Source organism: Trichogramma pretiosum, unplaced genomic scaffold (genome assembly GCF_000599845.2).
Source record: "Trichogramma pretiosum strain Unisexual culture from Peru unplaced genomic scaffold, Tpre_2.0 scaffold3, whole genome shotgun sequence".
Lineage (NCBI taxonomy): Eukaryota > Metazoa > Arthropoda > Insecta > Hymenoptera > Trichogrammatidae > Trichogramma > Trichogramma pretiosum.
The window spans coordinates 291,200-402,279 of NW_019641698.1; the positions used below are offsets into that span (position 1 = coordinate 291,200).

The 111,080-nt window shown below is 43.8% G+C and overlaps 5 protein-coding genes and 1 non-coding gene across 12 annotated transcripts; 1 reads left to right on the forward strand and 5 right to left on the reverse strand.

Annotated features, from left to right (window-relative positions):
• Positions 1–8,032: 8,032 nt before the first annotated feature.
• LOC106652932 lies at positions 8,033–74,246 on the reverse strand. Its single transcript, XM_014372113.2, has 5 exons — positions 70,610–74,246; positions 67,096–68,840; positions 12,001–12,223; positions 10,497–10,697; positions 8,033–10,404 (listed from the first exon to the last, which is right to left on the reverse strand). Exons 2-5 carry the CDS (start codon positions 68,305–68,307, stop codon positions 9,485–9,487), a joined length of 2,556 nt encoding a protein of 851 aa, XP_014227599.1. The 5' UTR covers positions 68,308–68,840; positions 70,610–74,246; the 3' UTR covers positions 8,033–9,484.
• Positions 74,247–82,371: 8,125 nt separating this feature from the next.
• LOC106652834 (E3 ubiquitin-protein ligase RNF13) lies at positions 82,372–89,695 on the reverse strand. 4 transcript variants are annotated; one of them, XM_023462409.1, is made up of 8 exons: positions 88,933–89,695; positions 85,852–86,300; positions 85,584–85,782; positions 85,298–85,506; positions 85,011–85,185; positions 84,343–84,930; positions 84,060–84,265; positions 82,372–83,983 (listed from the first exon to the last, which is right to left on the reverse strand). In XM_023462409.1, the coding sequence occupies exons 2-7, from the start codon at positions 86,038–86,040 to the stop codon at positions 84,087–84,089; spliced, it is 1,539 nt and encodes a 512-aa protein (XP_023318177.1). In that variant the 5' UTR covers positions 86,041–86,300; positions 88,933–89,695; the 3' UTR covers positions 82,372–83,983; positions 84,060–84,086. The 4 variants fall into 4 exon arrangements, with proteins under 4 accessions (XP_023318177.1, XP_014227465.1, XP_023318178.1 ...); XM_014371979.2 differs by having other exon boundaries at positions 82,372–84,265; XM_023462410.1 differs by lacking the exon at positions 88,933–89,695 and adding an exon at positions 88,494–88,704 and having other exon boundaries at positions 82,372–84,265.
• A 1,134-nt stretch (positions 89,696–90,829) lies between these two features.
• LOC106652949 (protein transport protein Sec24A) lies at positions 90,830–97,522 on the forward strand. 2 transcript variants are annotated; one of them, XM_023462483.1, is made up of 4 exons: positions 90,830–92,025; positions 92,143–92,681; positions 92,805–93,730; positions 94,961–97,522. In XM_023462483.1, the coding sequence occupies exons 2-4, from the start codon at positions 92,272–92,274 to the stop codon at positions 97,423–97,425; spliced, it is 3,801 nt and encodes a 1,266-aa protein (XP_023318251.1). In that variant the 5' UTR covers positions 90,830–92,025; positions 92,143–92,271; the 3' UTR covers positions 97,426–97,522. The 2 variants fall into 2 exon arrangements, with proteins under 2 accessions (XP_023318251.1, XP_014227638.1); XM_014372152.2 differs by having other exon boundaries at positions 90,832–92,025; positions 92,143–93,730.
• A 363-nt stretch (positions 97,523–97,885) lies between these two features.
• On the reverse strand, positions 97,886–100,767 carry LOC106652953 (phosphatidate cytidylyltransferase, mitochondrial-like). Of its 3 annotated transcripts, none has more exons than XM_014372161.2 (3): positions 100,544–100,767; positions 98,345–98,954; positions 97,886–98,258 (listed from the first exon to the last, which is right to left on the reverse strand). In XM_014372161.2, exons 2-3 carry the CDS (start codon positions 98,939–98,941, stop codon positions 98,100–98,102), a joined length of 756 nt encoding a protein of 251 aa, XP_014227647.1. In that variant the 5' UTR covers positions 98,942–98,954; positions 100,544–100,767; the 3' UTR covers positions 97,886–98,099. The 3 variants fall into 3 exon arrangements, with proteins under 3 accessions (XP_014227647.1, XP_014227649.1, XP_014227646.2); XM_014372163.2 differs by lacking the exon at positions 100,544–100,767 and adding an exon at positions 99,241–99,313 and having other exon boundaries at positions 98,100–98,258; XM_014372160.2 differs by lacking the exon at positions 97,886–98,258 and adding an exon at positions 99,241–100,478 and having other exon boundaries at positions 98,861–98,954.
• A 678-nt stretch (positions 100,768–101,445) lies between these two features.
• Positions 101,446–101,640, reverse strand: LOC111694405. Its single transcript, XR_002763625.1, has one exon. It is a non-coding gene; the product is annotated as a U2 spliceosomal RNA (small nuclear RNA).
• Positions 101,641–103,499: 1,859 nt separating this feature from the next.
• LOC106652952 (muscle M-line assembly protein unc-89-like) lies at positions 103,500–108,772 on the reverse strand. The gene is made up of 2 exons (XM_014372159.2): positions 108,315–108,772; positions 103,500–108,230 (listed from the first exon to the last, which is right to left on the reverse strand). The coding sequence occupies exons 1-2, from the start codon at positions 108,484–108,486 to the stop codon at positions 104,017–104,019; spliced, it is 4,386 nt and encodes a 1,461-aa protein (XP_014227645.2). The 5' UTR covers positions 108,487–108,772; the 3' UTR covers positions 103,500–104,016.
• Between the last annotated feature and the right edge of the window lie 2,308 nt (positions 108,773–111,080).

A 111,080-nucleotide genomic window follows, 5' to 3' on the forward strand; every position in this document is an offset into this window, starting at 1 on the left:
TTTACCGATTTATCTGTTTATACATGGTTCTTACAACATTTGAAACAATATTAAATTCTTACTTGGCGACAATTCCTTCGAGGAATTTTTTGACCTTTTATACCAAAGTAGTCGAAACAAACTCCCGACGTACAACATGAAGTTTAAACAAAAGTCATCGAGTAAATCAAATCTTATACACGCGTGAAATGCCAGATCAAATATCTTCTTGGCTGTACGTTAATACCAAGTAGATCACCTGGAGCACCAAATCAAAAACACGACCACATAGTCAACTTATTCTGGCTGTTACAATTTCACAAGAAAAAGTTATCGGCGACGAACTTAGCAATTAGCCGACAGATGTCATGATCGATTCCAAACGAGAAAAAAAGTACAGCAGGTATTTCTTCTTTCACTAACGCGATAGATTATTTTTGATAATGTGTTTAATTCCAAATAAAAACGATAAAGTTATTAATTTCCATGAAATATATTCTACTTAACTAACTTTACACATTATAAACGTAGAAAATTAAAAATAACTAAATGAAAATCAAAATTAAAGTGAAGAAACTGTCTTTACGTCTGTGAATCTGCTTTAATATAAAAGCATTAAAATTAATGTGGTTTCCATTAAATATAAAAAACTTTACTAAATTTAAAGTGATACGATTCGTGCGAAGCTCCTTAAATTTAATTCAAATTACATTAATTCCAACGTTAATATTTGTCAACTGTGAAGCAAGCAAAGCAGCGCTTATAAGGGTACGATCAATAATCGCATAATCTCGTAATTTTGAGCCGAGCATTGCGAAGAGAGAGAGAGAGAGAGAGAGAGAGAGAGAGAGAGAGAGAGAGAGAGAGAGAGATGACGGTTATTGTCGAAGAAACACTCGACTGCAGTACTCGCGGCAGATGCAACATCTTTACATAATTAATTGGCTGCTCTAGCACAGTAGGCGGAATTCGAAATAATTATTCGTCGTCAGGCAGCGGCAGTAGTCGCGGCGAAAAAAATGTTCAAGATTGGCCAAAATGTAATTTCCCCGCTAGCTCTGTGCTGCCTAGATCAGTAGAGGCAACAACAGCAGCAGCAACAACAACAACAACGGCAGCAGCAGCAGGCAAAGCCTGCCTATAAAAGCAACCGCGCGAGTCGAGAGAGGAGCGTTCGAGAAAAACATTTTCAACGTGCACGGATTATTGTGTTTGCAGCGGCAGCAGTAGCAGCAACGGTGGCAATCCCAGCGACTGATGAGATAGACGCCTGGCTCTCTCTCTCTCTCTCTGGCAAACGGATGCACTTATCCGAAAATTAGCATCTGTCAAGCCTCATTTTGCGGCTTTTCAAATATAGCGAATGTCTAGCAGCAGCAACAACATCAGAGGAGGAGGTCGTAGCTGCTATAGCTGAATATAATACGTGCATACATTGTGCTCGTCTCTCGTTTTCCTTTGTGCAAAAGCGCATAATAAAAAGGGGGGAGAGAGGGTATAAAATTTATACTCGAGGATTCGCGCAACGCATTCAAATAGTAATAACTGATACAACCACGCGTATATATATATAACACAAGTCCGTGTGTTTGTTTTGTTTTAAGCGTGCAACGTCAAAGGATTTAGCCTCCTCCTTGTTACCGTGCCGAGAGAGAGCGCAACTGCATCGCTGCGCATCCCCGGCTACGTAGCGGAACAAAAGTTAGTTCGTTTTCTTGTCAGAAGTTGCAGCCCCGAGTTTACATATGAGCAAATCCATGTTTCTCATTCGGAAAACTGAAGTCTAATTATTGGGTCTAAGAATTGTCTCTAGCTTCGGTTGTAATGCCATTGAGAAATTGTTACAGGAACATTTATGAACGTGATTTCTTTTACTATTTACATTTTTATATTTAAAGCGGTTTGAATTTTTGCATCTAGTGTACAAAAGTTTACATACGTTGATATATGTTCTTGAAACTTCCTAAGACTTGGAAGAAAAATTCCCCATCGTCGTTAAAATCCTACCTTGAAAAAATTTTCAGACCCGATTTCAAGGCGCCTCTTCAAAGTTCCAGGACAAAACGTGGTTTTGCTCATATACGGGTAGAAGGGCATTTCTTGCTCGCAAGCTTGTTCGTTGCGTCGTATATCTATTTCGACGACGACGACAACGACGACGAGGCGATCGAGAGCTGCCTGCAGCCGCGTGCCTGACCTCCAAAATGACGATGTTTTGCTCGGTGCTGGTGCGATGCTTGCTGCAGCTTTATGCGACGCGTTTACTATATACCGTCCATGTATCGGGACGTACAGCAGCAGTTACCGGAGTGCCATATATCGCCCATAGTATTGTATATAGTTTACTCTTGCCCCATGCCGAAATCTCGCTGCATAGTGAAGACGTTCGGACGCTTCGGTGCTTTCCACTACGAAGTTTCGATCTATATAACGTCTCTCTTGTATGCAGCGTGAATTCTTGTGCTCCAAGTTTTAGGGACTTCGAACCAGTATCGTAGAATTTTAATTATAAAGTGTCGAATAATGGCACACCGAACGAAAAAAAATGAAATTTCAGCTTCGATGCTATAAATTGTAGCACGGATTACGATTAGTAAGATAAACTTGACAAATAAATTATTACTTCATGATAATAAATTAACATTTAGTTAAAGTAATAAATACGAATAACAATAATAAAATAAAAACAGAATCAATTAAAATGCTCTTTCAATAAATCGAGCCATATTGCTCGAAAAACACAAAAATGTGTACCTGAAACAGGAGTAGGTAAATAAAAATGTCAATATTTGATGAAAACTGATCACTATATTCTTTTTACTATTATTTAACAATAAATAAACGTCGAATTATTGATTAACTTATTTGACGCAGTGTCGATGGTTGTATTATTTATAATATTTATATATATATGTATATTTTTTGTTGCTTTCATGTTCATAATCATCATTATCATCATCTTCATCGTCATCATCATAGTAGTCATACATAATTGCATCGGCATCTCGTTATCAATTTTTTTTCCATTATAATGCGTTTCTAAAAAACGTTTTATATTTATTTATTTTTTTTTTTTTTGGATGTTGCATTTTTTTCTCTCAACGAGCCATTTTTATTAACAACTTTTTTCCTCTTGTTTCGTTATTATTAATTTTGCTCCTTACATTCTCACCTTACATAATCGGGCATTATTTTTTTTTTTGTCACTTGTGCTACTTTCGTTATATGCGAAGCTTAATTTCTACTCAATAAAACAGTCTCCTATTATAAAACTACTATAAAAGAACTCGTAGAAAAATCTTTTCACGAATCATTCGCTATCGTCTACGATACAAACAATTGTTTTGTTTCACCACAAAAATACTATGTATGATACGAGGAGATGTCATATACACATCTAAAAAACATGAATTTAACAAGTATCCATAGTCAGAGAAGATAAAAGTAAAAGGAAAGAGGAGGAGGAGGTAAGAAGAGATCGATGACACAAGGGACACACGCTTTTTAAAAAAAAACAAAAATTTTCGTGTACTCCTTCTGCGTCACGCTCTCCCTCTCACGTGTTTAATTCGAGTCCACTCTCTACATCGAAGTTTTCTTTTTTTTTTTTTTTCAAAGTACATTCGGCATTTCGGTAAAAGGTGTGTATGTGTTCTGTGTGCGTTGCTGTACGAGTTGATTCACTCATTTTTTGTTTATGTCGTATAATAATATTTCTCGCTCGCTCGCAGCAACCTATTATAATTATGCTTTTTTTTTTATTTTTTGTGGCTCACGTGGGGGATGTGTGGGAGGATTATACTCTCGTGTTTTCTTTGTATTTTTTTTCTTTTATTTACGACGTGATGTATATAATTAATGTTTTTTTTTTTTCGTTAGTCCTCGATTTAAAAGCTCCTTTTTGGCAGAAGATTGAACAATCGCGAATATTATGGCTCCTCTTGATAAATTCCTCTTACATACTCGTTCACACATAGTCGATCTCCGTGTATATTTATATATAATTTTTTTTAATGTAACATATACGTATACGTAATCATTCTCTCTGTCTCACTTTTTTTGTATTATGACGTATTATAATATGTTTTTATATAATATAACGTTTTATCTCTGTCATATGGGTATTATTATTATTCATTATTTTTTCATTATCATTATTATTACATAATAATTATTATTTTTTGGAGTCAACAATTCAAGAAGAAAACCGATAAAAACACAATAGACACCAATTTTTCCTATAAGTGTTTATCATCTGACGAGATTTTGTTGTTGTTGTTCTTATTTCACCCTTTTTTTTTCATTATTCGTTAATCAAAAACTTGTACGTTAGTAAGTCTAAATACAACTTATACTTACCCGACTTCAGCCACGGCGCATTCATCATTATAATATTTATACTCTATGTGTATAATACGAACCCTTTTTTTTCTTGGTATAATTGGTATAATCATCATCCGCCATGTCGCGAAAATATCGCCCCATGCGCTTATTTTTTATTTATTTCAACGAATATTCCCTAATGTATAGTACACAAACAATGGTCCGTCGCAAGTCGACTCAAGTTTGTTACGCGTTAATTATTGTTTTTATTTTTTATACTTCATGAAATTTGCTTCATTTTTTTTTCTTTATTTCTTAATTCATGGCCATCGGAAAAAAGATTATTTTAATTATGCGTTCCGTGAGAAAAAAAAGTGGAAAGAAAGTTAAAAAAAAAAAAAAAAAGAAACCCACGTGAATCGGAATTGCGGAAAAATATCGATATGGAGCGAGAAAACGACAGCGGGGGAGAGAGACGAACGACGGGCGCGCGCGCGGGGTGATTAAAAAATGTGGCGAGCAGCGGCAGCGCTGGGATTACGTTCTCGTAATATGTTTGGCTGTGCGACTTTTTTTTTACTTGTAAAACGTGTGGATTGAATGCGCAAGAAAAAAAAACACGTCCGCGTGTACGTAATGATTTTTCCGTAGCTAAGATTCTCTATATCACAAAGTAGACGACGTATACGGGGATAAAAGTCTCTCAGGGCGTGATAGATATAGAACTTTTTGACTCGTGAGTTATTCAAGTTGTGCGTATCGTAACTTTATATACTTTCTTAGTGCTCTTTTCCATTATTAAACTAATAATAGCGGAGGCAAACTTTTAATAATCGTCAAATGATACTCGTCACCTCGTGTCGCTTTCTCGCTTCCATTCCGGTGTACACCCCCGCAAAACTCGTGTCGAGTATTCGTGTCCATTACGTTAAATAAAATACATATATCGGTAACAATGGCTCGTCGCGTCTCGGCATCCGAGCCATTACTGGTGTTTTTCCGCGAAAGAATCTAAAATCACAAGCTCAATCGACCGAACGTAAGCAACCAACTCGGGAATCGGTGAATTTAGAAACCAAACATATATACGACTATACTCGTAATATAGTATCCTAATGTGGTGCGTTTTATCAGTTCCCTCCTGTTTTCGAGGATATCTTTTTATTTTGTTTGTTACAATAGGGGGGGGGGGCATAGAGGGGGGGAGGTCGGGGGACACAGTAGTATTTTATTTTCATTTTGCTTCACGTGCGATTAAGGCCGATAAACGCGCGCTGCGAAAACTATTAAGGCTTCCGCTCGCTGCAAATGAGCAATGCTTTTACCGCGGGATGATATTGAGATCGTGCAATAGAGCAAAAATCGTAAATTTTCCTGGTGGGTGGGTGGGTGGCTGCGCTGCGTTTCTCCGAGCGATTGTTACTTTCCTCGAGATCAATTATTTGTTTTCTTTTCTTTTCGCGTTTAGAGATTTAGAGGATCGGATTCGAAAGACAAACAAGTTCGTTCTTTTCAAACGAGGTTCGTATCTTTTTTACAATTATAATATAATATAATGTGATATAAGCTCAGAGGCCGGCGAGTCTTCGCAAGGCGCGTTAAACCGAATTAAAAACTACAGGCTCTCTTGTAACCCCCTGCGGCACTTCTTTATCTATTAAGTCGCTGTTAAAATTTTATCAAATTCTGCCCTCTCTCGCACACACTCACGCATACACGCACACGCATGTTTTAATCTTAATTCTTTTTGTTTAATAATAATAATAATAATATTTTCTTATTGTATCGTAATGTGAAAAGTACAACACACGCACATGCTCTCTGTCGCTCTGGCATACCCTACGCACCTTAGTTCTTTTATTTTTAGAGTTATTCGTAATGCTAGGATTTTTTGTTTGCTCGATATATAATAATCATATATATAATATTTATTTTTGTTTAATTTTTACATCGTGTTGCCTCTTATGGGTTTAATAATAATAATCGTAATAATAATCATACTAATCATGACCATTCCTAGCAAACACACGCTCACGCATTATTATTTATTAATTTATTTATTTACCTCGATATAGCTTGCGCACGCATTTTTTCACTTTTTTTTCAGCACAATCACCGTTATAACGATCATTCGTATAAATTTTTTCCTATGTATAATAATTTCAATGTTTTTTTTTATTTCGAATTCTACTATTTTTCTGTCGCGTTTACGCTCGCACGACCGAGATTTGTTCGTTTAGAAAAAAGAATCGCCAATACGGTAGTGTGTATATTTTTTTTTCCTCCTAATTAATAATATGTGCGTGCAGCCGCGTGTAACGATTCGCGCATCGGAAATTCATAATCGACAGGTGTAAATGCACTTTACGTTATTACACGCGCGTTTCCGTGTTATATATCCGATTTCAGGGCTATTTTCAATAAATACATTCAATGTACGCGCTCCTTTTGTTTACATGGGAAATATCGAAGGTGTTCAAGTGCTATCCACGAATATCTATTCAGCCTCGAGTGTACATGTGTATACATAATAGAACGCGTGGGTGTATGTATGTAACGCGTAGGGATATATATGTGTATTACACATTGAGAAGTCGTTAAACGGCGCGCGCGCGAATCTACTCGCTCTTTTCCGCTTTTAAGCTGCTTTACCCCCAGCGTAGTATAGTATATACTGGTGTAGCAATAGCACAGTGGCTGATGCTACTGCAGCAACCTATGCCTTCAGGCCTTATAGTCGCTTCTCTCTGGCAAGCTTTTCACATATACATAAACTTACACACACCAACCCCCGTCGTCCGCTTTTCTATTATTATTACGGCCGCGTGCAAAATGTATGTCTATGTGTGTGTCTGTGTGTGTGTAGGAGAGTGGCTCTCTCCTCTCTCTACTGCGATGGCACGTCCGCGCGTACATGCGGAAATTCCTTTAGGCGCTTGATATACATGTGTTATGTGCGTGTAGAGTGTGTGGGTGGTGTTACGCAACGACGAGTACGAAGGCGTGTTTGCCATAGTCCTGTTGGAGTGATAAGATTGCGACATTTGAACGAAAAAAAAGTTATAAATATAAATATTGAGGCGGTATATTTTTTTGTGTTTCGATATTGGAATTTCAAAAAAAAAATCATCAATTAGGTTTCACGTACACATGTACAATTGAGTTTGGAGATATTCGAGGCTTCAATTATTCATCGTTTAACTTTTGTCGGTAAACATTTTTAAAATTCAACCAATTCATCCGTATTATATATAGAGAACTATAAAATTAACAGTCTCTCTCAGCCGAGAAGCGTCACGATATACAAAAACGTCACGAACAAAACTTCCGTCTCTCCTCTCGTCACGTGTCAACAGCTACAACATTTTTATAAAAACTCTTTTATTATTATTTTTTTTTTAATTCTCTGTCAGTTTGTGTGTGTGTGTGTGCGCGCGCGTGTGTGCTTGCATATATCGAGGAATCCAAAAAAACGAAAACGTCACTCCGAGTTAATATTAGCCCGCTTTATGAATAACAAATTATCCCAAATGCGGGACACACATAGCTCTCTGTAGTGGGCTCTATGTGTAACCCCCCGCGAACGAATGTGTATATAATATGCGCATGGCCTGGCATCATCATCTGGGCCCTCTGGGGAGGGTGAGAGCAGCTCCGCCCACACACGCACACACACACGCGCGCGTTTGTCGGCAATTACGTTATATTTTTAAAACTATTTTTAAGTATGTTTTTTTTCCCATGCGTTTAAATTCCTTTGCCTCGCGTCGGCAGTACGTTTGATATTTGAGTGGTAAAAAAAAGAAAAAAGTAAAGGACAAAAGTCAACCACGTTGAGCTTTAAAAACCGCGTAAGAGAAATCGCTCACTCTTACTCGTTTCGGCTGGTTTCGCGCGCAAACATAATAATTCTCTAATATTACACGGTTGGCGTGCGCATGTCGATTAAAATGTGCGTATGTTTTTTCGTCTTAAATATTGCTTGGCCTATTTTATTTTTTTCACTTCTGTTTTGAACAAGATCATTGAATTTTCATCGTGTGTGTGTTTTTTTTCGTACACACCTCGATTCGAATCGATTCTCGTATATAATATTTTCTATATTATATGAATAATCTGTACTCTTATAATCGTCGTTTGTGGGTGATCGGTAAATTTTTTTTTCATTTTCCCCTCCCTTCGTAACTATGTGTCGTATATGTACACACATACACGTTAGCAGCACGTAGGTATACACTATATGTTTTAAATTTATATAATCACTCACGCTCTCTCCGCTTTTGACACAAATGTCAATAACACACAACACACACACGCACACGTAATATTTTACATTTTCCAAGACTCGATAATTCATGAGTACTCGATCATTATTATTGTATTATTGTTTATTATTATTATTTTTTTTCTTGCTCGTTATCATTAACCCGTTATCGTTACATAATAATAATTATATATATTTTTTTTCTTTAGCCGTTATTTTTATTTATTTATTTTTTCATATAAGCCTCAGTGGTATAAGTCGGGGGATGTGTAGGCGGGCGGTCGGTCGGCAACACACCACCGCACGACACAACGACACGGATCGCATGGAACTCGTGTGTGTGTATAATATAGCAAACAAGTCGATTATAATCAGCCACGGTGTGTGTGCCGCTCCGACACTGCACGAGTCTAGAGAGTACGAGCTTCAATTATGTTTTGTATATCGTTCCCCGGTCGCGCGACTTTCCTTCTTTTTTTTTCGCTTTTTCATTTTTATAATATAATATTTTTTGTTGTTGTTGTTGTTGTTGTTGCACGAAATAATCAGTCAGCTTATGTCGTTTTTTTTTATTATATCATCGTGCATAGCTGAGAGCGAGGCAGCAGCAGCGCCGCCGCCGCGCCCTGACTATATGTATCTCGCAACGACGCGTGACTCTCTCGTGCACGTGTGTAAAACGAAGAAAAGCTCGACGGTGTATAATATAACGCACAAAACGAGGAGTCGTTTTCTTTCTCTCTCTCTCTCTCTTGAGATTATTTAAGCCGAGGATAAAACAGAGAGTAGAGGCCCTTGCGTATAATATAAGGTAGAGCTAGCTATATAGCTGAGCTGCCTGCGATGTGACGGCGGGGTAGTGGGTGTATAAAGAAGGAGGAGGAGAGGAGAGAACTAGGCGACTGCGACGAGGCGCCGTTACGACGGCTGCTCCACGTAGTAGTACGACGCGACGAGAAAGCGACTCGTTGGCGGCCGCTCGCTGCTGCTGTAGCTCGCTCGATGGATTTTCCGTCGACGGCGCTTTTTGCGCACTCTCCAAGGCTGCTGCTGAGGCTGGTGCTGACGATTATTGTTGTTGTAGCGTGGCATGAAATGTAGCGGCCGTCTCTTCCATCGGCAGGGCCAGAGCCAGAGCCAGCGCGACTCGCAGCTGCAGCAGCATCCGCGAGACTTCCAGCGGCTCGGCCAGAGCCACCAGCGATAGCAGCAGTGCCGATGATCGTAGCGGTACGCGGACTTTGGCAGGCGCCAACTTTGTCGTCGTCGTCCGCGCTTCTGGCTCACCGGACCACTACTACCATTATTATTATTATTATTATTATTACGATAGGCTCGATCGATCCAGGCTGGCGGTAGTAGGGCCGAGAGGACGGCCGCGAGGCAGGCGCGCACGGTGCGCCTGGTCCGGCCGAGGGCGCGTCCTATCGAGCCGAGTACGAGGGCAGCCAGACCCTGGCCGAGCGCCGAGCACCACTGCCTCGAGAACAGAACGCCCCAGAGGCAGAAGAGGCAGAGCAGCGGCAGCTGCTGAGAGGCTCCGACCGTAGAAGATGCGCTACTCGAGGAGTAGGTGGCGACCGAGACGCTGGTGCTGCTGCTGCTCGGCGAGAACGGCGTGTCGCTGCTGCTTGGACTCGACGACGACAGCTCCAACGACGATAAAGAAGACGACGTTGTGGCTGAAAGTATCGGTGATTCGCTGCTGCTGCTCGATGATGATGGGCTGCTGCTGCTCATGTCCGAAGGGTTGACCGTGGTCGGCGAGTCGGTGCTGGGCATCATCGAGCCGATGCCGCCGCTGCCGCAGAGGCCCGACAGCGGTCGAGGTGGTGGACCTGCAAAAATTTACCGAGAAACAAGTTTCTCGTGTGATGAAAAGCTCCGGGTTTTTGCTTAAAAGTATATATAGAAAAGACGCGAGACTCACCCGGCAGGGAGGACATGTCGCACTTGGGCGCCGTGGCCGGGTCGCGATGCGTCGGGCCCATGTACACGACGCGATTCGTGCAGTTGGCGCAGATGCCCAGGCCGGGCTTGTCCTCGCTGCAGATGTTGAAGCAGCACTCGTCCTCGGTGATCGGGTGCAGGGCTCGGGCCGCCTGCTCGCCGACCTCGGGGATGTTGGGATCTGCAATAATCGAACGATCGCGACGAGCGCGCAGACCGCCGCAGTTACAAAAATGTTTTATATTACGAGTCCTTCTCGGCTATGAAACGGACCGTTACGGTCCTTTTCCAGCCGTGGGACCTATGCGCTAGTTTTCGTTATAAAGACGGCTAAGAGTTCGTCCGCGAGACAAAAATTATAATTACAGAAGTCGTACAGGTCTCCTTTGAGACATATTGAGACGGACGCAAAAACGAATTACAGGAGTCCCTCGTTATACGCGGGGGTTACGTTCCTCAAAAGTTCCGCGTATAACAAAACCGCGGATAATAAGACCTTCCTCTTATGGGAAAGAGAGGGTTACGTTCCTCAACCTCGAGAAAGCACAGTTTATATGTACATTTTACCTACAGATAAGCGTATTTGTTGAGTACTTTATCTATTCATATATGTTTATTTACATTTACAACACATATATATTTAAAGTAAGTGGTTAATTTTTTCTGCTTTGCTAGTCTCAAAATATCTTTGTGCATTTTTTCATAAATTTGTGCAGCTAAATCACAGTAGTGTTCGAAAGTCGAGATACGCGTCATTATTGGATCATGAATCATTGCTAATTCACCTGCTCGAATAACTAGATCCATAACTTCGACAATCAGTTTTGAATCTAAAATCGGTGTAGGTGCATCATCAGTCTGATCTGCCGGTGGTTTTTGAGGCAGTTTTCGACGGAGTTTTAGAGAAAGCCATACTTAAATAAATTTATAAATTTTCAACAAATTTAGGTTAATTGACAAATTCGATTTATGCGTCTACACTAACCAAATTCAAACTGAATATAGATACGTCCGAGAAAAAAATCACGATCTTCGATCCGCGGATAACAAAACTCGACCCGCGCATACGAAGGGACGGGCGCAAATCGACTAACCGCGGAAAACGAATTTCGCGGATAATAAATCCGCGTATAACGAGGGACTCCTGTAGTACCGAAGTGACCGCTAGATGGCGCACGCCCGAAATTCTCGGTCAAATCGAATGTGAAAAAGCAAAGTTCTTGGAATACATATGAGATATAAGATTTAACATATGAGATATAAAATATAGCCTTAGGTGCTACCACACCTCTTGATTATTGATACAATACTTCTTGATAATTTTTGTCAAGCATCGGAATGGGTCCGTAAAGAACCTTTCTCGCACGAATTTCAAAGATATTTTGGCTACATGTTTGACTTTCAGCCAGTCCATACAATGAAAAGCATAAATTATAAAGCCCAAAAGTATATTTACAAGCAATCAATTGTATAAGTATACTTGCCTCGGCAAAGGAAGGTGGGCTCTCCGGCGTACTGGGTCGGGTAGGCCGGCGCACGGTCGCCCGGCAGCAGGTAGGGGCAGCGTTGTTCCACAGATTGGCAGAGGGACCGGCAAGGCCTCAATCGTCGGCCGGTCCAGGATTCCTCCGAGGGCTCTGAAGGATACGGTCCCCCGTGAGCGAAGTAAGGCACCAGGGAGCTGCACACCCATTTTCTATATGCCTCCTGCAACATTTAGCAAAGAACAAAACGTTTCGTGAATAATTCGGTCGTTATCCATAGATGAGCGTTATAATTTGGTTTAGAAAAGTTCAGTTTTCATTATAAAGATATCGAATACATCTCAAAATATTTCACAACGTATTAAAACGTTACACGAGACGGGGGGGAGAACGAAATTGTGTAAAATCAGAAAAATTACGATACCACTAAGCGCGACTGGGAAATATTGCATTTTATCGAGTACAGCGTGTATACGCGGTGTACAGGTTGTCTGCAGCGCTCTTGTTATTTTCTCACCGCTTTGTTTGTTGTGTGTAGCATATACAATATATATCTATAGCTCCTCCTCTCCTTTTTTCTTTCTCTCTGGCACGAAAAACGTGTACAGAGATGTTGTATATAGCACATATATATAAACGCCTCAAGCAGCAAAGCTATTTGCGGCCCCGTACAAACGCCCACACACACACACACACAGATGGACAGACGAGACGATGCTTTGCTCGTATACACAATACAATGCACGTATGTGTTATATACACCGTGCGCAGTAATTCATTTAAACGGAATCGCTCGACCAAAGGCGATGTGCCAATCAAAACAAAGGGGAGGCGTTATCGTCTTCGTTCGGTTATTAGAAATTCGATAAAAGTCAGCAGCATTCACCGGACCGAGACAATTATATACTCCCAGCAGCTATATCACCACGTTATATCTATATAGTTGGGTGCAAAAACGTGAATCATTCGATTTCTTTTTTACTTTTCATCGAGGCCGCAAGACTCGAAAAGCAGCGGTGCGGTGCTGCAGCTCTTATCACGACACTGGATCATAACGTGATATATGGAAGGTAATGAAGTTGTTACATTAATGAAGCGTCGTCTCGCGTGCGGCTTATAGTAGTAATAGTAGTCGGTAGTAGCAGCAGCAGCGGCAGCAGCATCGGCTGGTCGAAATTACCTTATAAATCCGCGCGCTGTGCTCTCTCCGTCAAGATATTGCCTAAACCCCGCTTTATACGCGTTTCCGAAATCAGTTTAGAGCCCTGCCCCCTTCCCTGCGCAGCGTATACTCTCGAGCGCGATATTAAAAGTTGTTATATTTTTCAATCGCTGCGCTATATACTCCTTGATATTTCGTCGGCCTCTCGAAATACGCAAGTTCACGAGCGTTGGATGTGTATAATATTATATTATTACGCGGGAGAGGAAGGAAGGAAACGACATTTAAACGCGTAATTATCGGGATACTTCGGGGTGGTGGTGGAGAGTTACGACGACGGTCATGAAGGATGAATCCGATCCGTATACAGCAGTAGTAAGCCTCGCCTCGTCTCGTAGTAAGCTCTGGCAGCAGCAGCAGCAGCAGCGGCAACGATTGGCGTCGGAAAATCCGTGTCTCCGTTGTCGTCGATCATAGCTTCATCGTCGTCGTCGTCGTACTCACACACACACACACACAGATAGCTCTCGGGCACAGCAGACACACGTATATATACGCGCGCTTAAAAAGGAGGGGTGGAAGAGGAGGGAAGGGAGGGAGGACAGGTGCTGCACACGCGCGCGCCACCAACCAGAGGGCGATGATCGATTGACCTGACGCGAAAATCACGTGCAGCCAGCAGCAGCAGCACACAGCCGTATACACAGGGTGGGGCAATTCTGGCTCTCTCTCTCTCTCTCTCTCTCTTTAGCAGAGCTTTCAGCAGCAGCAGCAGAGGCAACAAAATAGAATTGTCAAAGGCTCGAGCGCGCCTATGTATGTATACGAACGAGTTATTCGAGTAACTCGTCGGCGCGCGATGTAAGCATCTGTGTGAATATGTGTGTGTGTGTGTGTGTGGCCCTCTCTCGCCCTCTCGTAATTATTAGCTGGGCATATACGCGCGCATATTCGCCGCTATATACCGATATTACGTATACACATTTACACATTGTTTCACCGTGTCAAGCTGCTGTTGCATATACGCTATACAGTGTGTAGACTCTTGGGAGAAGGGCAGCAGCAAACGACCACGGAGCGCCCGAATTCCGTTGCGAGCTACAGCTTTACACGTCTATATACGCAAGCGCGTAAAAATCACGAAAATAAAGCACCTTGCGTCCTCACTGCCAACAAACCCTTTGAAACTGTGCATCTCGTCCTCCCGAGCCGCATATTAAATTGAAAACCCGTGACTTATTCAAAAGTCGCGTACGGTGGGCCACGGGTAACCCCGTGATGCGCACGCGGTTATGTGTATACCTACATGCTGCGACTTTATGCGCATAATACGTAAAAAGCTCTATCTCTCTCTCTGTCTTTCTCTCACTCGGTGCTGCTGCTGCTGGTGCGCGTTACAAACTTCTTTTTTCTCAGAATACATGTACACTAGTACATAGTAGGTGGCGGTGGTAGCTGCCTGCTGAGTAGGGAGCTTTTGCCGTTGCTGCTGCGGCTCTAAATCTCAAGAAATAGAGTCAAGCTTACTGCACTCGAGTTTTTAAAATTGAAGAAAATCACGTACGCGATACAGTGGCGCGCTGCTGCTGCTACTACCACCGCTACCACTACGTGTACTACCTATATATACGTGCATCGGTGGGCGATTATACAATTTTTCTTTTTCTTTTTCGCGATTCATCAATTTCGCGCTCGTTTGATGAAGCCTTGACCGATGTGCACAGCAGCTCGGAGCTCTTATTCGATCCTTACGTAAGGCATACAATCGTATATAGGCGTTTGTACGAGAATTCAAAAGCAGCATTTAGAGAGAGAGAGACAGCTGCATACAGAGGATAGTAAAGCTGCACAGTTCCTGTAAGGAATTAGCCACGGACCGATGCGTATCAGCCCCCGAAGTCGTTGGCGGCGGCGGCCCGCATCTGTTGCACACTTATGTAGCCGAGCTAGCTCTGCTCTGCGCTAAGGGCGGCTTGATATATATATACGGGAATACACGCGTTCACACACAGCAGCAAGGCGCACTTTGGCAAGTGTATATGTGCTGTACAGGCCGTACTAATGACCGCGTATACACGCGTGCCAACGACGTGTCAATGATTGCTTGTGCTGCTGCTGCTGCTGCTGCTGCTATACACGTGTGCTGCTGGGAGCTGGAGTTTGTGGACGCACCTGCGCGCTTACATTCACACACACACACAGACAGACAGAGAGCATCGAGCGACTGTACTATACTCTATACTCGGCAGAGAGAGAGAGAGAGAGAGAGAGAAAGCCGTGTTGTATATAGAGAGACAGGAGAGCTGTTTACGCTCTGATACTGCACCGAGGATACGTGTAACGCTTAACTACCCCCCGCCGCTACGTACAAACTGCGTAATGTGTAGCAGCCGCCTGTGTCTCTACGTCTATATATACGAGTGCACGAGTTGATACACATCGTGTGCGTCTGTGTGTGTACCACTGTACAGTCATTCTCTCTCTCTCTCTCTTCTCGCTCGCTTTTCGGAGCCGAATCCCAAAGACTTGACGCGGCGACACGTATACATACATACATACACACCTCCCGCGATTCACGTGTGTGCCGCTGCTGCTGCTGCTGCTGCAGCCATCGACGCTCGCGCTCGCGCGCGCGGAGATTGAGAACAGAGAAAGAGAGCTCGGGCTGTTAACTAGTAGGTTAGATACTTCAAGTACTCTCCAAAACGCTGCTATACTGCTATGCCGCTGTGCCACTGGTATAGTACTGTTTTTGACCCAATTCCACCTAGTACCTCCGTCTCTTTCTCTCTCTATCGCGCGCGCACACACGTATACTACCCCCCTCCCTCCCTTCCTCGCTCTTTCCACTACCCTCCATGCCCCCTCATCCCCACCTTTCTGTCGCGGATGCTGCTACTGCTCAGAAAACTAAGCAAAGTAAAAGGAGCTTTTTTCTTCAACTGGCTTCTTCATCTTCTTCTCTCTCTGCGCTTCTTTCTTTTATTTTCCGTTTTCTTTTTCGCCCTCGCCCCCCGCGATACCGCCTCATTCGCCTCGAGGCTAGACTACTACTACTGCTCTTACGACGACCGAGACACACGCTGCGTCCACGAGGTAACCACAATTGCGACACCGATGCTGATTGACTAGCATTGGCAACGATGCGAAAGCGTACTGCCTCATTAGGTCGTATGCAGGCGGCTATATACCTCTTCTCCACACTTTTTGTCGTCCGTATGTACGTATATGCAAATTAATGATCGACCAAGTTTTTATCTGTATGCTACTCTTCGTGCATTTTATCAATTAAATTTATCTCGATTTCAGTCGCTCGCGTATATGAACGTAATTGATGCGAAGATTAAATCACGAAAAACAAATAATTACTTGATTATTTCTTTACCTTTGATTAATTCAAATCACACGTCTCCTAGCTCTCGTGTTTGCTTACGTCGTATTAAAATTGATACGAAGTTCGAAGAAAATTACCGCGCGCGGAAACACTTTTGCAACGTCCAAGAATCCGGGACTTGGACTTTTTTCCACTTTAGACCTTCGTTGGCAGTGGTATAAGTCAACCTTTCGTCCGACTCTCGCTTCGCTCGCGAGGAATTCTTTTTTTCTCTTCTCTCCTCCTGCTCCCACCACCTTCTCAAGATAAACAATACAAATAGCACTTGCGCGTCGCATTAAAAGCAAAATTTTCGAATAGTTTACTATCGTCGTTGCGCGCGCTCACACACAGAGCTCTCAAAGTAAATATTTTCCCTCGGAAAGGTCAATAAAAATCCAAAACTATGTCCCCGGGACCGGAAGAATGCAACGACCTTTACAATCGGGCGCGCAAGCATAGAAACGTCTCCTCTACATACATATATACTTATACAGAGAGAGAGAGAATCATTTCCAGGACCACGTAAAACTGGGAATTCTTTGGATAATTTTTTGTTCTCTCTTTGGCTGGTACACAATTTTCATGCCAACGCGACACAGGCAGATAGGTATAAGGGTACGACGACGAGAACGACGAAATACCTACGGACGTGGAAAAAGAGAGAGAGAGCGTCTGGCGCCATGCTTGGCAAACGAATGAAAAAATAAAAAAAAAGTAGCTCGGTTTATAGCGGCGAGTCGATGGTCGTACACGTACGCCTATGTACGAATATATGGGTATCGAAAACTGCCTCTCGGATAATTCAACGTACTTTACGATTGTCCCACGTGTGTATCAGAATCGTTTCGAATATGTATATTTGCAACGTTCTTTGTGAACGTACATGGCGAGCTTTCTTGAGATTGTTTTATATGCTAGTATAATTAAAGGGCATAAAAATAATTACAAGCCTCTCGTCCGCGTAAATTAGTAACATTTTTTTGCCACGCAACGTATGTATCATACGGAATTTCTTTGTCACGGAGAAGAGTTTGTGCGAGCAACATGCATATATACTACAAGTGCGAGACTGCGGCTAAAGTATATAATATAACGCGTACTGTGGCACGGCGCAAACTAAGCATTGGAACAAACGCGCCCAGTGCCTGTCGGTCTCTCTCTCTCTTTCTCTTCTCTTTTATCTCTCGCGCTCAAGGGTCTCTTCTCTGCAGCGTATAGCACAGCGGCGGCGGCATTGAGTCCACCATTAGTGACGCTTTATACAAGAGCCCCCAGTAGTAGTAGTAGCGGGCATTGTAAGACCGATAAGAACCGAGCGTTAATTTTCTTTTCGGCTGCTATACGGGGGAGGGTTGAAAGGAGGGTATAGGAGGAAGGGAGGAGAAGAGCCCTGAAAGTCGGAGCCGCGCGCCAGCTGAACGTTGTTGGACCGAGAACGAGATTCGAGAACGAGAGTATATAGCGGCGCTTCGACAGCTGCTGCTGCTGTTCGCAAATTGCTTCCGTGCAAATCGCGTGGACGAGCGAGTGTAACCCCCCGTCCCGGCAGCACAGATCGAGTTTTTCCTTTCGATTTAGCAATTCGAGTAGCCGCGCCGATGACGACTAGTCCGACTTTTTACCTGCGAGCGCCTACTGGACTTTTAGGTATATTATACAGAGCTGCGATTTTTGAACACGCGAATATACCCTTTTTTTGAGGGACTTTTCTTGTAATTGCGAAACTTTTTGTCGGCGCGCTGCTTCTACTTTGAGGCGGCAGCGGCGTCGTCGTCGTCGCTCCCTGCACCGCGGTATACGCTCGTATAATAAACGAGATGCGAAAAAATTGCACTCCGCGTAAAATTTTTCATTTCCCCGATCGAAAAGTCATTTCTCGCTTTCTGCACACGCAACGCACATATTTTCCTTTCATTAAATTCAAATCCATTTAATCGAAATTAATTAAACTTTGTAAAAACACGACCATACATATGGTCGTTTGTCTGGGGAAAAAATGTCTCTCTGTAATTCAAGCAAAACCTAACTCTCTCTCTCTCTCCGGCTAACGATTTTTAATTTCTTTATTTTTCAAAGAATCTTTTTCAGCTAGAGAACGTCAAGAGTGCATGATTTAATTACAAGAGAGAGAGAGAGAGAGAGAGGAAGAAAAGTCTCTTTACCGCACGTGCAGCAGCAGCAGCAACATACATCGCTGTATGCTATACGCATACGTTGGGGTATATATACACAAGGGAGGATGCAAAAACCGACGAGCAAACAGAGCTCAAGAAAAAAGAGTCGAGAGGCGCGCACACACACCCACACACACGTACAGGGGGTCACACACGTATATCTCGCCACGCATTCACTGCAAGGCAGGTATATATACATACGTACACATATACGCGCGGCGCGCATATATAGAAAAGACGAAGTGACTTTCGCGTCTGGGTAAATAAAGGGCAATGACGGTGAGAGAGAGAGAGAGAGAGAGAGAGAGAAGATTTGACTATGCAAATTTGAATGGGGAGGCGGCTGGCTAGAAACGTTGCCAAGCGGAGCACATCGTCGTCGTGAGAGAGGAGAGAGAGAGTCGAGTCCTACGCTCAGCTCTCTACTCTCTCGTCTCTCTCAGAGTCGCTAGATATGTACGTATGGGCGCGCTGCCGCGAGAGACCCCGACGACGACTACGACGAGTCGAGTTTATCATCGTATACGAGTATATATCTATATAGGTGTCCGGGCCGCTTCACGGAGGAGATATACGCCTGCACCACCACTACCCGGAGCCACTCGACTAACCAGCCAAGTGGATATAATACAAAGACGCAGAGGTCCTTTAGCCTTGCGCGCGTGCGAGAAATGCGCCCAGGGAGAGACACAGAGAGAGAGAAAAGAGCGTATATGCCGATAGCTTTTTTCTCACGCGTAATAAACGACGGCGGCGGTGGTGGCGCGCGCGTGCCTCTCTCTCTCTCTGTGCCTGCAGAGCTTTTTGCCCGAGCTTTTGCTCACGAGTACGACGACGAAGCTGTCGAGTCGCCTTTTATGCGCGCGCCGGCCTTTCAGCCGAGAGCAGCAGCAGCAGCCGTGTGTGCGTTGCCACCGTTGCCGCGCGCTCGCGTTATACTCATGCAAAAGACACCCGACTCTACTGTAGCGGCAGCTCGCGCGAGAGCTTAATACGAAAAGTTTCGAGAGTTTGCTCTCTCTCTCTCTCTCTCTCGGCTAGCTAGCAGCTAGCCCGTGTGTCTGTGTGTGCTGCTGTTACTGCTGCTGCTGCTGCTGCTGCGACTACTCAACGAGCGACCCTAAGTTTCGCGACGTTGCATTATATATATGACCAATCTGTCGCGCTAATAACTGGCCTGTATTTATTTCCATATAAGTTATAACAATGTTGGCCCCCGAGAAAGCGGCGCAGAGCTTCTTACGACGTGACCCCCTCTCCCCGTCCCTTTCGCGAAACTCTTGTGAATTTCGATCGCCGAGATTAAGTTTCGTCGCTGCGTCGTGAGCGGCGGACGCAGCTGCTACGTAGGCCAATTATAATTCATTTTTATCCATTTCACGAGTATAAACGAAATGTATTTCGAAGGAGTGTAGAAAACGTATGGGTTTGTACTGATATTTCAAGCGGTATAGATACAGATTTCAAATTCAAACGTTCGCTGCGACTTGCCGCGAGATGTCGCTTTGAGCTGGTATCGTACCCGCAAGCGAGAAAAAAGCCGTTGATATATTAACCTGAACTCTAGCGATCGTTGATGCTAATTTATCAAGGTACGATAATTTTCTAACCTCTTGATAATTTTTGAAGGCAAAAACGAGGTAAACCCTGGCTCGGTGAGTCTAAGCCGATGAAACTCACGCAAAGTAGGAGCCAATGGGTGCCTCGTGCGCACAGACACTCGTTCGAGTAAAAAAAGCTATTGAAAACTGCGAAAATTGCTAGATTGTGTAGAGCACCACAGAAACACGTCTGTTCTTACTTACAGAGAGAGAGAGATAGATAGATAGATAGATAGATACTTTATTCGGTGCGTCAATGTGACAAAGAGAGAGAGAAAGAGAGAGAGAGAGAGAGAGAGAGGGACCAATAGCACAAAATAAATTTTAAATGATTGCAGATTTTTTGTAAAATCAGACATATTCAAAATTCAAATGAACTACATTAAACTTAATTTGAGGTACATTTACGTGAAATCTACGTTAGAAATTAATGCATCAAAAATTATAAAAATCCAATCATATACACTATAGCGGCAACTCTGGTTGCAGTATGCTGAGCGCAAATTTTTATGTAATGAAAGGCGAAAAGTGTCAGTTTGCGCACACTTTTTAGTGCGCATTAAGCGTTTTTGGACACTGGCGTGCTGTAAAATTTTAGGTAATAAATAACTATTTATTACCAGTTACTTTAGAATTACCAGTTAATTTAGAAACCGCATGAGCTGAGTTACTTGATTATTTTCAATTCAAAAATTAAGTAAAAAGATTCAATTATACACTCAAATTTAAACGTGTTGATTGAAAGTTAATGTTTGAATACTAATTTATTTATTGCATTAATTTCCCAAAAAATTTATGAAAATTCCATTAAAGTCAGCCTGATTCGCCCCATACTAGTATTCGACTACTCTGTTTTAAAAACTATATGCGATTTAATGATTCCTAAAATGTTTGAATATACGCTTATATTAAAACAATTTTAATTTTCATTTTCATTCGTCCACACGAAACCACATGTACTTTAATTTTAATGTAAATATTTTCAACTATACGAGGTAATAGTGTCTACATCACACTGCTAAATGTTAAAAAATTCAGCGTTTCAACTGTCTGTGTTCAATGGTTCAAAGTGTATCTTCTCTCTTTCTATCTCTAGTTGTACTAACAGAAACATTTCATTTGAAAAATACCCGCTCATCTATTGTCGAGAAATTCATTGTTTTTTTCGGGGAAAATGAAAAATTGCAATTAAAAGCATTTAAAACAGCTGCCAAGCTGCTACATTTTCCACCCGAGCCTCCACTGCACGGGCGCAAATGAAGCCTATTCAAGTGTAGGCTTTTTTCAGCCTAAAATGAAAGGGTCCGTGCAGAGTCGAGTGGGATTTAATCATTAAAATTTCAAAAGGGAAGCACTTCTCATTGTATATACAACGTCTTATTATTTTTTTTTTATCTATAAATAAACACGCGCCTCCTCATAATGCTATGTGTCTCAAGTCCGAGCGAAGCGACGTGCTCTTTTTTTTATACGCTCACTTTTTCGTACCATCTGTTGAGCTTTTTTTTATGCCCCGGCAGTTTATTAAATAATTACGAAACGATTCAGTGTAATACCTTTTTTGCCGAGGAACCTTAACGACGTGATATATAGAAAACTTGAATGAATCATTGCTCGCGTCTCTTCGTTGGCCCGAAAATAGGTCGACTTTTACTCGGTTAGAATTCCATTAGGACGATAACACCGCACAAACATTTAGAGTCCAATGATTAACAAAAAAACAAGTCCGGCTGTTTTTTTTTTCATTTCTACTATACTTGCGAAATTTTTCGTTTACAAATACCGGAATTGTGGCGCATGCGAACCGAAAAAACGTAACGGCTTATAAAGTTCAACTAAACGGTAAATTGGCATGCGTTTGTAAAAAATGTACGATTTAGTACGGTTTACGCTTCCGTCGAGTTTACGAAAATTTAATATAAAATAATCCCGCGGACGGCAAACTGGCTGCACCCCGTTCGGATAAGTGCGGCAACTTTTTTATCCAAACTCAAGCGAGTGGATTGTGAAAGATCCTAGTTTTTATTGCACTCCTAAAATGTAATTACTCTCGATTTGCGTAATTATAATTGCGTTTCGGACTCGTTCTATTCGAGGGATTACACGGTGTATTCCGCTAATGTCACGAAGTACGAAAGATGCGCATAACGTCTATATATCCAACGTCGACTCGTATACATCGACTGCTACTGCTTCATACGGAAAACCTAATTAATTCGATAAGGTGTGTATATTCGAGCCGCGCGATACACGGATGAAAGATGAAAGCGAAGAAAGAATTAATGCAATATAATGCTCGTGGGGTCTATATATACAGGGGGTGGGGGGAAAAGGAAGTCATTATTCCACCGAGCAAAAGAACTCGAAGCGACAGCTTAATTACGAAGTACACAGCGGCATTCGGAATCCGTGAAGCTGCATGAATAAAGTGAAAAATTAGCATAAACAGGCTGTCGCTCGGCGCAGACGTCTTATTAAAAGTCAGTTACATGCGCAAAGCAAGCAAGCAAGCAAGCGCAAGGCTTTGTATACAAGCGCGCGAAAAAAGCCTCAACACAGAACAGCGCGCAGCGCCTAAATCCAGCTGTAAACCCCGTTCCAACCCTCGTAATCTCGCAGATCAGTGTCTCTCTCTCTCCCTTTCTACCTTTTTGTCTCTGCTGCTGCTACTGCTGTCGCTGCACTCGTGTACCTTTCGAGTGCATGTATATCGATACACATACAGGCGAGCGTGATGCATTTGAATCAGTCTCGAAACAGCAGAGAGAGAGAGAGAGAGAGAGAGACAAAGTCTTTTATGTACGTACGAAAAGCAACAACGACAACAGCATTCGCAAACGTAATAGTGCAAATACATACGCCGTGTCAAGAAGGAACGATATAACGTATGCATGTGTATGTGTGTGTGTGTGTGTGTCGCCAGTGCCGCCAACCGGACTGGGTAAGTAGGTCATACGCCGAGCGATCCGCACAGAGTTATACGGCTACGGAGAAAGAGAGAGAGAGAGACACACACAGCGAAGGGGGGTGTATGTGCTGCTACTGCTACCCCTCGCCGAACGCGCTCGGGAGAGAGAGAGGGGACGACGCGGAGAGTTAAAAGAGAGAGAGAGAGAGGCGCGAACAACGGCCCTATGTATAGCTCAACTTTGCCAATAGCCTACCCATTTCTCTCCCACTGCCCCCACGCGAGCGAGCTTTTCTCAGCAGCAGCAGCTCTGCCTCTGCTTTCCTCTCGTCTTTTCTACTTATTCTTTCGCGCGCGCGCGGCCGTCATTATCGCGAGACGCCTTGCTGACCCTTTTTTTATCTCTCTCTCTCTTGCTCACTCTCGTCTGTTAGCCTCGTTATCCCTCTTTTATTCTACTTTTCTTCTCTCTCTCTCTCTCTCTCTTTAGCTTCGTCCGCGCTGCTTCTATACGTACATATAATACCTGCCTATAACAGCTTGGCAGTTGGGCGCATCAAGCACAATCATCAACCGAGATTCTTCTCATAGTAAAATTTTTCATAGTAAAATATCTTATACGTACGCTGTACGTACTACTCGCATGTGTATGTATAGGGTGTAGAGCTTGCATAAAGCTCAACGTATAGTAGGACGTATATAAATCCCGTAGTATAGCGCTGCGCGCCAGAGCTTTTCGCCATCGTCGTACACACACGCACGCGTCGCTTGCGAATTCGCGAGATTATTGCGCCAAAGGGAGAAAGTTTTTTGCGTTATTATTTCCTCCGTGTGTAGCGTATACGTTTTGTCATACGTATGAGTTTGTAAATTTGAACGATGAACGAAATTCGGGCAATAAAAACATATTTTCGCTCGATTATACTCTTGACCGTGCCAAGAGCGATAAAATGATTTTTCGTTGTTGTTTTTGTTATCGGCGTTGTGCCGGCTTTTTTTCAAACGCACATCGATAAACAAACATTGATGCTTTACACAAAAAACGAGGACACAAAACAAAATATCATAATCCCACGCGCAGATATAGAGATTGGGCGTATTATGCTTAGTCACACGCTGCGGGCTCGAAAAAATAATCCATATGTACGCGCGACGCGTATAGCACAAATAAAATCCTCGACGCAGCGACATATTATTTTGTTCGGATTCGCGCAGGGGGCGGGGGTGGCGCATAAAAATTCCCTATGATCAAACGATGCGCGCGACAAGCCATGCTTCATATATACATGTACACTATACGCTCGGAACTGCGCAGTGCCGCTTTTTATTATTCCGTCCTCTCTATCTCTTTCGTGCAGTAGTATAAGCGCATGCAGAAGAGAGACAGAGAGAGAGAGAAAAGGAACAATTCGTGGATAATATTCTTCGCGTCGTACTTGCGGCATATTATAAACTGGCTTCTCTCTTTTGAGGAAGAAAAAAATCCCTCTTTCTTATGGAGCACGCGGGGGGGTGGCACACAACGACGACGCAAGTATTTGCATACGGTTATGCGAAAGGGAGATGGCTCTAATAAGCTGAAAGTAAGAGAGCTGCGCGAAGAGAGAGAGAGAGAGAAATGTACGTGCCTGTAACGAGTTTTGCGTGAGTTTGCGTAGAAAAATACTCGAGCGGAATTCTCAAAGTACTCGATTCTCAAACTCCTTATTCTCAACGATACTTTTTCTTTCTTCTCTCTCTCTCTCTCTTTCACTTTTTTTGTTAACTTTCTTGCAGTAAAAAAGGTACTTGCTGCAATGGTAATAATGATAATAACAATGATATTAATGCCACGGCTCGGCGTGAGAATCAATGTTAACGTCGTCATTTATATATCGCGGCTGGGGAGGGCTCAAATTCGTTTTATAATCGAATAGTTATAATCTGATGTAATTTGCATAGAGTTCTTGAATCATTTTGATTCTGAGGTTGACATTTTTAATAGCGATCGTTGAAGCAGCACTTCGGTGATCGAGTGATAAAAACGAGTGAAAACTTACGTATAGAGTTGTATGCATACAATTTTTTATTATAGACGGCTGAAAGGTCCCCCAACAATTATAATCGCAATTCTTGAATTAACATAACATAAACACCTCTGAGACGTCAGTTGCTTTTGTGATTACCGACATAAACATCAATTAGTACCCAAGTGACCGCTAGATGGTGTATGTCCGAAATTCTCGGTCAAATCGAAAGTGAAAAAGCAAAGTTCCGGGAACAAATATAGGTGTGATATTTAGTATGTACCAATCTTAAGGGGAGTCATATACTAATTTACCCTCTTTGTCATTTTTTTGATATAAACCATAGCTTAATATCAATCTACATTTTCTACATAAAATTGACATCTTTGAGCCCTAAAAAATGTGAAAAAAATTGCAGAATAGGCCTTTACATCTAAACGAAGTTCATTTTTGTTATTTTAGCCTTTTGGCACTGTGCGCAAGGTTCAGATCAGAGTTTTTGGGTTGGAAGATCCTGATAGGTCTCAAAATCTTCAGAAAAGTATCCTTTATGGGCTGAGTTTTGTGGAATTTTGATTTAGGCCTCCATATCAGTTCTATTATTATTCTATAATTCAAACCCCTTAAAACTCGTTCAAAGTTTTTTTTATTCATGAATTAGTTGTTTCTTAACACAAAAAGGGGCAAAGAAAAATTGACCAACAGTGGCTGGCTAAATAATTCAGTATAAGTATATCTATCGATCACATAATCCAAGAGTCTAATAATCCTCAACCTCTAATCTGGCTATAGAGCAGCAGTCGGCAAAAAATACCGTTAGAAGGCAATGGAGGAAAAAAAAAGAATCGCCAAAGTCAACGACGTTATAAGGATATAGCTCGGATAATAATTGATGGTGGAACTTGAGTGAACAAAAAAAAAATCCTGCACCATACCAGAGAACGTATCCGTAAGTTGACTCCCTCCTTTTTTTTGTCAATTTATACGACTCGGCAATAATTTAAATTGCAGCATTATAAATAGTATATGTGTATAAACTGATAAGCTGCAATAGGAGGGGAAAAGGGGGGAGGGGGTGAAAAAAAGAATGAAATTGAATGCCTCGTGCTCGGGCGCGCGCTAGTCGAGTTTACGCTCGGGCGATAAATGTGCGCTACGTGTATAGACACATAAAAGTAAAAAAGAGGCCCATAAAATCGAATACGACCGAGAAAAGAGAGTGAGGAAGAGAGAGAGAGAGACAAGGTTCGCAGAGCGACGAGCGAGTTAATTAGCCCAGCGGGAAAATGCGAGAAGGAGCAAAACGAGAGAGAGAAAGAGAGCGACGGGGGCGGCCGAGGAAAATTATTATTTCCCGTCGTCGTCGTGACGCGTGAACTTCGCTGCTGCCTGTGTACACATACACTGTATATATGTACGAGTCCCGAGGCTCCGATGCAAAATGTATTAATTGCCCCGAGTGTCATATACTGTATATATACACGGGACGCGACCGGACAAAGAGTACACATAGGCAGGTATAGGTAGAGCAGTAAAGAGCTACTACGGGGTAGCAGTACGGCGCAATCGTTCAAAGGGTTCTCAGCTCTTATACACGTGCGCGCGCGGAAGAACTTAATGGATTGGACTTAGCCGCTTCAATTTGACTCTTTTTTTTTTTTTTTTTATTATTATCGATCACGGAGAGATGCCGAGTGCCCGAGAGAGGTAACGATTAATAACGCTATCAACTTTTACGAGTGAAAAAGGCGGCAGCAACAACAACAACGTTTCAAGTGCAGCAGAGCGCGAGGAAAGCAGTAAAGTTTAGCGGCAGCCAGGCAGCGGCTTATATGATTGACAATCGGAAATCGAGTCTTGGGCTCGGGAGGAGGGGAGAGTCAGCGCGCGTCTTGGGATCTTGTCTGCGGGTAATTTGGATACAGCAGCAGCAGCTGAAGCACAAATTGAATTGTAATACGATAGTTCATAAAGTACAGGTGGTCGTTAAGTGATCAAATCTATACTTGTACCGGAGCTCTGCGCGCAGCCGAGTGAGAGAGAGAGGAAGGCAAGCGAAAGCTAATCGATAAAATATATAAGGGCGAAATATACATAAAGGGGGTACGTGTCAAGTCGACGCGTAGAGGGATCCACGAGAGAGAACAATCGTACAAGGCTATTTTGGCCGCTCTCGGAAGCGAGTCGACGACGAGCGAATGGAATACATAGCTGATCTCTGAAACACGAAGAAGAAAAAAAAGATTGGCCGAGTACGGTACGGTACAGCGCGGAAGCAAGAAGTAGGACGTTCCCTTAGCGTCCTGTCAATGTCTTCTCGCGCGCGCGCGCGTTTTGTTCTCCTGGGTATAGGATTTCGCTTGGGCTAACGTCGGGGTAATTGAACGTGTCTCTCTGCTGCTGCTGCTGTTTCGATCTGTCCCGCTTGTCCCGTGGCTGCTGCTCCAGCATCCAAAGCATCGATGTATTCCAGCCCTCCCGCCCCCCCCCCCCCCCNCCCCCCCCCCCCCGTTGTGTCCCTTTTACACGTTCGAGACGTCGAAGAGTCGTCTGCCCACCAGCCGACTCTCCCCTTGAATTATGAAGCACTACACGTTTCTCGAATATAGGTATAGGACCTGAATATGTGTGTACCGTGTACGTGGTACACAACTACCACCGACCTCAGCAGAGTCGAGTCGTGTCGTGTAACGATTTTCCCGCGGCGGCGATGGCACACTCGTCTCTCTACTCGTCGACTCTACAAGCCGGACCCGCGCTGATCCGATCTCTGTATGCGATGGTTATTTTTACTTGCGCGTCGCATTTTGCTTTAATATAATAATATAGGGCCAGACGCTTAGCGCAGCTGGAAAAACGAGGTCAAAACATCTCTCTGTCTCTGTGTATATACAACGCCGATGAAAAAACGAAAAATTAATCTTCGATCTCCGATCGTTGGCCGACGAGTAGGCTGCGATCGTCGCGTCGAGATAAGACTGTTCTTGCGGTCGAGGCCTGAATTAATTCTGGCCACGATCGGGAAGAGACAAAAGGATGAAATGACGAACGCACTAAAAGTGCTAAAACTGCACTCGTAGGACACGTATGCATAGATATAGTAGAAGAAAAAAATTACGATGCGTCAACAAAGCGCTGGCGCATCGATGCGTAACAGCAGCAGCAGCGGCAGCGCAAACATCGGATATCCACCTCACCGGACACAACGCGCAGAATGCATACATGGGATGATGTTCGCTCGCGTTTGCCACACATTTTTCCATGCGGCTGCGCGAAAACTGTCGAAAAATCCGCCGCCACCCACCCGATACAGCTTTTCTATATGCGCACGCATATAGTGTGTACGATTGGGCACATGCATTGTCGCCTTCGATTATGTATGGCACACGCAGCCGGAGATTCGTATCCGGCGTACGTATGTATATGTGTACGGAGTCGTGGCTTGAATCGAGAATCGCACTATACGCGAGGATGAGAGCGATTGGCTGTGAAAAAACGAAAAAAAAAATAATGCACCTTGATTTCGCGTTGAAAGACGAGAGAGTATAAGCTCGGGACCGGACTGTATTATTAACTGCTGTATATGTACGCCCCGGTGAAATGGCGGCGACGAGAAACGGAAAGAGAGATTCTTTTGTAATGCCGTTCGCGTATATTTGCGCATACTCGAGAGCAGCAGTCCGCGGGACGGACCTTCGAATCGGGTAGTTGTTATGTTATTGTTGCAAATTGTATCCAGTATATAGCATGGATACTGGATACAATCGGAATTATTTAGTTATCATTAAAGCGATTGCATACCCTATTAAATACTTTCTACATACTGTGTGTATTAGGAATGTTATATGTTGACCACACTCGACATTTTTAAAATAGTTTTTCGCGTGAAACTATTTTTAACCCGCGTTGGCTACTACGAAGCGTCGAACGGTCAAGCCTGTGCGTATAATATACAACAAGGATAGAGCGTTGCCGCGCGCTGTGATTGGCCGCCACTAATAACGGCTCGAAGTCGACAGTGCAGACTGCAGATGAGTGTGCTCGGCGTTCAGGCCAGTTTTATATATAACGTCTTCTGTCTCGCGCTCACTCTTGTCTCGTTCTCGCTCTGTGCGTGTTCGTACGTGACTCGCTGCGTATATAACTCTACACAGTCTGCTGAGTCGAAGCTTCAACAACCGACCGTCGCGCATTCACATACGCTTACACATCGTTTGGATCATTTGGTGCATGCATAGAGTCAGTGCTCGATATACTAACTAATACGACGCCTGATAGAGTAAAGGAAAGAGATTAATCTCGCATCGACCGAGACAACGACTGTTTTTTAGTAGTAAAAAAAGTGAAACATTGCATTTCGTAATAGCGACCGTGTGTGTGTGTATATAAACGATATAGACATGTCCGACAACGAAGCCGATGAAATCAACCGAATTGACGCGGATCGCGAACAAGGCGACGGTGACGAAGAGATGAATGGAATCGACAATTTTTTCTTCCATTTTATCCATCGAATGCCGATACAACATCCGCATCGAAGCAACGCAGACTACGTAAGCGCCGATAGCGACAACGACGACAACGACGACGATTTCGAAGACGTGGTTCGCCTCGACCGAAGACAACTGGGCATTTTGAAGAGCCTACGAAAAAATGTCGATTGGGACGTCAAAGTAGAGCGTCGCAAATTCCTTCGCGAACTTTATCCTCGGATGAAACATTGGAAGAGCCGGATCGCGAATCTCACGGATGTTTTTCGAAAGGAAGAGATCGAGCTTCTTCTCCTGGACTCCGTGGAATACTGGAAAAGCCGAAAATACGACTTTCTGGGTAAGCGGTTCGTCAGGTTCATGGCTCGCAGCGGCTACAAAGACGAGCCCGACGTCGACGCGGACGGCGAGCCGGTGACTCGTCGCGCCACACCGTTGCATCTCGCCGCGGTTACGCGAAAGGACCTCGGCCTCGTTCGTAAACTTTTCAAAATTTACAGCAGGTTCGACGTTAATTACAGCGACGAGCGTGGTCTTACGCATCTTCACGTGGCCTGTACCTTTGGCCTGGACGACATTACGAAGGAATTCCTCGAACTCGGACAGAATCCCAATTGCGCCATGGAAAAACACGACGCCGTGGATTGCGGCGGCCAAACACCGTTGCACGTGGCTGCGTATCTAAAACGCGCGAACTCGATGGAATTGCTGCTGAAAAATGGCGCCAACCCGAATTTGGTCGACGACAATGGATGGACTCCTTTGCACATCGTTTGTGAGAAACAAAGCGACGATTTCGACTTGGTGAAACTATTCTTCGAGATCAAAAGTGATAAACAACAGATGATGCAGGTCGACTCCAAGGACAACGAGGGCCGGACCCCACTTTACTATGCCGTGACGAGATTATCGCCGAACGTAGTCCAAGTGCTCTTGGACAATGGTGCCGATGCGTCTAGCTTCATTTTCCCAACCGAGAGTGACTTCGTCGAGACACTGGAGGTGCGGTCGGATGAATTTTTTCACCATAGTCAGATCATTAAAGATTACAAATTAAGACTAGTGTCCAGCCTACTGGTCATAGTCGAGAATCTCGAGGAAAAGGGATACAAGCTGGACAGAAGCGACGCCCTGACGATAATGGCATTTTTCGACAAGCACGTCGTGTTCGAGCGGTCTTCGGACGATTTGGAAAAATGTTACGACGAGAAGTTCGCGAGCAGAGCGAAAAATCTGATGCTGAAGCCGAAACTGTCGCTCTACGACTGGATCGAGTTACGACCGGAAGAGGCGCGTAAACAGCTAACGTACAAGGATTATTTGGAAATCGTGCGCTCGAACAAGTTGTCGGAACTGTCGGTGAGAGCTCGCAGGGCCTGTACCGCGCGCATGTGCGAGACAGCATCGAGAGGATTTTATCGGCGCTGCGCGCTGGAAGCTTTCTCGGAGCTGATCCGTCATCGACTGCCGATTCTTTGCTGCTACATGATCGTCGAGCGGTTGACGAAAGATGATTCGCGTCGCGTTTGCTTGGCGGCCATGAATCACGACGAAGGTATAAGAGATGTAACGAAGTTAAATGACGAAAGACTTGCTTGGTTTGGAATACCTCGGGGACGCTACAAGATCGTAAATGATGACGATAACAATATTTTTGTATCCTTCGGAAACGATTGATTTGCGGCGTATTTGCATATAGTTTGCAGTATTTGTTGTCTGTTTATCAAGATTGTTCTCATTTTTTATGTCACTTGAATAAATTTCAATAAAGATTGAATGTATTAGTTACCACAGTTTTTCATTTTTTTTGTGTTTTAATTTCCTTACAGTTCCCTAATTATAAGTTATTCTATACGAAATTTCAACGCATTTCCGCGAACTCGAGTCACGCACGTTTACACCCTTATATATCGTCATAAGCACGTGGTAGGTCGTGTTCGAGTAGCTGCATCTGAATTTCGCGCCTACGGTACCGCAGCATCGAATCAGAATTTTGATATAGTTTTTAAGTTCTTAAAACTACCGTGGCGCTGTTCGTCGTAGTGTCGACTCGAGGCGGATGGATATAGTTCAGTCTACGTTACGACGTCGTAGCGTATGAACAAAGAAAGATCGCAGCGAGTGATTGAAAGTAAAAAAACATTTCATATCATAAGCGACTGCGTTTTGTGTAAGTGTGCAAAACGATGTCTGAATCCGACGACGAATTTCGCGTAAGTTACAACAACGACGATTGCGATTCCGAAGAAACATTGAAACGATTGAAGAGCGCGTCTCAAAAAGTGAACTGGGACAACAGAAATGAGATCTTTAAGTTTCTTGACCATCGTCTCTATCCTCTGATCATAACTGGCAAGAGCCATATTCCAAATCTTTTAAACGTTTTTCAAAAGAAACAAATTGATTGTCTTTTCATTGCGGATACGAGCAGAGTAGAACCGTTCTTTATCAAATATGTGACCGACGCCGGTTACAGAGACGAGCCCGACCTCGACAAAGACGGCAAGCCAATACTGCGTCGCAACACGGCGATACACGACGCGGCTATGGTGAGAAACTTCGACTGCATCCCTGATCTTTTTAAAATCTACAACAGATTCGACTTGGACTACATCGACGAAAACGATGTGACGCATTTTCAAGCCGCCTGCATATCTGGCTGCAAAGACGCCGTGGAGAAATTTCTCGAACACGGCCAGGATCCCAATTTCGTTCCTCGAGAAGTCGCCGAATACGCCGAACCGCCGGTACACTTGGCCCTGGAGTACGGCCGAAAGGAGGTTCTCGAATCGCTGCTGAAACGAGGCGGAGATCCAAACATAACCAACAGAGACGGATTGACGCCTCTACTCTACGTTTGTAAACTTGATTACGATGACCATGAAGTCGTGGAGATGTTTTTCGAGATCTGCGACAATGTCCAGCAGAAAGTGCAGGTCGACGCTCGAGACGACAGTGGCCAGACGGCCTTACACGTGGCTGTGGTTCGCGGCCACGACAACATCGTCGAATCGCTGCTGAAACGCAGCGACAGTCCAAAATTTACTCCTCGGCGCGTCACCCGCCGAAGCATCCGCGACTTGCAGCACAGGGTAAAAGTCGACGCGGTGGACAATTACGGCCAGACACCGTTGCACCTCGCTGTGGAGGGTAGCAACGAACGCATAATCGAACTCCTCCTGAGAAATGGAGCCGATCCAAATTTTGCCGAAGAGGATGGATACGTTCCTTTGCAGATGATTTGCCAAAGATATTGCGGCACTTATAACATCATGAAGCTATTCTTCGAGATCAACGACGACCTAAATCAGAAGGTACTGGTCGACGCTCTAGACGTTGAAGGCGGCAGAGCCCTACAATCGGCTCTAATTTTTCACCACAGTGAAACGGCCGGATTGCTGCTGAGACGCGGGGCCGATCCTAATTTGGCTTGCAGGGAAGATGAATCGACACCTCTACACATTATCTGCAGCCGAGACTATGACCATAGCCTGACGAAGATATTTTTCGAGGTCACCGACGAGTTAAATCTGCAGGTGGAGGTCGACGCTCGAAACTATTTGGGCCGGACACCGCTGCAATTGGCCGTGGCGACTATCTTACCGGAAACCGTTGATACACTCTTGAATCATGGTGCAGATTTGTCTAAATTCATTTTTCCAACTGAGAGTCGTGTCTGCGAGGAATCTGAATTATGGGATCATAAAAGGAACTCCAAATTAATAGTAACGTCTGGGGCTTTAGCCGTCCTCGATAGTCTCGAGAAAAGAGGATACGAATTGAAGCAAAGCGACGCTTATACGATCATGAAATTGCTAGCTAAGCACGAAGTGTTGGACAACTCGGAAGATTTTTATAAATTTTATTTCGACGTAGAGTTCACGTTTGCAGCATTACAGACGGAAATACGTCCAGATGTGTCGCCGTTCGAAGTGCTCCAGCTACGACTCACAGAGGCGGTGGAACAACTCGCGTATCTGGATTACTTCAAGTTTGCGCGTACGGATGAATTGGGCAAACTTCCCTATGAACATACAAAGACTTGCGTTTTGTACCTGTGCGAGAAAATATCGAGAAGATTTTTTCGTCGTTGGGCACTGGATTTTTTCATGTCGCTGACGCGCTACCGATTGCCGATTCTCTGCTGTGAAATTATCATCGGAAAACTAGTGAACAAAGACTTGTATCACATTTGCGTGGCGGCCACGGACCAAATCAACGAGGATAGTAAAATAGTAATACGTCATAATCCAAGACCATTGAGGGTTAGAAAAGCTCCAAAAAAGCTACAATATTAAGTAGGGTGAGAATTGTGAAATTTTTTTTTTATTATTTTGATGAAATCAATAAAAAAAAATTGAATTCAATAACTTGCTAGTATTTTCATTCATTTTGCAGTAATTTCATTATTATTTTTTACTTCTAAGCCATTCTACGTATAATTTTAACGCGTATATTTGAAACACCTACATTTAACATATTCAACGTGTAATAAGCTCGATACGATGCTAGACGGAGTGAAAAAAAGTAAAAGCAATGAGAAAAGTTAAATTCGACGCGGTGCATCGTCGACTAAATAAATATAAAATGAACGTATAAAACAAAATTTGATTCGTGCAGATCTCTCTCTCTCTCTCTCGCTCAACCGCGATGCATATGCGCGCGCGCGCATTATCAAACATAATATTCTCGCTTCTCTCGCGGAGTATTTCACTTTTGCGAGTGTGTGTACGATGTACGAGTATAAGTAAGCCGGCGTCGTGTGCATAGACAGGAGGTGGTACAAAGGAAAAAAATCGCGCGCAGACAAGTTATAATGTCGATGTAGCGTATACCGTGCGTGTATTGTGTATTAGACGACGCGTGAAAATTTGTCGGCGAGAAAAATCAATGCTTTATCGAAGATGCGATTACGTTTCCCACGCCGTATAGCTCGTATCGTTCTCTGTATTGAAAACTCAAAGTGTAAAGGATAGCAGCAGAGGCTTAAAATGGCTGTTTTTACCGGGAGTATGGGACCAAGAGACGATACGATAATTATTTTTTTGTAAATAATTTTCACGAGCGATATGAAATATTTACGGGTATACGAATCCTTGTTGCTGCACGGAAATAATATCCAGTTCCAAATTTTTCCAAGTATCGCTATATTCGTGAGCAACGTGTGTATCCACCCCCTTGTGCTAACTGTCGCATCACCAGTCATTATTACTATCATCATCATCATCGTTGTCACTAAGAAACTTTGTCGGGGCGCGACCCGCGCAACTAAAATCAAGCTCTCTGCGGCTAAATCCCCCTTCTTCTCTATACTCACGGTGCGCGCATCTCATCCATGCAGCGGCGTAGCACACAGTCGCGCTATATATACACGGTTAATATTCCCGCAGCTTAAATGGCATATATATCTTTCATCGTTGCCGCCCGCGCGCAAAGGTTTTAGGAAGGTAGAGGTCACATAATGCGACGTTTATAGGTTCATATATCTATGCGCGCAGAAAGAGGGGAGGGGGAGGGCATATAAACGCTGCTCCGGTGTACTATGAACCACAGAGACACAGTGTCGTCGTCGTCGTCGTCGCCGCCACGAGTATATTATGAATTCTTCAATCTGCCCCCCGACCGCTACGCACACACACACACACACACACACACATATACCGAGCTTGAAAGCATAGACGAGCGCGCCGGGCCGGGCTCCGTTATATACACAGAGAGAGCAGAGCGGCACTTTTGCCTCTCTCTGCTGCGACGAAAGCACACGGCGGATATATCGCTATACGTTGTTTAGACTTGTGTATATATAACGTCGTATAGGCACAGAGAGCTACTTTGATCTTAACAGCAGCTTTGTGGCTCCTATATATGTGCGCGCGTCTCTGTGTGTGTGTTTATATATACTGTGCAGCTAGCGCAGGTATATATATTAGTTGCAGTCGAGCTTGAGACGGAGGGAGGGGGGGGGGGGGGGGGGGGGCTAGCTCCAATGATGGGTAACTGCGCCGCGCGCGTCGTATATGACGCTGCACACACGCTGCAAGCTCTGTGTGTGTGTCTGTGTGTAGCAAATATCTCGGCCTTATATGTATTATAATATATTTCCTCGGATCTCTCGCTCTGTATACATGTAGAATATGTGTGTACACCGTATAGGTGTGCTGCCACGCTATGCAGGTATATCATTGTAATACCCATATAGGGTCGGTTACGCGTGCTCGCGGCATTCCTGCATATATCGCGTCTATGTGTGGCGTACGATAAAAGACGAGGATTATTTTTATAGCGAGTAATTACGTTGTACGCGGCTATCGTTCATCGATTCCTATTTATACATTATGCGCGCGTATACTGCGTATCTACGCATGGCGCGGCGGCTATTAAACACGTTCGAGCTTGCGACACGACGATGGAAATCAGAAATTATCCGTCGCCGCGTGCGTACGCGCTGATCGATAACGAGCGAGATTAAAATGTTTACTCGCAGACGTTGTCCTCTTATACGCGTAATCTAATATATACCGGTATAAAGCTCGTCGGTGTGCGCTTGATCGATACTTCAAACGGTAAACAAATTCCTGCAAGCTCTGTCTGTGTGTGCGGGTGTCTATAGTATACGAGCAGGCCTCGGGCGAGCATTATAAATATTCAAAGATTATCACGGAAATGCCTCTACGCACACACACACGTATACGATTTCATTTCGCGGCTTGCAAGATACGATGCTGGGTACATTTTCAGGTCAAAGTCGCACTGCAGCCCCGCGTCGTTCATTAGTAATTACCACTCAAAGACTCGCGCGCGCGCGCGAAATCCCGTTCAGTTTTTCCTCTTCCTCCTGCAGCAGGAGCCTCGATGCGGAGAGTGTATTTTATTATATATTATATACACGTCACCAGCGAGCGAGGCAGCGTTAAATCTGTACAATTTGTATCGTCAAATATTCATTGGTACTTTGGCTTCGAAAATCAGATTATCAAAGAAACGTGGCAGAGGTGTGCTATATAATGCGGCTTATCGAATCGAGCACTGGCTAATAATAATTAATCATCTCTCGATGATTTTATTTCTTGATTTCTTCATTTTATTCCGGTGCTATAGCGAACAAAATTATCGGGCACGAGTGGAAAAAATTAATGTCATCGGACTTTAACGAGTAGTTATCATTTTACTGTTTAAGTAATTATATTCTACATATTTGTCTGCGACGATACATATTCGATCGAATTTATCCATTACTTTGAAAAATATCAAACAAAGTTGGACTACGCTCCGAGGGTCCGGTGTAACTTAACTTTTGCGACTTGAATCTGTTTAATTAGAAAAAAAATAAGCGAGACCCTATAACTTTCAGCCGATTAAATTAGCTCGCGACGAAGGATCAGTTTCAGAGCTGTTTTGTCGAGGGAGGGAAAAAGATTTTTCTATATTGCATTTTTTAACTTTAGCCCGTGAGAAAATTACTCGTTGCGACAATAAGTACAGAAGTTGGCGACAAAGTTAAATGTTCAAGTATGCTAGTGGATGAGTATCGAGTGGATAAGTTGCTTCACAGCTGATTCGAATGAGGGCGTTATGATTATTTTCTCCATCGGGTGTTTTTAATTTAATGAAAGATTAGAAAAAAAATTTAACGAAGAAATTACAGTAAACATCAAAGTTACATTAGAATGTCACTATATATGAACCGAAATTGTTTTGACAATTTACGGGTGTGGGCCGTGCGACATCTAGTGGTCGATGAGCTAACTATGAAATGTTTAACTGGCGAACATGACAAGCTGAATACAGTTGGTCAAGTAAAGTAATGTTTATTTTTACTCGCGTGTTAATCTCACCTTCCGTGGGTCGAAAACGAAGGTCTTGGATCACGCAAAAATTGATAAACACCACTTTTCCCGAGTTCTGCAACGGAAAACAACACTTTCGTTTTGTCCCAAGGACCGAAAATGTTACTTTCGGTTGAGCTATCAAGAGTAAGCTCATTCATATGCTCGATTCATATCAGCCGAGTTAATGGACACGAGCAAACTTTATCTCTTCCTCGAGTCGCGCCATCGTTTCTTTTCGAACATTCAATTGTACCGAATTCGGAGGAATAATTACCCAACGAGATTCGCGAAGTTTCGATCTTTTACAAAATGTCGAGAGCATCAATAATAGCCGTGTTTCAGTCGCTCGTTTTGTTATCTCGCCCATCGCTCGCAAGAGCTCCTTTGTCAAAGTTTCTGAGCGAAGAAGCGACAAAATGTTTAAACGTCCTTTTCCGAAATTTCCTATCGACAAAATTTTTCGTTTCAAAAAGTTTCTCGACGCAAAAAACGTCGATACAAATATTTCCCAGCGTCTAAGTTGTTGGAGCGTATACTTGTAAATATCGGCTAATTTACATAAGAGAACGACTATAGGCGACAGGCAGGTATATATTATCGAGTTTCGCAATCGGCGCGTCTTTGCTGCCGCTGCGCGAAGATGAGAATCTTTCGCTTTGGTGAACAAATTCGATGAGCAAATCTTTGCACACACACACACACACACATAGTATGCATAATATTATTCGCTTACACTAACGACGATGTAAGCAAGTGCGGCGCGCACACAGCACCGAGGCGCAGTAATTTAGGTTACTCGGATAAAATCAATATGTAAGGCAGCTGCCGCTACTGCTTGCATATCATCAAGGCGCGCACCTACACACGTATATAATATACATATATATAATACCTTCGATTTAAATCTCATTACATCTAGCTCTCGAGGATTGCGTCGCGCTATTTTTATCAGCTGTCTCTCTATTAAGCTGCACGATCGCAGGAGTCGTAGAGATATCGTCGCGGCGAAAAAAGACGAACGATATTTTTATATACTATACTCGGTACGAAGCAGGAGAGAAAGAGCAAAATGAGAAATTATCCGAATGGATTTTAGAATAGAGAAAGAGAGAGAGCCGTGGATAATTCAACGCGGTTTTGAATAATACGCGGTTCCACATCGGGCCAAAGTATAGTAATTTGGCTATATACGCGAAGCGCATGTAAATTCACTGCAATTATTCCTCCAATATGTGCTACTGCCTTCTATTCGCGCGAGTGCGAATGTATTACACACATACGGAGAGCGGCCGAAACACGCAAAACCAATCATCCCCGACACAGCAGCAGCAGCAGCAACAGCCATCCTATGCAGTTTGTCCTCTCCCTTCGAACTGTGCACTAGTGCTGCTGCTGCTGTCGATGCCTTTCGTATTATATACATCTGCTCTCTCTCTCTCTCTATATATATAGGCGTTCACGATCAATCTTCTCAGCGGAGAAGCAGCAGCGGAGTAACACACAGCAGTAGTTACCGCACCGAGTCTCAAAAGTAACGACCTACAGAGCTTATAGGAGTTTCGATCCTCGGCACAGAGAGAGAGAGAGAGAGAGAGAGAGCTCAGCGTAATACGGAGGGCGAGGTGGGGGTGGCGACTGTGTTATAGTGCAGCACAGCTGCAGCTGCTGCTGCTGCCGGTAGTACTAGGTATATGGTACACAGTACTGTATACAGGGTAACTGGGCGCGCGCTGCAGCGCACGAAACTCGGTGCGGTGGCAGTTATCGGCGATTAATTCCATCGCTTGCGCTCCTCCCCCTCTTTCGAGGCCTCGGAGTCTATACTATACAGCCTCCTTACTATCTCTGTATACTATATGTATAGAGACAGATGTGCATCTCCGAGAATATGTATAGCCAGCGGCAGGAGCTAGAGCATATGCATTGAAGCGCGGATACAGAGAGAGGAACAGCCGCAACTCGTCCGAGTTTCCCCTCCCTCGTCGCGCCGAGCGAGTAACCCAAGTTCTCTGTACGAGCTTTTCTACGACCTGCTCTACACGTGTATTTAATACGCCGATATGTATAGTCGCGCTGCTTTACCCCCGCGAGCTATAATGTGCCGTGCCGTGCGGTGCTTGAGGCTTGTATTATACGAGAGAATTGCTATATGGATATAGTCTCGTAAGCCAATACGGTTTGGCTTCGCGCGCCTATGTGTGTGGGTCAGTGAGAGATACGATTTGTCAAAAGTAGACACGTGGCAAATTAATTTTTACAGAAGACAGAACAACGTCTAATAACTTTTGATTCAGCAGTATACTAATGTACCAATCAGAAAATTTGTTACCACTTGCGAATTTACAATACTCCATCTGTTGATGGGGACAAGAAGTTCACCCTTAAATATCCCTCTAAATGCGTGTGGATTCTGTGCGACATATTGATGTACTATTCAGAAAATTTGTTACCATTTGCGAGTTTATAATACTCCCTCTGTTGATGGAATTAAGAAGCTCACAATTGAGTATCCTTAAGTGCGTGTGGATTCTGTGCGACATATTGATGTACACTAGACCTACTTTAATTCTGTCCAATTTTTCGGGTGGAATAGGAATTGGAACGTGTATAAGCATACAAAAATCCACATTCCTCCGGACAGAATTAAAGTAGGTCTAGTGTACTATTCGGAAAATCTTTTATCACTAATTTACCGCGAATTTGCAATACTCCATCTGTTAATGGGATCAAAAATTTTGTCGCGATACAAAACAAGCTCTCAATTGTTAATCCTTAAATTTTCCTATGATTCATTATGTTATTGATCAATTCTAACGATAAAATAAAACAATTTGTAGAAGGGCTTATGGACTGTGTAAGTGCTTACGCATACGTCCGATACCGATATATACTGCTTTTTATATGTAATTCGTATCGATTATATCGACATTAAGAACGACGAATTTGGAAGCGTATAATGCAGAAAAAGAAGGGCCGGCTCTTTTGCTTTTCTACTTTGAATAATCGACTGTCTATTTTTCATTTAATATTCCGCGCAATAAACACGAGTAAAAACGTCAAGTTCAAAAGTAAAATGTTAAAAAAAAAGCGATCGTATTAAATCTACGCACTCCGATATTAATGTCATTATAGAACAAGCACAAGCAAAGAAAGCAGCGTCGTTCAGAGCTCTCTCGAGGTGTCTGTACGAAGCGCCTTTAGTGGTGAAAATTCTTCGCACGTATACACGTACACATCTGCGCGTACATAATATGCACGAAAACTCACGAGGTGGGTGCGTGCGAGAGAGGATGCGCGCATGCCACACATAAAAGTTTCAAGCCGCAGCCAGAACGTGCGCGTGGAAAATGTGCGTACGCGAGAGATGCGTGTATATTTTTTTCCCCGCCTCGATATCATTGCACCTTGAGATTATGTGCTGAGTACGTATGCGTGTGTGTGTGTGTGTGTGCGAGCGTGCATAAAAACTTGAGGCTCGCGCGAATGCTTTGAATTTATGCGTCAATGTTTTTTCTCTTATATTTTATTTTTTGAATAAGACCGTCGGATTCTCGACTGTATGATATTGTCGGTGAATATTGAGATTAAGATACCCGAAAAATCGGGCTACTCGACATTTTTCTGGTAGCCGCACACCCCCAAATGAGATGATACGAGATATTCTAAGAGAGTGAGACATACGTTGGTTGGTTGAAAATCGCTTTCTGCGCTTTATGCTAAGACTTTGCTTTTTCTTTTGAGGTTTGTGAAAATTCGGCAATGCGACATCTAGGAGTAACTTACGAACTACTGCGTGTCTGAAAAAACGTAAACATACGAGGAATTTCGAACAAGGTTGTCTTACATAAATAAAAGTTTAGTATTTTTAATCCGATTTTTGTAATTAAATTTGATTAAATTACAGCATTGTTCGAGCTTTTACTTATAAATTCACGTATTAGTCAAGTAAATTTATAGTATATTTACTACAATTTTAATATTTACTTCATTCATTTTTTTGTACTTAAAAATCACTGATTTTTAATTGTAACTATATTATAATTTTCTAAATTTAATTCATAAAGATCATGCATTCCCGCTTGAATATTTCGCTGCAAACTACCACCGAAAGAGCTTCGAATTAACGAAAATGACTTCCACATCGCGGAAAATTCAAGAGCGCGAGTGTCACAAAATGTTGGCACTGAAAAAAAATCTAAATATGTCATGCGCCTGCCAAGTACTTTCATTGGGCGATAAAGGGCAATCGTTGCCATTGTGAAATAGAAAACAACTTCTACGCTCGCAATACATACGCGCACACGTACACACTCGATGGGTGTATGTATGTTTAAAAAAAAAAAATTTTTTTTTGACGAACTGCTGCTACTTTACAAATGCTCCCCGCCCGCGTAGATATGTATCCAAGTATATAACTATACGCGAGCCAAGTGAAACGATCACTTGCATAGATGTGTAGAATAGAGAGAGAGAGAGAGAGAGAGAGAGAGAAGCTAGAAAGTTGAAAAACAAAAAAACAAGTAAAACAATGGGTCGACGGCACCACCCCCCTCGCCTCGCCTCGAGCCTGCATATCTCGTACAATAGCCTCTGCCTCCGAAAGCGACAATTTCGCAGAGTCCATCCTCTCTTTTTCCGACTCTTCCAACCACACACACATACACACACGTACACGTACACACACAGACACACATACGCAGAGGCAGCAGCTAGCAGCGACTGCCAGCGAACCTCTCTCTCTCTCTCTCTCCCTCCTTCTTCCTACTTTGGCAATTTTCTGTCCTCGTTTTCGCCTTTCTGGCTCAGCGAGAGGCTTCTCGACCGATTTATCGCACGTGCCATTTTTCGAATTCTTTCGCTGCTGCTGCACTGGTGGCGGTGAGTGCGCGCACACAGACACAGAGCAGACACATGTTCAGCTCTTACGGTACGTATATATATTTGAATTCTTTTTTACTCCCGGGCACGTGTCCGCGTGTGCATTTGGGTTTAGTGCACCATTACAGCAGATTTATGCAGTTTATACTTGTTTAAGGAAATTTTTCTAAACCCCCGAGCCAGCAGCCCGTTCGATTAACTTCGCCGCAGCAGCAGCTGCGCGACGACTATATGTGTAATAGTACCACTACTGTGCAGTGCGTTTGAGTGTGAATTTATACATAGCCTCCGTATTTTCAACTAATACATTTAATTCAAAGCGTGCGCCAAGACGAATTGCTCTTTTATTTTCGCGCGTTCCGTTCTTATCGAACAGCGAGTTGCTCGGCACTGCCAACCTACAGATATATATATTTTATATGTATATACACGCGCCGAATGAAAAGAGCTGTAAGTTTCAAAAGCGCCGCCTGGAAATATATCTATAGACGAATTATTTTGTTCAAAGTGGAGAAAAGACTTTTGTCTTGGCTCGCGCGCCGCCGCTGCTGCTGCTGCTGTGTCGAGAGACCCCCGGAGCCGTGATCAATTGGCCAGAAGCGTCCTAAACTTTTGTTGAATAAAAAAAGAAGAAAAAAAAAATCGGGTAAATTAAATTTTCGTTTTGCTCAGTCAACATATTTTAATTCAAATGCCGTGCCAGGAAATTACATAAATACAGCATTGAAAAAATATACGCTCGCATCTGTGTACATTTATCACTTGTGTAATAAGATCAAAGTATCGTACGAAAGGTAGTTGAATAATTTCAACTCATTCGTTTGAATTGAGAGATGTAGAGAGAGAAAAAAACAAATCAACATCGAGCTATGCATGCGGAAGACACCAACTAAGTGAACTATACACACATCGCTGCGTAGCCTATACTTTGGCTCTGAAACTGCGAAAGCACACCATGAATGAGCAATGCAAGTACACATACACACACACACCTGAACTCGAGCTGCCTTACGAACTCTCTCTTTTCATTATTTCTTCGCATGGTACACAGGGCGCGGCGGTATAATCCGTTGAGTTTTTAAAATGCAGCCCCCTATAATGCTAACGATTGCGAGATGTTTGCTCTCTGGCAGCTCGAGCTTTATTATACATTCCTCTGTATATGTGTGTGTGAGTACACACCAAGAGAGAGAGAGAAAAAAATAAACAATGTCGATACACACACGTCCGCGCGAGTATATTATACGTGGCTGGAATACTTGGCATCGATTTTGCAGGCAACAGCGGCACACACTTATGCAAGCGATGCGCCGAGCGCTCGAGCTCACTCTCTTCTTCTCCCTTTTCTTTTTTTTCGCACGGAACTAGATAGATATCCCGTCGTATTGTCGCGCGCTCGCCTCTGCACACTTTTTCGCCCTCCTCCTCCTCTTCTTTTTTTCGTAAGTATACCGAACTGTTTTCATAATGAACTTCGATGAGAAAATAAGGAGTTTCGTTGAAGAACTATATCTATATGTACGACGAATCGTCGTCATAGTGCACTCGTCGAGTTCGTATAAGAGCCACGAGTATTATGCAAAGGGGTTATAACTTCTTTTGCAGAGGCGTTCGTCACTTTCTTCGACTCGCGCAAAAATATATAATAATTTTAGCCCCCGCAGCTCGAATAACGAAGGTCGTAACGCGATATACTTTTATTTTCTCTCGGTTATCTTTTTCTCACGACGCTCCAAAAGGAACCTCGTACAATTCAACTCGTCTTAATTACTTTCCAAGGTGGGATGCCTCTCAGCTTCCGCACTTTTCTCGAAGAGCCTCCTCGCAATTATACATGCTTGGGTGTGTGTCGTGCAACCATAAGACAACTTTTACACATACTTCAAAGACGATATACTTTTCTTATCGTCGTTTTCTGCGCAAAGCTCCGCTGCAACATTGTACGCTACAAGCAGCAGTACATGAAAAAAAAAAAAATCGTCACCGATACAGAAAATACTCGCTGTTCGCGTGTATTAAGACCGAAAGCCCGAGGGGCCGAGGAGCTTGCAGCGAGCAAGCTGCAACACGCACCACCTTCACGAAGCTTTTGCGTGTGCTTGCGCAGCTCTGCGGTTCGGACGAAGCGCGCACGTGCAAAGAATGTCCGAAGTAGTTGCCCCGTAGCCGCACCGATGCTCGCTTTCTTTTCCTCGGGTTTCTCGTTTGTCCTTTTTTTTTCACTTTTTTTTCTTCTTCTCCCGCGCTCAACTTCTTGTGTTCTCTCTCGCCGTTGCCGAGGTGAAGAGAGAGAGAGAGAGAGAGAGAGAGAGAAAAACACGTATAGAGAGCTGGTAGCCACACGTATACACATACCTGTGCGCGCGCGCGTGGATGCGAGAGTCGAGCATAGTTCGGCGCGGAGATTAGATATGTGCCACGTAGGAGGAAAGTTTCTGCTCTGCTGCTGCTGGTGCGCGCAAACCCCCGCGCGATCGATTAACGAAGTCACGAAGTTTCTTTTTGATTACTACGACATAATGGCGTATTGTTGTAAGAGTTGTGCGAGGCGCTGTGAGTAGATTTTCCGAAATGTCATTCCGATGGAAAATACACGGGAGTTACAGGATTTTTTTTTCCAGTAAAAGCTAAGCGTCAAAAACTACTTGCGTACTGCGACGCTGATCACCAGGTTATAATACACTTATTTTTACTTTGCCACTTGCAGATTTAGAAACGAAGGTACTTGCCATCTAGCGGCAAATGCTGGCTTTAAATTTGAATGAACTTTCATGGATTTTATTCAAAAGGTTTTAATTCAACTTCTGATTTTATATTAAATCTGTATTTAGTTTTAAGATTTTTCAAGCGTGCAATAGTGGTTAATGTTGTTATAAACTAATATATTTTCTTAAAGTCGTAATTTTTCATCTTTCATTCTTTCTTGTAAAGACGCGTACGAATTAGCTTTGCGTCCGACTAAAATCGGCTAATTCTACTGGATATACGTCTGCATGATTATTACTCGATCTGCGTTTGGTGTGACGAAGTTTTAATATCGAATCGTAAAAATGTAAATATTTTTCAGTGACGACACCTTCGTACAATGTGGTAATGTCTTTTTGGAAACAAACGAAATGACGCGCGTAAATATTTACGAGCTCTCGTGCAATTTGACGATTGCAATTAGTACCCAGCGAGCGATTAAACGTCAATTATGCGAAACTTTCATCGCAATGACTTTGTACCGCTGCAGCAGCAGTAGCAATGAGTAATGGACACCGGTGATGCACTTCGAGGGGAAAATATGTATCAATCGAATCGATCTTATTTCGCATTCTTCCATGTATAACCATATATATATCGTATAAAGTCACGTATGGAAGGCTTTTCGACACTGCTGGACGCGTCGTCGTCGTCGTCGTCGTGTGCAGCCGCCCGTGACAGAGATGAAATGGCAAAAAGTTTCTCTCTCTCTCTACACGGGATTCGAGATGGAAGAAAGAGATAGTTTCGCAGTATGGGATGCGGAGGCTCGGGGAGGGTAATTCATACAAACATACAAACGTATACGTATATGGATACGAGCTCGCACGCACACGTATATGGTTGATTCTCCCGAAATCTGCTTTTTCGGGTATGGAAAACGAAAAAATGGTGAAAATTTTTTTGTCATATTGAACGGCGCGAACTAGTTTACCCTTTTTTAAACCATAAAATATGAATAATTATTGAATCTGGGGCTTTGAGATTTCGTTTTACGAAAACTATGTACGATTTTATGCTTAAAATCGACTATTTTCGGTTACGGAGGTGACACACACGGAGGTGACAAATCGCTGCTTTGATCAACTATGTAAGAAAAATAAGAAACGCACAAAATTTTCCGCACAACCCGAAATTTGGTCATGAAAAACGAGTCTTTTGACGGGGCGAGCGGTTAAAAAGAATGATCATAGCTCGAGATATTCATGTCCACGGAGGTGACCGTTTTTTTGACACACGTGAATTTTTCAATAGAATAATTATCGCAGCATCGATAAAATGTAAAATTTGAACCCGCAACCTACACCAATCGAAAGCTGGGCTATAATACTTGACATTTACGTATCTAGCGACATCAAAAATGAGTTAGCGACCCAAAGCAGGCGGTATGTTTGAAATTATTCAGAAGCATGATCAAAATCCGAGACATTTTTCAATTGCGTGGGAAATTTTTTTAAAACATTTTTCAAAGCCCTATAATAGACTTAAACTTTAGTCTGGATGTATAGAAGCTGGTCTCATAGTTATTATAGGGTCAGGTGCTAATGAGAATGCATGGTACATGCAAATAGAGTTGATTTTGAGATGTAGACATGCCACGGAGGTGACATTTGGCATGTATATCTTCACGGCAAATTTAACTGACCCTAAAAAATTGAAATATTTATGTCCTATCATGAAAAATACAACAATATTGAATGAATGACCGAGCCAGTTTTGGCTCATCTTCACTAGTTTAAGAATATGGCATAAAGACATGCAAAAAGCAGATTTCAGGAGAATCAACCATATACTTACGAGCAATCGAGTAGAATATTTCGACTATGGCATTTTCGGCATCCCATGCTATATACGTACTATATATAACACGTTTCGCGTGCTGTATACGTGCGTGCAAGGATAAATCTGACTGGGGATGGAATATCGAGCAGCGGAACTCGTAAATATAGAAAAGCTTTGCCGAGGCAGGAGAGAGAGAGAGAAAAAGGAAAGCGGGGAAAAAAGGAAAGAAAAAGAAAACTCGCGTTCCGAACTGTGTGTACTGCTGCTGCTGGTGCTGCTGTTACTGTTGTGTGTGTGCGTGCGCGTGTATTGATTTTTTGTTTGGAAATTATAACGCAGCCCGACGGACTATCTCCTCTTTCTCTCGTCGCGTTCCATGTAGCCGCGCACAACTGTTCTTTCTCTTTCTCTTTCTCTCTCTCTCTCTCTCCTCCCACCACAGTCGTGGTCGCGAGAGAGGACGTTAACTTTGTATGAACTGCTGCTGCTGCTGTTGCTGTCCTTTTCGCGCTGAAAGTTATATACTTGACAAATTTATTTTGACCAATATACACAATCGTCGGTACTTTACGCGGATGCTCCATCATGGTATATACTACTCGGTGCAGCGCAGCGAGCTGCTCAATTATTTTCCTACCTCGACGCGAGAGAAGATATTATTACCGTTGGTCATTTTTCGAGCAAAAAAAAAACTGCGCGGTTTTCAATTTTCTATATCGCCGCGAAAACATTTTTATTCTCTTGTACATACGTACGTACTTCTCATCGTAGACGCGCGTATTACAAGCCTACCCATAAACGTGTATACATTTGCGTGCGCGAGCTGTATACACAGCTACATGCAAAATCGATATTATCGAAGATTCGCATGCGTGTGGATTCGCGTATACGTATAACGTATATACACGTATTCAGCAAGATGGATATCTAGAAAAAGGGGGGGGGGGGCAGGAAACGAGCGAAGCGGCAACTTTGCATCCGAAACCTATGAATTTTCAATATATATCCAGAGCTGCTGCTGCTGCGCAGCTATAGGCCTATATACACACGTAAATATATATACACAGGGAAGGAAGAGAAATTTTTCACCGCGCCAGGGCACAGCCAGCAAGTTTCGACAAATTATCCCTCGGCTTCTATAAGCGCCGCGCCCCGTCTTCTTATCCGCGTGCGCGCGCGAGCGGTTGGGTATGGATTAAATATTTTCGTTGCGCGCGCGAGGCAGCTTTACGAAAGAAATCCGCGAAACGAAGTATTATATACGAGCGTCGGGTTGCCAACCCCTCGTACCCTCGGATAATAATCCGGCCTGGGGTGGGGTGGGTGCTGCGCTGCATTCGACATCGAGTGCCGCCTGGCGCTTGTAAAACACCCGTCGCCCCATTGTTAACGCGGTGGCGGCGAGCAATACACTCGTTTACTCCTTGTCTCTCTCTCTCTCTCATCCGCACAGTAGGATCTAGATGCTTAAATATATGTATACTTATGTACGAGGCAGTCTCCGAGCTTGCAGCGACGTGTAAACAGCGAAGCAGCTGCTTTAACCCTCTATACGCCTATATATGACGCACAAAGAGTTGGAATAATTGCGAAAACTTTGGTTGCTCTGCTAACGCTGCTGCTGCTGCTGCTAGTCGAACGAAAGATCAACAAACCACAACGAACGAGAGAGTCGAATTGACCATACGTGACGAAAAGAAGAAAAAAGGCCGGAGTCGAGCTTTGTGCGTCGAGGTATTGACGCGACGCTGTATTGTATAAGCGATTGTTCGGTCCCCGTCAAAGACGCGGTTTTTTTTTTTATTCAAAAATTCGTCCGGGCAGACACCGATTCATGCTTATAATGCATGCACGTTTCGTATATTCGTGTATCCGCTACACAACGTTTATGCGAATGCCGAGAAAGGACTTCAGAAAAGAGTTTATATTTGTACTGGGAGTATCCAGTACAGTGTTTGCGTGAAAAAATGTCTGGTAAATAATTCGGCTTTATCTTGTAGAAAATGATATGATTATAATTGGAAATCTGCAGAGACACCAATGAATTATATACATTATTTTTTTAACCTCGTTAATACGAATTTTATTGATACACACCTTTTTAATTGTAAAATCTATGATATATGTATGATCACTATGATTATATATGCTAATCGAAAAAATTTTAACCACTTGCGAATTTACAATACGCCATCTGTTGATGGAATCAAAAATCTCATGAAATCATTACATATTCCTACAATGTCTAATTTTTAAAATTAATATAAAATATTAAGCAGTCTTAATCCTGTTATGAGTCAAACTTTCCTTCGAAGAAAAAAATATTAATCATTTTCGCGATGCGAACACAAAATTCGATTTTCCGAGATCTTCAAATGATCAAAAATCATCTCTGAAAATTGCTGATACTGTGGCTTAAAACCTGCAATTATCGGACTCGCTTGGATTTAAATTCCATCCAAAAAAAAATCCGCATCAATTACAGTGAAGTAGTCAGGAAATTCAAGACCCAACGCCCCTAATGCCTACTCAGCGATTAATTCGTCACAGTAGATCAGTTGTGTTTCGCTGTAAATTCCCGAGTCCATCCGTGGCGCATTATGAGCTTAGCTCGAGCGATAGTTCGGAAATTTACGATACTCAATTTTCAATGCGCGGGCAGATTGATGGTACATCGCGCGTCATTGATACACTTTCATCGTTATACAAATGAACAATTTTTTTATAGCCCATGCCTCCGGCAAAGAGAGAAGGAGTGAGAGAGCATAATATTCTCGCCTCTTTATACATTATGTACGCGCTCGAATCGCAGCATTGAATTCGAGCTACGATTTTTTTCTTTCATGGTTTTTCGGAAGACGCGCGTATAAAAAAAACGAGAGAAAAAGAGAGAAGAGGAGCCGAGCATCGAAGTAGCTGCTTTTACGATCATGAATGAGACGAGGGCGAAGGGGAGGTTACGCTCGGGCTGTCAGACGTCCGCCGGCTGCTGCTGAGGCGGATTGGCCGCGTCGTATCACTCGACATAACGTCGAGAGAGAGAGAGAAACGCGCGCCGTATATATAGTTTTTTTTATGCCGCTGCCGCAGTAAAAAAAAAGTATATGGATCGAGATTTCGTCGATTCGGGATGACGATTCTCTCGACTCTCAGTAGCAGCCGTCCCTCAAGCATCGCTTTCCGCGCGACAAATAAGGTCGTTAGATATGCGATGACGACGACGAGTGCAGTCTTTTAACGAGCCTATCGCAATGTCGTTTTGCGGTGGCGCATATATATACTACAGCCGTAGCTCCGATCGGAAAGGGAGGTCTGCATTACATTGTTATGCAATAAATCAATAAAAGGGGCATTGAATTAAGCATGGACGCGCGAGACTATTTAACGCGTGTCTCTCGATATCGAGAAGTGGCTTTCTTCGGCTACGTAGCAGTTACGAGGCGCGCGGTGAATCGGGGTATTGTCTATTATACAATCGATTGCATTATGGAAATTTGAAACTCTCTCCGGCGTTGTGCTCCCAGTACAACGCTATACACAGCACTGTCTTTTTTGCATGCCTCGCTCGCGCTATAATCGTTCGAGTGTCGAGGCATAAATCGATCGTAATTGCTCATATTTTTCTGACCGAACGACGTGTTCACGTCGATGCGAAACGGATGTAATGGGACAAGTTTTCTCGATACCGAGTACTGTGTTAATTTCAACGAGGGATTATAATGTATCTATACAGAGTTGATTTACAAGTGTTTCGGATTATTTGCATATCAAGAATGTGCCGAAGGTTCGGTTCAGATTGAAAGATCGAAAGTCGAAAATCAAATAAGTTTCATCCTCCAAGTACACACAGAATCTCGAGATCGAAAGCTTTAAATCCTATATCCAAAATATTAATGTAACGATAATTCACGCGCACGAATTCCCCCTTTTTTTTCTTCATTACGTACATTCGACTGCAGCCGGTTGTTTATCCGATAGCTTCGTATAATTAATTTGCGCGCCATATACACGCGCGCGCGAATTTTAAGAAGCTTACGATTATTTCAAGCGTGTGCGTACGTAAGATCGCTCCAATAAATTCGCTAGATTTAATTAAAATTTTCAATTTACATTTTGCGTAACGCAATTACTCGAGCGGAGGTGTAGTTGTAACTGCAGCGCGAATGACACACCGATGCACACTCGCCGCGCGCACGAACGAAATAAGAGAAAATGCTTTTTTGGAAATATTTTATCTATACGTACGAGAATTTTTTTGGGGGGAAGAAAAAAAATCCGTTCGGATAATGGTTTATAATACGCTCGCGTAGCAGCAGCATCAGCCACGCGGGATGGTATTCAATAAATCACGAGTATGATTCCTCCGTGTCGAAGCGAAGTTAATGAGGTTGTAGAGATATAGCTCGGCGCGCCGTAAAAGCATCCCTCCTCGGCGTATATAGCCGCGGCGGCAGCGTATAGCTAGCGAGAGAGGAAGTTAATTCATAAAGTAAAGACGCAGGCGCGCGTCGACAAAAAGTTGCCGCGCGTATACGTACGTATATATATAACACAATACGTAAGCGAGAGAAAGCTCGCGAGCGTGAATCTTGCTATAGCGGAGGTTGCTGCTGCTGGATGAGGAGGGCGAGCAAAAAAGAGGACGCGGCGGCGCAGCACAGCAGAGAGAAAAGCACCGAACGCAAAATGCACTTCTGCTGCGTGTATGGATATAACAACTGCGCAAGCGCCAAACTCACAGAGGTAGCAAGCAGCAGCGCCGTCGACGAGCTTTTGGACTTTTGGCTCCTCTGCCGCCGCCGCCGCCGCCGCTGGTATTCGCGTGTGTGGCATGTGTGAAATTTTCGCTTCCCTGTGCGAGTGTCACCTGTATATATAAGGTATATATACGCCTGATTTTCCACCGCTGCGTCGTGCTATATAATAATGTAGCAGCAGTAGAAGCGAGAGCGTAGGGTATATACCATGTGGGAGTGTGTATACCTCTAGTCACTGGGGTCAAATTTAGAATGAGAATATGCTTATTGCACGGTGTACCGCACAATTTATACAATCAAGCCATCTTAATTATTAACTCGACTATGAAGCGAGCGAGGGGGGTGTGTATTACCGAGGTGGCAATTTTCATTACACGGTGATTGATCTCGGCCCGGAAAATTCGAAATAATAGGTGGATTTATTCGCTTTTGTTGCACAGACGGGGAACCGGTTATTTTATATTGTACAATTTTTATATTTATACAATTATTTTTACTTTGCCACTTGCAGATTTACAGATTTAGAGGCACTCGCCATCTAGTGGTGGATGCTTAAAGCAGTATTGTGATCGTATTTAAAATAATTGAAAACTAGTCTGAATCTTTTTAAACAATATGGTCATCTAAAATTTGCACAATGATTGTAACATAGAATTGCAATACACAAATCTCCAAAGACAAGCTAATAAATAATAAAATATTTTAAAAAATTTTTAATTTTCATCGCTTGGTCATTAGGCCATTATTAATGTTGAGCACATCCACCAGGGAATTTCATCGATGAAAGAAGTTGTCGAGACCAATTATCAATATCAAGATTAGCAATCGATCGAATAATACTCTCGTAACAACTTTACGATCGATAAATAATCACCGCCCTGTATACACAGCGAGACTCTTCACCGAAGCTTTTATTACGTGCCCGCCCCCCAAAACCGTTGTCACGTATTCACGTATACATACAGACGAAACTTGGAAGCGCGTCAACTAAATGTTTGAGTTGTGTTATCTTTTACGCGTCGAGGCCTCTTTATTTAAACATTAAACAACGATTTCCAAACAGAGCATAGAAAAAATATAACGAAATTGCAGATGCGCGCGCGGCAGTGAATGAGAGAATATTTGTGTAGTTGCGCTGCAAATCGCCACGCGACACACGGCTGGATTGAACTTTAGGAAACAAAACGACAACGACAACATCAAAAAACGTCACGGACAGTAAAGTAAATAGTCATGGATAGTCGTATGATTCGAATCACAGTACTATGATCCAACGACCTTTATTATAGCTTACGCATTTGTACACGAGCGCCGGTCATTGAAAATAAATCAATGCGCGGCCGCGAGTATGTGAGCAGTGCTATTCCAGCCGTGCGTAGAGTATTCGAAAACTCGACTCCGCCACGCGTGGAGTAGAAATGTAAATAAAATTTTTGACCGATTCCGCGTAATGATTATTATTCGTCTATGTATCGAGGGGGGCGCGCGATAAATGAAAAACAAAAACCGCCGCGCGTGCAGCGGAAACTGCGGCGTGTATATTGAAAATACAATCGATGACTTTGACAGTTGTCTCTTGCCTAGCTGCGTTTCGATGAATTAATTTGCATAATCCCGCGTATATCGGCGCGGCTCTATCCGAAATCCATACTACAGCGCTGGTGAACCAGCCAGCTTACACGCTGTATACGCAGCGGAGCAACGTCTGTGTACGTGTGTGTGTGGTCCTAAGCATAATTTACGAGGATCGTGTCCATGCTGCTACGGCTGTCGCGAGAGACTAGTTATACACATAGGTGAGAAATCGTTTTTCAGTCCATTCACCGCCGATATCACCGCCGCCGCCGTTATGTGCATGTAGAACAAAATATTATACGCTCGCGGCGCATACAGCAATTTAATTATTCCTATACGCGCCTTCGGCTTATATAATTACTTTTTCACGCGAATAATGGGCCGGGACGGGGTCGGGCGGGCGCGGAAATTAATTTTATGCAAATAATCTGCATAAATTAAAACAATTCCACGCCCGCCCGATGCACACAGAAGGTGTCTGTGTGTGTGTGTCTGTGTGCTTGTATATTATCATTATGCTATCGATAAACTACAATCAAAACGAAATTATGCACGCTCCGCAGCCTGATTTACACAATTCATTATAATACCGTGTCCTGGAGCGCGTACAATGTATATAGAAATCGGCAGAGAATACGTTTGTTAACGCGATATAAATCTTTCTAATTCACGACAACACAACGAAAAAAGAGAACGAGAGAATCGGTTGAATAGAAATTGCGCAGGTTAGATGGCCGCTTACGTACTAGAAAGGATCAATCGCCCGGGGGCCGCTTTATGGAGCTTGCGAGCTTGCGACGAGTTTTCTGCACAAAGACTCAGGTTCTCGCGCGCGCTTGCGACACTTTTCTTTTTTTTTTCTCTCTCTTTTCCTCCCTGTTATTTTTTTACCACCGCGTGCGCCACGTTTCACTTTGTGCGAGCGCGCGCGTTGACTGCTGCTAATCGGTCGCTTTTATACTCTTGAACTGCAAAGGCACTCTACCATCTATATCCACTAGCAGCGGCGGGGACCGAACGAATGTCGCCGCAGGCCCGCACAGCACACACGCTTTGTCCAATCGCGCGCGCCGTGCGTAACGATGTAAATCCTGTCGCGCAGCTTGTTTGTTTATCGAAATCGGATGGTGGACTTTTTGTACCCCCTTCCTCCCCGAAAAATCAGCCAAAAGCTCTCTCTCTCTCTCTGTATAGCTGATCGCGTAAAGGCTCTGGAGCGGGTGATATTTCGACGATTAAGTTGTATTTTTACAGGCTGGTACGTAGCTACGCTTTCTCTTCTCTTCCCTTTTTTTTTCATTTCGAGCCATTTGGCTCGTTCGCAGCTCGTGGTACACACGGAGCGCAGTATATACCTACACACGAGCCGGGTGAACGCTGTGCGCGAGCTGTAGTCAGCACAGCTGCAAATCGAATCTCTCCTAATTCAAACGCGCTTACATATACACAGAGAGAAAGCGAGGGAATGAGAGGGAATGAGAGAGAGAAGGGGCAGATCGAGTTAGTCGCTGGATTCTGCTGCATAGTGTATAACGAAACTCGCTCGCTCGCTCTACCAGCCTATATAGCTAGCTGTGCTAATGTAATAACGCGTGTACTATACAGGCGTTCACCTACATATATAGGTATATATGTTGAGTCTCTCTGGTTGTGCAATAATACGCGCGCGCGCGTATACATACGTCACGCGCGAAGGACTTTTCCAGCGCCCCGCTTTTCGTGTGGATAAATAAACGATCGGTATGTATATATATTTCGAATTCGTGTCTGTGTGTGTAGGCCCGGAAATGAGCTTTTTCGGTATGTACGAAGCTCGTTACACTACACATGCAGGTATGGACGAACGCGAATTACACGTGTAACCCGCGTATACAGATCCACGGAGGGGAGAAAGGGCAAAATACAATTTCAAAGCTTTCAAGAGACCACACGCATGACACATCCGCTCGGGTGCGTCTCTCTCTCTCTTTCTATGCGCGCGAACTATTATGATTCGCGCGCACACACACACGAATAGACGTATACGGACTGTGTGCAACGCTATCCGCGCGCGTATTAAACACGCGACGTTTCTGTTAATATACTGCGACGAGGGGATGAACGCGCGCGCGTATATATATTATACGCGTATACACGTGGCCCAGCTAGCAAACACACACATACACACACCATTATGTATTACGAACTAATAACCTCGGCCTCGCTTTGACTAACGCCGTGTGTGTTTTCTCTCTCTCTCGCTCACTTTCAGAGGCGTACAGTTGCAAAGCATCGCGAGCGAGCTTGCGCGGCGTTCATCATACACATAGATATATGTATATATGTATATGGACCGCAGCCATCCCCCCTCCCCCTCCTCCCCGGCGCTGCCGCTGCTACCTCGCTATATACGTCTAATTTCACGTCAGAACAGCCGCATTTGCATTTACGATGCGCGCCGCGTACGTCTCGTTACGATCTCCCTCCCGCGTGCGCTGCTGCAACGACTACTATACTGAAAATCCAGCTAGCTGCCTATTGCGAGCTGTGTGTAAGTATATATACCGACGCGACACTTTTACACGATTTACATGACGAGCAGAGAGATATTACGCGGTGTGGCATCGTTGTTTTTATTCTAATTTAGCCAATATCTTTTTATGTAATTATTTTGCACGAAATGAGGATTTTTGGTATTGACTAGAGAGTTCGTGAAACTTTTAATTGATTGACTAATTTAGCAAAGTATTTTGGTGGTTCGCAATCTTAGCATGCTCGAATCTCGACGCAACACCGGAATTGAATAATTCATCAAAAGCATAATTATCAGAATCCCTGAGACGTGTCTTTATATGGACAGACCCATTAAGATAGAAGGGGTTAAATCTGTATAATAGCAACAGATTTACAATGCACGATACATACACTTGTGCTTTCGTTGGTAATTACGCCACGACACGCAATACATCAAATGAGATTCCTTATGCTCTTTACCTTGCGGGTTTACAAATATGGAAATACTCGCCACCTATCGGAGGAGACTGGAATTATTTATGATTGAATCTTCATAAATTTATCGGGGGGCTTTAATCCAAATTTTTGAATTTGGGTATAGATTAAATCTTTTTTTTGCTCACTCTTGCATTATAAATATGATTGTTTTTTCTGAATTTTTAGTATAGATTGAGTAAAAAAATGAAAGTGAACTATTAATGTTGAACGAAGATTTTATGTAAAAATACGTTGAATAAAATTCAGTATCAGTTACTGTGATTTAAATGCACGATTTTACATTAAATCTGCATTAAATTTAAGGTTTTTTCTAGTTTTAGAAAATAGCAACGAGTCGACTATCGAATAATCCAATTTTTTTTCTACAATTTTTTACCGCAGAGACTCGAATGTCCCATCAAAAATTGTTTCGCTATGCTATACGCACAAGATAATATATAATTTACACAGTCAAGTAAGCTTTACGCAGAAAAATCGGTTTATATATTATAAATAACTCCCCGTTCCTCGTGCGTATCATTTATATAGCCGCTACGCTATCTTGCTCGCATCGTTTTCCGAGGGAATACTTTCCGGGCAATTTGCCTCGCGCTTAAGATATACTTGTCACACGGTACGATATTCAACGAGGAACGAGTATAGGTATATATCACCGCAGAGGAAAAAAAAGAGAAAGGAAAGAGGCTGTCGCTCGAATCTTTTTCTTAATCAAAATTATTCACGTTTTAAATGAAAATAATGCGTTTCTGCCTGAAAAATAATTTCCCTGTGTGTATAAGATTTGGCGCAAATCGAATTTAAGACTTTCTGGTAAAAATGTTCAACATTAATAATGTCCATCCTAATGCATGTTTTTTTGTACCATATAATAGATAATGCTGAAACAATTGTGATAAAAATATTGAGTGCTTTTTAGAGGACTTGAAAATGACAATTTAACAGTTTCAATAGATTCAGACACGTTTTAATCCTCTGACACTAGATGGCGTATACATTTAACTGTGAATCTGCAAGTGGCAAAGTAAAAATAATGGTATAAGAATCATACATTTTCTTGAATACATTTTAAAATAAGTCCTGAAAATAATCCGTTTCAAGAGCTTATAATTTTTAAAGCATGATACTTTTATAATTTTATCCGAAAAAGCTTTGCTGCTCGCTATGCTTCGACACATCTCTGCGTATGTTACGAAGCAGAGAGAACAATCGAATCTTGCCCCGAGGCCCTTCATCGATATACTTTCAATTTGTCTCTTTTGTCGAAGCTGCTCGTCGTTGGACGAGAGAAAAATTGCCGAGCTTTAGAGCGTGTGAATATGTATACGTGTACATATATCTATGTGTGGCAGCGCGAGATTCAGTTGAGCTTGCGTTTATATACATTATCGCCAGATCGTCTTGGCAGCATGGCCTGCCTGTGCGAACGAGAGACGCTCGAGCCGCTATTCGTATTCAAATTTTCGCCCCGGCGCAAGGCTCAGCGGTAATTTTATGTAAAATAAGGCTTTTGATTTGTAATTATCGCGCGTAGGTGTACGATGTCGTTAATCGTTCGGCGTTTATTTAAAATAAATTCGAATGGAATTAGTCGATACATAATTCGACGACTCGTCGCTGCGGGAATAAACGTAGACGAGGCATAAACGAGCCGAGCAAAAAAAAAAAAATAAGAAGAGAATAAAATCGTAAGAAATAAATATTTTATTTCGCATGAAAACTGAGGTGAGAAGGAGAAAAATCGTAGGAATTTTATAAGACCGAAAGGTCAGAGAGATCGATCTCGAGTCATCGGTGACGTACATTTTCTCTCTCTCATTCTCTCTTTTTATCTCCCTGGCCTTTTATAAAACTCACGTCTTCGTCAATTTGTCTCCCTTTCTCTCACTTTTTTTCCCCCCATCCCTATTACCTTTAGATGAATAAATTGCTCTTTTTCCAGAATCGATAGCTGCGAGAGAGAAGAAAAAGTTATTCGTGAGAAGTAGAGAGTAGTACTATGCGTGTATAAGAAAAAAAAAAAGAAAAGAGGAAGCACTGCTGCGAAACGAAGATTATTCGCGAATGAAATCAGATAGTCGCAGAGAATATAGTAATTTGGAGAAATAGTGTAAGTTTCCTTATATATATACGACAAGCCAAGAAACAAAAACGACGTATTAATTCAGATCTATAGTTGTACGATGGTTATAATTCATCGGAGCTGCGCGCGAATCGAATCAATTGTATACCGGCCTCCACCGCCGCGCAAAAGGCAATGAATCCGGCGTGGCACGGATATGAATATAAATTAAAAGAAACGAGCTCGTACAGAGTATAGCGAGAGAGAGAGAGAGAGAGAGAGTAAGTGCACGCACTTCCTACACTTTTACCTAGAGGGAATTGACGCGCTCACATACATATACCCACACACACACACACATTTATATATATAGTTGTCTGACTGAAAATCGATATCCTGCGCGCGCCCCACTCGTTTTCAAAGGATATTATGTAATAAAACGTTTTCCAGCGAGTGTATAAACGCGCCGCCGACGACGACGACGACGCGCTTACCCCCTTATTTCAATGCCAATACGTCAGGCCTCGGAACGAAATTGTAATTATCCAATGCACGCCGTTATGCATTATACAAGCTTGAATTAATGCTCATCGCGCAAACAGAGAGCGATTTTTTTTTATTTTCAATAATATTATTATTGTTATTATTATTATAACTTTTTTTTACTTCAACGCCGTACAGTTACGGTCGCATGCAGCGACGACTGGCGCGCGCGCACGCGATTTTTTTTAATCGACTGCAGGCAGGCAGTTTACGTTATAAACGGCCCCGTGACTTTTTTTTTTTTTTTTTGCTCAGCTTTTCGAACAATATTTTATTACACTCGCGACCGCGATCGAGCGAGCGGGGCTAAGAGGATTTAAAACTCCGCGGAAAACCTGATACGCGATATCAATCATTATAAAAGCTTTTTTTTTATTTACAAAACAGAGAAAATATTCGTATGCGCGCGCGAGCGCGCCTCGATTGCCCTATTTTTTACGATCGCTGAAGGTTCATCTCCGCGCACCACTGCCACCCCGGCGGTTATAACGAAATAAAACATTTTTTTATATCTCCTCTAAGCCGTACGGTTGTATACACTACTGTGTGCGTGTGTGTTGCGATACTTATCAGCTCGGTATCGCAGCTGTATACGGCAGCATTTGATTCGAGAGTTGAGAATATGGTGCATTAAAGAAACTCGTCAAGGTAGTCTCTTTGTGGGCTCCTTTAATTGCTCGGAAATCCGCGGAAAAACAATAATCCTCTCGCCCAAATTGAAACGAAGTCCTACCGGTTACTTTCATTAGGATACGTCCTCCGAAAGATCGCGAGCAAAGATTATACACGAGGAGAAAATAGTTGTGCGTTTTCTGGCCTACTTTGCTAGCTGCTAGCTACTACTACTACCACCACTACACTACGTGTCTCTCTGTGTGATGCTGCGCCGCTGCCGCTACCGTGCGTGGTTAACCGCGAACTTTGAGAGACCGCATACTGCCGGATTAATCGTGGAAAATTTGCCGCTCTCCTCCTCCCCCCCGACTAGTTATACGTGATGTACTTGAACAATTGGCGAAAAAAAAACGTTTTTTTTTCGCCCTACAAAGAAAAACTCAATCCCGCGCGTGGATTTTGAGCGGATTCATTTTTACTCTCCCTTGCGCGTGCATGTGTGTGCGTGGTCTACTTTTATATATTATATATATATGTGGCCTAGCGAGGAAGTAATTTTGACGTTGTTCTCTGTAGGAGTTTGATGTAGGTCGAGTGGTCCACTGTAAGAGCGACTCTCTCTCTCTCTCTCGCCAGGCACCCAAAGCAACGATACGCGGTACAACTGCGAGCTCTCTCTTTTTTTCACTATAATATTATATTAATTCGATCGTATTGTACTCAAGTGTGCAGGTGGTGAAATTAATTCCCAATAGGTAGCAAGAATGAATAATTGTTTTTTTTTTTTCGTCGAGTGACTAGTAGCGGAAATAATTCGTTTTATTGCGGCTTATATAACTGCCTCGCGCTTGTGATGGAAAAATGGCCTTATCAATTATAGACACGACCGCCGCGCGTCATATTATTCAATTGAAACGCGGCGAGTGCAGTAGCGCTCGATATTCAACTGGTTGTGTTTCGTTTTTTAATCAAAAGTTTTGCCCAGAGAGAGTATTTATGATCGTATTATTGTGAAAATAAATATAACATATATATATAAATACGCAAGCATATATAAGCCGATTAAATTATCCCCGTCATTTTACTAATTGATCGAAGCTGTGGGCTAGCTTGACTCGAATTCGTTTTATTATGTGGCTCAATTAAGCGCGCGAAAGTTTTAAACGCGCTTGTACACATACACACAATAAATTGTACTTTTTATTTTTCACGTTGTACATTATAAAAAAGCAAAAGGAACTTCTAAAAAAACAAAAGTGGGCTTCTTTGCTAAACTATTTTCATCCCCCCGAAGCCATCGTTTCTTGGGCTCCTTTCTATCTTCTTCTTCTTCTTTTTTTTTTCTCTCTCTCTACCCGCACCCATCCGCTGTGCCAAGCACCATAGCATAGAAGAACACGACAAGTATAATGCGAAGAAAAGTAGATGGGTGAAGGAGCAGCGAGAAAAATGATATATCAGACTCGGGTCATATACCGTTGAAGGGTATATAGCGCAGAAGAAAGTACATCGGAGTTTTAACGAGGAAAACTAGAATCGTATATTCTTTGTATACACCCACACACACACACTTATACGAGCCGTGACGCGCGCCGTGTTCGCGCAGATTTGCCCGTAGAGAGAGAGAACCACTGCATGGCGCTTAAGAAAAGGTATTAAAAGAGCCCCTCGCGAATGTGTGTGCAGCTGCACACAGTGCATTATAAAATTAAAGTCTGATTTTTTAACGAGTATATACGATATATAACGTATACGCGTATAGCTGTGGAAGTTGAAGCGAACGCACGAAAGCGTACACACACACGCGCGCGCGTTATAAATCAAATAAGCTTCGTAATAGTACGGATGCAGCTGTACGCGCGACGAGCGACTGTGCGCGCAATCAAAGAGTTATTAAAATTATTTAATATTAAACGCAGAACGACAGAGAGAGACATTTTGCCATTTTGGAGCTGCTCCCGCCTTATGTGCATTTGTTCTTGGAAAATGTTTACAGCGAAAGGTCACAAAGGTAGTAGTAGCAGTAAGGGTCTTTGTAGCGCAGTTGTTTGCCGAGAGCTCGCTCCCGCGCGCTGCAAGGATTACTAATCTCCACTCCGAGCCGCTCTGTGCTATACTACAGCTCCTTTCTTTCCTCCTTCGAAAGCTCGAGCTGCCTCCTCCGCCCCCGTGATTCTGCTGTTGCTGCTGCTGGTCTCCAGGGTGTTTTCTGTCAGAGTGCAAAAGCTCCGCGGGCGCATACACTGCACAGATATATAGTGGCCGCCGCTGCCTCATAAACATCCAGAGCCGAGCCTCTCTCTCTCTTGAGGCGCTTTTCAAATTTAATACCGAATTGACAAGAACGTTACAAGACGCGGAATTATTATGTGCGTGCGTGGGAGAGTCGTACGAACCCTTACACAGCGGTGCAGTGATTGCGCACAAATGTATATAATCTAATTAATATAAGAGCCATTGCGATTATAGATCGAATTGAACCCTCTTAAAGCCAACTTCATGTGAGTACAAGAAATATTTTAGTGTCATCTATATACGCCCTCTGTCTGTAGTCAATAATATCTTTCATATATTAAATTACATACTCATAAAAGTTCCATGCGCGCGTAGCGCGCACATATTAAAGTCTAGTAATACGAAAAAGAACGAAGAAAGTAAGAAGGTAAAGCGAAGTAAATAAAATAGCTAAAAGTGAATCGAGCCATATTGGATATTTTATAGCGCATAGTCGAGGGAGAGTCAAACGAGCCGATTCGCAGCTCTAATTACGCATGTCAGACATCGAGACATTACGCGCGCGCGCGACTTCGTTAATAAAATCCCCCCATCCCTCTTGTCTAGTGCCTATTCAGATCCGCAGCTCGCTCTAATGTCTCGGGCGCCTGCCATCAGAAACTGCGAGGCAGAGATGCTATAGAATCTGCTCTGGACTCTCTCTCTCTCTCTCTCTCTCTCTTGCGCTCGTTTATATTCGCGCGAACGTCATAGCGATCCTTTATAGTACTGAACTATTACACTAGGCGCTCGCTGCCAGAGAGAGAGAGAGAGACTTTATATGTTATATAGAGGCAGTAGCTGGGCTAGTTTGGCCCGTCCGAGCTTTGACATTGCAATTTCGCCGGAAGGAGAGAGAGAGCGGCAAAGAGACGAGGCGTACTAAACTTCTCTCTCTCTCTCGCTCGCTCGTATCCGCTAATATCGTTTCGAGAAATATAATCATGATTATTGCGCGGTGTATACACAGTAGTAGTATGCATACACACAGCGTTTATACGAGAGTAGGTATAACGACGAGGCGTTAGAGACGAGATTTAGGCAATCATATTGAAGCGGCTGCAGCGGCGGCCTGAGAGCTAGCTCTGTGCTCAGCAGCGGCGCACTCTCGGCGCTGTATCATGAATAAATAACGAGATTTTCATTGCGCGCGCGAGGATAAGATTTCTTTTTCCACGCGGAGCGAGGAAACTCGCAGCGGTGTTGCGCGAGAGGAAAGTGGCACGCGATATAAAATAACCTTTTCCTCCTGGTTTTCTTTTTTTTTGTTTGAGGGTGGAGTGAAACTTCTTTACGCGTGTTGGGTAGGAGAAGTGAAAATCTGTGAAATAAGATCGAGCGAAGGCGATAATCGGTAGGAATATAGATTTCTCTGAGGATGAATCTTTTTCGAAATGTCATTGAAATGATTTAAGATTAACGAATCGATTTGAAGCAATTAATGTGTGGATTCAACAATTGGATTGGAACATCTTCGTTTCAAGCAAGTAACGAATAAACCGTATATAAGAGTTTATTTTGTCCTAAAATGATTTTTCGTCGTACTTGATTATGAGCTTTTGGATTTCGTCAACAGATGGCGCATTGTAAACTCACAAGTGGCTAAAATAATTCCAATTAGTATATAAACGTATTTGTTACGTCATAGCAGTCGGTATTATTTATAAGAAATTTTTTCCCGCCTCAATAAAACGATGATCTATTAACTTCATTGATTTAAATGCTTCAAAAGTATCCACGCGGCAAATAGATAACTCGTTTGTGCGCACCGAATCCGCAGCTTTTACAACAAAAAAAATATATAGATATCAATCTATTTGTACATGTGCGCGGCATCCGTCATTCTGTCGCTTTTGAATATTTCAGCTCGCGCATTAATACGACAACTAACACGTTGTCGATGTATACCAGTAGGAGAGAGAGAGAGAGAGACTTTTTGAAAATGATTCATACATAAACGAGAGATAGAAAGGGGGATTATCGCACACGTGTGCGAAAACTGGGACACGCGCGATGTTTTATTTTTTGCCTCGTGTGCGCCTTTCGTTCCCTTTTTTTTTTATCAGTGGATACGGTACGTATAAAAATCGAAGAAATATCTATATCGAATGAAAATGTACTTTGGTACACATCGCGTGTCTTGGATGAGATAAAAAACAAGGATGAAAAAAAAATTACAGAGCTCGAGCGCGCGCGGGGCTCCTCCACACAGTGTACTACGATCAGCAGAAAGGAAGCATCGAAGAGAGAGAAACGATATTATGCGTGAAACAGTGCCAAAGAGTGACAGCCAGGCGCGCACACGAGTTATAATCAAATATACGATGTGTACGGAAGCGAATAAATATATTATATAGCACAGAGAGACGTATATAGATATGGAAAAAGGAGAGGAGAGATCGAGATGTACGTGATTCGAAAAATGCAATCTTTCCATCTATATACATGCGGGTGTGAGTGTGTGTGAGTAATAAAATTTATATCTGCAGCGATGGTAGTAGACGGCTAGTAGTAGGAGAGTACGCGTGGTCAGACTTGCCAAAGCGCGGCGGCCCCCAAATCAATCGCTATTCATTCCTTTTAAGAATCAAATGGCTATAAATGTCTGTCTGCAGCAGGGGGGGGGGGGGGGGGNGGGGGGAGAGAATCGTGGGTATAGTAGGGGGTCGCTCACAAAAGGGGAAAAAATACTCGCTCGTCAAAATAGCCGTCAAGAACGCGGCCGCGCGCGCATCTTCGTCCCGTCGCCTATATCATCCTCTTGAGCAAAAGTTCGGGGTATTAAGGTAGAAAAAAGCGGTTGGCTGCTGCCGCTGCTTTCAAAGGCGTATACACTACTCCAAGCTCCTTCTTCTTCTACTGCTACTCTTCTTCTTCTACTACTTCTTCTTCTTCTTCTGCTTTAACGTCAAAGAAGAGAGTCTCGAGGCGAGATATATCTATATGGAAGCTGCATCTCGCTCGAGGCTAAAACTTGGCCGACACGTTTCCGCACTCTCGCTGTCGCCGGACAGCACACAGCCATACGCACACTAATACACACATACATACATGAGCTAGCGCAGACGGCTATCACACATAGGGGTAGAAGAAGTTTTTCCAGTGTTTATAATTAGGAAGGAGAGAGAGAGGGAGAGAGGGAGAGAGCATATATATACGCCATTGTCGGAGCCGATCGTCGCCAACGCCGCGGCCGATTTTGCTGACGCCAACCTTAGCCAACTTACAATACTTATACACCTATAACTTGTGTCCGTGTGCGCGCGAGTATCCCTGCGCCACCATTTCTCTCTCCCTTTATGTGTGTGTGCGACTCTCTCTCTCTCTCTCTCCGACTTGTGTGTAAAAGAAAAGGTTTGTACACGCGACTATCCACTCGAGCACGTACACGAGGCGAGGCGCTTTTCTTACTACTTCTTTTTTTTTTCTCTTTTGCTTCAACCTCTCGCGAGAGCTAGCTCGCTCGCTTGCTGCAGTAGCAGCAAAATGTCTTGAAAGACTTTTACATTGTGCAGTGCTTAGATAATAATGTCTGCGACGAAGTGAGTCGAATGTATGTCGGTGCTCCGAGAAAGAGAGAGAGAGAGAGAGAGAGAGAGAAAGAAAAACACATTCGAGACTTTGTGCTGCGGCGCGATGTACATATAATAGCAGCAGCTCGCGAAGAGAGAAACACTCGATATTTGTGACAATTCGATCGTTTGACCTGCTGCTGCTGCGACTGCGGACTCACTTTGTCATTCTGTTTAGTGGGGAAACGACTCGAGAATAGCTATAACTTTAATCGACGATTTTTCAACATTTGAAGAGATTCTCGATTAATTATGTATCTCTATGCAGAAACGAAAATCCACTTTGATTCAGAGCAAATCCTTTTAACGATATCGTTTGATAATTCATGCGTTAATTCGTTTACCGATACACGCGCGGTAAATAATTTAAAAAAAAAAAACAAAGTAAAGCCACGTCATCTAAAAGCGCAAGCGAATAATATTTAAAATCATTTATTAAGAAAATTGCGAGTAAAGGATCATAACAAAGTTTGCAAGAAGGCAGAGCAGGCAGGCAGCAGGCAGCAGGCGGTGGCGGCGGCGGCGGCTACACAGGCGGCAGAAGTCCGGCGCCTCTCGCGCCATAAATACGCGCGAAGTAGATATAGAAGAGCTGAGAGAGTGAGAGAAAGAGAGAGGAAGCGAGAGAGAGAGAGAGAGAGTAGAGAGAATCGGTGTCGCGCACGCGAGGGGCGCGAAGGCGCGCGCACCAGCAACAGCAGCGGAGGCAGCAGCAGCAGCACACACAGTCGCGAGTACAAGCAGCTTTTGGAATATGGGTCAGGCCTCGTGTGTGTAGAGAGCCAATAGCTTCCGAATAAGAGCGCGAGCGAGAGAGAGAAAGAGAAAAATGAGAATTTAGAGTTTATAATAAGTGCGCGCGAAACCGATATTGCTGCTGTATAAAATATAAATGATCTTTGAACAGATATTAGCTATATGCGAGCTTGCGAGTGTGTATACACTCCGCAAACACACGGTGTCTTAGATTGGAAAATTTCTTTCGGTGCAGTTTCGAGAAACAGCGCGGTTAACGTTGATTTCGCACACGCGTTTCACACGCGTCTAATGGCATTTGCCTCGCTCATACATATTCATCTTGGCTCATCTTAGTCGCCTAAAGCTTCTGAATAGCGGCACTAGTTGACTGATCATTTCGCGGAAACAGCTCTTCGCCTCGGACTTTTTTCTCCGTCTCGCTCTCAAACTCGAGAGTCTCGCAGAAGAGGCATTAAATCAACGCCATTCACCGTTGCGCTCAACATCAACACGGACTTGTACACGAGAGTTACATCATCATCATCGAACAATGGCGAAAAAACGAGCCTGTATAATAGTACCGAGCTTGCGAGCAAAAGAAGAACGGAGAGTCGACGAGAGACCACTCGGTAATCTAGCGTTTCTATTGTTTTTTTTCCTTCTTGCGGTGCTGCACACGCCGAGGCCTATGTATAGAGAGCCCGAGCGCGGCTAGAAGGGAAGGAAAAAACTGCTGCAGTCTCGTACGTACTAGTAGCAGTAGTAGTATAACGCGCGGAATGTAACGTGCAGGCGTATAAACAAAGAGGCAGATGCTTGCCAAACCACAAAGGCCCGCAGCTGTAGTATCTACTTGAGGTCATCGCAGCGGGGGGGTTAGCTCGAACGGCAGCGGTTTAGAATAAGAAGAAGCTCGCTGAACAAGACGTTAAAAAGAATTAACCCTCGCGACACAAGTGAACGGGTTTAAAACGGAAATTATGTACAAATGTTGTTAGTAAAAATTAATCTCCGACTCACCTTGCAGTGGTTGCAGTTGTGCTGTACCGAGTAGACCTGACCGCAGTCGTAGCGCGCGAGCACCTCCTCGAACTCGCAGTGCAGCCGGGCGGCCATCTGGTCCACGGCCAGGAGCTTGTCGAGGGCCTCGCTGCAGCCGGGCCCGCCCTCCAACACGGCCTCGAGGGGGCCGAGCTTGCCCGGGGCCAGGGCGTGCACCGCCGACTGCTCGCAGCAGTGGCGCAGCCTCAGGCCCTTCAAGTACCAGTAGCGATTCTCGCGGGCGTTGGCGTAGCTCCGGCTGGCCGACGTGCCGAAATCCTGCCGGCAGACGTCGCGCTTGTGCGACTCCTCGAGATAAAAAAGGCACTGATCCGGAGCCGACGCCGCCGACGCCGCTGCTGCTGCTGCACCGCCGTCACCTGGCCCCGACGACGACGACTTGCTTTTGCTGCTCTTGCTGCGATGCTCGCGACTCGCCCCGTTGGCTGCCGCATCCGCGTCCTCCTCCACGACGTCTTCGGACTCTTCGTCGTCCTCGTCGTCGTCGTCGTCGTCGTGGTGGTGATGGGACTTGCGCCGAGCCGACCCGGTATGGATCATCGTGGTCGTGGCGTTCTCGATGGCCTGGAGCAGCTCCACGACCCGATCGAAGCTCGCAGCCTGTCGACAGGAGCCCGGACAGGACTTGGGCACCTCGGGCGGGCCGCAGCTGCCCTGCAGATCGGGCGCGGGACCCGACAGGTCGCAGGCCGACAGCCACGGATTGATCTGGTTCAGCTCCCAGGCGTATTCGTTGTAAGGGTGCCGAGGCACTGTGCGCCGGCTCTGCTGCTTCAGCATGGATTGTGACGACGACGACGACGAGGCAGCGGCGAACGCGACGAACGACTGGAGAAACAGCAACAGCAGGGAGTAGAGGACGAGTAACCTCCGTGGGCGACTCTTACGATGGAGAGTGGCAGTGAAGGTCGTTTTGTCCAAGGCAGTGTTGGAGCGTTGAATCGGGGCCCGCTGAGGCCTCCTCGTCCGACTCCTCCTACTCCTCTTCCTCCTCCTCCTCTTTTTCTGGCCGGCAATAGCAGTAATCGTGCTATGGTCGACGGCTTCTGTCGTCGTCGTCGATACCGCTGCTGCTGCCGCCGCTGCTGCTGCTGCTGCTGCTGCTATCGGTGGACGATGAGCGTCGTCGTGTACTCGGAGGCCGTCGCGACTGCCGGAGGCGAGCCGCATCGGTGCCGAGGCGGGGACTCGCGACAAGTCCCACTTGCTGTGCTGCTGCCTGCTGCGCGTCGACGACCAGTTGGGGACGACGAGCAGTTGTTGAGGCGCGGTGGCATCGCTGCTGAGCTTCTCCTCGCTTCGACTCGCTCGCACTCGCGCACTTTTTCTTCTTCTTCTTCTTCTTTCGTCTTGTTCTGCTTCTAACGATGATTCTTGTTGTTGTTGTTGTTGTTTTTGTTGTTGTTGTTGAGTATAAATGTAAAGCCCCGCTTGGCGTGAGCGTCCCAGGCCTATTGGGGGATAGTAGCAGCAGCAGTAGCAGCAGCAGGTGCCTGCCTGCCGCTCCTCCTCCTCCTCTTCCTCCTCCGCGCTCCTGATGACGACGAAGTCGTGCTCGTAGGTCTGGGTCAGCGGGGCTCTTAGAAGTTCCCCTGAAGCTCCTGCCCCGAAGCTCTCCTGCAGTAGCCGACGTTGCTGACACTGCACTCGCTGTAACTTGTGCTGCTGCTGCTTCCTCGATTCCGAGTGGTACACCTCCGCACCTGCACGAGAGAGAGAACAAACACAAACGAGCGCATATTGAGTTTTAGGCCAGTTTTGAAAATTAACGACCGTCTTACATTATACATTTGTACGGCCTGCAGCTTTGCATAGCCGTGCAGTTTGTCGACACACAAAGGTGACCAAAGTTCGCTTTCACTTCGACGCGCGCGCGCGCGCAGCTATGCTAATTTGCCTATATATATACGCGTAGCTTGTCGGAGCTTGCGCTCGAAACTTTTGCTCGTCTGTTTTTTCTGTTGTTTTTTTTTTTTTCTGTTTGACGAGCGATTTTGGGTCACACATCTGTAGCCCCGTGTGCACTTTGACGGTGCAGTATAGCGTGCTTTATCGCATTGATACTTTTTTTCTTAACCCATTAACGACCAAAATGCTTGATTTTTTTGTTGGTTTTCGCAGCGATTTTTTTTGTAGTTTGAGACCTTAAAAAAATTTCGCAGGGACCTATTTCGATGTAAAATTTAATGCCTTTTCAGAAACTGAGCGCAAAATTTTGATTTTTTGCGTAATAAAAAAGTTATAGCTACTTAAACAAAAAAAAACGTAAAAATTTTTGCAAAAAATCAAGTTTTCGATTTTTTTTCGCCATGTTACCGATAAGGAATCACGATATAAATATGATCAGGGGTGATCACGACTATCAAAGTATCTCAGAGAATTTTTATGGAATTTTCGAACCATTACTTCAAACAAAAAATAACTCATATTCATATAAAACATGACTCATTTTTACTCGAAAACTATTGAATTTAGAGAAAAAGTGCACAAAACGAAGATTTGAAAAGTGGTTCAAAAATTCCATAAAAATTCTCTGAGATACTTTGATAGTCGTGATCACCCCTGATCATATTTATATCGTGATTCCTTACCGGTAACATGGCGAAAAAAAAATCGAAAACTTGATTTTTTGCAAAAATTTTTACGTTTTTTTTTGTTTAAGTAGCTATAACTTTTTTATTACACAAAAAATCAAAATTTTGCGCTCAGTTTCTGAAAGGGCATTAAATTTTACATCGAAATAGGTCCCTGCGAAATTTTTTTAAGGTCTCAAACTACAAAAAAAATCGCTGCGAAAACCAACAAAAAAATCAAGCATTTTGGTCGTTAATGGGTTAAGCGCTTAACGTACAGAAAAAAAACTCGCTCGAAATCTCGCCTTTTTGAATTCGACTATTGAACGAGAAAAGGACGGATTTTTACGTAGCTCATCCTCACAAAATTAAATAATCTTGAGTTATTATCGATAAATAATTTCATATTTACAATACTTCCTAAACTGGTGAACCCCATCAAAAATATACTCGGTTTCCGCGCTAAATTACACAGCCGCGAGCAATCATCGCACGAATCGATCATGATTTTTAAATACAAGTCATGCATATTAGTATATATAAGCCGTGGAATTAGCCTTTTGGTCTTCGTAATGTCACGAATTTTCGAAGCGCGCGCGCGCGCATCAATGCGTGTCCAATAATATGCCCGTTAATAAACATGGATTGTTTGAGTATTCAAGTAGTCAAACATCAGCCACACACGGGTATTAACGTCATAAATCTACTTTCAATACAATTTGAATTTCACTTGGTATGTGCGTGCGATGTTTACAACTGGACAACCGCAACGCCGAGCGGCTGATCAAGTAGAAATCGAATGCTCATTATACAGAAATACGAGCCAAAAAATGGCACTCGAGGTGAAAGCGAGCTTTGCGTAGATCGTTGAATTCAATCAACGTGCGAATTATTATTACCTGACGCAGGTGTCGAGGTTGGCCACCGGCCCAGTGTCGTCGTATCGTCGCCGGTATCGGCTGGCGATGTAACAGCAGCAGGTGAACCAGTCCTCTTCCGGCTCCGGTGTTGGCTGCACCGCCGATCGTGGTGCAGCCGCAGCTGCAGCTGCAGCGGTCGGCGCTGCTCCGGCGTCGTCGTAGGCGACGTCGAGAATGCCGCACCGTAGCTGCTGCCGCCGCCGCCGCCACGTACAAGTCGTCGTCGTTTTTGTGGTCGGCCGTGCAGCAGCCGGCCGCTGCCGCTGCCGCCGCCGACGTCTCGCGTCCTGTCCACGGCAGCGTCGTGCAGCAGTCGTCCCCCTGCAGCCGAGGCTCGTCAGCTCCCAGCAGCGCAGGGCAACGAGGTTCATGCTGCATCCTGACGCACAGCGCCGCTACTGCCCTTGCTCCACTCCACCCTCGGCGGACCCTCCTGCTGATGGGCAGCAGCAGTAGCAGCAGCAGCAGCGGCGAGCTGGCAGCTACTTTCTATGGGGCCGGGAAGGCACACGACACCACCACCACCAACACCAGCACCGCGACACACTGTGACACGACGACACGCGCTGCGACGTCCCGTCACTCGTCGCCGCTGCTGCTGATGATGCCGCTGACACCGATCATGCACTCACCACCACCAAAAAGAGGAGCAAGAGAGACGGAGACACGAGGAGGACGAGTAGCAGTACAGGAGGAGGAGGAGGAGGTGGCGGCGTGTGTGTGTGTGTGTGGCGCGCGGCCTGTGCGATGCCTGCTGAGTGTACAGGGAGAGCAGCAGTATAGTAGCGCGAGGCTAGTGCAGTAGCGAACTCTCGCCTCTTGCACACCACCACGACACACCCTTTTCCCACGGACGAAGGAGGATCAACGGACTCCTCTTGGCACTCCACGGCCGCGAGAGTTTCGTAATGCCGTTGCTCTCTCGTAGACCAATCTTAGAAAACTCTCCTCGACACTTTTTTTCAAATTATTATCTAATCTTCTCTGTGCACTTGTGACGCACCACTCGATCGCACGAGGAAGATTTCCGATTATCGTACGATCGCACTTCTCGTAGAACCTCACTGATAATCAATATTATTTATTTATGAATTTTTTTTTTTATTCAATAACAACAACTAGCAAAAACAAAAAAACAATCGCGCACTCGAAAAGACACTCGCGACAACGGAGCAACCCATAAAAGGGTCGGCCCTCTTCTCTATCGACGATGAAAATCACTCGAAAACGAACAACAACTCGATGACAAGGATATCGACGACGACGACGATGAGCAGGACGATGACGACGAGGACTTATCCATCCGACAATCGATCATTACTCTCTCTCTCTCTCTCTATACTGCACGTGTGTGACACACTCGACTCTAGCATGTGTGTGCGTCGAATGTATATGTGGGGGTGAAGAGGGGATCGAGTATACGCGTGTACGTATGTATGTATAGGTGTATACGTGTGTGTGTGTGCGTAGAGAGAACTGGTGTCAATTGTCCGGAGGCTTTTGGCTTTTGGCCTTTGGCTCGTGTATGCAGCAGCCGTGCGCGCCACGATGTGTGCTGCTGCCGCTGCTGCCTTGGCTCGCGCTAACTCCGAAGTAGGTTAGCTAGGCGTATGAAATTGGTACGACCCGCGAGCAGTAGTCGTAGGTGCATTCACGTAACTCATAGCCGTTGCTGCTGCTGCTATCGCCTTCTCATGCTCTCGCGTGTATACTTTTTTTTTGCCTCCTCGCTTTTTTATTTTTGCTGGTATCCTCTTCTTCTCGGCACTGGTGCACTGCTCGCTGAGTTTCGCTCACCGTTCATGCACCTCTTTCTCTCTCTCTCGACTACGACGACGACGACGACGACGACGACAATCCGATCGCACTTGTTCACACGCGCGCGCGCGCGCACCTTTTTCTTTCGAACGCTGTCGTGCTGCTGCTACAGCAGCGACCTTCTCGATGTATCACTGCACCGATAGCCCCAGTGATTTTTTTTTCCTTTCTTATTTCGACGTTCTTTTTCGGTGAAGGGAGCACCGTCACGACCACCGGATTGCGCTCAGGACAATCCAGCAGAAAGTGAGAGAGACACACGCGTCCCCACAGTCCTTGCGAGCGCCTTCGTATACAAAATCACGCTCGGCTTCAGCACACGGACGAATCCATGTTCGGCGTGTGCGGGCCCCGACACACGACTGGCGCGCGCGAGGGGCTGCGGGCGATTTTCAATCGTTATACCCCCGTATGCGTGTGTGCGTGTGTGCTTCTTCCCTTCTTTCGCACTTGGACTGCTGTGCTGCTGCTGTGCGATGGGCGAACTTGGGACAGCTCTCTCTCTCTCTCTCTCTCGCGGGGAGAGTACCAGAGAGTCAGTGGCAGTGCACGCGCACTCTCGCGCGCTGATGATCCGAGAATCGATTCGATATGTGTGAAATGCGATATTGATCACGATCGCTCTCGCTAAATTCTTGCGCTCGATTTACAGACGAACTGTATTTGTGCTGTATTCGTGGGGGGCTCCTCTCGAGACTGCGTGATCCAGAAAAGAGCGCCACGATGGGCTACGCCGCTACTGCTGCAGCTGCGTATCTTATATAATCGGACGGATGGTCGGTAATAATTATTATTATTATTGTTGTGTGTACAAAAATCAGCTGATGAGTCGAGAACCGTCGAGTTATATAGCTGCTAGCTTGGCAGTATATATATGCCGTAAATTTGTTGAAAGACGACGATATCCGTACAAGATGTAAGAGAGAGACAGTGATGCTTCGATGGGGCAGCAGCTAGCCTCGCGGATAAAATCGGAAAAGTTGCCAAGTCTGAGAGAGAGAGAGATGAAGTTGATGGGAAAGTTGATGGATGAGCCTCGATTATGCACCGGTTCTCACTCTCTTGGTGTCACTTTTGCATTAACACACGCGCGCGCGCACACACACACACTGCGATATCTATCTATGTATTTTTTTTATTATATATATGTCGTAATGGCACGTACACAGGCACTACTCTCCTCTGTATTTGGTAGCACACACACACTGACTTTTGGTAGAAATATACGATTGGGGCCTGTGTCCATATATAAGTGTGTGTGTGCGATGGGCTCTCGCTCTCTCTCTCTCTCTGGTCGAGGTGCGCAGTAAATCTATATAGTACTGTACTTGGCCCTGTAAAATCTAGGTGCACGAAACACACACACGCACGCACGCACACTTTTTACTGTACACTGACTGTCGGAGAGGCGCGGACACACACGGGAAACGCGAAGGTATGCGATACACAGTGAGAGAGAGAAAAAAAACAAGGTCCAACCGAGAGAGGTATGCGCGCTCCTCTCCGTTAATTCCCTTTTTTTTCCTCTTTCGCGACAGCACTACTACAGTAGTTATACACGTACGTTCGTGTGTGCGTGTGTACCGTGTGTAACTATTACTATATATGTGTCGCTGTCGCGCGCACGCACACACACACGGGGGAGAGGCTAATGATCCAAAGGAGATTATCAACTCGACTATTTATTTACGTTGTTGTATTTTTTATTAATTTAAAATCACGCACAGTTGCGTGTGCAGTTTTGTGCGCTGCGTCGTCGTCGTTGTTGTTGTTGTTTTGTCGGGGAGCATCGCCTCACGGTGTCGCCCGACTACTACTGAGACAGCAGCAGCAGCAGCAGCTTCAGCGCGGCCGCTCTGTGTTGCGAAGCGCCAGCATTAGCCCTCCTCCCTCCCTTCCTCCCACACCACCATACCAGCCCTCCTCTGGACCCCTGATGCTGCTGCTGCGGCTGCTAACCGCCCGACCCGGAACGCAGGCGCGCCGCACTTCTCTCTCTTTCTCTCTCTCTCTCGCAGAATCTCTCCTCTCTCGGCCTCCTCCTACTCTCTCGAGCAATTCCTCCTCTTCTCCTCTTCGTCGGAGTTCTCTCGCTCTGAGCTTACGTGTATGTATGTATGTATGTGTGTGCGAGAGCACGCGACGAAACAAGGATGGAGCGCGAACGCTCCCAGTGTACGTTGCTGCTGCTGCTGCTTCTACATTTCTACGTTGCGCTGCACACAGTCCAAGGCCCCTACTACTACTACTACTGGTACTACTGGTACTACGTCGAGCTACTACTGCTACTACTACGTCTCGCTCATAGTATAGTAATAACAGGCACACTGTTACTTCTACTGCTTTAACATAGCATTGCAGCTGCTCCAACTATACACGTTTGCCGTACGTTGCAGTCAGCGCGATCTAACGCGCAGCTCCGCTTTATACGTATGTGTATGTGTGTGCATCAGGATCCTACAGCAGCGAGGCGCCGAAGCCTATACAGTGGCCGATTACAGAGATTGTCTGTATACATACCATATGTATAGTATAATAGCTCGCTGGCGAACGCGCGTCGTTGCTGATAATGTAATAGTTTGCAGTCAACTTCCCTTTCCTCCACCCTTCGCGCGAGTGTATATACCTATGTACATAGGTACGACTACTATGGTACAAGCTCGACAATCGCATGACTCTGCACTATATGTATATAGCACATGCTCGCGCTCTTCTCTCTCATACAGTACGTATGGTAGGTATGTACGCGTATTACGCGCGCATTAAGTGGCTGGTACTTTTCGCCGTCGTCGTTGCATTCAAAGCGACAGACCCTCCATCCTTCGCTACTTTGCTAATGATTTTCCTACTACTGCTGCTACTACTCATTGTGTATCGCCCTACGCGAGAGAATATAAAGTTCTCTCGAAAAGAAATCTCGGCAAAGCTCGCTCTATGTGTATTACATACGAGTTTGTAGCGCACTTGTAAATGTAATATCGTAATAATTTCGTCGGCGCAATTCGCAAACTGCGACAGTGTAAAAGAAAGAAAAAAAAAATTATACTTCATAGCCGCTCGCGGTTTGATCACCGTTGCTCGTCGTTATAAGATTGCTGCTTCGAAAATCTGTTTCTTTTTATCCATTATTATTGATTACTACTGCCGTGTCGTTGCGATTGATGTATCCGCACGTGCGGATAGCTGTGCACCCCGCGCGCGCGTCCGACTCAATATTGATCTCGACTACTGATTCGAAGACTACTCCACTGCACCCGTCGCCTGCTGGCCCCCGCGCTTTTGATCCGCGGTGCTGGTGGCTCGTTCGCGAGTCTTCGATTCTCCAAGAAAAGAAGAAGAAGAAGAAGAAGAAGAAAAAAAATCAATGGAGAGAAGCGAAAAGTCTCGCGCCTCGCGAGAGAAACGGCCCGCGAAGCTGCTGCCGCTGCTGGATGAAAGCGACGAATTATATATTTTCGTCCGCGGGAGCTAATCGCGCGCGCACGTTAGAATTGCATACGTCGACGTGACTATCAATTGCTTTTCTCTCTCTTGAGCCTCTCTCTCTCTCTCTCTCAGGGTATATAATACACGTGCATCGAGGCGGCTCTCGATTTTCTCTCTCTATCTCTCTCCGCCCGGGGGCCGCGTCGACTAGAGCGAGAGAGAGAGAGAGAGAGGCAAAGGCAGAAAAAGAGAGAAGGTGGAGGAGGAGAAAAAAAAGAAGAGAAGAGAGAGAATAGAAAGAGCTGCTGCTGCTGCAGTGCTCACGATTCTCCGCTCTACATGCGTATATACAGCTCTCCGGCGCGGCTTTTATTTCCTTAGCCCCGCAGCAGCTCGAGCTGCTGCTGCTGCTGTTGCCGAGCGCCGAGCGCGATTGTGTTGTGCTGCTGCGCGCGCGAGAACGTATGCGAGATTTACGTGTTGTGCTTTCGTGATATTTCACGGCAGCTGTGTGTGTATGTACACGCGTATACCAGTAAATATATATACAGCTATATAAGGCGGCAGAGAGAATACAAAGTACATGTATATAACGTAGCTGAGGAGTCGGTTGGATGGGAGGGTATAGAGTCGACGCGTATCGCGTTGGCCGTAGGCATCTTTTCGCGCTCGCCTACATATACAACAACAACAACAACACACAACGCGATCGTATCGCGCGTACAACTATATATTTACGTACGAGCTTGCGAAACGCAACTTCTTATTTTTCCACTTTCGTCTCTGTGTGTGTATCATATAAGATACGTACGTACGATACGTATACGCGTGTGCGAGCTAGCTATATATGCAATACACAAAGTAATTCCTCGCACTGCGCACAGCCGAGAGAGAGAGAGAGAGAGAGAGAGAGAGATCCCCCGCGACTTTATATATACATACTATATACGTACACCTTCAAAACCAACTTGCGCGCAGGCAGGTAGCGGCTCGTATATTACGTCGGTGGGCGCGCAGTGATTAAACGGAAAGCGCACGACTGCGGCGACTCTCGACGCTTACGTATCGTTCGAGTTTCTATATTATTATACATATAGCGAAGTACAGCTGCTGCTGCTGGGAGAGTTGGCCGGCGCGCTCCCCGATGCAACTCGAGGCTAATATTTACCAATGAAATTTCCATAAAGTCGCGCGAAGGTCGTGGGGCGCTCTCCCCGCTGCCATTATTATTATTATCATCGTCATTATGATTATCATTATTATATAGCCTATAGAGCGCGTCAAAGTCCTGCGGAGCAGTAGTAGTAGCAGTATACAGAGTAGTCGTCGACCGCTGCGCGCTCGAGCCTCGAGAGCTGGAAGGTATATATACGCGGCAACGGGCCCAGGGGAACGATTTATACGTTTCGCGCAGCGAGCGAGTGACATTTTAAATGAGATCATCATTGAACACTCGCTATTCCCCCCGAGGCAGTTATATCCTGCAACCTATAGTTTATGCAGTGGTAGTATATAGATGCGGCCGGCGTATACCGTATACACATACGCGAGCTTGCAAGCTCGCGCGTCTATACACGCGTGTGATCCGCATCGCAGAGAGAGAGAGAGTATACGTCTTGATCGGCTCTAAACGCCTTCTATAGGCGCGACTCTCTAAGACTATATTAACTACGTTTAATTAAAACGTACGTGTATATCGCGCTACGAAACGATATAATTGCAGCTGCGCGCGATCGAATTTGCATCGCAGCTTCTCTCTCTTCGCAGAGGCCCCCACGATACAAGCGCAAAAACGCCCATCTCTCTCTCTCTCTAGCCGGCACATTACGTATATAGATATTGTACAGAGCTTGCGTTACATGTATATACCTCTATTCGCAAGGGTCGATGTATGTTTGTGTGTGTGTGTGTGTGTGTAAGAGCAGCAGCAGCAGCAGCATCATGCCAACGCCGCCGCTGCAGAAACTTATATAGCACAGGAGGAGTACGTTTGAACGTCTTGGATGTTATAGCGAACTTGTGTCCGCCGCGCGCGCGCGCGCGCTTCGGTGTGCATTAGTGTACCCAAGTATACTGTACAAGGTGGATTCCTCTCTCTCTCTCTCTCTCTCTCTCACTTGCGCAGGACCAGCAGCAGAGTCTAGTATGTAGTGCGCGCCTAGTGCAGCGGCGGCAGGACCGAGTGGCGTACACATATACGTACATACATACAACACAGAGAGAGCTAGGAGCTAGCTCACTCGCGCAACTGGAAGCGCCTGTGCCGCTGCCGCTGCTGCTGCTGCTCCCATTTCGCGCGCTTATGAAATTACAGCTCTCTCTCTCTCTCTCTCTTCCTTGCTAAATTTAATATTTAATTATAAAGTTACTCACACTTCTATGATTTACTTGGCCGCGCGTGTGTGTGTGTGCTTGGAGCATCGCCAGTCGAGCTTTCGACCGAAGCTTTTTCTCTTCTACTTTTTTTTTCATCTTTTTCACGTCTAGTTTTCGAGCTAACGTACCGAAGCTCGCGAATCGCCCCTGTTCACGTATCGATGCATCGACCTATAGCTTGTACTTTTGTCTACAGGCATGAATATTCATGCATAGTACAATACGGCGTTTGTACGTATATCTTCTCTGCGTCAACGTTGCGTGCGATTCGTGCTTGCGAAATGCGCGAATTAAAAGAGCCCCGCATATCGTTGTATAGGCGTTCGCGAGGCGCGCGGCGCAGCACATCGACGATGAATAGTATATCTGTGCAAATGTGCACTTAGTGCACGCGCGCGCGCCTCGCTCGATAGTTTTGCTCTCTCATCTCTCTCTCTCTCTCTCTCTCTCTCTCTCGTGTGCATGTGCACTTGCATCGATCTGTACGTGTGTACGAACGTGTGTGTGCCGAGTGAAGAGAGTGCTGAGGAAAAAAGGGTGGGTGACTGAAGGGGGCGAGGGAGGGAGTAAAAATTCGCGCCGCCACCGCGAGGCTCTCGTTGTCGAGAGAGAGAGATTGGCAAAAATTCACGCGGTTCTCCGCGGCACGCGCGCGCGCGAGAGAGAGCTGCAGCTGTAAATCGACGCTTTCGACGTTCCCGATGTAACGCGCACCGCAGATCCGTCGCGTACGTACTCGAAATAAAAATTGAAAAAAAAAAAAAAAAAGAAACAGAAGTATTTTAGACTCGTGCGTAATGTGCGGCTCGGTCCTCCACCCAGCGGCAGCAGAGTATCAGTAGTAGTAGTAGTAGCATATAGTAGTAGTAGTAGTAGTAGTAGTAATAGTACTAGTAGTAGTAGTAATAGTACTAGTAGTAGTAGTATAAGCAGAGAGGCAGCGGCGGCTGCGACGGGGGCGGGCATCGCGCGCGCTCTCGGCTCGCAATATAATTCTTCGAGAGGAAAAAGCGAGTATGGCTGCCGTGCGCATGAGTGGCACGCCGTGCTCCGCTGTAGCTGTATGCTGTGCTGCTGCTGCTGCTGTGCTGCACTGTAGCCAGCGAAATTCTCTCTCTCTCTCTTCTCTCTCAGTTCGCTCTCGCGCCTCGAATCGATTATTCGCGAACAGCTGCGACTGCTGCTGCTGCTGCTGCTGCTGCTGTGGCCCGCCGCCGCGCGAATATCATGCGAGAGTATATAATACGTACTACTGGTGGTGGTGGTGGTGGTGGTGGTGGTGGCCGTTTCGACGATCGAGCTCTCTCCGCTGGAGTCTCCGTGCAGCCTAAAGATTCATGCCACATTCGAGTCGCATCGCCGAATTTCAACAGTAGCCGATTTGAGCTTGCGGTGTTATACGATCGCCTATAGCTGTCGCACACTTTTGTTGATATTTTGGTGTATACCGAGAGATTGGTTAAGATAGAAAATTACTGCACGATTACTTTAGGCGATGAAATTCGCTTCACTTTTCGAATTATCATATACATTTCCAACCAGTACCATATTATATATGATACATCACAACTGTTCATACATCGGCGATCATAGCTTCATACAGACTCGATGCAGCTAGCTATGATTTTTCATTATCCTTCACTGTAGCGACAGATCAATGCTGAAACATTTTTTGCTTAAAAATTCAAGTATAATATTTGAGGCATATTAAAGCAGTTTTAGACATTCAAACTAATGGATGCGTTAGAAAGTCGTACTTAATGCTAAAACTTTGCCTTTCCTCTTTTGGTTTTCGAGAATTCGGCTCTGCGCCATCTAGCGACGCCTCAGGAACTACTACGTACGTGAAAAAAAATTATTAAAATAGATGTGATTTTCGGCATACTTGCCATACTTCAGAATAAATAAATTTTTTTATTTCTCAAGCATAGTGCGTTACTTTTAACGTGAAAATTTCAATTAAAACTTATAAAATAAAAACACTATTCAAGTTTTAACTTCAAAATTCTCATATTTGTCAAGTAAATATTCTGTACATTTACTGTAATTTTAATTTTAATCTTAGTGCTACTTCATTAATTTTAGTATTGATACTTTATTTTTTACAAAAAAATTGTTGATTTTCAAGGCAATTTTTGTCATTTTAAGGAAAAAAATATAATGAAAATTATCATTGAGGCATACCTACTTAAATATTCTAGAATAGACGTCCAGCACTTGAAATCTACAAATAAAATTTACAGTGTACTCTGCTCCATCTTTCGTTAGTTGTAATTTATTTTTGCAAGTTATTCTTATCTTATAAAGCCTATCATATTCTCAAAGGTGAAAAAATTCTGAACCAACGAATCCCTTTCATATTTCATACATAATCAACGTCTCCTTTATATTTGGTAATAATTGTTTGTCTCTCAATTTTATTACATTACATTTAATATTTTTTCCACAGAATCAACACGAAGGCCAAGAATCAACGGGATAGTTTTATTTTTATGGATGAGTCAAAGTAATGTCCTTCCTTTCATGGATACTGTGTTTCATTGATCGCAGCTTAACTGTATCCGGTGTATTTTTTACTGCCTCGCTTAAAATTTGACATTTTTTTGTCCCTCGTCGTCGCTGCTGCTCTCTGCCATGGCACACATACTTTGGCACTGAAAAATGCATCGTTGAATTCGAACAATGAGACATTCCAATTTGTTTTCTATTTTATTTCATAATTTTTCGCACACACGTAAGAAGAAAACGCGTAGCCTCTACGAATCGAAAAAAATATATAATATAAAACGTCCGTACGTATTCTTCATCCCCGCGTACGTACTCGTGCACAGCGAAATAGTTTTCGCCATTTCAGTGAAAAATGGTCGAATAGTTGCAACATGCCAGTATGTCATGTATGTGTGTGCGTTCGTTGCAGCGCTGAAGTTTTTTTTTTTTTTTACCAAAAGTTCGAATCTTGCAGGGCAGCGCACAATGCGCGCTCGAGTTTACGCGTTTCAAGTCGACTTTTGGCATACGTATTCGAAAAAAATACGACGCCCGCGTATAGATAACGTCGAGCCAAGTTTTTTTTTCGCCGTTGTTGTTGTTGTTGCGCACTTTTGACTTTTCACTCGGAACGCCAAGCGTTAAAAAATGTATAACTTTTGAAAATCGCGTAATAATTTGTCTCGGCGTGACGATTTCCGAGTAGTATTAATGATATTTTTCGAAAACAAATTCCATATAAATCAATACTTGGCTTTCCTTATATTACCTAGATGAAGAAAACAGATATTATTTATTAATTTTTGAGCTTTTCTTTCAAGGGGGCCTTGTTCGTCATTTTCAAACGGCAGAGAAATCACGATCGATTTCTCGATTTCTCGACGTCGTCAGGAAGCTGCTGCTGCTGCTGCACACACCACAGCAAGAAATCAGTCGCGAATTCGCGAGTCGAAGCCCCCGCGCGCGTATTATACAGATCGCGCAGGCGAAACCAAGACCTTACGTAGGAGCTTTCGTGTCTCTCGCGCTGCACCGACTACTACTACTACTACCTCTACTACCATATATAGCACAGCCGAACGTTGCGGAGCAGCGAGAGAGACTGGATCATCCATTATATCCGTGCGGCAGGGCCAAGTATATACTGTTCTACAGCGATATAGGATTATCTGCAATGAGCTGCGAGCTTCTATATGCGGCGCATTTACCCCCGCTTCTCTCCCCCTTCCCTGCCGAGCGTGTAACGTTGCGTGCGTGTGCTGTATACCATTTCTGAATCGCACGAACCCCCAGTGCTGCTGCACACCACTGTAAACCACGAAATCGCGACGAGGCGAGAGCTATAAATATATAAATGCATTTCGCGTATTACGGGTGGGCGAAATGTCACAGATATATTAGTACGTGAGTTTACACGCAATAAATATTTAACTTTATGATCCGTATTGACCCGCGGAGAATTTTTAGAAAATAATAAATACATGAGAGAGAGAGAATCGAAGGAAAAGTTCGAAAAAAACTCATTACGCCACACACAGTCTGTTTAAATAAAAAATATAAATAGATTTTATTTTAAAAATTTTTCCAAGCATTTATCATTTGAAATAATTGCATTAACATATAATAATAATAAGAAAGTTGAAATAGTTTATAATAGTAGTATTTGATAATAAAAGGGTGGATAATTAATAACATTTGAAGCTTTTATTTTTTTTTATAAGTAAGAATCAGATGAGTTATATAGCAATTTTCATCATCACATTTTTATAAAATTCATGCGATCATTATATCGTTCGTTCGTGTAAAACGCCCTCATTACTAATTAACGCATCGTCTCTTTCTCCCGCTTAGAGGATCTTGAACAAAATAAACTATTTACATGGCTTTATACAAAATGAACCAACCATTATTCAATCGTATCAACGTGTTGGGTGTTCATGATTAATACAATAACAAGAATTGGGAAACAAAGTAATAATTTGTTACATGGGGAATTTTTTTTTCTCATTAGACTAAATTTTTGGTATGTAAATTTAAAAAAAGTTGATCATTTTGTCAATAACAATTCATTGACTCGCAAACCTCGACCCGCCACTCGAATCGAACGCTCAGCATTGAACGTTCATCGATTCGATTCGGCGTTCCTTCAAAAAGTGTATTAACACTTCTATAGAACAAGTCACCTTCTCTTCGAGAATCCATCAAAAATAAAAGTTTTTCGTCGAATACCCAAGTTTAATAAACCACATCTCGGATACTCCACTGTATTTTGCACCATTTTTTTTATACCTTTCAAAATGTATCACGATTATAAAACGTTTTTGCAGTTATCAAATATTTTTTATATACACTTACAAATTATTACCATCTATATAATATTTTATGAGATTTATTTTCCTACCATATTGGCAACACAAAGACCCCCATCGCTTTACGTCAATTGTAAGAGTGTTTGCGATTGTTCACAATACATTTTATAAGCAAATGCGACAGTCAAAAAACTTGAAAACGGAGGCTGAGTGTAGGAAAAATTAACATTGGTCATAGATAAAATTGACGGTCATAAGCTGGGTGTTTGTGTTGCCAATAGCAAAAACTCGAGTAAGGAGGTATTACCATCACTGCAGAAAACATAATCCATTACATTAAAATTAATCTTGTAAATATTCATCTTGTCCTTAGGATTAAATAAATTATACAATCAATCTAATTTCTTATAAAAATCCCATCGCACTTTGGTCTTTACCATCATCGTATAAACAAATCGAGGATAAACATGATCCTGTATCACAGGCTAATGTGCTAAGCAAGTCAATTGGATTCGATATCCTTTCAACGCAAGTGTATTGAAAAATTAAAAAAAAACATGTTAACTAGTTCTCGTTTGATTTTTTCTTGCATTCTTTCAATAGTCAATTGAATGAAAACTTATGAGTTTACTTAAAAGCAGACGCGCATCATCAATTTCCGGTAAAAATATTTTCGAAAATTCGGTGAGCGAATGTTCGCTTCAAAGAGGGAGCTTTTAATACATTTCACATAGCCTTTTTCGCGGAATTTCAATTTTCCAATAGTGACGTTACAATAGTCACGCAAAATAAATGATTTAAACTTTCGCAAGTTACAATACCAGAATAGAAACAGACTGGAATTTCTAGATGTAAGCTACATCGCATTTTTTTTCCAATTCATCCAGCTTGGTGAACCACTGAATCACTTCTTGGTATTTAAGTAATTTTGAAAACTCTAAAAAGTAATGACAATATTGGTATCGTTGCAGTAATCTTTTTTTTCCTTCAAATTACCAGAAATGTAAAATTACCATATCGAGAGATTAAGTAAGGGGAAATTATACTACAATATCATTGTCATCGTGAGGCTGCATGACAACAACTGTTGGCAATGGATTAATAGCACCTTCGTCTCTCGAACCGTTCCTCGCTTGTCTCTCGTTAACGACGTGACTGACTCTAACAGTTGAATCGTAATCCCCGTCTATGCTGCCCTTTTCCAAATCTTCAACGGGTACTGCAAGAAATTCAAAATCCTCGGTTAACGATACACGAAAGAGAATGAAAAAAACGGGAGAGTCGCTCGGTACTTACTATTTAGGGAATTGGCTACCAAGCCCAAAAAACGCCTGCTCGCGGTTGCCGTCGCGGACTCGGTCGTGTCCTCGTAAACGTCGCTGTCGCTACTGCAGGCCTCGTTGACGACTTGCGTGTGGGTTACATCTACATGGCGACGATCCAAGGACGAGTCGTAGCTGCTCTCGGAATCGCTGCGTCGCCGATGATGACGGGACCTCGATGGTTGTTGCTGTTGCTGCTGCTGCTGCTGATGGTCACCACCGGTAGCGCCGCCGTTGGCCGTCGACTGGGACGGCTGATTCGGCGGCCAGCTCTCGCTCTGCGTCATCAGATTCAAGGCGCGCAGCACTCGCTCCCTGCGCATACGCTCCCAGGCGGGATCGACGTTGGCCACGGCCTCGAAGGCCTGCGAGTCGAACGTGCCGCCCTGGGTGCCCTGTGGCCGCTGGCCGTCGCGTATGAGCGGCGTCGAGTCGTCGACGTCCGAGTCGCTCTCGGTGTCGGTGTCGACGCGCTCGTCCGCGGCGAAGACTCGTCGCTTGCACACCGGGCAGACGCGTCGGTTCTTCGTTAACCACGGATCGATGCATTTTGTGTGATAGGCTGCACAGAACGGAGAGTAAAAATTATACACCTCGTTGTATTTTATCAAAGGGTATTATTTGAATCAACGCAAAAATTACCATGAGCACAGGGTAGCACTCGAAGCTTCTCGTTCTCCACGTAATCATCCAAGCAGATAGCGCAAGTCTCGTAAGGATCGCCCTTGGTGTACTTGTGCGTCGGTATCTTTTTCAAGCTCGAGTTGGGCAGCCGATGCCGCCGCGCTCTGCGTCTGTCCTTGATGCACCTGACAATCTGAACGGTCCATTGGAGAGAGAAAGCAAACGCAAAATTGAAAATATTTAGCTCTCGTTAGCGACCGAGCTCTGTATAGCCACCGAATTGTATTTCTACGTGTGCCGCTTACCATGAATATGACCATCACCAGGAAGCAGATAGCCACCACGATGGCGAACGGCAACAGTAGGTGCGTGTTGATGTTGATCGGCATCTCGTTGATGAGGATGAAGTAGTCCTCGCTGTACGAGTAGACGTTCTTGAGCAAGTTGCCGTCGAACTCGCTCACGAATACAGACGGAATCGTTATGTTGGTCGGGTCCTTGGCCGACATCGGTTCTATAAAAATTTGAACGAGAAGAAATGAGCGATCGATTCTCAACGACTGCGTAATACTTGTCAAAGGATCAACGTACCCAAATCGTTGCTGTGAACATTGTGCACGATGGCGGCCGAGTAGCCGGCTTTCTGGGCGTTCCTGATCTTGGCCTCGAAGCTGCAATTGTTGCGAGCGATCAGCACGATCCAGCTGTAGCCGTAAGCCCTGGGATCGTCCGCGGGGGGCGGTTTTATATCCGAGCACGCCTCGGATGGCTCGGAGTAGATCACCAAGCCCTGCAAAGACAATACGAATTTTAATTATATCGTTCTTACGTACCACAATATTGAACTTTCGATACTCACTTTAATACCTTCCGGAGGTACAATACTGCCGAACTTGGCCGGCAAATCATCGAAATTCGCCTCGACCCGGTGCGGATCCACAGTGGAGAAAACGAGCACGTCGGCGTACGTCGACGTAACGACGACGAGCAGCAGCAGCCCGAGCGGCCACCACCACCTCGTTGTTATCCTCGTTGTTGCTGCCGTCATGGCTTCGGGGTTTTTTTTAAAACGATACCTTCGTTTCTTTATTCTTCTCTCGAGTAAAGGAGATTTATTGTTCTTCTTGCGGTTGAGAGCAGCCCTCCATCGAACTGCTACGCGCTTCTATCGATAACGAGTCGACGACGATCCTCATCTCCCGTTTGATCAGGATCACATGATACACGCCTGTCTGTCTGTGCGTGGGTGTGCTCTTAACAGCGGCTCAGGAATAATTGCAATTTGGAATGTGAAACGTCGATATCAGCCTGAAACACGATACGAATTATTCACATAGGTTTTCATACTACTGTGTCTCGTTGTTCGATACTATATATCTCGTGTATATCATAGTGAAGAGCTGTACGATATAATATAGATGATGCAATTGTAATATATTGAAAATACACAGGCTGCAAAAACCGGTACTCGTTTTTTCCAAGTCGTTTTCTCTCTCGGGTCGCTCTTTGCGAACTACATTTAATGATTGTCATTATATAACGGTAATATATAAACATGCAGCGTTCTTACAAGACTCGTAGAAATACATTTACGATTTGCCGGCAATCATATTAATAGGCCAAATTTTATCGTTATGCATTCGGAGAGCTAATTTGTTCTCTTTCGCGGTATAGCAGACATTTTTACAAGTTTGAGTAGTGCACGCTCGCGCGAGAGGAGCTCATCGGGCGATTTTAACATTTATTGAATACGCATTATCAATGAGAAGATAAGCACACATCATCATAGGAGAGCAAGCTACTTATGTACTTTCGCTCGCATCGCGATCTTACAGAGGAAGGTCATTGAGAAAAGTGAGCGCGAGCAGCAGCATGAAAATCTTAAAACACGTATATAGTATTGGTCTATCAATGGCACGTGTAATTCGCTTTAACACGTATACACGACCACGCATTAGGCGTAAGACATCAACAAGTAGCATTGTCCAAGTTTCCGATGAAGCATATATTGGCCTATATTGGATAACGGATTGACCGCGAAACCCCGCACCGACTTCGCATATCACATACACACACACACACACACACACACACACACACACATGTGTAGCATATCTCGTGCGCAAGCCAATATAATGCTCTTAATTGCTTAGAGAGATGTGTTTGCAATAAGTAAAGTAGCAAGTGTTAGAGTCTGCGTGCACATGATAACTACCCAACAGCATCGACTAGCCAAGCTACCAATGCATTGATTCGTGTACGAACACGATGCACTTATTTTGTGCACAGATTCATGAAACTCAAACTTTACATTTAGATTTCAATTGTGACAATAGCGTGCACTAACAATATGTATCAAATTATCACTTTGTCTAATACAGATACGAATAAGAAAAAATTAAATAACTATCTGATATAACAGTTACATTAATTGATAAATATATTAACAATGCACAAAGCATGTGTCGTACTTGAGAAATGTTCAATAATTAAAGTTCTATTCAAACAAGTTTTGCAAGTACGTATCATCATTAAATGTATATTTATTCTTTGTCAGATTTAATGATAATTTTGAGGATATCTAGTCGTAAGAACTTTTTTACTATTTTTGTTCTGTTATAACATTTTTATTAAAATGCTTGAACACCAATACTACCAAAAAATGATTCAATCACCTCAAAGGTGTTACTAGTGTAATGATTAGAATAAAAATTATTTAGTGGCATTCTCAACTCATTAAAACTTTATGTTGAGAATGTTGAGAAATATGACATATAGCAAAGATTGAAAATGGGCACAGATAAAACAGAATGAAACTTTTCTTGGTACAAGAAAAAAAAAATGTTTATCCAAGAAACATAAACATAATCACTTGCACCCACGAAATTAATGACAATAAAAAATCGAAAATCGACGTGACGTAATTCACAATAGCTTTATCACATTAAACCCTGCTAAACTAGATATGATTCACTCAGCACATGCAGGCAGTACAAAGAGTATAAGTATGCATAAAAAACTATACAACGTTCTGCTCTGCAGGCAAGAGTAGATAAAACAGTGGCAGGACGGTGTATAGATGCGATGAATAACTATAATGAGGCACAACACTACTTGGTCTTTTTCTTTTTTCTCCAATTTATCACGTTTGTCCACTCGACTTTATATTTATGCAGAAAACTTTTGATATCGACCGTTAAAAAAAGGGAACTCGCTCAGAGCAGCAACAATCAAAACGTCAAAGAGACACACGATAGTTTGACTGCGAGCTACTCTGCTATAAGATTAGGCAATCGCGATGTTATTAACCCTTACAGGCGCAATGGATGTCGTCAATGTTGGATGTATATGGTGCGCATTTAAATACCCACTACTGTACAGATAGTCGTTGTGACAGCACCATGAATTTTCGTCGCGAAGCATGCAGTTCTCACCCACGTTTTGACACTTTACAGCTCGAGACGTATACATGGGATTATTCGTGAGAATTACAAACGTTACCATACACATGAACACGTTTGCAGAATCTGATCAGTGCGATCGGCTATCGGACCTCATCTGTCACTCTCGATAACGTCAATGTTTCGCGATGCGGACTTTGATCATCGTCGTTTTCAATGTATTATTACTTATTAGTCGACGAGACGCACACGACGACAACGACGACGACGATGTCATCACTCAACGAGCGCACGAATACACGCTCACGCATCGCGTGTGTGTGTGTGTAGGTATATGTCACAGAGACGCACACCGACAAACATTATACATCCGCACGAATGTGTGTACGTATACGTACAACAATTATTGGATTGTTGTACGAGTTACATTAGAACATGTACATCGATGTAGGTGTGAATATGTAGAAATGCACGAGTGTGTGTGCGAGAAAGATATTAGATAGAGGTGATTATTAGCAGTTACTCTGCCAGTCTCTTACATTATCGTATCCAATAAGTCGCTGCGAGAAGTAGCATGATCGGAGTAACAGAGCCCAGTAGCTGCGGATGCAGCATTAGCTATACACTGCCTCGTAACAATAATTCATATATACGCAGCAGCAGCGGTTGTGTGTGCAACTTACAACATGCATACATGCAGAAAAATTATAACGCATACACACTTGGAGACAGAGAGAGCGAACTTTTATTATAATCGATGCGCACTTTATAATATCACTCACGCAACAGTACACAAATAGACGAGCACACGCACGCACGTATACGAGGAGTGTTTTATTCTATTCCCAGAGAGAGAGAGAATTTTTGCGGCTCTCTCTTGCGCGTGTTTGCGCGACGACGACGATGCCTCGGGGACAAGCGCACAAGGCAGCTTCTTGTTTTTGTATACACACGCGCTTATACGACGACACGTTCACGCACTGCCGATGAGTTTTTTGTTTGCTTCCTTCTGACACATGATGCGTATTAATATTTTGGCCATGCACGACGGGACGGGGACCACAGCACAGTCTCCTCTCTCTCTCTCGTTCGGAGCTCGTGTGCTGCTGCTGGAGAGCCTCGATGCGTACGTGTGTGTGTGTTTTCTTCTGTAAGGATTTTAGCTAGAGTTAGCTAATAGCTCGCTCTACTGCGCAACTCGGGAATTTTCTGTCTCTTTCTCTCTCCTTACGTAGCATACGTACGCCTTTGGTGCACGTATACTTGGATTTAATATATACAGCGAACCAACAGCCTACAATGCTCATTTATTCAGATACGCAGTTTATATACGTGCGTGTGCGATATGCACCGGACTCGGATTGGCGCTCGACTTACAATGACGCGTTGCGCGCGATCAACGCAAAACACGCGGCGTCACGCGACCATGTGTACGCGGCGCGAGTTTTTGGATTACGTGCAAAAATTAAACGTGTAAGTACTTCCTCTTTCTTTCGTTCGTGAGCGTGCTTTTCTACTCGTTGAAGATTCGTAAGTAAATTCCTCGATTTCGAATGAAATTTTTAGTAGTTATCAACCTGCCGAGAAGAAAAGCGATTAGATAGATTTCGAACAAGAATCCATCAAAAAAATCAAGATTATTATCTAAATTAATTGCGATTAAGAGCTATAAAATATGACTTTGTCGTACGAACATTTTGTATACGTCGCAGGCCAAACGTTATCACGAGAAATTCCGCGAGCTGCTCGCGGTAGCGGCTTATCGCTTTTCGGTCAAGGTAAGGTACGCGTGGCAGCTGCAGCTACTACCTGTACATAATGAGTGAATATTAATAATCGAGAGTTTCCGGAAATTATCAGCTGAATCGATTATGCAGCTATCGAGCGCTTGAATTCGGAGTTATAATTCGACCAAGATGCACATAAGCGTGCATACGTTATAACGATTTCTCCTATAAGTATCACTTAGTGCGTGGTTATATGATTTCGTAGACATGTGATACGAGCCGAAATCGTTAATATTAGCCTTTGATTCAGACAGTCACGTTTTTTCATTTTTTTTTTTTTTTTACGGGCTTCGGAAAGCTGATATCTCACAGCGAGCGATAATGATTATATGACTTTGTCGTATATGTGAATTATGCGCGCGAATGTGCGGTTTTGTCACCCGAGTCTCGAAATAAAAGAGAGACGGACGGTAGCAGCAGTTCCGCGCGAGTCTTTATGACGTGCAGTAGGCATCGATGACCAGTGCAGTTGCCAGTCATTACAATACAAATTGCGATCGCCGCGCATAAGTAAGCTACTAAGACAAGACAGCAGCTAAGCGAGTGACGTGCCGCTAATACGTATATCTATACACACGAGACAGCACAGACACTGCGCGAAGCATCGTTACGGAGTGCTGCCGCGGTGTGCTGCTGCGCGCGCGCGAGGCATAATCTGCTGCTGCACTGCACACACAAGTTGGCGAGTTTTGCACGGCAGAGGCATTGCAGGCTGCTGTGCAGTCAGTCAGGTGTCCTCCATTGGGCAGACAAAATAAAGGTTAAACTAGCGGAGCCAGTAGTAGTAGTATAGATAGAGATTTGCCGATTCCGCGAGTCAGTAGTTACAGTGGTGCCTGGTGCGTGGCTGTCTCGTGTCTATGCGTGCGTGTGTGCGTGTATAATAAAAACGCGACGCGCTTTCGGAAGAATCAGCAGCAGCAGCAGTGGTAGTGGTGCTCTTATACGCAGTCAGCACGCAGAGCTGGCAGCAGAGGCTAGATAGCAACGCGTCGGAATTGGCGTGTATACTGTACATACACGTCGTACACATAGTTGAGAGATACGAGTCCGACCGTACGGGGGGACACACCTTTTGAGGTTAAAGTTCACTCCCGCGAGCCCACAGTGTAGTTTTAGCGGAGCTCGAGCGAGCAAGTCACAGTCTCTAGCTAGCTCTCGACTCTTGTGTCGTGAATAAAAGAAAGAAAAAGGCGAATAATGAGCAGCAGCAGCGGCAACGAGAGAAAGAAGAAAGTTTGATAGCTCGTTGAGCCATATGCAGCGCACGTAGATAGAGAGAGAGAAAGATTTATATCGCCTCGTAATACTAATTGATCCATTAGTAATTGGTCGCGATTGACGGCTCGGCCAGCAGTACTACCTCGATAGAGCCCGCATTTGAATAATAATACTGCAGTCTGCTTCTGTCTCTCTCTTTCTCTCTTCATATACACATATACTCGAATACGAGTCATCGTCGTATCAACTTCTTGATACGTTACAATTGTGCTGCATGTTTCTCTAACGTTGTAGTGAACGTGTGTATCTCGTGTGTATGTATACATGTCTCTATATAATACACACACAAACGCGCACATATTGTATGACTAAGTGTAAACGCAAGAAGAGCCCAGGCAGCATCGACAACGACTACGAGTGACGACGACTGCTTCCCCGATACTCACCGATTTAATACGTACATGAGTAGTGGTGCTGTACAATTGGTGGCGGTGCGCGGCGATATACATGAATTCCAATAAAATTCCTCGCCTCTTCGCTGCCGCCTCCTCCACGTACGAGCGCAATAATGCAACTGCTGATGATCGTCGTCTCACGTCGTCGACTGCGCGGATTTTAATGAAGGTAAATATATACTCTTTAGTTACGCCTACGTAGTGTAATGTAATGTACGAGCGAGCGTGCGAGCAGAAAGCTTTTTTTCGCGTGTCAAAAATTGTAAACTTTTGTACTTGATTCCAGACCAGCTGTCCTGGCAGATAACCTCGAGCTTCGTTCATCTCCGCCGTGCGGCCCCGACCATACTCTAGACGATAGTCACAGCAAGAAAGAAGTTTCGCGCCCGGGGAAGGCGAAAAATCCCGTACAACGATGAATCGCGTCGACGAGCAGCCATCGGCGACGGCAGTTGCGGGTGACGTCGTTGGAGCACAGCTACAGACACAGCCACAGACACAGCCACAGTTACAGCCGCAGCTGCAACCGACGAGTCAACAACAACAACATCATCATTGGCAGGCCACGGCTACGTCCGCGGCAGCGCCGACCGCTCGCATGTATCCCCCACCCACCGCAGCAGCGACGACGATCAACGGCGGCAGTGGTGCAGCGACGATCGGACAGCAGCAGCAGCAGCAGCGGTCGATTTTCCCAGTGACCACCGGATTACTGCCCAGCAAAGTCGGTGGTAGTAGTAGTAGTGTACCCTCGCCCGTCAGTGCCAGCCCAGTGCCGCCAAGCAGCAATGGGCAAACGACCCCGACGAGTCGGGGCCCACCCCTGCAGCAGCAGCTACAGTCCAATCTTCGTGCTGGACCCACGAACGTAGCCGCGCCTGCGAATCATCAGAGCTACCCACCTCCTCAACAAAGCCATATCAACAATGCCAATTCCGCCGCTTCGCAGCAGCAGCAGCAGCAGCTACAGTACAATCAGCAGCCAGCGGCCACGAGGTCGTCGCCGATGATCAACAGCAGCCCCGTGCCTCCTCCTCCCACGTCTCAGTACAATCGTACTGTGCCACCCATGATGACGAGCAACGGGCCCTCCTCGACGCCCGCTGCTGCTGCTCCTCCACAGCTTCAACAGCAACAATTCAACAGCGGGCATCGGCCGCTCGTGAATCACGGCAGTCCGATATCTTCACCGCTCACGCCCGCGACCAGTGCTTTCCTGCCTTCGATGCAGCAGCAGCCAAACAGGAGTGCCCAAACGGTGCCAAATTACGTCAACAGCAGTTCCATGCCACCGACGTCGACGATAGGATCTGTAAATAGAAGCTCGCCGATGACGAGTCCACCGCCGATGAGCGGCAGACCTCCGATGCCAGCAGCAGCAGCCACGAGCGTAGCTCCTCCACAGGTCAACGCTACGACGCCCTCGTCCCTGCAGCAGCAGCAGCAGCAGATTAGCAGTAGCAGTAGCAGTAACAAGCCACCGATGGCCTACAGCTACTCGTCGACACAGCCACAACAACTGCCACCCGCGAATAAACCGCCGATGATGAGTAGTACCCCATTGACGAGGCCGGAGCAACAGCAATCGGGCCCACCGCCTCCTCCTTTCGCGAGCAATAATAATTTTGGACCACAGAATCATGCCCAGCATCATCGTCATCAGCAGCATCCGCATCATCATAATCAGACGTCTCAGGCCAGTAGCGGGCCGATGCCACCCACGTCCGCGACCATGTCCATGAACAGAGGACCGCTGCCGCCGATGAACACGGCGCAGTCGCAGCAGCAGGCTTACAACAACAGCAACGCGACTCAACAGCTGACTCATCAGTTTCAGAATGTCAATCTTTCGGGACCGAGCGGCCAGCAGCAAGGTAGGCATATATGATGCACTATACATCTACGGCTGTCGTAAACTCTCTCTCTAGTCTCTTCCATCGTGGTCGACGGCAGTTTTTTTTTTCTTCTCTATTCGTAAAATTGCAGATTCCCGTCGCTCGAGGAAATACCGGTTTTGCCAAACGGTTAATTATTATTCGCCGTCGCCGCTCGCTTCGCAACGAAATAAAACGTCTCGGCTGCAGATTAGATTAGAGCTCCTCCGCCGCTGTGCTGTGGTGCCTCTCTTCCGACGCGCGGCGCGACTCGTATTATAGCAGCGGACTTTTCGCGATTTGATCGATATCGACCGACGAGGTTTTGAGTAGCGCGTATACCGTGATATATTATGTCCCACTTACGAGAGACATGTGTGTCAGTAAATTAGCTCGATTTTATTCATTATACATGGATGAATTCAATGCCGCGTTACTTCATTACCGGTATCCTCGTTATTACGTATCACGAAAAATGTATGTAGGCTAGGATTTACAAATTCGTAGCTCGGCCTCGCGTGCTCCGTGTGGACGTAAGAAAATTCGATAAAATTAATAATCGTCCAAATATTGTTTTTTCAACTCGAGTTCGATAAATTTTGCACTGCTGGTTTTTTTTTTTCGACAAGATAAATCATCGCGCGCGCTCGCTACGCGTCGATAAGCGCTCACCTAGTTAGCTCGACGCTTCATTCGACTAAAACATTTTTTGCAAATACGCGCCGATTATCGTTTCGGCTATTACATGAAATTTCGAATATAGATCGATGATGAAATTGCATTTTTTTTTACCAAAAAAAAAATTCAATCGATGAATGAATGATCAAAAATTTAAATGCCTACCGCACATCGAAACGGTAATATTAAGCCGAATCGGAGACCGGAACAATCCGCGTGTTTTCAGATTTATTCTTAGCTTGAAAATTAAGCTGAATTTCGGTGGGAAGTTCATGGTCGACCGTGGTCGGGGTTGCACAGCTTACGGGCTAAATTTACACCTCTCGGCTCCGGTCTTACTCGGCTTTATTACGGTATATGACTCGAGACTACTCCGCTGACCTTGTTTCGGGTACTATTTAGCCTATTCTGCATAACTTACCGTTCGGCCATTTCAACAAAAAAAAAATCTATTTTGAACTAGATCAACGCGCTCAATGAATAATTTTAAAAAGTCTCGAAATTCTATCGCATCCATTCAATGCTCGAACATTTTCTTTTTTTTTCAAATAGATTGGAGAAGAGGACCCCCGTCTTCCCAAGGTTACAGTGCGCCTACGTCCATGCCACCGATGGGCTATGCGCCGAATTCCACGCTCAATCAGCAGCCACTGGACACGAGACCTCCACCCGGACAGCAACCGTATCCGGGCATGCCTCCGACCACCGCTGGTCATCAAATGGCGAATCAGCAAAATCTGTCGGTCACGCGAGCCGGCTTCAATCAGATCTGGGGAATGGAGGCGGTCGACCTGCTGCAGAGCAGAAACGTCCTGCCGCCCGGCAGGATCGAGCCACCACCGATCAAGCTGCACCAGGACCAGCTGGACTCGCTCAACTGCGACCCGGATCTGTTCAGGTGCACGCTGACGAAGATTCCCGATTCCAATTCGCTGCTGCAGAAGTCGCGGCTGCCGCTGGGCATCCTCATACATCCGTTCAAGGACCTGAATCACCTGCCGGTGATCCAGTCGGTGACGATAGTGCGCTGCCGATCCTGCCGCACCTACATCAATCCGTTCGTCTTCTTCATGGACTCGAAGCGCTGGCGATGCAATCTGTGCTTCAAGATCAACGAGCTGCCCGAGGAGTTCCTCTACGATCCGGCGACCAAGGCCTACGGCGATCCCACCAGGCGGCCCGAGGTGCGCTCCAGCACCATCGAGTTCATCGCCCCGGGCGAGTACATGCTGCGACCGCCGCCGCCCGCCGTCTACATCTTCATCCTGGACGTGTCGAAGCTCGCCTGCGACAGCGGCTACCTCAGCGTGGTCTGCAGAATACTGCAGGAGGAGATGTCGAATCTGCCGGGCGACAGTCGGACCCAGATCGGCATCATCGGCGTCAACTCCGCCGTGCACTTCTTCGGCATGCCCGAGAACGTGTCGCAGCCCCATCACATGATCATGCTCGACGTCGACGAGGTGTTCCTGCCCTGTCCCGACAATCTCCTGGTGAATCTGCGGGAGCGCGCGGATCTCGTCAAGGATCTGCTGGCTCTGCTGCCGAACATGTTCAGCGACGGCTACGACACCGACTGCGCCCTCGGCGCCGCGCTCCAGGCCGCCTACAAGCTGGCCTCGCCCACGGGCGGCCGCGTCACCGTGTTCCAAGTGTGCCTTCCGAACGTCGGGCCGGGCTGCCTCAAGCCCCGCGAGGATCCGGCCACGCGCACCCAGAAGGACGTGCCGAATCTCAATCCGGCCACGGACTTCTACAAGAGGTTCGCCCTGGACTGCAGCGGCCAGCAGATAGCCGTCGACCTGTTCATGCTGAACTGCCAGTACACCGATCTCGCCTCGCTCTCGGGCATGTGCAAGTTCTCCGGCGGCTGCATTTACAACCTGCCCCTCTTCCAGGCAGGCAAGCTGCAGCACGTCGAGGCCCTGGACAAGATGTTCAGGCGCTACCTGAATCGCAAGATCGGCCTCGAGGCCGTCATGAGGATTCGCTGCACTCGCGGCCTCAGCATACACGCGTTCCACGGCAACTTCTTCGTGCGCTCCACGGATCTGCTTAGTCTGCCCAACGTCAATCCCGACGCCGGCTTCGGCATGCAGCTGGCCATCGAGGAAAATCTCTCGGAGATGACGTCGGTCTGCTTCCAAGCCGCTCTGTTGTACACGTCGAGCAAGGGCGAGCGCCGGATACGCGTGCACACGCTCTGCCTGCCCATCACGAGCTCGCTCTCGGACGTGCTGCACTCGGCCGACCAGCAGTGCATCGTCGGCCTGCTCTCGAAGATGGCCGTCGACCGGTCCATGTCGTCCTCGCTGTCGGACGCGCGCGAGGCCCTCATCAACGCCTGCGTCGACGCCTTGTCGGCCTACAAGCTGCTCCAGCAGTATCCGGCCGGCGGACTGATGGCTCCGAACAATCTCAAGCTCCTGCCAATGTACATAATAGCTCTGTTAAAGTGCCGGGCCTTCAGATTCGGACTCAGTACGCGCGTCGACGACCGCGTCTACGCCATGTGCCAGCTCAAGGCGTTGCCGCTCTGCCAGCTGATACAGCTGATCTATCCGGACCTCTACGCGGTTTACAATCTCGTCATGAGTCCCTCGGCCGACACCGACTCCCAGCAGCAAGTGCAGCTGACCACCGACAGGTTGCACCTGTCCGCCGAGAAGCTCGACTCCAGGGACGTGTTCGTGCTCGACGCGCTAGATCAAATATTCATTTACGTGGGCAAGAACGTGCACCCGTCGTTCTGCTACAAGGCGCTGGGTATCGCGAGCTTTGCCGCCATCCCGGAGGAGATGTACGGATTGCCGGAACTCGATACGCCCGAATCCGTGAGACTTAGGAATTTCATTGCTGGCCTACAAGACGAGAAACCTTACAGTGCCACGATACAGATAATCCGTGACGATGGACACTTCAGGACCCTATTTACAGAACGACTCATCGAGGATAGATTTGAAAATGCACTGAGTTATTATGAATTCATACAGCACGTCAAGTCACAAATCAAATAATCCTTGGATTACTCAAGATACATTCAATAAATTAATACATTTGTAACCGTATTTTTCATTGTATGGGTGATGTCGTAAAAAAAAAGATGCCGCAATGCGTGAACTTATTTGTTATAATTTTACAATGATAGATGTGGTTAGGAAAATAAAAATATAATAAATTAATATTATGAGGATTGATGAAGAACAGTAAAATAAATCTGTAAATTTATATGTACTTTCTTGTTCTGTTAATGTTTTTCTTTTACTACTTTTTATCAATTTATTATAACTATTATTCAAGAGAAGAGATGTAAGTCATAAGGTAAGCTTTGTTCAAACTTGAAAGATAAATCGCTGACAGGAGCTATAAATAAAAGTAATATACAATGATATAGTATATACAATGTTGTATACAAATTTATTAAATAAATAATGTTTTTGAAAACACTCAAAATGTATTTTCTCTATACACATATGTACAAAAATTTACTGCCATAATCGTAATAGTAGACAAATTTTAAAAATAAACTAAATTGTTGGAATATGAATGCATACGTTTAAACAGGTAAAATTATCGATCGCGTAGAAAAGTTGTAAACATAAAAGAACAATATGCTTTTTACATTTTACTCATTTCCAAAGTGGAGTGACAGATTCATTTACAAGCACATCAAAGTAATGTACAGTATAAATTACATTTTCCCAACCGTAAATCTATCATTCAATTTACTAGCTTTTTCAAAAATCTTTTTCTTTTTTTCTCCATCCAAGACATTAGTTTGCAAATCAACGTCTCGATCAAACGGACGCCTTGTTGATAATCCAAGCCTCTTAGCTTGCTTTTCCATTTTCTGTAAAAAAACATAATAATAATTATTTTAAACCATTTCAACAAGCAATTTTCAATTAATTAAACAGTATTAGCTTCTTTTCTTACCTTTTTGCTTTTGCTCATATTTTTCAAATGCATATCTAGTAACGATTCGCGTTTTTCTTCTTCACGATCGCGTTTTTCAGACTTTGATTTCTTAGCTTTTTTACTAGTGGATTCTTCAGATGGAACGAATCTATTTTCCTCTTTCTCTCTCTGTTTCCTCAATCTATCAGCTGGTGTATCCGACCACATTGATCTATCTGACATGTCTGGGCCTTCAGTGGCTCTGAATTTACGTTTTATCGAATCTAAACCTAGTTTTAATGCATGTGCTTCTGGTAATTCTGTCATCCATTCTTCTCTTTTATTTTTATCTTCAACTTTATTGCTAAAATTTTCCTGCACTCGTTTGGCTCTGTTTTCTAGTGCAATTTGAACTCTACTTTGAGCAGCAGGATGGTTCAATGGCACAGGTCCAAAGACTTCTTCATCATCTTCACTTTCGGAATGTGTCTTTTGAATTTCCTCTTTTACTTCAGATTCATCCTTGTTTTGAAAATCTGGCGGTGGTAGCTGTGGACCCAGGATAGGCAGTTTCTGCATCGAGGGTGGTAATGCTGGACCATAGCATTCAGAGTCTGATCCTGAATCTGAATCCATTTTTCAGTGAATTCTGAAAGAATAGAAATGTATTAATTTTTTAATTTTCTGGCTTTACAATATCAATATAATCTTTCTTCAAAGTCAAAGAAAAAAAAATATTTTAAATAATGGTTTATTATAATTATTGTAAGTTTTATTATGTGAAACTTCAATGTATATCAGAAAAGGCAAATGTAATGTGGAAAGTCAGTTGTAATATTCCTCAACACTGAGCTTTATTTATAATCACATGCTACAACAAAATAACTTGATTACTGGTTAAACTTATTATAACAAATTATTCAAGTTAAACTTGCTTTTCTGAAGTCTTGTCACTATTTGATAATTTTAATGGTGCTTTCTCTTGAGCAATTTTTTGTACATTTGACGTCTTGAGTCTGAAATCTGATGGAGGTAACAATTTTTTATTCTTCAGCGAGCTCATCATTTTGGATAATTTTTTTCCACTGTATCTAATAGACTTTCCTAAACCAGCTGTAACTATACCTTTCAAACTTTGCGTTAAACTAGAATGCATTACAATTTTTCTCAGACACAGGCTTAAAAGTTCGTCTGAGTCAGGATCATTAGCAATTGCTCGCAAGCAGTCCTCTGTATCTTGTGATCTCGGTCCTGTAGACCAATTTTTTACAAGCATCATTTGAGGAATTTTAGGAAGTTGATTAAAATGATGTACTTTTGTTACAGGACTAACGTCTTGTCTACAAGTAATTTCACCATTACTTCCAAGTGGAAAATCAATAAAAGGATCAAAGTTTTTTAATATTGGAGCATAAAGTTCCCTAAAATTTTTCATCTGTGGTTTGACAATATTACTTATTTTATCTTTATCTTCACCAATAATCATACGAAAGTCCCCATGATAAGACAATCCAGCTATGGTCATAAAAAATTGTTCTTCTGTAAAATGCTCTGGCAATAACAACAGTGCAACATGAACAGCAGAATGTAAATTTTGAATAAGAGCCGTTCTGATTGGAGAAATTTTTTCAGGCTCTTGTATAACTTCAACTGGCTTATGTAATCTACCGGCCAAATACAACTTGTTCCAATCCAAAAGATCTTCGACTAGAGATACTTCAGACACTACACCGTACTTTATGTTACGACCTTCAGCTGTTGTGACAAGGGTATTATAATATATTCCAGCTCCCCAAGATTCTTGAACTCTAGCTACAGCCTTATGACCAAATAACTTGAGAGGTTGAGCATAATGATGCCGGTTTTTAATCATGTTTTCAGCGTGCCAATTGTAGGGGTTAGAAACAACAAAGATTAAATCCAACATATTATTTGACGGATCACTTTTTTGTTTAAGCACACCAGATCCATAAGCAAAACAGAACTTCATACTCCTGGGGAAGTCACGAAGTACACTGCGAAGTTGTGAAACTTTATCAATCATTTTTGTTGATTTAATGTTCACTTGCACTGTGTACACCTAAAATCACCAATAATACAGTCACTAACATTTCAGAAAAGCAATTTTACACTTGTCCACTTGTTTGAAAGCCATTTCGGATATCTATATTTACTAAAATTTACCTCTACTTTAATAAATGACAAAATTATGTAAACAATTTAGAGAAAAAAACTAACCTGTATCGTCGATGTTTTGATCTCAACTGTATTGCAATGACAGAAACGAATTTCCTCGTTTATGAAGCTGAGATTATTGAAAAATACTCTATACTTTGATAATGCTTAGTTCGTGGCTCGATTAAAACTAAGCTATTTTAAACTTTGATGTGACGTTAGAGCCTTTTGTGTGTATATAGGCTTACAAACTGTCTAATTCACTTTCTTTTCAGACAAATGCGTGGGCGGCGTAACGTATTATAAATATTCGTCTGCTCCGCTCTGGAAGGGAAAACAGATTCACTCAGTGCGCGTGAGCTACATGTCGTCTTCCAGCCGCATCTAAAATTTTTAAACGTTTTAATTGTTTTACTTTTAATTTAATAATAATTCGATTTTTTAAGGATATCTCTAATCATCAAAGACCTGCTACAATCTATTTTTATTCCTAAGGCTTTCATAAAACGTAGGTCTGACCCTTTATTCACCGCAGCTGAATGGTTATTCTCTTTTTTAAAAAGTCTTCGAAAATTCATGAGAAGAGTCACACGTATTCTTTGACAAATATCTGAAACTTTTTTATTCTTTGCATTATTTGACTAAAGTTGATTTTTTCGACATGAATGATTAAAAAGTTAAAATAATTGTTTTATACGTGAATTTCTCTAGAAAACTGTTTATCTCTACCCTCTTAATTATAATTTTTTATGTCAAGTTGAATCTTAGAGGGTGAACAAATTGCCAGTTAAAGTAGCAGGAATTTCTATCACTCCGGAGAAAGCATAAACATTTTGAGCCTCCGGGCAACCTCGACACTGTTGGCGAAATTGCGTTTATCATTAAAGCCCTCGGTTCGACGATTCATCAAGCAGCAACTCAGAATCGCTGTGAACTATTGAATGTACGTTTATTAATGTTGATTAGTTTATCAGGCCTCTATCTGCGGTAATGCAATGCAGACAAGACCCATGGCAGAGCCGGAGCAAGCCCCTGACACTCTGCCGAGTTTCAAAAATCAGTTTGAAATTCAAGAGGTCATATAGACCTCCTATTAGATTTCAATCTAATAAGAACAGATACTACACTTTGATCATAGCCAAATAGGCCGTGAAAGCGATGCCGGCTGCTAAATTTCAGTGGGATATAAAGCCAGGCTTTAATTTTTCACGTTCGGATTCGATTATGACATCTAGCGGTTGAATCCAAAACTCGCGTCGCCGCTTGTTTCGCAGCTGTACTTCAGACAGGCATAATGAAAGACTTGCTAAACAGGGTTTTACTCCGTAGACCGTTTGAAATAAAGTAAATTAAATCCAATTAGAGAGCCGTGCTCATCTTTCAAAAAAAAAATTTGTTCGAACATTTTTAAAAAATTTAACACGTATTCTTAATTTACTCCGAAGAATTTTTTTATTGAATTCGCTTTGCAGAAACCTCTGCGATTGGCTTCAAAGTGATCTTTTGAATAAAAAGGCCGTAGGAAAAAATCTGTTTACAGATACAAAAGCTAGATTAAATCGCGAAAAAATGTAAAATAGAGTCGCTAAATTGTACTGAAATAAATTGCAATTTTTAAAAATTATAAGACTGAAGTCGAAAAATGTTATTTTACCATTTTATACGAGATCGATTTTGCATCAAACAATATGGACTTTGACATTACCCTTACGGAAATAGTTATTTATGTAACAAGTGCCCAAAAGGCGTTTTTGGGCACGAGTGTGCGGAAAAAGACACGAGTGCCGGCTATGCCGGCACGAGTGGGTGTTTTTTCCGCACACTGTGCGCAAAAAGCTGGGCACGTGTTGCATACAAAATTTTATGCAATAGTAGACGAAAAGTACTTTCATTTAAATGAGACGTTTTACCGCACACCCGTGTCCAAAATGGGGCATTTTACCGCACATAAGTGTCCAAAAACGCTTTTTGCGCACTAAAAAATGTGCGAAAAAAGACATTTTTCGTCATACTATTGCATAAAGTATCTTTTCTCACATGATATGGATAAGGAAGAAAATTATGTTCAGTATATAATTTGAAAATGTAAAGTATAATTTTAAATGACTTTTCGAATACATCGCAGTTATGAGGTGCTTTCGATCAGTATGCACTGAATTATTATTAACTCCGAGTTTCCTCTTTCGTGTAAACGTCTTTTTGCATGTATTATGTTTGTATTTTCGATCATTATGTACTGAATTAATGTGCAAGTAGAGATAAGGCTTGCGTTTAAATGTCTTCCCATAAGTGTAACATAGGTAAGAAACATAATTACAATGAATTTATCTTAGTGGCATGATGAAAATTGAAGAGATAATGCAGATTAAGAAATCGAAACTGCGTTGGGCCCAAACGGTCGGGGCGAAAGTAATTCGAACAATAAACAAGAGACAAATATTGATGAAATCTCGACCGACAGTTGGTTCAATCTTTTCAATATCTTTGTTTCAACGACATAACATGCAGCAATAAATCCAAATCTAATAACGACATTTCATTTGACAGGAAAAAGTACGAAAAAAAATGAATTTACAAAACAGATATACCCTTGTAGAAAAGTTGGCAACCAATTCGACTACTTACTGATAATCCCGATTTTTAAGGTAAAAATACTTCAAAAATCCATAGATACCTGTTTTTAAACTCAGTTGCAAACTATATTTTTTCAGATCCCAACTACTCTAGAATAGATATGTGTAAATATGTTTTTCTGAAATTTTATTAAAAATTGTGTCAATATTATTGTTTTACTTGACTCTCTAGTGTTCATAACGAACTGCTTATTACTACACTCCGTAAATTTTTTGCCTAAGTTGGGTTCCAGCAGCTCTTTATGTATAACGAACAGTTGAGAATTTTTTTCAAGTCTCATTTGAAGCTGTGAAAAGGGCAAATTTTTCATGGGATACTGGATTTTTGATAAACTTCGATCAAAAATGCACTAAATGAAAGATTTTGATGAAGATTTTGACGTGATTGATAAGAACAATGAGTTTTTACAGAAAAAATCAAAGTGAAAATCACTTAATATTTTAATTTAAATCAAAAAATTTTTTCTACATTTCTTAAAAATCAGTAATAGCTCTTGTATTTTGTTCATCCTTTTCTCATGTAGGTAAGAAATGTTATCAATCCAAAATTTTATATTGAAGTTCTTCGTATTGCGTGAGTGGCAAATAAAAGTCTGCGTGGGGGCGGCTATTTTTCTATTCCGACACTGCGCTGATGCATCAAATCATTATGCCTCTATTTTATCAATGAATAAAGAATCGGATGTCAACATTTAAGAAGAAGTATGCAGAAGAACAAAGAAACTCGTCAAACTTTATAATATCTTTGAGGAGGTTGTCACAATTATGCCGCGAAGCAGCCGGCGGTGGGACACAATCTAAGCAACACACACGATCTTGCGAGTCGCTCGTTCAGAGTACACGATCCTGGTCGATGTTGCGCCTCTTCTGACCGTAGACGATTTTTCGGCCCACCGACACGCTTCACATTCCATTACTTTTTCTTCGCGGCTTCACAGGTGGGCAACTCATTTTTCGATGCCTTACCAAACTGCTTTGGTGTTGGACGGCTGCGTTGCAACGGTCGCATATGAAATAAGCCTCGGGTGCATTTTCCCCTCGAGAAACCTCAGCAGGTTGATTTAGTTCAGAGCTACTTTTACGCCGTGTCGAACGAGTCTTGTGCTTTTGTATCGCATCGGTCTCGGCTGCTTTTTCCCGTCGAGAAACATCAGCATTCGGTTTAATCTCATTCTTCGCGTTTGATCTTTTTATTCGAGGATCATTTAGTGCAGTCCTTGGTTTCTTGGCTCTTGGTTCTATTTGGTTCAACTCGTTGATCGAGTTCTCTTTGCTTTCGGTATCTGCCGTTGCTTCTTCTGTAGTAGACTCGCGTTGGGGATCTTGTTCTGCCACTTCCGCGGCCGTCGTCGAGCTTGGTTCATCCCAATGGATCTCTTTTTGCTCGTCTTGCGAGGTTGATTGACAATCCATCGAGCTACTTTTACGCCGTGTCGAACGAGTCTTGTGCTTTTGTATCGCATCGGTCTCGGCTGCTTTTTCTCGTCGAGAAACATCAGCATTCGGTTTAATCTCACGCTTTTTGTTTCTTTTTATTCGAGGATCATTTGGTGCAGCCGTTGGTTCTATTTGGTTCGACTCGTTGATCGAGTTCTCTTTGCTTTCGGTATCTGCCGTTGCTTCTTCTGGATTAGACTCACGTTGGGGATCGTGTTTTGCCACTTCCTCGGTCGTCGTCGAGCTTGGTTCATCATACTGGATCTCTTTTTGCTCGTCTTGCGAGGCCTTTCGACGATTTTTCGAGCTCCTTAGATGCTTTCTTAAAGGTTCGTTATGTTTGTAAGGCCTGCCGCGATTGTCGCAAGTGAATTGAGTCTTGGCTGCTTCTTTCCGTCGAGAAACATCCGCATTCGGTTTAATCTCACGCTTTTGGTTTCTTTTTGTTCGAGGATCATTTGGTGCCGTCCTTGGTTTCTTGGCCCTTGGTTCCATTTGGTTCGATCCGTTGATCGAGTTATCTTTGTTCTGGGTATCTGCCGTTGCTTTTTCTGGACTAGGCTCGCGTCGGATATCGTGTTCTGCCGCTTCCTCATCCACCGTCAAGCTCAGTTCATCGCACTGAATCTCTTTTTGCTCGTCTTGCGAGGTTGATTGACAAACCATCGATCTACTTTTACGCCTTGTCAAACTGGTTTTGTGGTTTTGCATCACATGAGTCTCGACTGCTTCTTCCTGTCGAGAAACATCAACATTCGGTTCAATCTCACGCTTTTTGTTTCTTTTTATTCGAGGATCATTTGGTGCAGTTCTTGGTTTCTTGGTCCTTGGTTCTGCTTGGTTCGACTCGTTGATCGCGTTCTCTTTGCTTTCGGTATCTGCCGTTGCTTCTTCTGTAGTAGACTCGCGTTGGGGACTTTGTTCTGTCTCTTTCTCGGCCTTCGTCGAGCTTGGTACGTCACACTGAATTTCTTTTTGCTCGTCTTGCGAGGCTGTTTCACAATCCATCGAGCTACTTTTACGCCTTTTCAAACTGGTTTTCGGTGAGAAATCTTCGTCGCATGAGTCGCGTATCACATCAGTCTCGGTTGCTTCTTCCCGTCGAGAAACCTCAGCACGTTGATTTAGTTCAGTCCTCGATTTCTTAGCCGTTGGTTTTTCTGCTTGGTTTGACTCGTTGATCGAGTTCTCTTCGTTTTGGGTCGCTGCCGTTGCTTTTTCTAAACTAGGCTTGCATCGGATATCGTGTTCTGCCGCTTCCTCATCCGCCGTCAAGCTCAGTTCATCGTACTGAATCTCTTTTTGCTCGTCTTGCGAGGCTGTTTGACAATCCATCGAGCTACTTTTACTCCTCGTCAAAATGGTTTTGTGGTTTTGCATCACATCAGTCTCGGCTACTTCTTCCTTTCGAGAAACCTCAGCATGTTTATTTAGTTCAGTCCTTGATTTCTTAGCCCCTGGTTCTATTTGGTTCGACTCGTTGATCGAGTTCTCTTCGTTTTGGGTCTCCGCCGTTGCTTCTTCTGTAGTAGACTCGCGTTGGGGATCTTGTTCTGTCACTTTCTCGGCCTTCGTCGAGCTTGGTTCATCCCAATGGATCTCTTTTTGCTCGCCTTGCGAGACTGTTTGACAATTTATCGAGCTACTTTTACGCCGTGTCAAATGAATCTTGAGCTTTTGTATCGCATCGGTCTCGGCTGCTTTTTCTCGTCGAGAAACATCAGCATTCGGTTTAATCTCACGCTTTTTGTTTCTTTTTATTCGAGGATCATTTGGTGCAGCCGTTGGTTCTATTTGGTTCGACTCGTTGATCGAGTTCTCTTCGTTTTGGGTCTTTGCCGTTGCTTCTTCCAGACTAGACTCGCGTTGGGGATCTTGTTCTGTCTCTTTCTCGGCCTTCGTCGAGCTTGGTTCGTCACACTGGATTTCTTTTTGTTCGTCTCGCGAGGATGTTTGACAATCCATCGATCTACTTTTACGCCTTGTTAAACTGGTTTTGTGGTTTTGTATCACATGAGTCTCGGCTGCTTCTTCCTGTCGAGAAACCTCAGCAGGTTTATTTAGTTCAGTCCTTGATTTCTTAGCCTCTGGTTCTATTTGGTTCGACTCGTTGATCGAGTTCTCTTCGTTTTGGGTCTCCGCCGTTGCTTCTTCTGTAGTAGACTCGCGTTGGGGATCTTGTTCTGTCACTTTCTCGGCCTTCGTCGAGTTTGGTTCGTCACACTGAATTTCTTCTTGCTCGTCTTGCGAGGCTGTTTGACAATCCATCGATCTACTTTTACGCCTTGTTAAACTCGTTTTGTGGTTTTGTATCGCATCGGTCTCGGCTGCTTTTTCTCGTCGAGAAACATCAGCATTCGGTTTAATCTCACGCTTTTTGTTTCTTTTTATTCGAGGATCATTTGGTGCAGCCCTTGGTTCTATTTGGTTCGACTCGTTGATCGAGTTCTCTTCGTTTTGGGTCTCTGCCGTTGTCTCTTCTGTAGTAGACTCGCGTTGGGGATCGTGTTTTGTCACTTTGTCGGCCTTCGTTGAGCTTGCTTCGTCGCACTGGATCTCTTTTTGCTCGTCTTGCGAGGCTGTTTGACAATCCATCGATCTACTTTTACGCCTTGTTAAACTCGTTTTGTGGTTTTGTATCACATGAGTCTTGACTGCTTCTTCCTGTCGAGAAACATCCACATTCGGTTCAATCCTACGCTTTTTGTTTCTTTTTATTCGAGGATCATTTAGTGCAGTCCTTGGTTTCTTGGCGCTTGGTTCTATTTGGTTCGACTCGTTGATCGAGTTCTCTTTGCTTTCTGTATCCGCCGTTGCTTCTTCCGGACTAGACTCGCGTTGGGGATCTTGTTCTGTCTCTTTCTCGGCCTTCGTCGAGCTTGGTTCGTCACACTGGATTTCTTTTTGTTCGTCTCGCGAGGATGTTTGACAATCCATCGATCTACTTTTGCGCCTTGTCAAAATGGTTTTGTGGTTTTGCATCACATCAGTCTCGGCTGCTTCTTTCTGTCGAGAAACCTCAGCAGGTTTATTTAGTTCAGTCCTTGATTTCTTAGCCTCTGGTTCTATTTGGTTCGACTCGTTGATCGAGTTCTCTTCGTTTTGGGTCTCCGCCGTTGCTTCTTCTGTAGTAGACTCGCGTTGGGGATCTTGTTCTGTCACTTTCTCGGCCTTCGTTGAGCTTGCTTCGTCACACTGGATCTCTTTTTGTTCGCCTTGCGAGACTGTTTGACAATTTATCGAGCTACTTTTACGCCGTGTCAAATGAATCTTGAGCTTTTGTATCACATCGGTCTTGGTTGCTTTTTCCGGTCGAGAAACATCAGCATTTGGTTTAATCTCATTCTTCGAGTTTGATATTTTTAATATATCACGCTTTTTCTTTCTTTTTATTCGAGGATCATTTGGTGCAGTCCTTGTTTTCTTGGCCCTTGGTTCGATTTGGTTCGACTCGTTGATCGAGTTCTCTTCGTTTTGGGTCTCTGCCTTTGCCTCTTCTGGATTAGGCTCGCGTCGGATATCGTGTTCTGCCACTTCCGCGGCCGTCGTCGAGCTTGGTTCATCGCACTGGATTTCTTTTTGCTCGTCTTGCGAGGTTGCTTGATAATTCATCGAGCTACTTTTGCCATCATACGATGCTCTCCTCAATAAATTAGGATCTATTACTTCATATTCCTGTTCTACGAACATATCCGTTTTGAAAATGTCAAATTTATTCCAGATGTCATCGATATTTTTAAGTGGTATTCGGTCATTCGACTTACTTTCCTCTCGAATAGTTTCACCCGATGTGGCTGCGTATTTTTGCAGTATTTCTTCAAGTTCCTGCTGGCCACCAAGTTCATCGAGAAATATATCCATTGCTTTTGATCGGTAATACTCGTCGTCGGCCATGTTCTGAGCCAACAGATTGCGTTCAATAAAATTGACTTGCATTGATTTATGGAATTTGTTATAAACCTCGGTCACGTGAGCGTCGATAATTTATGAGAATGAAAACAAGTGGCGCGTGCTCTGTAATACGCTTATGTTGAATATATAACTCCTTTTTTCCAAGCAATTGTACACTGAGCTGGCCCTGAAAATGACAATAAATAACACTAATAATCGCTCGACGGACACTCAACTACAAAACGAAACAGAATGTAATGGCACTGTTGATGAACGCCAAATACGTATGGTCGTGATTCAACGGACACGATTGACGGTTTGAGCAAGACTGATTTTACGCGGCAAGACGTAAATCGACTACTACGCCGACTTACAAAACGATTCGTTTCCCAGCAGAAAACGTAAACACAGCGAATCAGGGACTTTGCCTATCCTAGCCATTATATATGGGCTATATCGCGTCAACTGTCCCCTCTCTTGGATCAGAGTTGTAATTTGATTTTTCATATTTTATTCTGCTTTCCAAGGGTGAATATGAAAAAATGATTGAAACATGATTTTTTATGTAAAATGTGATGAGGAATTCAAATTTTATGTCAAAAATCATATTCATAAACCCCAAGAACCTTAATTTCTAAATTTCAGCCTCAGTGGCAAAAATAAACATGTTTGTATCCAGTGATATGGCCAATATTGTAATATGTTCATCGATATACCAAAATACAACTTCTGATAAATTTTGGTCATCGGCAGACAAACAGACTTCATTATTGAGCTTCATATGTGTCAAGAATAGAGGAAATATAGACAAAAATCATGTTTTATTGACTCATATGAAGCTCAATAATGAAGTCTGTTTGTCTGCCGATGACCAAAAGTTATCAAAAGTTGTATTTGGATTTAAAGAAGAAAATATTACAATATTGGCCATATCGCTGGATACGAACATGTTTATTTTTGCCACTAAGGCTGAAATTTAGAAATTAAGGTTCTTGGGGTTTATGAATATGATTTTTGACATAAAATTTGAATTCCTCATCACATTTTACATAAAAAATCATGTTTCAATCATTTTTTCATATTCACCTTTGGGAAGCAGAATAAAATATGAAAAATCAAAACAAAAAGAGGGTGGGGGGTGGGGGGCGGGACAGTTGACGCATACTATTGTTATTAATGACGCGTATGTTATACAGATAGGTGTCGCTCAGCTGTGTTTATGTTTTTCGTTGAGAAACGAATCGTTTTACACGTGGTGTACTCTGCGCGGGAAAATGATGAATAGGGCTTTTTTTACCATGGCACAGCTCGTTTTAGGTAGAATCCTCCGGATATTTTTCAAGTTTCCTAAACGTAATTCGATTGAGGGTGCGTGGAAAGCAAAGGCGTGAAATTTGACCTGTTGAGCGTGAAGGTGTAGAACAACTGGAACGCATTATATCATTTTTTGAAATACACCTAAAATTTAAGGCATTTCGCACGTCTCGCGATTTTGATGTACACAATACGATAATTCTATATAAACTCGGCAACAAAATTAACGCAACAAAAAATTTGATCGAAATTTTGTCGATTTTCAAATGCTTTTATCTTGGGCTATATTGATCGTATCGACACGGCTTTTTTTTAATTTCTTGGAAATTTTGTCCTCTTTAAAACCATATATATAATGATTAGATTCGAGTCAATATCGAGTTACCAGTAGTATTTGAGCGCAACACGTAAAATTACTGAAAAAAATTGATTGTTTGAACGTGTAATAGTACCACAGTAATTTTTTATTGAAATCTAACGTACACTACCGCAAAGTACTCTTTTTAACGAGTAATTTAAAAAAAAGAGCTCTCTACGATTTTTTAAACACCCTGTAAGTCGTTTTGAAGGTACGATTTGTGTACCCAAAATGCTCAGAAAATCGTGTTGATTTCAGCCCTACGAGGGATTTTACATACTTTAGGCCGAGAAGCGATAAGTATATTAAAATTTTCACATCACAGTTCATGTGTTAGCTAAAATTCCAGCAACAAATAAATAAAACATCACGTAATTATTAAAAAAAAATGCGAAACAAGTTACTAAAAAACAAGTTTCAAAAGCTGGGTCAACTAGGCAAACTAAGCTAACAAGGAGACCACCCCAGCTACGGGTCATGGATTTGTTCCAAAATTATTTTGGGGTCTCCTGATACACAATACTGAAGCTCTGTGTGCTTAGTTTGATCTCATGGACCTAAGGGCCCATTTTTCAGAGGATTTTCCACATTATAAAAAAATCTTTGTTAATTTCTATATCGATATAGAAGTACTGAAACGAAAAAGTGCAACGATAAAAAGTTTTAAAATTTTTCAAAAAATCTGCTTGAATTTTTTCAGAATTTTTGGGACCATTTATTACTTAATTCAAGAGGCCCAAATTTGACGCTTTTTTTATAGATTTTAGGACTTCTCAAAGAGAGTGGTAGATGGTCCCAAAAATTCTGAAAAAATTCAAGCAGATTCTTTGAAAACTTTTGAAACTTTTGATCGTTGCATTTTTTCGCTTAAGTACTTCTATATCGATATAGAAAATAACAACAATTTTTTTATAATGTGGAAAATCCTCTATAAAATGGGCCCTCAGGCCCATGAGATTAAACTAAG

Bases quoted from the DNA above. Each gene is read 5' to 3' on its own strand.
- LOC106652932 (XM_014372113.2), bottom strand. From the start codon at position 68,307: ATGCGGCTCGCCTCCGGCAGTCGCGACGGCCTCCGAGTACACGACGAC. The intron at 12,224-67,095 runs GTGAGTCGGAGA...TAAATGTTGCAG, and splicing joins ACAACTGCAACCACTGCAAG to GAGGCATATAGAAAATGGGT. The intron at 10,698-12,000 runs GCAAGTATACTT...CGATTATTGCAG, and splicing joins GCCCACCTTCCTTTGCCGAG to ATCCCAACATCCCCGAGGTC.
- LOC106652834 (XM_023462409.1), bottom strand. From the start codon at position 86,040: ATGACGGCAGCAACAACGAGGATAACAACGAGGTGGTGGTGGCCGCTC. The intron at 85,783-85,851 runs GTGAGTATCGAA...TTGTCTTTGCAG, and splicing joins TACCTCCGGAAGGTATTAAA to GGCTTGGTGATCTACTCCGA. The intron at 85,507-85,583 runs GTACGTTGATCC...AAATTTTTATAG, and splicing joins TGTTCACAGCAACGATTTGG to AACCGATGTCGGCCAAGGAC.
- LOC106652949 (XM_014372152.2), top strand. From the start codon at position 92,272: ATGAATCGCGTCGACGAGCAGCCATCGGCGACGGCAGTTGCGGGTGAC. The intron at 93,731-94,960 runs GTAGGCATATAT...TTTTTCAAATAG, and splicing joins ACCGAGCGGCCAGCAGCAAG to ATTGGAGAAGAGGACCCCCG.
- LOC106652953 (XM_014372160.2), bottom strand. From the start codon at position 100,349: ATGATTGATAAAGTTTCACAACTTCGCAGTGTACTTCGTGACTTCCCC.
- LOC106652952 (XM_014372159.2), bottom strand. From the start codon at position 108,486: ATGCAAGTCAATTTTATTGAACGCAATCTGTTGGCTCAGAACATGGCC. The intron at 108,231-108,314 runs GTAAGTCGAATG...ATATGTTCGTAG, and splicing joins TGAAACTATTCGAGAGGAAA to AACAGGAATATGAAGTAATA.